This window comes from Nerophis ophidion, linkage group LG01 (assembly GCF_033978795.1).
Source record: "Nerophis ophidion isolate RoL-2023_Sa linkage group LG01, RoL_Noph_v1.0, whole genome shotgun sequence".
Lineage (NCBI taxonomy): Eukaryota > Metazoa > Chordata > Actinopteri > Syngnathiformes > Syngnathidae > Nerophis > Nerophis ophidion.
This window is the reverse complement of record NC_084611.1, coordinates 44,010,318-44,115,317: the sequence shown is the minus strand read 5'-3', so window position 1 is coordinate 44,115,317 and position 105,000 is coordinate 44,010,318. Positions and strand designations below refer to the sequence as shown.

At 40.0% G+C, this 105,000-nt stretch overlaps 1 protein-coding gene across 1 annotated transcript; it reads left to right on the top strand.

Moving 5' to 3' along the window:
• The first annotated feature begins 7,582 nt into the window (after positions 1-7,582).
• gak (cyclin G associated kinase) lies at positions 7,583-94,055 on the top strand. Its single transcript, XM_061904737.1, has 29 exons — positions 7,583-7,952; positions 17,207-17,268; positions 17,417-17,476; positions 17,566-17,680; positions 24,943-25,085; positions 26,342-26,467; positions 29,743-29,832; positions 29,916-30,051; positions 32,881-32,993; positions 39,530-39,608; positions 46,617-46,734; positions 55,844-55,893; positions 55,971-56,119; positions 61,235-61,357; positions 61,428-61,561; positions 61,620-61,814; positions 61,894-62,011; positions 64,608-64,687; positions 64,760-64,953; positions 80,050-80,214; positions 80,280-80,446; positions 80,512-80,707; positions 80,782-80,976; positions 81,046-81,183; positions 83,900-83,986; positions 84,057-84,329; positions 87,441-87,589; positions 89,043-89,219; positions 92,102-94,055. Exons 1-29 carry the CDS (start codon positions 7,811-7,813, stop codon positions 92,201-92,203), a joined length of 3,876 nt encoding a protein of 1,291 aa, XP_061760721.1. The 5' UTR covers positions 7,583-7,810; the 3' UTR covers positions 92,204-94,055.
• Positions 94,056-105,000: the final 10,945 nt, after the last annotated feature.

The window sequence follows — 105,000 nt, the reverse complement described above, 5'->3', positions numbered from 1 at the left end:
AACCCATACTCAATATATATATATGTGTGTGTGTGTGTCTATATATATATACATATGTGTGTGTGTGTCTATATATAAATGTATATATATGTATGTATATGTGTATCTATACATATAGATGTGTATGTATATATGTATCTATATATATATACATACACATGTATGTATATATATTTATATTTATGTACATAAATATATGTATATATTTACATATGGGACGGCGTGGCGCAGTGGAAGAGTGGCCGTGCGCAACCCGAGAGTCCCTGGTTCAATCCCCACCTAGTACCAACCCCGTCACGTCCGTTGTGTCCTGAGCAAGACACTTCACCCTTGCTCCTGATGGGTGCTGGTTAAAGCCTTGCATGGCAGCTCCCTCCATCAGTGTGTGAATGTGTGTGTGAATGGGTAAATGTGGAAGTAGCGTCAAAGCGCTTTACAAGTACAACCCATTTATGATTTATATATATGTATGTATATATATATACAGTATACAGATGATTATATGTTGTGTACATACATCTACTGATGTCTCTGGAAACATCTTCAGTGATGTGCCTGGAATCCTCGGGTGTTTTGGGTCTTTAAACATCATACACCCTCCACCAGGTGACCCAGCCGTGGCTGATCCGACCCCAGCTTGTGTACAGATGGCTAGCAAGCTACCATGACTCCATGGCTCTCCTCTTTTGAGCCACAGCCATCTTGAGGCCCTCTCTGCCGCATCAGTGGTACTGCGGATTGCTCTCCTTCTCTCTCCCTTGATGCCCAAAGTGCTAAAGGCTCTGGTCAGGGAGCGGGCTGCAACACACCTGCATTCAACCTCGAATGACAGTCACTGACCAATCCCGCGTACTTGGAGAGCTTCCTCCCAAAGGCTTCTTCCAGGCGGTCTTCCCATGGGACCCTTGCTACCTGCTTGGTGGACTCAGACACGAGGACAATGTCTGGTCGCAGGGTGGTGACTGCAATGTGGCTGGGGAATTTCAGCCGATGTTCAAGGTCCACCAACAGCTGCCAGTCTCTTGCAGAGGTTAGGATGCCCGCAGATGTTCTTCTGGCAGGGGTTGGCTGCTCCCCAGCTCTGACAAAGGCGATGATTTTCTTGGAGGGTCGGAACTGCTTCGCCCACACAAGTCCTGCGCTGACGGCTTCAGCAATGGTCTTAAGGACTTGGTCATGCCTCCAGCGGTACCGTCTATCTCCAAGTGCCCTGGTGCAGCAGCTGAGGATGTGTTCCAGGGTTCCTCGCTTGGAACACAATGGGCATGCTGGTGTCTCTGCTATTCCCCATGTGTGCAGGTTTGATGGGCTTGGAAGCACATCGTACACTGCCTGGATGAGGAATTTAATGCTGTGAGGCTCGGCTTTCCACAGCTAGGCCTAGGTCACTTTCCTCTCAACCGCATTCTCCCATCTTGTCCAAGCTCCCTGTTGCTTCAATCCCACTGCCTTGCAAGTTCTTATTTCCTCCATTGCAGCTCTCACCTCTTCCTGAACAAGGCGGCGCCCTTCCTTCCCGCTGGTTTTCAATGGGGGAGTTGGAAAGGAGCCTAGCCCAGCTCTGCCTCGAGTGACCACTCCCACCAGGTTTCGTTGACGCAGCCTTGCCTCTGCCTCTTCAACTGCATCCACAGCCCTCCACTTCCTACCAGTCCTCACTTGGATCCCTGCTTTAGCCACCTTTGGATCTTGTGAGTCCCTGAGCTGAACCAATTCTCTGGCTCATGCTACCTTGAACTCTTCCTCCAAGGATTTGAAGGGCAGTTGTAGTTTGTTGGTGTTCCCGTAGAGTGTGAGGCTTCTCAGGCTCTTTGCTAATTCCAGCCATCTCCGTAGGTGGCTACTGACCCTCCTCTCTAAGGTCTCCACTGTTGAGATGGGGACTGCATAGACAAGGAGGGGCCACAGGATCCTGGGAAGAATGCCATGTTGGTAGACCCAGGCTTTGAACGTTCCAGGTAGGCCTGACTTGTCCACGGATTTCAGCCAGCCATCCAACTCAGTGCAGGTTGACTGGATAGATGTGATATCTCTCAGAGAGCTGTCGAAAACCTTGCCCAAGCTCTTGACTGGCTTCTCTGTGATGGTTGGAATGGCTGTGCCTGTGATGTTAAACCGAAACTTGTCTTCCACCTTCCCTTTCCACAGGATTTTCCACAGATGCAGCAGGAGTTTGGGACAGTTCTTATACACTTTGTATGAAGTGCCACTCGGTCCTGAAGCAGAGCTTGCCCTTGCTCTGCGGACAACCTCCCTGATTTCCGTAAGCTGCAGTTCTGACATGTCAAACTGCACCTCCGGTTCAGGGGGATCTATGAGGATGTTACACTCTCCCAACTCCTGCTCTCTTGCGGGGTCGCTGTACGTCTGCTTCAGATGTTGGTCTATGTCTTCCTGCGAGGAGGCAAGTTTACCGCTGCGCTTCTGCCCCAACAAATCCTTAGTGAACTTTAAGGGGTTGGAGATAAAGGCAGCACGCTTAAGCGCCCTCTCACGGCGCCGCCTCTGATGCCACTCAGCCCGGCGAAGAACCCTGATCTTATTCCGTAGGATGCACATTAGCTGGCCAGGCCAATACATTCCTCTTTTCCGGCCTCCTTGTATTGGGACTTCAGTGCTTTCATCTCCTGCCTGATGTTATGGATCCTCACAACTCTGATTCTTTGAGTACGTTGTTCCGGAGCTTTCCTTCTCCTCCTCGCCGAATCGTTCAGCTGCGATACTGACAATGATTGTTGTCATAGCTTGTAGCTTCCCGTCAGCCTCTCCCTTTACCGTTGCCTCTAGAATTTGGTCGACATCGTCATCGAACTGCTTCCACAGTGAGGTCATGCTAGCTGCTGGCCATTTGATCCGCCTCCTGTCAGGTTTGATGCTCTAGGGATTAGTTTCCAATACATATGTCCGCCAACAAGGTGACTCTCATGGCTAATTGGACTTGGGTCGCAAGCTCAGGTCTGATCATCCTGTAGCTGGCCGCCTCTGGAGAGGGTGTATAGTGTTAAAGGCCAAAACACCCAGTGACCCAGAGGAACACTACTGATGATGTGCACCCGTAAATGATTTTATCCTTCAGGTCTTCCATTCACGTTCACTGTTCACCTACAAGGCCACCAAGTGTATGTGCTCGCAAAGGATGCAAACACCTCATTCTGTTTTTAATTTGTTTTAGGAGTCTTTTTACGTGTTTTTGGGAGTATTAGTATGTGTTTTATGAGTTTTTTACGTGTTTTAGGAGTCTTTATGTGTTTTAGGAGTCTTATTATGTGTTTTAGGAGTCTTGTTATGTGTTTTAGGAGTAATTTACGTTTTAGATGTCACTGTGCATCTCTTCGGAGTCATTTTATGTGTTTTGGAGTCGCTTTTAATGTTTTAGAAGTTGGTTGTTGTGTTTTTAAATGTTTTACTAGTCATTTTAATGTGTTAAGTTATTTAATGCATTTGTGTTTCGCACAAGAGGTAGAACATCTCACTCTGTGTTTTCTGGAATCTGATTATCTGGACTTGTCCAGTGACTGCTGAGGAAAGATCAGTTGACAACAGGGGAAAGTCCTTGTGACGGCATGGCGAGACAGCTGGCAGGAGGGAATAGACCCCAACGGGACAGTCATGGGCTAGCTACGAAAAAGCATTTTGCTCTTTGATCTTGATATTTCATTAACTATGTGATGTTCTCTCAACAGATGAGACATTACCTTCTTCAAATACTTTTAGAATTTGTTTGTGTGAAGATCAATATCTCTCTTTTCATACACATACAACCAGTCCACAGATGTCAGTCAATGATGGAAATTATATTTTCAAATATGTTTTCTTTCCTTACTCCATCCATCCATTTTCTACCGCTTATTCCCTTTTGGGGTCGCGGGGGGCGCTGGCGCCTAACTCAGCTACAATCGGGCGGAAGGCGGGGTACACCCTGGACAAGTCGCCACCTCATCGCAGGGCCAACACAGATAGACAGACAACATTCACACTCCCATTCACACACTAGGGCCAATTTAGTGTTGCCAATCAACCTATCCCCAGGTGCATGTCTTTGGAAGTGGGAGGAAGCCGGAGTACACGGAGGGAACCCACGCATTCACGGGGAGAACATGCAAACTCCACACAGAAATATCCCGAGCCTGGATTTGAACCCAGGACTGCAGGACCTTCGTATTGTGAGGCAGACGCACTAACCCCTCTGCCACCGTGAAGCCCCTTCTTTCCTTACTTGTCTGTTAAAAAAAAATATTTTTATTTATATAATATTTGTATATGTAAATATTGTATGTATGCCACAAAGTGGGACTATTAATTTTCTTTCCTCTATCTACTTTAAGTTTACACCAGAGTCTACCTGAACCCACTTATCTATGCGTACTTCATATCAGAACCACATGATTAGCATATGGGCCTAATTATTGATGTTATAATTGCAATTACTATTTTAGTAGAATAATGAATGACAGGTTATCACTACAATTAAGTAATATGGTTTTAATATTACTATAAAAAGTATTTAGGTTTCTGCAAACAACTCAAACTATGGAGAATTAGACATCAACCCAGATCAGTATAGATGGCAGAGTTAAAAATATGTATTTAAAAAAACAACAAAAAAGGTAGCTCCATACATTAGGCAAATTAGATCTGAGAGATAATAGTGTAAGACTTACTTGTTCAGCCATGATAGCCCCATGAAAACGTTATTTCCTTTCTTTTTAATCCCAGGGAACTGCCATGGACCTTTCATCATAGATATGAATAAGCACTCCATGTTTCTTCAGCGTAGCGGCCATCTTGCCTCGGACTGCTGGTTCCAATCATTTTATTGATGTCAATGGTACATGTACTATTTAAATATACACATACATACAATACTCTGACATTTATAACAAATCGAAAGGAGGAAAGAAAATTAATAGTCCCACTTTGTGGCATACATTCAATATTTACATATACAAATATTAAATAAATACAAATATTTTTTTAAACAGACAACTGAGGAAAGAAAACCTATTTGAAATATAATTTCCATCATTGACTGATATCTGTGGACTGGTTGTATGTGTATGAAAATAGAGATGTCTTAAAACTTCATTAACTATGTGATGTTCTCTCAACAGATGAGGCATTACTTTCTTCAAAGACTTTTAGATAAAATTCAATTGGCATTTTCCACAACTCCACTAAATTTGGACTTTTTAGAATGTGTTTGTCGACAAGAGCTGTATCAACTTGATACATATTGACGATGACCCGCCCTGCTATACTTCTGATTGGCCCTGAGCGATTTTCGCCTGACCAATCAGAAAGCAGGGGTCGTATAAGAATAACCGCCCACAAAGTGCCAAAACGAAGATGGCGAGCGCGCACATAGGCACCGCGCGCACGCAAAAACGCGTCGCACGCGCACACAGATACACCGCGCGCACGCAAAAAGGCGCCGTGCGCTTGCACAGAGGCACCACACGGGCGCAAAAGGGTGTCGCGCGCGCGCACGAAGTGTTAGAATCAGCGCGCGATAACAGTTTGTATGCGCTTGGATTTTTGGCACTAATGTGACGCCATACTATCGCAGCTGCATTCGTGTGGAAGGCAGGGTACACCCAGTACAAGTCGCCACCTTATTGCAGTAATTCAAGTTGCATTTCCCGTTAAACAACAAAGAAGAATACATTTTTTCCATTGTATGTATTTTATGAGTTGAAAAAAAAAAACATGTATATTTTTTTATTTTATTATTATATTTTAACAAAAACAGATTTATAATTCACACAAAAGTCAAGGAACTTTCAATATCAAGGAAAGAAAACTAAAGAGTAAAGACTAATTTAGCCGAGTGTCCTGGGTTCGCATATTTTGTGTGTACTTATATAATAAAATAATAAAAGGGAGTCATGAGAGCAGGTCAGGTCTCCACCACTTCTTTAATGTTATCTCTCCTTTATACAGTCGCAAACTCAGGGGTCACCAACCTTTTTGAAACCAAGAGCTACTTCTTGGGTACTGATTAATGCGAAGGGCTACCAGTTTGATACACACTTAAAAAAATTGCCAGAAATAGCCAATTTGCTCAATTTACCTTTAATTCTATGTTATTGTTAATAATTAATGATATTTATCTTTGTGGAAACACTGATCATCTTAATTATTTCTCACAATAAATATATATGGAAACAGATAAATATATATATTAAAAAAAAGGGGTATTTCTGTCCGTCATTCCGTCGTACATTTTTTTTCCTTCTGTGAAAGGTTTTTTTTCTAAAGAATAAATGATGGAAAAAACACTTAATTGAACGGTTTAAAAGAGGAGAAAACACAAAAAAATGAAAATTAAATTTTGAAACATAGTTTATCTTCAATTACGACTCTTTAAAATTCAAAATTCAACCGAAAAAAAGAAGAAAAAAACTAGCTAATTCGACTCTTTTTGAAAAAATTAAAAAAAGGATTTATGGAACATCATTAGTAATTTTTCCTGGTCAAGATTATTTTCAGAATTTTGATGAAATATTTTAAATAGGTTAAAGTCAAATCTGCACTTTGTTAGAATTTATAACAATGTGGACCAAGCTATATTTCTAACAAAAACAAATCATTATTTCTTCTAGATTTTCCGGAACAAAAAATGTAAAATAAATTCAAAAGACTTTGAAATAAAATTTTAATTTTATTCTACAGATGTTCTAGATTTGCCAGAATATATTTTTTTATTTTAATCATAAGCGTGAAGAAATATTTCACAAATATCATTCATCGAAGAAACAGAAGCTAAAATGGAGAATTAAATTAAAATGTATTTATTATTCTTTACAATAAAAAAAATGTTTACTTGAACATTGATTTAAATTGTCAGGAAAGAACAGGAAGGCATTTAAAAGGTAAAAAGGTGTATGTGTTTAAAAATCCTCAAATCATTTTTAAGGTTGTATTTTTTCTCTAAAATTGTCTTTCTGAAAGTTATAAGATGCAAAGTAAAACAGTTTATGAATTTATTTAAACAAGTGAGGACCAAGTCTTTAAAATATCTTCTTGGATTTTCAAATTCTATTCGAGTTTTGTCTCTCTTAGGATTCAAAATGTTGAGCAAAGCAAGACCAGCTTGCTAGTAAATAAATACAATTTAAAAAAAAATAGAGGCAGCTCACTGGTAAGTGCTGCTATTTGAGCTATTTTTTAGAACAGGCTAGGGGGCGACTCATCTGGTCCTTACGGGCGACCTGGTGCCCGCGGGCAACGCGTTGGTGACCCCTGCTCTAACTACACCTTCTTCAACAACCCAACTTTATATAGACCTCTTACGTCACAGCCCTACGGAAACTCTGGAGGGACACTTTGAACTGTTTGTTACACTAATAACACTACAAATCTCCCTAAATCCATTTAATGTTTTTTTTTTTAAGATAACAATTAAGGGCTTTTGTACTCTTACTCATTCTCCAAAATTTCATTGATATTTGTAAAGATTGAAACAGCATGACAGCCCTTTTTCCCCCTACCGCATTTTAAACCGGAACTGGTGCGCGACGACATCCGGTAATGTTGTTTTTTTTTTTTTCTAAACCCTCACGTGATTTAGCCGTGCGGTGACGTCACCATCCAACCCGGAAATGTCGGCCGGTGATGGCGGCGGCCTCGTCAGCTTGTGTTTGAGAAGATAGCAGCAAGTAGTCTCAGCGACACCCCCACACCCTCCGCTTCACTCTGCCCGAGACATTGCGGACTCACACCGGCCCACCTACCCCCTGCCGGCGCCCGGTTCCCCCCGGTGGTCTTTGTGAGCCCCCCCCGCAGTAAGTTAGCTTAGCAGGCTAAGAGGATGTCCCTCTTCCAGTCTGCGCTCGATTTCCTCGCCGGGCCCGGCTCGGTCGGAGCGGCGAGCCGTGACCAGAACGACTTCGTGGGGCAGCTGGTGGAACTGGGGGATATGAAGCTGCGGATCAAGCGAGTGATCGCGGAAGGTAAGACGGAAACTTGTTGCTGTGCTAACAATGCTAGCCCGCTAGTTAGCATTGTGGAAACCAGTCTGCGTAACATCCATCCATCCATTTTCTACCGCTTGTCCCTTTCGGGGTTGCTGGAGCCTATCTCAGCTGCATTCGGGCGGAAGGCGGTGCACACCCTGGACAAGTCGCCGTCTCATCGCAGGGCCAACATAGTTAGACAGACAACATTCTCACTCTAGGGCAGTGTTTTTCAACCACTGTGCCGCGGCATGTTAGTGTGCCGTGAGACAGTCTGGGAAATTATTTAAAGGCCTACTGAATTGATATTTTCTTATTTAAACCGGGATAGCAGGTCCATTCTATGTGTCATACTTGATCATTTCGCGATATTGCCATATTTTTGCTGAAAGGATTTAGTAGAGAACATCGACGATAAAGTTCTCAACTTTTGGTCGCTAATAAAAAAGCCTTGCCTGTACCGAAAGTAGCAGACGATGTGCACGTGATGCAGGGGCGTCACTAGCTTTTAAGGATGGGGGCGGGGGGGCTTAGCCCCCAGGAGATAAACAGGATGTGAGCGATTGTAGCGCACGAGTACAAAACTTCACATACGGCTAACAAAGACTTAGAAATTATTCTTTGTTATTATTATTATTTCAGTCGGTTAAAGAAATTAAATATATACAATGCTGAAACATATAATGTAAACAATAAAATGTAACTTCCAGGGCTTGACATTAATGACGTCCTGTCGTCCCGGGATAGTAAAAAAAATTGCACGCGACAATGGCTTTTAAACATTTTTCTCTTTTTCTCTTTATGTATTTATTCATTTTACATTTTATATTAAATGTCTTGGATTTTCCTCCCTCTGAAACACCTATGAAATGTTTAACAAGCCATCCTATAATAATACAACAGCTATTAATGTAACAAATCAATGCAATGAAACAAATATATTTTTAAATATGTTTTTTCATTATTCTAACAATAGGCCAATGTATACTACTTCATATAGATTCTACAAGAAACACAAAACTTAAAAACTCAATTATTTACGATTGCAGACACAAGGTTTTGTGCAGTTTGACCACAGAGTTGAGAAGGACCAAATATCTTCAATATTTGTATGTAAAAATCACAAATAAATCTTCTGGGGGAGGATGAAACCCCTACAGGTATTTGGTTTACAAACTTTCAGCCCCACCTAAAACAAAATTCACCAGCCACCGTTGATTATGATGCATTCTCATTTTAGGCAAAACATAAAACAATACTCTGTAACCAGGAATAAGTCTTCAAGTAACAATATTCAAATACTAAAATTGTCGGGTAAAACAGACTTTAGTTTTATTCTGAATCCAGTGAAACAGATTATAAAGCCTTTCAGGTGTTTATATATGTTTTAAGTATTTGGCAGACACTTTTATCCAAAGCAACATACATGAAAAATACATATAAAACAATCACTGTAAACATGATTGTTTACGGGAAGAATGAAATAGAAAATATCGATACAAAGTGTCAAGACAGAATGAACTCTCTGCTGTTGCAGCAACAGAGACACAGTCTATTGGTCCGTAAGATATATAGATATCTAATATATTCATACATTGTTTACGTAGGGTATACATAACCTAATCATATTGTTTCTTCATCTTAAAAATAGCTGATTGTTTTTTACCCCTTTTCTGGGATTATATTTCCAGTTTTGATCTTGGACGTCTGGTCACTTATAGCATATAAGAATATTTTAATACTGTTAAGCAAACTATGAACACGCCAAAACATGTGTCCTTTATCATAGTTACACGTATGACAAAGAAGCGCGTGAAAATCAGTGGTATTCAGTGAGATAAAATGCGCTGACAGTTCATTGCTCGTGCCAAAAGAATTGCACTGAGTGCCACTCTAAGATGGCGGCCGCGCGTCCCGTCTCGTCAGCGCCGCTAGGCAGTAGCGCGCCTTACGCTATGAAGTGAGGGGAAACTGAGTGAATATTGACAGGTTATATGATTATTTATTTTAAACTCATATTCGGGCCACTTTAAAATTAATATTTCGGCATGTATTTGTAAAAAAAAATAAAAAAAAAAAAAAAAAAATGAAATTTAATGCCAAATTATTTAGGGGGGCTTAAGAATATTTTAGCGGGGCTTGAGCCCCGCTAAAATAGGCCTAGTGACGCCCCTGGCGTGACGTCACGGGTTGTGGAGCTCTTCACATCCTCACATTGTTTACAATCAAGGCCACCAGCAGCGAGAGCGATTCGAACCGAGAAAGCGACAATTTCCCCATTAGTTTGAGCGACGATGAAAGATTTGTGGATGAGGAAAGTGAGAGTGAAGGACTAGAAAAAAACCCCCACACATTTACTTGGATAATTCTGGAAAATCCCATATCTTCTTATTGTGTTACTAGTGTTTTAGTGATATTATATAGTCATACTTGAAATTCGGACGGGTGTGCCCATGGGTGTGGTGAACGCCAGTGTCCCTGAGGGAAGCCAAGTTTCTCGACGAGGCAAAGCGAAGGCATCCGGTTGGGCCGGGCTGAGCTTTTTTTCCCCCTCCTCCACGGTGGAAGCATCCCACGGTCGGGGGCGGCCGGTCGGAGGAGGCAAAAGATTCCGCAGCTGCCTCTTTGACAGGTGCACAAGGAACGACGCAAGCTCCGCTCATGTCTACGGTAAGAGCCGACTTATTACCACAATTTTCTCACCGAAAACCTGCCAGTTGAAATTTGGTAGGTAACCATGTTCACTTGACCGCTCTGAAAGCTTCACCTTCGGGAATGTAAACAAGGAAATACCGGCTGTGTTTGTGTTGCTAAAGCCAGCTGCAATACACTGCTTCCCACCTACATCTTTCTTCTTTGATGTATCCATTATTAATTGAACAAATTGCAAAAGATTCAGCAACACAGATGTCCAGAATACTGTGTAATTATGCGATTAAAGCAGACGACTTATGGCTGGGATCGGGCTGGAACAAAATGTCAGCTACAATCCGTCACGTCACGCGCATGCGTTATCATACTCCTAATCATACCGCGACGTTTTCAACAGGATACTTCGCGGGAAATTTAAAATTGCAATTTAGTAAACTAAAAAGGCCGTATTGGCATGTGTTGCAATGTTAAGATTTCATCATTGATATATAAACTATCAGACTCAGGGATTGGAATTTTCCACGGAATTCCGCCGATTTTGGGGCAGCCAGGGTCATTTCTATAATATAATGCCAATGTGTGAAGGCACCAGATTGACTAGCTCTACTATCAGCTGACGACATCAACCGATGACATTGCCCGTTATAGGCGTCTGCACCCCTCGTGTGAATGAATGATGGGTTCCCACTTCTCTGTGAGCGCTTTGAGTATATAACAATAGAAAAGCGCGATTTAAATCTAATCCATTATTATTATATTATTATCATTTGCCGACAAAATGTAGTCCCTGATCCTCAATTATTGTGAGCGTTTCTGAACTCGTATTCTGTTTATATTGGTTGTGTTTATCGGCGACTAATCTGGAAAGAAAACACAGTAGCTCTCAATGAACACGTTTCTTTATTGACAAAACAGCTTCAGACATGGTTAAGCTTATTCAAGATAGGAATGCTTCATTAGCGAAAGATATCGATAAGGGCGTGAGAAACAAGTGGAACTGGGCATGGCTCGATATATCTATCAAACTAAAGGTGAAGATTAACAACAATATCGTAGAATTAGACGAACTGATCAGCGATTTCATTGCAAAGTGCGATGAACCGGGACGTGCTCAGTGCTTATATTGCAAGGACATTGTGAACTATGGATCTCGGGGAAAGGTGGCACTCTTTGACCACACAAAATCGGCCTAGGCATCTAAGTAAAGTGAGTTTACGGAGAAGTAATTTTTCACTGGGATCTGCCTTCAAGCTGAAGTCAAACATCGTCACAAATGCAGCCTCAAATCAACTATCAAAGCCTCCCATCTCCGACTCGGCTCCTCTCACACCAATTTACGACAGACGAGTCCATTCAGAGGTACAATACACGGTCTTATGTATTTCAAAATGTTTATATTTTTAATTCTGGTTAATCCATTTGTAGGCCGATTTTTGTTTATAATCCAAAAGTGTGCAAGAATTTGATATGCGTAAACTTGTATACATAAGTGTCATCACATGATACATTTTTATGAAAATATTTGCTAATAAATGTGAAATTTTGGTCAGGATAATATTGTTAGATTTTGACTCAAAATAGCAGGAAATGCATCCTAAGATGACATAGATTTAAACATTTTCTGGGGGGGCATGCCCCCAGACCTCCCTAGCATGCTAGTACATTATGTGGACTCGGGTGCAGCCACTGTGCGGCCTTCCGCAAAGCGGTGTGTTAGGATTAAAACATTTTCAGCTGATTTTGTAAGTCTTCATTCCCATCCCTGCAGACTGCGTGGTCTGTAGTAGTGGGTTTCAGTAGGCCCTTAATTCAGAGTTTTTAAACCACTGTGTCGCTGTGAGATATTGTCTGGTGTGCTGTGGGAAATTATGCAACTTCACCTAATTGGTCCCAAAAATATTGTTTGCAAATCAATAATTAGAATATGCAAATTATGTGCCATTGATTAGTGTCTGTGCTGTGTAGAACTCAGCAGGGTAACCACATAGTACTCCATACTAGTAGGTGGCAGCAGGTACCTAATTGCTCTGTAAAAGTCAGAACGTGTCGAGTGAGACGAGGATGGTTTGTTGTGATCCCAATATGCAGACCACAGCGGGAGGCAACCTGGAGGCAAAAAGGTATGTAACAAAATGCTGGACGACAGCAAAAACTTACGGCGTGCACAAAGTACGTCCGTACATGACATGACAATCAACAATGTCCACACAAAGAAGGATAGCAACAACTTAAATCTTAAATAGTCTTGCTTTGCTCACACAAAGCAGGTACGGCGAATAGCGCTCATAGGAAGACATGAAAGTGCTACAGAAAAACTATCAAAACAGGAAGGGCCACCAAAAAAAGAGCACAACACAAGAACAAAAGCACTACACACAGGAAAACACAAACAAACTCAAAATGAGGTACGGCGACCTGGTGGAGTTTAATTTTTTTATACGTTTTCTGCCGGTGGTGTGCCTCCATATTTTTTAATGAAAAAAAATGTGCCTTGCCTCAAAAAAGGTTAAAAAAAAACATCCATCCATCTTCTTCTGCTTATCCGAGGTCGGGTTGCGGGGGCAGCAGCCTAAGCAGGGAAGCCCAGACTTCCCTCTCCCCAGCCACTTGGTCCAGCTCCTGCGGGGGATGCCGAGGCGTTCCCAGGCTAGCCGGGAGACATAGTCTTCCCAACGTGTCCTGGGTCTTCCCCGTGGCCTCCTGCCGGTCGGACGTGCCCTAAACACCTCCTTATGGAGGCGTAAGGGTGGCATCCTGACCAGATGCCCGAACCACCTCATCTGGCTCCTCTCCATGTGGAGGAGTAGTGGCTTTATTTTGAGCTCCTCCCGGATGACAGAGCTTCTCACCCTATCTCTAAGGGAGAGACCTGGAAACTCGTTTCGGCCGCTTGTACCCGTGATCTTGTCCTTTCGGTCATAACCCAAAGCTCATGACCATAGGTGAGGATTGGAACGTAGATCGAGCGGTAAATTGAGAGCTTTGCCTTCCGGCTCAGCTCCTTCTTCACCACAACGGATCGATACATTACTGAAGACGCCGCACCGATCCACTTGTCCATCTCACCATCCACTCTTCCCTCACTCGTGAACTAGACTCTGAGGTACTTGAACTCTTCCACTTGGGGCAAGATCTCCTCCCCAACCCGGAGATGGCACTCCACCCTTTTCCGGGCGAGAACCATGGACTCGGACTTGGAGGTGCTGATTCTCACCCCAGTCGCTTCACACTCTGCTGCGAACCGATCCAGTGAGAGCTGAAGGTCCTGGCCAGATGAAGCCATCAGGACCACATCATCTGCAAAAAGCAGAGACCTACTCCTGCAGCCACCAAACCGGATCCCCTCAACGCCCTGACTGCGCCTAGAATTTCTGTCCCTAAAAGTTGTGAACAGAATCGGTGTTTTTCACTTTTGTTGTTTTTTTATTTTTTTCAATTGTATTTTTAGCTGCCGGTAGTTTTTTCTACATTTGTATTTAATAAGTTGTAAGTATTTATTTCAGTATAAAAGTGGAACAAGTGTTTTGCTTGGGTCATGAAATGATGATAATAGTGTGCCAGGGAATGCATACATTATTTATTTAACGCTTAAATCTCTAGAGCAGGGGTGTCAAACGTAAGACCCGCGGGCCTGATCAGGCCCTAGAACAGGTTTTATCCGGTCCGCGGGATGAGTTTGCTAAGTATAAAAGTAAGCCTACATTTTGAATGAAAAAAACTGCTGTTCTAAATGTGTCCACTAGATGTCAAAATAGCAATTCTTTGTATCTTTGTAGATGATGCTACGTACCGTATTTTTCGGACTATAAGTCGCAGTTTTTTTTCATAGTTTGGGCGGGGGTGCGACTTATACTCAGGTGCGACTTATGTGTGAAATTATTAACACATTACCGTAAAATATCGAATAATATTATTTAGCTCATTCACGTAAGAGACTAGACATATAAGATTTCATGGGATTTATCGATTAGGAGTGACATTGTTTGGTAAAGGTATAGCATGTTCTACATGTTATAGTTATTTGAATGACTCTTACCATAATATGTTACGTTAACATACCAGGCACCTTCTCAGTTGGTTATTTATGCATCATATATTGACACTTATTCAGCCTGTTGTTCACTATTCTTTATTTATTTTAAATTGGGAGTTGATTTTTCTCCATGTGGCCCCTGATCTAAAATGAGTTTGATACCCCTGCTCTAGAGTCTACATCAACTTCACATCCATTCCTCAATTCTAAGTGTGTTTTTTTGTTTGTTTTCTGCCCTTTTTATCAAACAAAACTTTTTTCTTTTTTTTTTCAAACACTCAAAATATGCAAAATCTTACACAAAAAATATTTTTCAAACTGGAATATTTGATGTGAAGTAATGAAAGCCTTTGATAGGTCAATCATTCATAAAATCATTGAATACAATAAACAAAACAAAACACTAGCGGAAAGCGATTATCGATAAAAAAGACAAGCAAACAGGAAGTTTTGACCTGTAGAAGGCAGGTCAGTTAAAAAAAAAAAAAACTCTGCGTCCCAGGCACGCGCGGACTTACAGAAATGCGCGTCCTTTCTGATGTCAATGCGTAAAAGGACACAAAAAGTGCGTTAACACCAACACTGAGTACCGTATTTCCTTGAGTTGCCGCAGGGGCGCTAATTAATTTAAAACCTCTTCTCACTCCGGCGTTTACCAAAGGCATGAGGTAAAGGCAAGCGTGCGCTAATTATTTTAAAACCTCTTCTCACTTAGGGCTGCACTTATAAATTTGAGTGTGATGTAAGGATACCATCATGAAAAGCACATTTGATAAAAAACATTATTATTGTCTTACCTTTACTTATAAATGAAGTCCATGCGCAGCTCCTTCTGATCAAAAGCATCGATAACTTGTTTATAGAAGTCTTCCTTATCTTTCTTCAGTTTTAAAAGTCTCTCTGTCTCGATGGATATCTTCCTTTATTACCTCCTGCTTCGATTGAAAGTCCAGTTTAGAAAACAGTTTTAATTTAGATATGTGATCCTCCATGTTAAAAGTGCAAGCGAGAGGAAAAAATAAACAACTGCTGCTCACTCTTGCTGCTTGTTTTCACTTCTTCTGCAGCCGAGTAGTTGCAAGAAGGATCCCTAGCGCCCTCTACCACCAGGAGGTGGGAGTCATTTAATGACTCATATTTGACACACGCAGCTACGGTATATTAATAAAACATAGCTGCTTACTGTTCTTTTTAGCATATTCAATACCTTGGACCTTAAATCCTACTGAATAGCTCTTCAAATCCCGGCTGAGTCATACCAAAGACTATAAAAATGGGACCCTGCTTGGCACTCAGCATTAAGGGTTGGAATTGGGGGTTAAATCACCCCAAAAATTATTCCCGGGCGCGGCACCGCTGCTGCCCACTGCTCCCCTCACCTCCCAGGGAGTGATCAAGAGTGATGGGTGAAATGCAAAGAATTATTTCACCACACCTAATGTGTGTGTGACAATTATTGGTACTTTAACTTTTTAACTTTTAATCTTCTTCCCTTAAAGTTTTGATTGATTGATTGATACTTTTATTAGTAGGTTGCACAGTTCAGTACGTATTCCGTACAATTGACCACTAAATGGTAACACCCAAACAAGTTTTTCAACTTCTGTAAGTCGGGGTCCACGTAAATCAATTCATGGTAGTGATTTCAAATGATTGAAATCAGCCTCCTCCATTTGGAAAATGATGACAGGTGACGTGACAAGTTTGACCTGGCGGAAATTCTAGACATGCGCTAATAAAAATAATATTTTGCAACACGAGTTTGACCCGGCGTTAATCCTGAGCTGGCGATAATGCTAAGCATGCGCTAATTATTTTGCGAACTGAGTTTGACCCGGCAGTATTTCTAGGCAGGCGCATACTATATACCCGGCGGCAATTCAAGGAAATACGGTATGTATGTAACTTTGAGCGCAGGTATTGCCATTTTTCCAGGTGCCAAACAGCTTGGCACCGTGCACGCGCTTCACTTTATATACCGCCTCAGCCAATGACAAGAAGACAGATTATTTTGTCTTCCGGGGTTTTATTTACTAAAATACTTAATTATAAGGCACAGACAGCACACAGACAGAAATAATGACTGTTGCGATATACTGATTGATGCTAATATGTTTTTTGTTTTAGTTAAGCCTCCACATATCTGTTATTGGCCTGCTTGATTACTAATAATTGGTTTTTGTATCGACTCTTAAGAAACCGTATCAGTCCGTCTGTCAACAATATGTCAATTATTTGCAAATAAAGGTGTGTGACAACATCCCTTGAAGGGACTTCAGTGACATTTGACACTTTACTCGGTTGGTAGAGCGGCCGTGCCAGCAACTTGAGGGTTGCAGGTTCGATTCCGGCTTCCGCCATCCTAGTCACTGCCGTTGTGTCCTTGGGCAAGACACTTTACCCACCTGCTACCAGTGCCACCCACACTGGTTTAAATGTAAATTAGATATTGGGTTTCACTATGTAAAGCGCTTTGAGTCAATAGAGAAAAGCACTATATAAATATAATTCACTTTACTTGAAGAACATGTGACTAACCCACATCAATCTGTTTCACTTTGCCCAGGCGGCTTTGCCTTTGTGTACGAAGCCCAGGACACAGGAAGTGGCAAAGACTACGCTCTGAAGGTGAGAAGAAAACCGTATTTAATAACTTCCAAATGTGCCAAAATGGTGTATTTTTCATCCCTGTGTGATTAGAATGTTTTTCCGTTTGTTGTGCCTGAGCAAGAAGTCACCTGATTGGAGCAAAATAAATGTTTACGTCTCGTTTCAGCGACTCTTGTCCCACGAAGATGAGAAGAGCAAGGAAATCATCCAAGAAGTTTGCTTTATGGTATGGCAACTGTTGACGTTACTGAACAGGCTCCATGACTTCTAAATAAATGAGCGTGGTTTCATGTTCTGCGTCTTTACTCCTGGTAGAAAAAGCTATCGGGACACCCCAACGTGGTCCAGTTCTGCTCGGCTGCCTCCATCAGCAAGGAGGAGTCTGACACCGGACAGGCCGAGTTCCTGATCCTCACTGAGCTGTGCAAAGGTGAACGCTTACTTTTTCTTGGTCGGACATACCGTCCTGGTCAAAAGTTTACATACACGTGTAAAGAACATCATGTCATGGCTGTCTTGGGTTTTTAATCATTTCTACAGCTCTTATTTTTTTGAGATTGGAGCACATACCTGTTGGTCACAAAAAACATTCATGAAGTTTGCTTCTTTTATGAATTTATTATGGCTCTACTGAAAATGTGAAGGTCAAAAGTATACATGCAGCAATGTTAATATTTGCTTGCATGTCCCTTGGCAAGTTTCACTGCAATAAGGCACTTTTGGTAGCCATCCACAAGCTTCTGCGTCAACTTTTCACCACAAAATTGCTGCAGTTCAGCTAAATGTGTGACATAGACTTGTTTCTTCAGCATTGTCCACACGTTTAAGTCAGGACTTTGGGAAGGCCATTCTCAAACCTTCATTCTAGCCTGATTTAGCCATTCCTTTACCACTTTTGACGTGTGTTTGGGGTCATTGTCCTGTTGGAACACCCAACTGTTCACAAGACCTAACCTCCGGGCTGATGATTTTAGCTTGTCCTGAAGAATTTGGAGTGAATCCTCCTTTTTCATTGTCCCATTTACTCTGTAAAGCAGCAGTTCCATTGGCAGCAAAACAGGCCTGTGATTAAAGGCCTCACCTTGTCTCCTCCAAACATATTTCTGGGTATTGTGGCCAAACAGCTCCATTTTTGTTTCATCTGACATCACATGGACAAAGATAAGACCTTCTGGACGAAAGTTCTATGGTCTTTTGACACAACTGTATTTACTGCCGAGTCAGCGCGCACGCGTTCTACTTCAGTGGAAGGCTGCGGTGATGAAACGCTTTCCCGTTTGCAGCCTCTTTGTCCCTTGACCCACATCCTGTCTGCTCACTCAGACTGTTCACTGTGGAAGACTTCATTAGACTTCCAAGCAATTTATGCTCCGGCTTAGGTAACTCTGAATTTGTGTTATTTTGATACATTTCGGTACTTGTACCAAAATATTGGTATTTCGATTAATTTTGATACCTTTCGATACTTTTCTAAATAAAGGCGACCCCAAAACATTTCATTATTGGTTTTATTTGAACAAAAAATGCTAGTGTACATGAAACATAGACAACTTGTCCTTTAGTAGTAAGAACACAAACAAAGACTCCTAATTAGTCGGCAGTAACATATTGTGTCATTTATACACCTATTATTTTGTACACATTACGAGGGACAAACTGTAAAAATGGATTATTAATGTACTTGTTCATTTACTGTTAATATCTGCTTATTTTCTGTTATAACATGTTCTATCTACACTTCTGTTAAAATGTATTCACTTATTCTTCTCTTCTTTGATACTTGACATTAGTTTTGGATGATACCACACATTTAGGTATCGACTTGATACCAAGTAGTTACAGGATCATACATTGGTCATATTCAAAGTCCTCATGTGTCCAGGGACGTATTTACTGACTTTATAAACATAAAATGAATTTTAAAAATAGGAAAAAAGATTTTGTCATGATAAAAAATATCAACGTAATCATAGTAGTATTGACTAGATACGCTCATTACAGTGGATGTCAGGTGTAGATCTATCCAGCCATTCTCTACCGCTTATTCCCTTTGGGGTAGTGGGGGGCGCTGGCGCCTATCTCAGCTACTATCGCGCGGAAGGCGGGTTTACACCCTGGACAAGTCACCATCTCATTGCAGGGCCAACACACATAGACAGGCAACATTCACACACTAGGGACCATTTAGTGTTGCCAATCAACCTATCCCCAGGTGCATGTCTTTGGAGGTGGTAGGAAGCCGGAGTACCCGGAGGGAACCCACGCAGCCACGGGGAGAACGTGCAAACTCCACACAGAAAGATCCCGAGCCCGGGATTGAACCCAGGACTAGTCAGAACCTTCGTATTGTGAGGCAGACGCACTAACCCTTCTTCCACTGTGGTGCCCAGGTGTAGATCCACCCATGGCATTTGTTTACATTTTGACGCCGGTGAGCTAGTGTGTCCCCCTACGGAGTGTAGTGAAGCATGTGTTGCGCTATTTCTCGTCCTTCAGTGATAATGCTACATGTAAGAAACGTACTTTATTTGTCGTGATTTAGAAGTAGCTAAAACACTGTGGATGGATGACAGCCACTAGCTAGCTAATCATGTCTTAAAGCAGCTCTTCCTGAGGGTGTTTCAAAACTTGACCTTTATCTTTACTTTTTACGCCAAAATCCGTCCGTTCTCCCTTTTCTGGCTACACACTGTGTCTGCTTGTAAGTACTCTGTGCGTGTGCTGCCGATCATGCTCCTGGTGACCCAGCAATGTCACCATGTGACGACGCGCTGGTACTTTTCAGACAGAGTATAGTTCCGTTTTTTATCCATTAGTACCACGATAGTATACTAGTACTGGTTTACCGTACAACCCTACTGTGAATTACAGTGGAATCTTCTTAGATTGTTTGCCTGTTTATATTGATGCTTTTATTTTCTTTTTCTTTTTTTTTGTCTGTATTGTGTAGTTACAATTATATGCTTTTACTTGTAATTGTTTTGAGTTGCTGACCCCAGGAAGACTAGTGGGTTGTTGTGGCAACCAGCTGAGGGGATCCTTAATAAAAAGCAAAATCAAAAATCAAATCAAATTCCCTTACGAATGTACAGTATTTTCTGCACTATAAGGCGCCCCGGATTATGAGGCGCACTTTCTATGAATGGCCTATTCTAATATTTTGTTTATATTTAAGGCGCACCGCATTATAAGGCGCATAGAATAGATGCTACAGTAGAGGCTGGGGTTACGTTCTGCATCCTTTAGATCAGGGGTAGGGAACCTATGGCTCTAGAGCCAGATGTGGCTCTTTTGATGACTGCATCTGGCTCTCAGATAAATCTTAGCTGACATTGCTTAATGCGATAATTATGAATAATTTCGTTGGTAATCACAGTACTAAAAATAACGTGCAAAATATAAAACATTCTCATGCATTTAAATCCATCCATCCATTTTTTACCGCACCTGTTCAAGAAGTAGCATTAATGGTTAGAAGTATTTTATGTTACGAAGGCAGACGGACTACGCGGGACATGGCATTTAGGTAAAAACATGATTTAATTTCAACTAAAAAAATATACAAACAAAAATCGCTCACAGCGGAGGCACAATTTGGGCTAAAGAACAAAGCTAACGCATAAACAGACTAAGAACATAAATCAAACAAAAATTACTTGGCATGGCATGAAGCACGAAACTATGGCAAGGAGGCCTGAAACAAGTCAGCACAGGGCGACTGACTGGCAAAGACGCGCTTAAAAACTGCCTCTGATTAATAATAATAATAATAATAATGGATTAGATTTATATCACGCTTTTCCATTGTTAGATACTCAAAGCGCTCACAGTGAAGTGGGAACCCATCATTCATTCACACCTGGTGGTGGTAAGCTACATCTGTAGCCACAGCTGCCCTGGGGTAGACTGACGGAAGTGTGGCTGCCAGTTTGCACCTACGGCCCCTCCGACCACCACCAATCATTCATTCATCATTCATTCACCAGTGTGAGCGGCACCGGGGGCTAGGGTGAAGTGTCCTGCCCAGGGACACAACGGCAGCGATTTGGATGTCAATAGGTGGGAAGCGAACCTGCAACTCTCAGGTTTCTGGCACGGCCGCTCTACTCACTACACCATACCGCCCCCTTATGATTAGTGCTCGGGAAGCAGCTGAGCGGGCATTTTGTCCACCAGAGACAGGTGGACAAAATGAGTAACCAAGGAAACCAGACAAGGGAGTGGAAAAAACCAGGAACTTAAAGAGTCCAAAGGACAAACAGCACATGGCCAAACAAAAACATGATCAACAGACATGACATTTTATTTATTATTGGTTAGCTTCAGAATAATAATGTTATTAAAAAGAATAAGAGACTTATTATACTCTAAAAATGTTGGTCTTACTTAAAAATGCGCGCATTTAGTTGTATTCAGTGTTAAAAAATATGATATGGCTCTCACGGAAATACATTTTGAAATATTTGGCTTTCATGGCTCTCTCAGCCAAAAAGGTTCCCGACCCCTGCATTAGATGGAGCTGTACTAAAGGGAATGTCAACAAAATAGTCAGATAGGTCAGTCAAACTTTATTAATAGATTAAAACCAGCGTTCTGACAACTCTGTTCACTCCCAAAATGAATAAACTGCTGTTTTTTTTATTTTCCCCGATTCAATTAACACGTAAAAAAAAGTCTGATACTGTTAGGGTAAATCAAATGTTAGTGCAATCACAATATAGTAACACTGGAAATAGTGCAAAGCAATGATATATCAATAACGTTGCTCAAACGATAATGTCACACAACACAACACAAAATAAACATGTAAAGCTCACTTTATTAAGTTATTCCTCATCCACAAATCCCTCAAATTCTTCTTCTTCAGTGTTCAAATCAAACAGTTGGGCGAATACGGCATCCAACATGCCCGGCTCCGTCTCGTCGAAGTCGTCAATAAACGAGTCTGTGTCGCTGCTGTTAATGTTAAATTCTCTCGCTGCTGCTCTATTCCCCTCTTCTACTGTGTGACTGATCGCCTTGAGTTAAAACTCAGCACGCCTCCCGCAGTCATATATCCCAGCATGCACCGGGCGCTTCTTCTTCCACGAGGGAAAATAAGGTAGACGGCTGATTACCGTAGTTGCGAGACCTCTTGTGTTATGTTTAATTCAAACACTCAAGAAGGATTCGTGGATGAGGAATAACTTAATAAAGTGAGCTTTACATGTTTATTTTGTGTGTTGTGTGACATTAATGTTTGAGCAACGTTGAGTTATTGATGTATTGTTATTGCTTTGCACTATTTCGAGACGTCCTTAATGGAGTCCGTGTCGCTGCTGTCATCTAGCAGTTCAGTGACAATTCCTGCTTTCCTGAAATCATAGAATAGAATAGAATAGAGTTTTTATCGTCATTATTGCAATGAACAGGTTCAAAGAACAACGAAATTGGAGCAGCTCCTCCTAAGGTGCATATACAATATGGTAATCATGTTTCAATAGGAGCCATTTTGGGGTCTTTACATTTAACCACACAAATGGAAATGAAACAGCACGGCCTGGCGCAGTCATATATCCCAGCATGCACTGCGCGCTTCTCCTACGGGGGAAAATGAAATTGGTGGCTGCTGACCTGTTGTGGCTCAATATTGGTCCATATATAATGCGCCCCGGATTATAAGGCGCACTGTCAGCTTTTGAGAACATTTTATGTTTTTAGGTGCGCCTTATAGTGCGGGAAATATGGTAGTTGCTTCCCAAACAGTGTTCGTAAATGTAAAAGTTTGTATGGTGATGTTAATTTCTCCATAAGAAACAATGTAAATACGAATAATAGGTTTTTAGCCTCGAGCAAAGTCCATATTTTAGTGAAGGTTTAAAGACAAAATAAAGTGTATCAAACAAACATAACAATAAACGTTCTCTTTAATAGCAAGCTGCTCTGCCAACACCCCTTCACAAACAATCAGAAATCACAAAAGTCTTGAAGGTTAACAACCATAATGCTACAATAATAAACATTTACAAAAAGTAAAATCCGCTTACATTCACATCGGTGCAGAGGAGCTGAAGAACAAAGTCTGCTTTGGATGGTGAGGTGATGCCTATATATGTGTTAGTATAGTACTTTTAGCATGTTTACAAAATGGTCCACATTTTTTACAAACCTGCATTAGATTTGAAGAAAGAAGTCATGTGTTGAGGCTGTTCCACTGCAGTCCTGTCGGTGGCAGTATTGCCTTCTTTTGATAACAGCGCCATCTGCTGGAACTGGCGGGTCACTGCCCGACTTGGCCTTTTAAGGCCTACTGAAATGAGATTTTCTTATTTAAACGGGGATAGCAGGTGCATTCTATGTGTCATACTGGATCATTTTGCGATATTGCCATATTTTTGCTGAAAGGATTTAGTAGAAAACATTGACGATGAAGTTCGCAACTTTTGGTTGCTAATGAAAAAAGCTTTGCCTGTACCGGAAGTAGCAGACGTTGTGCGCGTGACGTCACGGGTTGTGGAGCTCCTCACAGTTTACTATCATGGCCACCAGCAGGAAGAGCGATTCGGATTGATAAAGCGACGATTTCCCCATTAATTTGAGCGAGGATGAAAGATTTGTGGATGAGGAAAGTGAGCGAGAGTGAAGGACTAGAAGAAAAGACGAGGGCAGTGGGAGCGATTCAGATGTTATTAGACACATTTACTAGGATAATTCTAGAAAATCCCTTGTCTGTTTACTGTGTTACTAGTGTTTTAGTGAGATTATATGGTCGTACCTAAAAGTCGGAAGGGTGTGGTGACCGCCAGTGTCTCTGAGAGAAGCCACGTTTCTAGACGAGGCGAAGCGAAGGCAGCCATTGGGGCCGGGCTGAGATTTTTTTTTCCCCCCTCCACCACGGTGGAAGCATCCCACGTTCGGGGGCGGCCAGTCGGAGCAGGCAAGAGAGTCCGCAGCTGCCTCTTTGACAGGTGCACGAGGAACGACGCAAGCTCTCCGCTCATGTCTACGGTAAGAGCCGACTTATTACCACAATTTTCTCACCGAAACCTGCCAGTTGACATGTGATAGGGAACCATGTTCGCTTGACCGCTCTGTTCCATAGTAAAGCTTCACCATCATCTTTCGGGAATGTAAACAAGGAAATACCGGCTGTGTTTGAGTTGCTAAAGGCAGCCGCAATACACCACTTCCCACCTACATCGTTCTTTTTTTACGTCTCCATTATTAATTGAACAAATTGCAAAAGATTCAGCAACACAAATGTCCAGAATACTGTGTAATTATGCGATCAAAGCAGACGACTTATAGCTGGGATTGGGGCTGGATCAAAATGTCCGCTACAATCCGCGACGTCACACGCACGCGTCATACCGCAACGTTTTCAACAGGATACTTCGCGCGAAATTTAAAATTGCAATTTAGTAAACTAAACCGGCCGTATTGGCATGTGTTGCAATTTTAATATTTCATCATTGATATATAAACTATCAGACTGAGTGGTCGGTAGTAGTGGGTTTCAGTAGGCCTTTAAGGGAGAGCCAGTGAAGTTAGGTTCCTCAAGCCGCACCTTTATCTCCATGGTTTCCATTAAACCTGCTTGCATACTTTTGCTGTTAACCTGAACCACCTTTGCTCCCGTCTGTGCTGCAGGTCATAAAGAGAAGGCCAAGACGGTCACACCTGACATTGTATTCTGCTTATGTCCCGCCTCAGGTCAGCTGGTGGACTTCCTGCGGCGAGTGGAGCAGCGGGCGCCCGTGTCATGTGACACCGTGCTGAAAGTCTTCTACCAGACGTGCCGCGCCGTGCAGCACTTGCACAAGCAGAAGCCCCCCATCATACACCGAGACCTCAAGGTGCGTCTGCCTTCTCCTCGCTGAATGAGTCAACGCCGGTGACAGGGAACAATGACGTGGATGGAAAAACACCTGGTGGTGTAAAACAAAAGGCAACCTATAGAGGGCGCTAACGTTCCAATGTCATTTAAGAACATAATGGTGTAGGAAAAAAAGGAAGTACCTCTTAGCAATGGCACATTTATGTTGTTAACATATGTTGTTTATGTCAATAAACATACCGTATTTCCTTGAATTGCTGCAGGGGCCCTAATTAATTTAAAACGTCTTCTCACTCCGGCGTTCACCAAAGGCATGCGGTAAATTTAGGCTTGCGCCTATAAATTTGAGTGTGATGTAAGGATACCATCATGAAAAGCACATTTGATAAAAAACATTATTATTGTCTTACCTTTACTTATAAATGAAGTACATGCGCAGCTCCTTCTGATCAAAAGCATCGATAACTTGTTTATAGAAGTCTTCCTTATCTTTCTTCAGTTTTCTCTCGATGGAGATCTTCCTTTATTACCTCCTGCTTCGATTAAAAGTCCAGTTTAGAAAACTGTTTTATTTTAGATATGTGATCCTCCATGTTTAAAGTGCAAGCAAGAGGAAAAAATAAACACACGCTGCTCACTCTTGCTGCTTGTTGTCACTTCTTCTGCAGCCAAATAGTAGCAAGAAGGATTACTAGTGCCCTCTACCACCAGGAGGCGGGAGTCCTTTAATGACTCATATTTGACACACGCAGCTATGGTATTTTAATAAAACGGCTGCTTACTGTTCTTTTTAGCATATTCAATAGCTTGGACCTGAAATCCTACTGAATAGCTCTCAATCTTTTTCCCTTTAAGCGATTTCAAATGATTGAAATCAGCCTCCTCCATTTTGAAAATGATGACAGGTGAAGTGTCACTCGTGACGTGACGAGTTTGACCCGGCGGAAATTCTAGGCATATGCTAATTATTTGGCGAAACGAGTTTGACCCGGCGGAAATTCTAGACATGCGCTAATAAAAATAATATTTTGCGAAACGAGTTTGACCCGGCGTTAATCCTGAGCCGGCGGTAATGCTAAGCATGCGCTAATTATTTTGCGAAATGAGTTTGACCCGGCAGTAATTCTAGGCAGGCGCATGCTGTATACCCGGCGGCAATTCAAGGAAACACGGTAAATAATTAACAAGCTTGTTGGTTTTTAACATGTAACTTTGAGCACTAAATAGTGCTTGTGAATGGCTGGCATTCACATCAACCCTTTTCCTTGTCTGCAGATCGAGAACCTGTTGATTAGCAACCAGGGCACCGTCAAGCTGTGCGACTTTGGCAGCGCCACCACGGTCTCGCATTACCCCGACTACAGCTGGTCGGCACAGAAGCGCTCCATGGTGGAGGACGAGGTGCGTGCATGCTAAAAGACAGTCACAGAATGTAAATGTCTTATGTAAGCTATGTTAGCACATGCTAAATGAGATGAGCGGATCATGTTGCAGAAATGTCATTGCGCTGGCTGACAAACACCAGAAACCATTGATTGAATCAGGAAGTCAGGCAGGAAGTCTGAAAAGGGTTTGTCACGGCTGACCGCCGGGAGACGGACTCGCAGATTGTGTTTTTAAACGTATTAGCGTGCGCGCTAATCATGGAAATGAGGTGAACTGAAGAATGAGCCTGGAGATTGCAGGTGTCCAGCCTTTTTCCGAGGAGGAACAATGGAACACCAATATTGTATACATTGTTTTTTCCTCTTTAGTGTTTGGTCCTGGCCAGTCATAGACATTCAAAATAAGTCATATTTTATTATTATTTTTTATATACATCAACTTCTGTCGATATGTTTTTTTTAGTCTTTTTTTAATGTATTTGTCCAAACCCTGTTTCATGGCAAAAACACAAAATATGCAATACCCCCCTAAAAACTTATAAATGATAAAATGTCATAAATGTATTTATTGAAAAAAAAAAAAATGAGATCCACTTTAGATTTATGTGTTGATTATAAGTTTTTAATATTGTCTCAAGCACAAAAAAATGTTTTTTTATTTGCCCAGCACAAAAATATTCCAAAAAGTGGAATATTTGATAGAATTGAATAGAAAGTACCTTATTGATCCCTGGGGGAAATTCAGCACCACACTTCGCTCACAATAGACAATACACATTAAGGTATTTTTACATGTGGATAACATAAATACAGTCTATTATACAACATTACTCACATGTGAATAACATAAATACAGTGTATTATACAGCATTATTCACATGTTAATAATATAAATACAGTCTATTATACAGCATTATTCACATGTGAATAACACAAATACAGTTTATTATACAGCATTATTCACATGTGAATAATATAGTCTATTATACAGCATTATTCACATGTGAATGATATAAATACAGTCTATTATACATTTAAGTACAGTCAAAAAGTTACACCTGCATGATATAGTCTGATGGCTGTGTGTATGAAGGACTTCATGTATCGTTCGGTGAAGTAATTGGATCCTTAAATAAATCAATAATTCACAACAGCATTGATTTTACTTCATTATTATTTTTTCAACAATGAAAGTTAAAAAAGTGCCAGTAAAATTTTGGGGGATCCAAAAGGGCCACACTCATAACATGTTAAAAAAAAAAAGTCATAAATGTATTTATTTTTTTACTTTTAGCGCTTAAGTCTTGAGATCCACTTTATAACTATGCATTGATTTTTAAGTTTATTATTGTTTTTTGCACAAAACTATGTTTTTTTTAAATGGCAAGCACACAAAATATGCAATATTTTCCCCACAAAATTATTCAAAGTGGGATATTTGATGTGAAGTAATTGGATCATTAAATACATCTATAATTAATAACAGATTTTATTTCATTATTATTTTTCGGTGCAAAGCTTTGTGTTATTAGTCTCATCTTGTCAACGTTTTGTTATATTTCACTTGTTTGCTCTTTTGTTCCACTTTATTTATATATATATATATATATATATGTATATGTATATATATATATATATATATATATATATATATATATATATATATATATATATATATATATATATATATATATATATATATATAAGTTTTTAGATAGTACTTGTATAGAATGTGGCGTAAGCCAATGGTCCCAAACCATCGGGCCGCAGAATAATTTATTATTATTATTATTTTTTATTTATTTTTATTTTTATTAAATCAACATAAAAAACACCAGATACAATTACAAGTAGTGGACCAACCCAAAAACCTCCCTTTTTCATGACAAAGAAAAAAATTAAAATAAATAAAACATTTGGAATTTGTCAAGGGAAAGGCTCCTGAATAGTCTGAATAGTTTGAAGTTGGGAGGATTTGAATGGGATGAAAAATGAGGAATGTAGAGCCCTCGAAAATCTGGAGACAAAGAAGTAGAAGATGTTGTTGAATAATATACGGATGAATTTTGTTGCAGAAAACCATATGTGTGAATGTTTTGGAGCATTCACACAATAATAAAAAATAGATTGATTTTGGTGTGGGGAAACCACATGTCTGAATGCTCCAAACATTCACACAGTAATAATAAATAGATTAACTTTGGTGTAGAAAACCATGTGTGAATGTTTTGGAGCATTCACACAGTACTAATAAATAGTTACATTTTGGTGTAGAAAACAATGTGTGAATGTTTTGAAGCAATCACACAGTAATAATAAATAGATTAATTTTGGTGTAGAAAACCATGTGTGAATGTTTGGAGCATTCACACAGTAATTATAAATAGACTAATTTTGGTGTAGAAAACCATGTGTGTGAATGTTTTTGAGCACTCACTAATAATAAATAGATTAATTTTGTTGTAGAAAACTATGTGTGAATATTTGGGAGCATTCACACAGTAATATTAAATAGATTAATTTTGTTGTAGCAAACCATGTGTGAATGTTTGGAACATTCACACAGCAATAATAAATAGATAAATGCTGGTGTAGAAAACCATGTGTGAATGTTTTAGAGCATTTACACAGTAATAAAAAAATATATTAGTTTTGGTGTAGAAAACCATGAATGTGAATGTTTGGAGCTTTCATACAGTAGTAGTAAATATATGAATTTTGGAGTAGAAAACCATGTGTGTGAATGTTTTGGAGCATTCACACAATAATAATAAATAAATGAATTTTGGTGTAGAAAACCATATGTGTGAATGTTTGTAGCATTCACACAGTAATAATAAATAGATAAATTTTGGTGCGGAAAACCATATGTGTGAATGCTCCAAACATTCACACAGTAATAATAAATGGATACATTTTGGTGTAGAAAGCCATGTGTGAATGTTTTGGATTATTCACACAGTAATAATAAATAGATGAATGTTGGTGTAGAAAACCATATTTGTGAATGCTACAAACATTCACACAGTAATAATAACTAGATCAATTTCAGTGTAGAAAACCATGTGTGAATGTTTGGAGCATTCACACAACGAGGTGAGGGAATGTTCTCTGGTGTCAGTCTTTTTTGTGTGAAAAGAGAAAGATTCCGTCTGGAGACCGGCTGTGTGACCCCTGAGGGTGTCCTTTAACTCCCAGCGATGTGCTGGTCCTCTTTGTGCTGATGTGTGTGTGTGTGTGTGTGTGTGTGTGTGTGTGTGCGTGTGCGTGTGCGCGTGCGTGAGTGTGTAGATCACGCGGAACACCACTCCTGCGTACCGGACCCCGGAAATGATTGACCTGTATTCCAACTACCCCATCAACGAGAAACAAGACATCTGGGTCAGACTCTTTCTTCCACCTATTTGTACTGATTGAATTTGTGTGTTGTAATGATTGTGTGTGGTGACTTTGTGGCAAGGCAGGCCCTGGGTTGCATCCTCTACCTGCTGTGTTTCAAGCAGCACCCTTTTGAGGAGGGCGCCAAGCTGCAAATTGTCAACGGGAAGTACTCCATCCCGCAGAACCACACCAAGTACGCCGTGTATCACGACCTCATACGTACGTACCACCTACGTTGTTGTGTGCGCCATCTAATAGGGCTGTCCAAAAAAATGGATCATCAAATTAATTGCGATTACAATTCCTAATGATTCTTAATTGATTTTAAAAAAGTCAACGACAAAATAAATATTTGTATATTATAATTAATCTGTCCTGTCCAGATAAATGATATTGTTGATGAAGATGTACTTTAGAAAAGCAAAGTGTTTGATACTAATCTCGTTGCCTTATTTGTATTGGACTTTATTCAATGTTTGGGTACGATTTTAATACACAAAAGCCGTTTTTATTGTGTGAATGTCCAAGAATTCACACGTATAAGATTCTACACCAAAAAACGATCTATTTATTATTATTAATAATATTATTGTTGTTTGTATCATCATTATATGTGTGAATGTCCAAGCATTAACACATATAAGATTCTACACCAAAAAACAAACTATTTATTATTAATAATAACATTGTTGTTATTTGTATTATCATTATATATGTGTGAATGTCCAAGCTTTAACACATATAAGATTGTACACCAAGAAATGATCTATTTATTATTATTGTTATTTGTATTATTATTATTATTGTGTGAATGTCTAAGCACTCACACACATAAGATTCTACACCAAAAAACTATCTATTTATTATTATTGTTATTATTTGTATTATTATTATTATTATGTGAATGTCTAAGCACTCACACACATAAGATTCTACACCAAAAAACGATCTATTTATTATTATTGTTTTTATTTGTATTATTATCCGTTAAATGTCCAAATATTCACACTTATAAGATTCTTCACCAAAAAACAATCTATTCATTATTATTGTTATTATTTGTACTATTATTCTTGTGTGAATGTCCAAGTACTCATACACATAAGATTCGACACCAAAAAACAATCTATTTATTATTATTGTTATCATTTGTATTATTACTATACGTGCGAATGTCCAAAAATTCACACATATAAGATTCTACACCAAAAACGATCTATTTATTATTATTGTTATTATCCAGCCATCCAATTCCTACCGCTTATTCCCCTTTGAGGTGGCAGGGGGCGCTTGTGCCTATCTCAGCTACAATCGGGCAGAAGGCGTCGTACACCCTGGACAAGTCGACCTCTCATCGCAGGGAGGTTATTATTTGTAGTGTTATTGTGTGAATGTCCAAGCACTCATACGTGTAAGATTCTAGACCAAAAAATGATCTATTTATTACTATTGTTATTATGTGTATTATTATTAATATTGTGTGAATGTCCAAGCACTCGTACATGTAAGATTCTAGACGGATGGATTATACTTTTTCGTCACTTATTGTTTGTCTTTGGTACACTAATGCGTCTATTTTAGGCCATTGGTTCTTTGTTTTATTTTTGCAAAAATGTATACAGTATATCTATTTTTATATTGCTATTTTTATCTTTGGTATGAAAATTATTATGTAACAAAAGTTATAAGTATTTTTTGGTTCTTTGTTGTTGCTATTTTTGTATTATGACAATTTATTATTGGATCATGTTGTACTGCATTTTAATCTTTTTGTTTTGTGGTTGTGTGATGTTTGTTGCCTGGACCCCAGGAAGAATAGTCTCCACTGCGGTGTAGACTAATGGGGATCCTTAATAAACTAAAACTAAACTAGACCGAAAAACTATCTATTTATTACTATTGTTATTATTGTTATTATTAATGTGTGAATGTCCAAGCATTCACAAACATAAAATTTGACAACAACAATCTATTTATTATTATTATTATTATCATCATTATTATTAATATTATTATTAATGTGTGAATGTCCAAGCATTCGCAAAAATAAGATTTGACAACAATAAACAATCTATTTATTAATAATGTTATTATTATCATTATTATTATTATCATCATTATTATTATTGTAAATGTGTGAATGTCCAAGTATTCACACATAAGGTTTGACACCAAAGAAATCCTTTCTTCATTATTATTATTATTATTATTAGTGTGAATGTCCAAGCATTCACTAACATAAGATTTGACAGCAACAAACAATCTATTTATTAATATTATTATTAATGTGTGAATATCCAATCATTCACAAACATATGATTTGACAACAACAAACAATCTATTTATTATTATTATTATTATTATTATCATCATTATTATTATTATTAATGTGTGAATGTCCAAGTATTCACACATAAGGTTCGACACCAAAAAATCCTTTATTCATTATTATTGTTATTATTATTATTATTATTATTATTATTATTAGTGTGAATGTCTGAGCAGTCACTAACATAAGATTTGACAGCAACAATTTATTTATTAATATTATTAATGTGTGAATGTCCAAGTATTCACACATAAGATTCGACACCAAAAAAATCATGTATTCATTATTATTATTATTATTAATAATAATGTGTGAATGTCCAAGTATTCAACATAAGATTTGACACCAAAAAAATCATGTATTCATTATTATTATTAATGTGTGAATGCCCAAACATTTTAACATTTAAGATTTGACACCAACAAACGATCTATTTATTATTCCGCCGCAAACCTTTGGTGCACTCCACAGTCCAGTTTTCATCCGATCGGAACCGCTCAAGTATCAAAACGTTCGGCTTGACCTAGAATCTTGAGCTCTCCAACATCTTGGACTTGCAACTTTAATTGTAATCTGCAAAAAATTATGATAAAAGAAGAAATGACGAAACTTTTGCAATTTGGATTTGTCAAACAGAACACTTACAAAAAGGTCTGACTTTACTCAGTGTTTGAAACCTTGTGGTAAGGATGTTCTCCGTTCCCTCCCTTGCTGCCCAGGCTCCATGTTGAAAGTACACCCGGAGGAGCGTCTCTCAATTACGGAGTTAGTCAACCAGCTCCAGGAAATAGCAGCAGCACGCAACGTCAACCCCAAGTCCCCCATCACGGAGGTAGGCCACGCCAAATTGGCCCTTTCCTTATCGAGCACATTTCTATGGAGCTGTTTTTACTTCCTCTTTTAGCTCATTCAGATATTAACCAACAGGGCCTGTTTTAATCCCTCACGACTTCCACTTAATGACATGCCTGAGATGAATTACAAATGTTTTATTATCCAAAATCCATCAGTCACTTTATTGTCACTCCTAAAAGACTTAAAAACAATCCTGTGGATGGGCTAAACAAACCTTTGCAGATGTAAGAGGCTTGCTGGGAGGATGTTTTTTGGCCTCCTCAGGCTTTTATTTTCTAATGAAACCCCGGCCTGGCCCCCGTAGTGGTGCGCTGGGTTGTAAACGTTTATCAAAACATGGAAGTTAAAGCGGTTAGAACACGGATGCCAAACTCAAGGCCCAGGGTCCAGATCTGGCCTGCCACATCATTTGGAATGGCCCTTGAAAGGCTGGAAATAAAATGCATCAGTAAAATTGTTTATCTTTCTCTTTTTTTTATTTTGACAGGGAAAAAAAGACACGTATTGTATGCAATTATATATATTTTAAACTTTATCTACATTTTTTATTTACATTATGTACATGACTCTGCACATGTTGACTCCAAGAGTGTGCAAAACAGAATGAGAAAATATATATACACTATAACCACATATAAATATATATACACTGTAACCACATACAAATACATATAAACCACATATAAATATATATAAACCATAACAACATATAAATATATATAAACCCCATATAAATTTATATACACTATAACCACATATAAATATATATAAACCAAATATAAAATATATAGAATACAACCACATATAAATGTATATACGCTATAACATATATAAATATATAAAGACTATAACCAAATATAAATGTATATACATTATAACCACATATAAATATATATAAACCAAATATAAATGTATATACACTATAACCACATATAAATATATATAGCCTATAACCACATATAAATATATATACACTATAACCACATATAAATATATATAAACCTCATAAATATACATACACTATAACCACATATAAATATATATAAACCACATATAAATATACATACACTATAACCACATATAAATATATATAAACCACATATAAAATATAAAGAATATAACCACATATAAATATAGATATGCTATAACCATACAGGTGCTGGTCATATTATTAGAATATCATGAAAAAGTTGATGTATTTCATTAATTCCATTTAGAAAGTCAAACTTGTAGAATGTATACATTCATTCCAAACAGACTGATACATTTCAAGTGTTTTTTGCCAAAAAGGAAATGATTATAGCTGACAACCAATGAAAACCCTAAATTCAACATCTCAGAAAATTAGAATATGGTGAAAAGGTCAAATATTGAAGACACCTGGTGCCACACTCTAATTAGCTAACTAACTCAAAACACCTGGAAAAGCCTTTAAATGGTCTCTCGTTTTGATTCTGTATGACACACAATCATGGGGAAGACTACTGACTTAACAACTGTCCAAAAGATACTTTAAAGAAGGAGGGCAAGACACAAAAGGTCATTGTCAAAGAGGTTGGATGTTCCCATAGCTCTGTGTCCAAGTACATTAATAGAGAGGCGAAGGGAAGACAAAGATGTGGTAGAAAAAAGTGTACAAGCAAGAGGGATAACCGCGCCCTGGAGAGAATTGTCAAACAAAACAGATTCAAAAATGTGGGGGAGATCCACAAAGAGTGGACTGCAGCTGGAGTCAGTGCTTCAAGAACCACCACGCACCGACCGACGTATGCAAGATATGGGCTTCAGCTGTCGCATTCCTTGTGTAAAGCCACTCTTGAGTAAGAGACAACGTCAAAAGCGTCTCGCCTGGGCTCAAGAAAAAAAGGACTGGACTGCTGCTGAGTGGTCCAAAGTTATGTTTTCAGATGAAAGTAAATGTTGTATCTCCTTTGGAAATCAAGGTCCCAGAGTCTGGAGGAAGGCAGGAGAGGCCCAGAATCCACGTTGCCTGAAGTTCAGTGTCAAATATCCACAATCGGTAATGGTCTGGGGTGCAATGTCATCTGCTGGTGTTGGTCCATTGTGTTTCCTGAGGTCTAGGGTCAATCCAGCAGTCTACCAGGAAGTTTTAGAACACTTTATGCTGCCTGCCGCGGACCAATTTTCTGGAGGTGAAGATTTCATTTTCCATCATGACTTGGCTCCTGCACACAGTGCCAAATCTACCAGTACCTGGTTTAAGGACCATGGTATCCCTGTTCTTGATTGGCCTGCAAACTCACCTGACCTTAACCCCATTGAAAACCTATGGGGTATTGTGAAGCGGAAGATGCGAGATGCCAGACCCAACAATGCTGAAGAGCTGAAGGCCACTATTAAAGCAACCTGGGCTCTCATAACACCTGAGGAGTGCAACAGACTGGTCGACTCCATGCCACGCCGTATTGCTGCAGTATTTCAGGCAAAAGGAGCTGCAACTAAGTATTGATTGCCGTACATGCTGAAACTTTCCATGTTCATACTTTTCAGTTGGCTCACATTTCTAAAAAATATTTTTTGGTACTAGTCGTAACTAATATTCTAATTTTCTAAGATACTGAATTTGGGATTTTCAGTAATTGTCAGTACTAATCATCAAAATTTAAAGAAATAAACATTTCATATATATCACTATGTGTGTAATGAATTGATATAATATGTAAGTTTCATGTTCTGAATATAATTACTGAAATAAATCAACTTTTTCATGATATTCTAATAATATGAACAGCACCTATATATAAAGACTATAACCACATATAAATATATATACACTATACCAACATATAAATATATATACGCTATAACATACATAAATATATAAAGACTATAACCATATATATATATATATATATATATATATATATATATATATATATATATATATATACACACTATAACCACATATAAATATATATACACTATAACCACATATAAGTATATATACACTATGACCATATATGACTATATATAAAGACTATAACCACATATGAATATATATACACACTATAACCACATATAAATATATATACACACTATAACCACATATAAATATATATACACACTATAACCACATATAAATATGTACAAACCACATATAAAATATATAGACTATAACCACATATACATATATATACACTAATCACATATAAAGCTGTTTGATGCTTGGGAAAGTTGCTTGGGATCAATTTAGGTTGAGATCAGGTTAGAGGTTGAGCTGAGCCATGATGTTCTGACAGTTTTAAAATTCAGTAGGGAAGTTGAAATGTGAAAGTGTGTTGGTAGTGCATTCCACTGTGTGCTGGCAAAATAGAATGCATTTTTTCCCATTAGTCTTGAATTTGGGGGGGACGAGGTCTAAGGAACTCCCTCTGGTGTAGTACCTGTGTGACAAACAATAACACACCCTTTTGCCGTCTTTGCATTTGTTTCATGATAACTATTTGCAGTGTGGCGGTTAGCGAAGTAAAATCCATACATTAGTGTGCACCGTTTGATAAGCCGCAGAGTTAAAATGCTTGGAAAAAAGCAACGGCTTCTCGTCCGGAATTTATGGTATGTTCTGTAGGACCTGATTTAAGCGTCATCAGAAACCTGCAGAAATGTCTTCTCAGACAACCTTAGACTTAGATTTAGACAAAGTTTAATGATCCACAAGGGAAATTGTTCAAACCTGTTCAATTTGAACAGTCTTGTAGTAATGGAGTCAGTGCCCTGAGAAGCCTGCTTGACGTCTCACATTCGCCAGCTCAGCCGCCAACTGCCGCTCACCATTTTGCCCGCAAATCCACAAATCCTGCCACTAATAACCAAAATCCTGCAGCAAAGTTGTGACTTATTTAAAGCTGGCTTATGTAGTTTATCTGATGAGTCCATTTGTAGGCTGCCAACAAACTGCATATGGTTGTTTTTTTCCCTTAGCATTACCAGGTGAGCTGTGGCTGTTAGAATCACTTTTGTTTTTCCAAATGATGACAGGTGTGAATGAGAGCATGTATTGGCTGTGTTATGATGTAAAGGAGGGGTGGTTGTAATGTTTAAGTACGTGTCAATAAAAGGGCATGTTATGACTTTTCTTTATTTGATTACATGCTATTGTATACATTTATTTAGGGGTGTAACGGTACACAAAAATTTCGGTTCGGTACGTACCTCGGTTCAGAGGTCACGGTTCAGTTCATTTTCAGTACAGTAAGAAAACAACAAAATATAAATGTTTTGGGTTATTTATTTACCAAATTTGCTAAATCTTCCACCAAAAATATTTTTCTTAGTGGAATATTTGATGTGAAGTTATCGGAAACTTGGATAGGTCAATTATTTATAGTAACATTGATTTTGATTCAATATTATGTTTTGAGCAAGGATAGTTTGAAAGAAAAGAAACAGCTTTGTTTTATTAGTCAACGTTGCAACTTTTTCTAAATTACATTTAGCCTTTAAGTTTTTTTTATTTCACTTTTGTTGATGTTTTTGTTTATTTTAATAGTATTTTTAGAATGTGCCGTAGGCCTTTAAAACATTAGCTGTGTGCCGCAAATGGCCTCCGGGACACACTTTTGACACCCCTGCTAGAGATAATAAAAAGTTAAATCTGACAAATCTATGGGTAAAAAGCAGAGGCTGGCGACGCATGCGCGTTTATCATAACTGTCTTGCTCTCTCTGTTTCTGCCCCTCCCTCACAAATGTTGCTGCGCACACAATTTTTTGTTTTGTTTTTAACCCCTTCTTAACCCTGAACGTACATTGAAAATACACGCAACCCTAACTTAAAATGCCGGACATTTGAGGCATTTAAGAAAATCAACCCGGACATACCCGCAAAAGAGGACATATCCGTTGAAAAGAGGACGTATGGTCAGTCTATCCTAGCCCGGTCGCTGCTAGCATGCCGTGTGTTGTTGTTTTTTTTGTTTTATTGAAACTTTTATTAGTAGATTGCACATATTCACAGATTCAGTACATATTCCGTACAATTGACCACTAAATGGTAACACCCGGATAAGTTTTTTAACTTGTTTAAGTCGGGGTCCACATTTATCAATTCATGGTGCCTTGGTGTGCATTTGTTTACACAACGTGTGGTGCGCTACTTAAAATGTCCGCGTGGAACCCTTCGGTACACCTCCGAACCGAACCGAAACCCCCGTACCGAAACGGTTCAATAGAAATACACGTACCGTAACACCCCTACATTTATTGCATGTTTGTGTATCTTTTTAATTCAGTGGTACCGAACCCCATCGGTTTCATATGCGCATTCACCGAACCCTTCTTTAGTGAAAGATAAACTGTTTTGTATTTTTTTTTTCAATTCAAGACAAAATTGTATGTTTTTTTTTTTTTTTTACTGGTGCACAAAATGAAGCGTGCATGAAGATCACCTTATTCAAAGAACAAAGCCAACACCGTGCATGAACTCAAACAAAAACTACACACTTGCAAATCAGTGTGGCTTCTGCTGTTGCCTTTTGAGAGACCAGTTCAGATGTGTGGCTTCACCTTGGCAAGTGGCACTTTCAAGCAAAGTCTGTTCCTTTTCTTCGTTTTCCACCCAGCTATACAATACTAGTACACAGCTCATGAAAAACAATATTTTTTGTTATTCTCATTGCTGGTGGGCCAAAACACTTGTATTAGAAAATAATCTCATGGAAATGACTGCTGTCTTTTGATTATAATAATAAAACGTTGAACTTGTTATTTAGTCAGGTTTGGGACAGGTGTGCTGCTGCTGTGGCCACAGTGTATGTGCACATCGGATGTTGCTCACATGTGGTCCACTGAATGCTTAACGAGTTTTTGAGTTTGCTCACGCATATGGAAAATTAGAGGGAACATTGTTTGGGGGTATCCATAATCTGTTGATAGGGAAAAGTTTTTATTTACACGATGAGACACGGTGTGTCTTGACCTCTGTGGCGGAGGCTACGCCGAACCCCTGAGGATGACTCACCGAACCCCTAGGGTTCGATCGAACGCAGGTTAAGAACAACTGCTTTATTTGAACCAGGGACTGCAGATGGAAATAGCCATTTAGCTATAATCTGCTGCAGAACATATCTGTCTTTGAGTTTAATGTATGTGCATTGTCCCTTCAAAAAAAGACTAAACTAAACTAGCAGTCTGGTGATCATGATTCTCTCCGACGGAAGCGAATCCCAACCGAATAGGGCGTAGATTGTGTGTGTAGAGCGAAGCAGGCTAATCTGATTAGTTTTAAGAAGGGGTTTCCCATAAGGAGATTATTGTCCGCCTCCAGACGTGTTGAGAGCTCCACTCTTGTCTGACCACCGATGGATGGCAAGACCGCACAATATCCCAGTTTACCTTCCGACTCTTCCGAAAGGATTGTTTTTTTTTTTGATGTGTTACACTGAGAAAGAAAGGTGTTGTCATTGACAGCCATTATTAGGAGCTAAGATTAGTTGCCATGTTGACCGCCTACTACTGTTGGCGGCCCGCCTATGACGGCTATGAATGTCTGCAGCTGCTGGAGCAAAACGGAGGATTCGGCAACAACGGATCCCCAGCGCCTCCGCAGATCCACACTGTCCACAGCAATCCAGGTGAGTGTTGTCTGGAGCGTGCTTAAAGGTCAAAGTTGATTGGGTGGCGTGAAGTTAGCACTGCAAATATTCCATTAACATCGCCACCAAGTTATTCTAAAGTACATTTTCTGGCTCAACCCCCACGTTGTCAAAATATCCACGATGTGTCCCAGTTGTTTTATGCTGCAATTTTTTGGGTCTAAATATTTTAGTTTTTTTTTCTTAACATATTACTATTCCTAACCAGCCTCCACCTTGTCAACATCTCCACAAACTTTGTCCCTTTTGTTTGTGCTGCAATTTTTATTGTCTAAATATTATAGTACTTTATGGTAGCATATTATTCATAATCAGCCCCCACCTTGTCAACATCCCCACAAGCTTTGTCCCATTTGTTTTGTGCTGCAATTTTTGGGGTGTAAATATTTAAGTTTTTTATGTTTACATATTATTCATAATCAGCCCCCACCTTGTCAACATTTCCCCAAACGTTGTCCCATTTGTTTGTGCTGCCCTTTTTTTCGTCTAAATACTATATTTGTTTGTTATTAACATATTATTATTCATAATCAGCCCCCATCTTGTCAAAATTTCCCCAAACTTTGTCCCATTTGTTTGTGCTGCCCTTTTTTTGTCTAAATATTATATTTGTTTGTTCTTAACATGTTATTATTCATAATCAGCCCCCACCTTGTCAAAATCTCCATAAACTGTGTCCCATTTGTTTTATGCTGCACTTTTTTTGTGTAGATATTATAGTTTTTATGTAATTAACATATTATTCATAATCAGCCACCACCTTGTCAAAATTTCCACAAACGTGTCCCATTTGTTTTATGATGCACTTTTTTTGTCTGGATATTATAGTTTTTATGTTATTAACATATTATTTTTTTATAACCAGCACCCCCACCTTTTCAAAATCTCCATAAACCGCATTCCATTTGTTTTATGCTGCATTTTTTTGGTCTAAATATTTTAGTTTTTTATGTTAACATATTATTATTCATAAGCAGCCCCCATCTTGTCAAAATCTCCTCAAACGTGTCCCATTTGTTTTATTCTGCACTTTTTTTGTCTAGATATTATATTTTTTTCAGTTAACATATTATTCATAATCATAATCACACACACCTTGTCAAAATCTCCATAAACTGTGTCCCATTTGTTTCATGCTGCGTTTTTTTGGGTCTAAATATTTTTTTAAAATGTATGTTAACATATTGTTACTCATAATCAGCCCCCATCTTGTCAAATTTTCCCCAAACTTTGTCCCATTTGTTTGTGCTGCCCTTTTTTGTCTAAATATTATATTTGTTTGTTATTAACATATTATTATTCATAATCAGCCCCCACCTTGTCAAAATCTCCACAAACTTTCTCCCATGTGTTTTATGCTGCACTTTTTTTCAGTTATTAACATATTATTCATAATCAGGCCCCACCTTGTAAAAATCTCCACAAACGTATTGCATTTGTTTTTTGCTGCATTTTTTTATCCATCTATTAGAGTTTTTATGTTATTAACATATTATTTTTAATAACCAGCCCCCACCTTTTCAAAAGCTCCATAAACTTTGTCCCATTTGTTTTATGCTGCATTTTTTTTGGTCTAAATATTTTAGTTTTTTATTTTAACATAATCAGCCCCCATCTTGTCAAATTTACCCCAAACTTTGTCCCATTTGTTTTATGCTGCATTTTTTTTTGTCTAAATATTTTATTGTTTGTGTTATTAACATATTATTATTCATAATCAGCCCCCACCTTGTCAAAATCTCCTCAAACGTGTACCATTTGTTTTATGCTGCACTTTTTTTGTCTAGTTATTATAGTTAGGCTCCAGCACCCCCCCGCGACCCTGAAAGGGAGAAGCGGTAGAAAATGTATGAATGTTATTAACATATTATCATTCATAATCAGCCCCCACCTTGTCAAAATATCCACAAATGTGTCCTATTTGTTTTATGCTGCAATTTTTTTGTCTAAATATTATACTTAGGCTCCAACACCCCCCGCGACCCTGAAAGGGAGAAGCGGTAGAAAATGGATGAATGTTATTAACATATTATCATTCATAATCAGCCCCCACCTTGTCAAAATCTCTACAAACATGTTCCATTTGTTTCAGGCTGCATTTTGTTTTGTCTAAATTTTATAGTTTTTTATGTTGATACCATGTTGTTATTTGTATTATTCTCCCCAAACTTTGTCCCATTTACTTGTGCTACACTGGATTGTGCTGCAAAAAATGTTTTTTTTATGTCATGGACCTTGTTTAGAGAACAATAATAACACTTAACAAAAAGTATAGCAGTGGTTCTCAAACAGAGTGTTTTACTTTCCTAAATGTGTGTAATGTTACGCTCTGTTAAGCATGCTTGATGAATAAAACTTCTGCCTTGTTTTTAATCAGTACTTAGACCAGGAGTGTCCAAAGTGCGGCCCGGAGGCCATTTGCGGCCCGCGGGTCATTTTTTAACGGCCCCACGGTACATTTTAAAAATGCAATTGAAAAAAATTTGAAACATAAAAAGTGATATAGAAGAGCAAACAGGTGAAATGTAACAAGAAAATGTTGCAATGCTTTTATAACACAAAGCTGCCATGCAGGATGTTTCTTTCTTTAAAAACTAATAATGAATCAAAATCAATGTCATTTTGAATCATTGACCTATACAAGGCTTCAATTACGTCACATTAAATATTCCACTTTGAGATATTGGGGAAAATGTTGCATATTTTGTGTTTTGCCATATAAAAACTGAGTTGTTTTTTTTAAGAAGGGCCTAAAACAAACAAACAAAAAACATAGACAACAATAAAACTTAAAATTGACGGGTATATCTGAAGTTGATCTAAAAGTAAACAGTAAAACAAAAAAAGTATAATTAATTTTTTAACAGTTTAAGGAGTAGGACACTTTTGGATCCCCAATTATTTTAGTGTGATTTGTTTTTAAGTGTCATTGCTCAAAAAATAATAATGAATCAAAATCCAAAATTAAGGCTCCAATTATTATATATTCTCAAATATTCCACCTAAAAAAGTTATTGGGTGAAAATATTGCATAATTTGTCATTTTTCTTTTTTTTTTTCCTAATGTTGATCTAGAGATTTAAAACTTGAATAATAATGATAATAATAATACTGAATAATGACACATTTTTAATATTTTTTTTTACCAAAACCCTTTGGGGTTCCCGGGATCATAACTGAGTGGAGGCTTAAATGTATATTTTTTATTCATATATTGCATTGATTTTTAAAATAAAAAATATGAAAATGGCCCCCGCGTGCTTTGATTTTTCAGTGTGCTGCCCTCAGTGGAAAAAGTTTGGACACCCCTGACTTAGACCTACTAAGCTACTGTATTTTACTCGCGAGAGTTGTTTCTGAGGTGGTAAAAAAAAGTTTTAACATTAATGACATAATCACTGTAGAACATTAATAACATAAAAACTATGTTGGATCAAAAAAACGTTTGCAGCACAAATGTTTGGGACAAGGTGGGTGGCTTTTTTTACACACACACACACACACACACACACACACACACACACACACACACACACACACACACACACACACACACACACACACACACACACACACACACCATGTTCTGGGCCATGTGCTTTAAGTTTGAAGGAAATCACTGTCATGTTGATCATATTATTATTATTAGGGACTGATGTTCTTTTGGGACAGAGGACCCTATTGAATTTCTAAGGTTTTATTAGGGACCGAATGTCCCTTTGGGACAGAGGACCCTATTGTATTTTTAAGGTTTTTTTCATTATTATTATTATTATTATTATTATTCCGCCTCTTAAAGCTGTAATTTGACCCCTTAACATTCTTCAAAACTCACCAAATTTGACACACACATCAGGACTTGTGAAAATTGCGATCTCCTCAAAAAAACAAACCCCAAAACTCAAAATTGCGTTTTAGCGCCCCCTAGGAAGAAAACACAGACAAAACTGTCTGTAACTTCCAGTAGGAATGTCGTAGAGACATGAAACAAAAACCGCTATGTAGGTCTGACTTAGACCTAGATTTCATACAATGACTTCCTTCAGCAAAAATCAACAGGAAGTTGGCAAAAACCCCTTCAAAACAAAAGTTTCCTAAACAAAAATGTAAATTTTGCCTCTTTGAGCTGTGATTTTACCCCCTTAAAATGTTTCAAACCTCACCAAACTAGACACGCACATCAGGACTGGCGAAAATTGCGATCTAATACAAAAACCAAACCCCAAAACTTAAAATTGCGCTCCAGCGCCCCCTAGGAATAAAACAGACAAAACTGCTCCTTGGAAGAAAACACAGACAAAATTGCTTGTAACTTCCGGTAGGAATATCGGAGAGACATGAAACAAAAACCTCTATATAGACCTACATTTTAATAATTGACATCTTTCAGCAAAAATTAACAGGAAGTTGGCAATTACCCCTTCAAAACAAAAGTTTAAAAAAAAAAACTGTCACCTTTTTTCAATCATTATCTCCTCTGAGCGTGTTTGTCGTGTCGGCTTCAAACTCACACAGGAAAGAAGCTCCCATAAGTCTTCCTGTAGCTCTTTGTGGGAGGTTCCGGAAGGACAGTTGACGGGGGAACTTGATAGAAAGACAATTAGGTCAGAAACATTTGACTTGGGAGTACTTTTAGGCAGGTTGTAAAGGCGGGGCAAAAGAACAAGCCTGATTTCATAAGGAGTAGGTGTTCAAATGCAGTTCATGACATAAAAAAAGTTGATGTTATTAAGGACTGGACGGATACAGCAATACCAGTAATTATCGTGATAGACACATAATTGATATCAATATCATATTTTTTGATGGTTAGAAACTAAGTTATGAAGCAAGGGTTGTTGCATGAAGTCACTCAAAACAGGAAATAGGAAGTATCGCTGAGCACGCTAACAGCTAATCAGGTAGCAGTATCAACAGTCAAGATTGTTTGCGCCGTCTGTCTGTCTCTCTGTAGATTTTCTGCATGGAGTGAGAAGAGAAACGGTGGGATCTTGATATCGCAACTCAATAACAGAAACTTTTCTTCAGTCTTGTTGTTTGCAAAGCAGACGTGGCGACATCCTGACATTTCCAACCTGGCGGTGAACACTACTCTGTGTTGTGTTCAATACTACTGCTATCTAGTGGCTCTAAGCTGCATTTATTGTACCACCTTAGCTGCGCTCCTCCACTGATAAATAAGCACCCCTGCTAAGTTGGAAGTTGTATTACTTAAGACAGTGATTTTCAACCTTTTTTGAACCAAGGCACGCTTTTTGCGTTGAAAAAACCTGAAGGCACACCACCAGCAGAAATCATTAAAAAAGGAAACTCAGTAAAAAGTTGTTGTCGCAATTGTTGGATATGACTTTAAAGCATAAGCAGGCATGCATCACTATAGCTCTTGTCTCAAAGTAGGTGTACTGTCACCACCTGTCACATCACACCCTGACTTATTTTCACTTTTTTGCTGTTTTGGTGGCTTTTTCTCTATTGTTGGTATTTTCCTGTAGCAGTTTCATGTCTTCCTTTGTGCTATTTTTCCCGCATCTACATTGTTTTAGCAATCAAGAATATTTCAGTTTTTTTTATCCTTCTTTGTGGGGACATTGTTGATTGTCATGTTCGGATGTACTTTGTCTTTGCTCCATAGTAATTCTTTACTGTCATCCAGCATTCTGTTTTTGTTTACTTTGGAGCCAGTTCAGCTCGGTTGGTAGAGTGGCCGTGTCAGCAACTTGAGGGTTGCAGGTTCGATTCCCGCTTCCGCCATCCTAGTCACTGCCGTTGTGTCCTTGGGCAAGACACTTTACCCACCTGCTCCCAGTGCCACCCACACTGGTTTAAATGTAACTTAGATATTGGGTTTCACTATGTAAAGCGCTTTGAGTCACTAGAGAAAAGTGCTATATAAAAATAATTCACTTCACTATTTTTTCTCTGCATAGCCGTCCCTAAGCTTTAATGACTTTTTTTTAGAGGCACTCACCTTTGGTTTATTTTTGGTTTAAGCATTAGACACATTTTTACCTGCACACTGCCTCCCGCTGTTTCCGACATCTACAAAGCAATTAGCTACCAGCTGCCACCTACTAATATGGACGAGTATTACACGGTTTCTCTGCCCAGCTCTAGACAGCACCAACATTCAACAACAACACATCATTTGCAGACTATAATTACTGCTTTTCAGAAAAATATTTTTAACCAAAATAGGTGAAATTAGATCATCTCCCACGGCACACCAGACTGTATCTCACCGAAAAATACTGACTTAAGTAAGTAAAAAAAATATATATATGTATCAATATTGATCAGTATAAAAAACAGGTATCATGATAGTTTTCAGCCATGTCGCCCAGCCCTCGTGTGTATAGTGTTGTAACTCAGGATCCATTCTACCATACCATACCAACTTTATTTATAAAGCCCTTTAAAAACAACCACAGTTGAAGAACAAAGGGCTGTACACCACAAAGAAATAAAGGCAAGGGACAGACTAAAAAAAACAACATTTAAAATAGAAGTAAAAAACACATTGAAATGGCATATACAAATTACCCTAAGAACAATGTTAGATACAAAGCAGTTAAAAACAGTTTAAAGTCTCATGCTGGGTTAAAAGCCAGTTAATAAAAATAGGTTTTAAGATGGGTCTTGAAAATAGCCAAAGAAGGGGCCTGTCTCACATGGAGAGGGAGATCGTTCCAGAGTTTGGGACTCGCAACAGAGAAGGCTCTGTCTCCTCTGAGCTTGCGCTTTGATCTGGGGACCTCCAGGATCAGCTGATCAGCTGACCTGAGGGACGGGGTGGGGGCATAGAGGTGGCGCAGCTCAGAGAGGTAAGGTGGGGCAAGACCATGTAAGGATTTAAAAACGAGTAAGATAATTTTAAAATGGACTCTAAAAGACACAGGCAGCCAGTGGAGGGAGGCTAAAACAGGAGTAATGTGCTCTCTTTTTCTGTCGTATTTAACATGTTTAAGGTTTTTCTTCTTGTTCCTAAAGGTATCTATGATCCAGATCAGTCCGGCAGCGGTTTCCTGGACATCCTCAAGGGAGGAACGGAACGCTTCCTGACCAACATCAAGGACACCTCCTCCAAAGTTATCCAGTCAGTCGCCAGGTAAGGCGCTGCGTCCTTTGCCCTCGTTGAGCTACATTTTCCATGTACAACGGCGATAACCTGGTCCCCCAAGTGCCAAGACTGGAGAGGGAGAGTGCCTGCTTGGTCTTAAAATAACTGAAATCCATTCATTGGAATTTTAGACCTTCAAATGTCTCAAATGCCTTCAAAATCTTGTCAAATATGGTAGGCCTTGTTCTCACTGCAGGTCAATTCCCATTTGTTTTGCCCATATGCGACTCATTTCAGATTGTTTATGTCCGTTCGAACAGTGCAAATCTGAATTTTTCATATCCGACCCAGGCCTTTTTTGTATGTAGATATGAATCGTATTTATATGCGATGCGTCCTTAACACCCACACTCAGGTCGCATTTATCCTTCGCGAACCTCATCAAAACGCGATAACTCATAATTATTTCCCAATGTAGACGATTACAAAATAAATAGCTGACGACGGAGCAGAAAACATGTGAAAATAAAATGTTTTAGGGAATTCACGTGAGAGTTCCCCTATTCCTGTCTCAGATTGCTCGCCAACAGACACACTCTTCGAACTGGCAGAGAAGGAAAATATCCTGTAAAACTGCCAGAGCCAAAATACTTGTACTCTTCGCGCATAAAATTCGGTTCAGAAATTGCCAAAAATGCGCCAATACAGTGACCGACTAGTGTGGAAGCCGTGTTTACTTCCACAAACATTTCAGTGCGCGGATCACTTTGCATTCACTTTAGAAATCAAGTTTTCATGTGAACCACTGAGAAGATTGGATTTGACAAAAAAAAAATCAATCACCCTGCAGTGTGAACGTCGCCTTAAATACCACCATGGAAGGTCTGGAATATATTACCGTTCTGTTTTTAAAAAAAAAACAAAATACATACCGTATTTCCTTGAATTGCTGCCGGGGCGCTAATTATTTTAAAACCTCTTCTCAGTCCGGCGCTTACCAAAGGCATTCGGTAAATTTAGGCCTGCGCTTCTAAATTTGAGTGTGATGTAAAGATACCATCATGAAAAGAACATTTATTAAAAAAAATGTTATTATGGTCTTACCTTTACTTATAAATTAAGTCCATGCGCAGCTCCTTCTGATCAAAAGCATGGATAACTGGTTTATGGAAGTCTTCCTTATCTTTCTTCAGTTTTGAAAATCTCTCTGTATCGATGGGGATCTTCCTTTATTACCTCCTGCTTCGATTGAAAGTCCAGTTTAGAAAACGGTTTCATTTTAGTTATGTATAATCCTCCATGTTAAACTGCAAGCGAGAGGAAAAATAAACACACACTTCTCACTCTTACTGCTTGTTGTCACTTCTTCTGCAGCCGAGTAGTCGCAAGAAGGATCACTAGCACCCTCTACCACCAGGAGGCGGGAGTCATTTAATGACTCATATTTGACACACGCAGCTACGGTATATTAATAAAACATAGCTGCTTACTGTTCTTTTTAGCATATCCAATAGCTTGGACCTTAAATCCTACTGAATAGCTTTTAATCTTTTTCCCTTTATGCGATTTCAAATTATTGAAATCAGCCTCCTCCATTATGAAAATTATGACAGGAGAAGTGTCACTCGTGACGTGACGAGTTCAACCCAGCGGCAATTCTAGGCATATGCTAATTATTTGGCGAAAATTCTAGACATGCGCTAATAAAAAATAATATTTTGCGAAACGGGTTTGACCCGGCGTTAATCTTAAACCGGCGGTAATGCTAAGCTTGCGCTAATTATTTTGCGAAACGAGTTTGTAATTCTAGGCGGCAGTTCAAGAAAATACGGTAAACTTCAGTCCCTCTAGCGGTTTTGGCAAAGATGTGAATTGAAATTTGAGTGCCTCTAAATCTCCTGGCACAATTTTGTCAGAAAAGTCAAGTACAACAGTTTAATTTGCGCAATGGTGCACGCTAACATCCTGGTGAACATTTAAATCACGTTAGCTCGGGCTATCGTTTATTCATACATCGACTGTGTTTCCTTTAAAACGTGGACATGTTCCGGGCTGTAAGCCACAGATATTTACGTTGTGACATGATTCATTTACACAGAGAGATTTTGTAAATGTTTATTCACATACTTTAATAGTTTCCCAACGGTGTCTTTAACACGGCAGTAAAACGGCTGATCAAACAAAACAGAATTCATCGTTTTGGACCCACCTGCTGCGCAAGCTCGCTTTCCAATCAGCTAAACGGACTCAATAACTCCACGGTGACGTTTGGGGGAGTTTACTGAGGAATTTGTCAAACTGAAACAATACCAAAAAAAATGCCGTTGTAAGTTAATGATACTCACACAGACACTCATAAACGATGCCAATGACGATGGCACGTAGAAATATGCATTAAAACATTCCTACAGACATCACACATGGGACGGTTTAGTAAGTAAGAATTGTTTTAGTTACATTGTAAAACTTACAAATCGGTTACCGAGGTACCATTGTATCGTCTTTATTCATACATCAACCGTTTTTCCTCTAAAACATGGACATGTTCTCCTTCATTGCAACATAATGTCATTGTGTTGTGAGCTCTCGTGTTGCCAACATATTTCATATGTTTTTCAACTGGAAGATATGAAAATGACAGTGGAACCTCTGCATTCTCACCTTTCCTTTGGAAGTCTTTTTAAGATTCCAACCGGCCTCCTCGTAAAACCTTTTACAGTATAACGAAACGTCACACAGGTGTAAAAAGAAACTAATAGTAGGCCTGCACAATTAGTCCACTTTTAATCACGATTAGGGTGCATATCAAATCAAGCACTTTCACAGCGGCTCGCCCTAAAGCTTTTCCCAGGTTTCCGCAGCCTCGTTTCACTTCCCTGGAGTCTTTACAGGGTGCGTTAAAGACCACATTACGTTTTTGACATGCTGCTTGCTTGTCTCCTTGGATGGGCGTTTTTTTCGGCTTTTGATTATGGTTTCTCACAACAATAAAAATTGTATAATCGAAGAAACAATTATTATTTGTATTAATATTGGGCCACGCAACATGCATGCAAAATCCTGAACAAACAGCCTTAAATCGTCCCAAAACTCATCAAGCTCAGAACAGCAAACACCCCCCCCCCCCCCCCTCACAATAATGTGCAACTTCTGGTCTGACTACGCTAACAAAATAAAGCTTTCAAAAGTTACATGTTAAATGATACATTTACACAATTGTTGTTCATTGACTTAAAATACTGGTCAAAAGTGTCCAACGATGCTTTGCTCCAAGACGTGAGGATTTTTGCATTTTAATAACAAACATTACTGTAAAAATTTCCAAAAATTGAAATGGTAAAATGTTAGTTTTATTATCAAAATATTACTTGAAATCAATTTTTGGCAGCAGCAAAGTGGACATCTGGGTAGTTTTTAGCTTTTTGAAGGGTATTTCAACAAGTAAACAGTACAGTAGGTACCTCATTTTGATATACAGTCGTGGTCAGAAGTGTACATACACTTGTAAAGAACATAATGTCATCGCTGTCTTGAGTTTCCAATCATTTCTTGACGTTTGGTTCTTTTATGAATTTATTATGGGTCTACTGAAAATGTGAGTAAAATCTGCTTGGTCAAAAGTATACATACAGCAATGTTATTATTATTTGGTATTGTGGGCAAAGAGCTCCATTTTTGTTTCATCTGACCACAGAACTTCCCTCCAGAAGGTCTTATCTTTGTCAATGTGATGTCAGATTAAACAAAAATGGAGCTGTTTGGCCACAATACCCAGCAATATGTTTGGAGGAGAAAAGGTGAGGCCTTTAATACCAGGAACACCATCCTACCGTCAAGCATGGTGGTGGTAGTATTATGCACTGGGCCTGTTTTGCTGCCAATGGGACTGTTGCTTTAAATGGGACAATGAAAAAGGAAGATTTCCTCCAAATTCTTAAGAACAAGCTAAAATCATCAGCCCGGAGTTTGGGTCTTGGGAACAGTCGGGTGTTCCAACAGGACAATGACCCCAAACACACCTCAAAAGTGGTAAAGGAATGGCTAAATCAGGCTAGAATGAAGGTTTTAGAATGGCCTTCCCAAAGTCCTGACTTAAACGTGTGGACAATGCTGAAGAAACAAGTCCATGTCAGAAAAGCAACACATTTAGCTGAATTGCACCAATTTTGTCAAGAGGAGTGCTCAAAAATTCAAGCAGAAGCTTGTGGATGGCTAGCAAAAGTGACTTATTGCAGTGAAACTTGCCAAGGGACATGTAAGCAAATATGAACATTGCTGTATGTATACTTTTGACCCAGCACATTTGCTTACATTTTCAGTAGAGCCATAATAAATTCATAAAAGAAGCAAACTTCATGAATGTTTTTTGTTACATTATATTTTCTACGCATGTATGTAAACTTTTGACCGTGACTGTACGTAATGCTCAAAAGGGTATTTTAGTCAAATATGCGTGTGTAAATACCAAAATAGTACGTTGAATCACTTTTTGTCAGGCAATATTACATTTAATGACAATTTAACATAAATTGATACATACAAACACTTCATAAATACTTAATATGTGCTGGAAGAAATAACAGTTACAATTGTGTGCATCTTCCAAACAAGATTGAGGTTTTATCACATCAACATGGGACTAAAGACACTTCTTTAAATCTCATTTATACCACAGAAAAGGCAAAATGTCATTTTCCGGACACAAGGAAGTCTTAAATACTGTCAAACACGTAGCGTTACAATAACCAGGAAGATAAAGTCTTTGTCTCACATCCATACTTGCCAACCTTGAGACCTCCAATTTTGGGAGGTGGGGGGGGGGCGTGGTTAAGAGTGGAGGAGTATATTTACAGCTAGAAAAGTGCAGATTGGATATTAACCTATTTAAAACATGACATCAAAAATATATATTTATTTTGAGAAATCATTAAGATGATCAGTGTTTCCACAAAGATAAATATCATCAAGTAGCTCTTGGTTTCAAAAAGGTTGGTGACCCCTGCCGTAGATGTTATTGTCACATATGCATGTACAGTAGATGGCAGTATTGTCCTGTTTAAGAGTGTCACAACATTGTTGTTTATGGCAGACAAACTGCTTTACGGTAGACAAAAAGGTGACTGCTGTTGTTGTGTGTTGTTACCGCGCTAGGAGGACGTTAATGAAACTGCCTAACAATAACCCCACATAAGAAACCAAGAACTCGCCGTCGATCATTCTACAGTTATAACGTCATTGGGTAGGCTCGCTGTTTATATTGTGGGAAAGCGGACGTGAAAACAGGCTGTCGACACTTCACTCAGGTCCGCATAGAGCTGGAGGGGGTGTGGCCTCCAGCTCCGCCTGAATTTTGGGAGATTTTCGGGAGAAAATTTGTGCCGGGAGGTTTTCGGGAGAGGCGCTGAATTTCGGGAGTCTCCCGGAAAATCCGGGAATGTTGGCAAGTATGCTCACATCCAGTAATCCACTGTGGACACACCAAGCCCAGCAATGCAGGTTTAGCCAGCCAAGGAAAATCAATTTCTGGCAGGCAATCAAATTTTCGCACTAATATAAACAAAACAAAACACCAGCGGTAAGCAATAATCGATTAAAAAAAAAAACAAGCAAACCGGAGTTTTAACCTGGAGAAGTCAGGGTCTGTTAAAAAAACTATAAAATAAATCAGCTGACATTTCCTCTGACGTCATGTGTGAGGCCGGTTTGGAAGCACATTCAATGAAGCATTTAAGGCATTTTACGAGAAAATGCCGCGTTTCTTCTTCGGTGGTTCCACTGTATTCCATGCTCTAGACCACTGGTGTCAAACTCAAGGCCCGGGGACCGCTTAATTTTATTTGGCTCTCGAAAGCCTGGAAATAATATGTATCGATAAAGTACTGAAACCTTTCTTACTAAATGTATTCTTTCTTTCTATTTTTGGGGGGGGGAATATATGGTCCATGTAATCTCAATTGTTAACTTAAACATTGTCTTATTATGCAAAAATATATGATCAAACATTCAAAACATTTTTTTATAAATATTAATTATAATGTTTTGAAGTTATCCATCAAATAGTCCAATGTAAAAGTAGCAATAGATTTCATGGTCAAACTGTGTATTTTACTGAGTTTTTTACAGCATTTTTCTGTAAATGAAAAAAACAGCACTATTTTTACTGTAATAAACTGTGGTGCCAGTTTGGCATTTACAGTAATACACTGAAAAATCTACACCTGTTGATTTGCGCTAATAAAAAAATAAAAATAAATGGCAGCCCAGGTGCCAAAATGTTACTGTAAAATTGATTTGTTGTAATTATTTACAGAAAAAAGAACAAATGTAAGTTTTACAGTAAAATTCTGTCAACTGAGCTGCCTTTTTTTTTTACTATAAAACTGCTATACTGTTTTTCCATTTACAGTAATATACACTACATTTTGAGGTGGAATTATTGCATTGTACCATATTTTTTTTACATTCAAAAAAAAATCTAATAAAATGTATTAAAAAGAGAGAGGTGTAATAATAGTATTCACTGTTAGACGCGGCCCTCTGTGGCCAAACATAACTGCCATGTGGCCCTCAGTGAAAACCACTTTGACACAACTGTTCTAGACATGTGTTTTTTATTTCCTCCCTACTCGCATTCATTTTATTTCTTTTGTTTTTCCTCTGTGTCCAATCCCACACGTGTCTCCATCGCCTAGCAACCCAAGGTAAATAAAGGGCTCAGCGAGGCGTGTGCGTGTGTGCGTGTGCGTAGTTTGTTTCATTTAGATGTTGGAGAAACTCCACTAAGCTGTCTGTTATGTGTGCAATCAAAGCTTCCTGGCGCTAACACAGCACCTTTAAAGGGGAACTGCATTTTATACAATCCTTGTGTGAGACTAGAACCCCACTTTCTCTTTTCTTTGCTGTTTAGATAGTGAAAAACTGCTAGCAAGAGGCGACTAGCAACGTATGACAGGCATATTAACCACATTGTTATAGTACGAGCTAACACCGAGGAACTACTTTTCTGGCACAGCTCCTAACTTACAATACAGGACAACAATATCAGTGTTTGCCATTAGTGGTGTGGTCACCATGACGTCATTGAGTATTTTGCAAAATTTGCTATATTTGTTTCTTCAAAAAAAGGTCTAAAAAAAAGTATACATACATTTAATAACACATCTGTTATTTGTAACTAGTATTAACGTATATATTTGATCGTTTTGCCATATTTTCAATTGTTGCTGTTTATTTTACAATGTACTTTGTGGTTTATGCAAGTGTCTAGAGACTTTAAAAAAAAAAAAAAAAAAATATATATATATATATATATATATATATATATATATATATATATATATATATATATATATATATATATATATAAAATATTTGCACATTTTGTAGATGGCCGTCCACGACCCCAAAGGGAATAAGCGGTAGAAAATGGATGGAGTATATCTGGGATATATTAAAATGACGTTAATATCACAGACATGCTGACAGCGTTCCGGACAATGGCGTGCGTTTTGTTTACATCCGTTTTCGGCGGCACGGTCATGTTACAGATTAGAGAAGCTCCTTTGGGTTGCATTGATATGGCCTAAAAATTTATTTTAAAAAAGTGATTCTAATTTTTTTTTCAACGATACAAATATATATATATATATATATATATATATATATATTTGTACGTATAGATATATATGTATGTACATATATATATATGTGTGTGTGTATATATGTATATGTGTGTGTATATAATTGTTTTTTTAAATACATTTTTGAAAACTAGGAAATTTATGACACAAAAGTACACGCTGTAATGGTGAAATGCGTGTAAAGAGTAAAAAAAAGGAATTTAAAAAAATTGAAAAACTGAAATTGCTGTTATTTTAATTTATTATTGTTACCGTTATTTTACCTGTTTACAGTTACTAAGTTATATCCATTTCAAACCATATTTATAGTTGAGTTTTTGTGGTACAATAAATACTCATGGTTTCAAATGAATGAATAAGCGCGTTGTTTACTGTGATTAATAACACTAATACATTGTGATTATCATGTTTGCCATACTCGCCCAGGCCAACCGTTTAGGCAAAATAGGTCAACCCCTATTACCTGTGTTATAACATTAGCCGCCTCTTGCAGTTAGTTTTTCACTATTTAGAAGGCAGAGAACAGAGGGATGGTCTCACACGGGGATCGTCACACAATTCCAAAGAAAAGTGCAGTTCCTATGTGTGTGGAGCATGGGGGGGGGGGGCGGCGCAGAGCAATCAGAGGAATGATAATTTTGATCAATTGGTCAAACAGGAATTGTCATTGTTCCATCTCACCATCACTTTTTTTAACAGTGTGTCACTGCATGAATGATTGCGAACTAAACCACTATTTGTCCCTAATGTCACGTCCCTGTACGTCGCCCAAATGTTCACGCAGGACCATCCTGTTCTGAATGTAGCATTTGTTTTTGTGTTAGCATCAGACACGACTTTTGGTAGCAGCTCTCCTCTCCCAGACTTAGGTCGACCATCTTAACTAGTGCTTGTCGTCATGCATCAGGGGTGTCCAAAGTGCGGCCCCAAGTGCAAAATTTATGGTTCTTTTTTGGCAACCCATGTTTATTTATTTATTTATTCATTCATTTATTTATTTATGTATTTATTTGACAGGGACAATACAATGAAACATTGCTACTCATACGTAACCAATATCAAAGTGCATAAAACTTCCAGCCACAGGCTAATTTGAAAGAAAAGTTAAAGAAAAGTTGAGAAATGTTAAAAACACATACAGAAAGATTAAGTACAAAATAAAAATACATAAAAAATATTCCGTCCTATTTGTGCATCTCCACCCAGGTCTATTGCTCACACTTCTGATGTTCCTTAAGCCACTTTTTCAGTTTTGTGGAGGAAAGTTGAATGTCTGACTGTGACTTTAACTCCAGTGGCAAAAACTTTTTTTTTTTTTTTAAACTGAACAAAAATAGTGAGGGAAAAAGGTGTAATTAATTTAAGTGAAAAAAGTTTGTTAGTCGATGCTGACACGGTGCAGTGTAGGTAGTTTTTTCTATAAATGTGTAGAATTTGGTTTACACAAAGAAGGTTTGGACACCCCTGTCATGCAATATGTTTGGTGTTGCCCCCTGAGCGTGTCGCCTGTCTTGCAGCTATGCTAAAGGTGACCTGGACATTTCCTACATCACCTCCAGAATCGCAGGTGAGCAGCCGGATCTCATCAAATCCACAACACCAGCATGTTTTGGTTTTTACCTGGGGATGTACCTGTGTGTGCAGTCATGTCGTTCCCGGCCGAGGGTGTGGAGTCTGCAATCAAGAACAACATCGAGGATGTGCGACTCTTCCTGGATTCACGCCACCCTGGCCACTACGCCGTCTACAACCTCTCCAAGCGCTCCTACAGGTCATCTCGCTTCCACAACAGGGTACGAGAAAGAAAGATGTCTGTTCATAGTCAAAAATACATTATATTGCCAAAAATCTTTGGCCACCCATCCAAATGAGTGGCCGGTTCAAACACCAAACTATCTATTAAACAAAGACGAGAAACAAGGAATCAAACTGAGACAGGATTCAATTTAGCTCATGAGAAGAGCGCGTGCACTTTCAAGTCAAGTCAAGTCAAGTCAATTTTATTTATATAGCACGTTTACAACAACTTTTAAATTGAACCAAAGTGCTTTACAGGTTCAAAAATAGCATAGAGCAACATAAACAGAAAACAAACAAAGAATATAAACAATGAATAAGCTGAACAAAAAACAATATGGTAAAAGGGGTCGAATAAAAAGTAAAACATTTGATAAATAAAAATCATAGTAATAAAAATTGCGACAAGTAGAAAAATAAAACTAAAGCAAAGGGGTTGGGGGTAGGACTAACAAATGGTGGCCTAGTGGGCAGGCTCAGCTCAGGTCAAAGGCCAGCAAGAAGAGATAGGCCTTAAGAAGGGTTTTGAAAACCCCCTGGCTCTGGGCTGACCTAATGTGGAGGGGAAGGCTGTTCCAGAGCTTCGGGGCGGCAATGGAAAAGGCTCTTACCCTCGTACAATGTCTGAGGAAAAGGTTCCACGCCTCTTCCTTTATTTGGACATTTGATTACATAGCTGCAGCTGCTTCTAAGGGGAGTGGTCATAAACAGCTGCTGCGCTTGGTCATAAACAGTTCAAACATAAAGGTTGCTTGGAGCGGTTTCAGGTTTGCCCCCTCTCTGCTTTATAGATATTGGGTCATGATAAAAATGTAAAGTACCAATGATTGTCACACGGCAAAATTATTCTCTGCATTTGACCCATCATCCTTGATCACCCCCTGGGAGGTGAGGGGAGCAGTGAGCTGCAGCGGTGGCTGTGCCCGGGAATCATTTTTGGTGATTTAACCCCCAATTCCAACCCTTGATGCTAAGTGTCATGCAGGGAGGTAATGGGTCCCATTTTTATAGTCTTTGGTATGACTTATGGTCTTCCTGTGGCTGTCCAATAGATCACTGTGCGCATCCCGTCGCACAGTGGAGGTTTAAAAGCGGTAGGCCTTTTGTTTGATAAGATCAATGACGGCTTTTGTCTTCTCACAGGGCAACCATTTGTGTGATAACTTACATACAATTATTCTGACGATGAGAATACGGTGTCCTAATCACTTTACACAGGTGTATATAAAATCAAGCACTTAGGCAAGGAGACGTTTGTGAAAGAATGGGCCGCTTTCAGTGATTTCCAGCGTGGAACTGTCATAGGATGCCACCTGCGCAACAAATCCAGTCCTGAGTTTTCCTCGCTCCTACATATTCCAAAGTCAACTGACGGCTTTAAAAGTTAAAGTTAATGTCCCCATGAATGTCACACACACTAGGTGTGGCGAAATTATTCGAGTGTGTGTGAAAATCATTGGTACTTTAACTTAACTTAACTTCATATCGTGAGATGAGTAAGATTATCTAGAAAATGAATGGATGGATGAAATAAATTCAGAATGTTCATCATGGTTCTTCTTCTTTGTACTTTGTAAACACTTTAAGTTTGAAGAGTTTCTTAAAGTGGATCATACTAGTACATTGTTTGATTGCTTTGCTTAATGCATTCCATCATTTAATTCCATATAATAATATACTGAAGGTCTTGAGTGTTGTACATGCATACAAATGTTTTAAATTACATTTTCTCTTATATTTCTCCTCTTTTATTGAGAATAATTTTTGTACATTCTCGGGTAGCAGGTCATAGTTTGCTTTGTGTATCATTTTAGCCGTTTGCAAATTCACTATGTCGTGGAATTTCAGTATTTTTGATTGAATGAAAAAAGGGTTTGTATGTTCTCTATATCCAACATTATGTATTATAACTAGGGCAGGGCAATATATGGAATATACTGGATATATCGCGGGTTTGTCTCTGTGCGATATAGAAAATGACTATATGGTGATATCAGAGTATATGTTGCTTTGAATTGCTGGCATTACACTACAGGCTCTTCCAACTCTTTCTTGTCTCTCCTTCTCACAGATACATAAAACAAGCGCCCCTTCTTACATACGTCAGATATACTGGCGCGTGCAACGTCATACACCCCTCGCGGAGCAGAGAGGTAGCGGCATGGGTAATGTTAGCTGTGGTGCGAGTGGTAATACGAGAGAAATAAGGTGCCAATCTGGTAACAAATGAAGGAAGAATTAATTCCCAAGAAAAACAGCAGGGGGTCCATCGTCTGGCGGTGGTTTGGCTTCAAGCCGGGAGATGTTGAACGGACAACCGTAATATGTCAAGTATGCGGCAAAAGCATTGCTACAAAAAGTAGCAGCACTGCTAATGTGTAGCATCATTTGAAAAGTCACCTGCTAGAGCAGGGGTCGGGAAGCTTTTTGGCTGAGAGAGCCATGAAAGCCAAATATTTAAAAATGTATTTCTGTGAGAGCCACATAATATTTTTTAACACTGAATACAACTAAATGCGTGCATTTTTAAGTAAGACCAACATTTTTAGAGTATAATAAGTATCTTATTGTTTTAAATGACATTGTTCTTCTGAAGCTAACCAATAATAAATAAAATACGTATTACCATCAATGCGACTCCTGGAACAGGTGCGGTAGAAAATGCATGAGAATGTTTTATATTTTGAACACAATTTTTTTAACACTGTAATTACCAGCGAAATTATTCATTACTTATCGTGGTAAGCAATGTCAGGTAAGGTTTATCGGAGAGCCAGATGCAGTGATCAAATTAGCCACATCTGGGTCGAGAGGCATAGGTTCCCTACCCCTTCGCTAGACAGTGAAGAATGCTTGAAACTCTGCATGTCAACATCTCCGTTCGGTGCTACACCCACAAAATGCCGAAGCAACCATTTCCACATCAACACCGTATGAAACAAATAGTCAACAACAGAAGGAGATGACGTCTGCAAGAACCTACCACATAGTGAAGGACATACACTATTTGATTTCTTATTATGCAGCTCATTTTTATTTGACACTTATTGAAATATCTTGTGTGACCTCATGCACAAAAGTGCACTTTATTTGTTTTAAACTATTGTAGTGGCATTCTGTACAAAAAGTGCACTTTAATTTAGTGTTGTTTTGATATGTCATCTTAGTGACATCATGCACAAAAGTGCACTTTATTTGTTTTAAACTATTGTAGTGGCGTTCTGTACAAAAAGTGCACTTTAATGTTGTTTAGAAATGTCACCTTACTGACAATGCACAAAAGTGCACCCGTAGCTTGTTTTAAAATGTCTCTGAATACCTTGCACTTTCTGTTTTGGAAATGATATGAATGTTTGTGCCACTGTTTCATAAATACACTTTTAGTTGTGATTTTCCTCTCTGCATGAAAGTTTAAATATATTAATGCAGTATGAAAAACAATGTTCGAATGTAGACACATAGAATCATCATACTGCTGTGATTATATGCATCAAGTGTTTATTCAAGGCGAAGGCCAAATGAACACTGGCGATATTTTGGCCATAAACCATATCGTGGTTTAGGCGATATGGCCTAAACCACGATATGGTTTAGGCCATATCGTGACATGGCCTAAACCATGTCACGATACATGGTTTATGCCATGTATCCTGACGTGGCCTAAACCAGGGGTGGTCACACTTTTTTGCAGGCGAGCTACTTTTCAATTGACCAAGTCGAGGGGATCGACCTCATTCATATATATGTTTTTATTTATCCGTTGTGGTGAAGAAGGAGCTGAGCCGGAAGGCAAAGCTCTCAATTTACCGGTCGATCTACATTCCCATCCTCACCTATGGTCATGAGCTTTGGGTCATGACCGAAAGGATGAGATCACAGGTACAAGCGGCCAAAATTAGTTTCCTCCGCCGGGTGGTGGGGCTCTCCCTTAGAGATAGGGGGAGAAGCTCTGCCATCCGAGAGGAGCTCAAAGTAAAGCCGCTGATCCTCCACATCGAGAGGAGCCAGATGAGGTGGCTCGGGCATCTGGTCAGGATGCCACCCGAACGCCTCCCGAGGGAGGTGTTTAGGGCACGTCCAACCGGTAGGAGGCCACGGGGAAGACCCAGGACATATTGGGAAGACTATGTCTCCCGGCTGGCCTGGGAATGCCTCGGGATCCCCCGGGAAGAGCTAGACGAAGTGGCTGGGGAGTGGGAAGTCTGGGCTTCCCTGCTTAGGCTGCTGCCCCCGCGACCCGACCGCGGATAAGCGGAAGATGATGGCTGGATGGATGGATGGATGTTTTTATTTATGAAACATATGTTTTTGTCAACAGATTAAAGGTTTTTAATGATAATAATGTTTAACACATATAGAGTCCTTTCTTTCATGAAGACAAGATTATAAGTTGGAGTATTACCTGATTCTGATGACTTGCATTGATTGGAATCGGACAGAAGTGCTGATAACGTCTGCATTTTCAAATGGAGGAGAACAAAAGTCCTCCTTTCTGTCCAATACTACATTAAAGTGGTTGGTTTTTGGCATCTTATTTGTCCAGCTTCCATACTCCTTTTTATACACTTAACAAGAAATCAATTAGCTCTGTAGCTTGCTAGCTTGTGCACGCCAGCTTTCTGAGACTCTTATTTTGTTAGCGCTGGCAAGAGAAAGCAGCGCTTTTATTGTGAAGACAGGAACTGTGCAGTGGGTCTTTAGAGTTTTCACAGCAGGTACGGCGCGAATGTGTTGAAATAAAAAGTGTTTCTCGCCTTCCTGTCTATCACTTTTTCTTAATAATGAGCTTGCAGCACCCAGTGTCATCTCACAAGACCCTCAGGTGTCATGAATGTCAATTAAGTGACGAAAGTGACGTCTTGGGGAAGATTGATGATCGCTAATTTTTAGGTCTATTTTTTTAAATGCCTGGCTGGCGATCGACTAACACATCCTCCGCAATCAACCGGTAGCTCGCAATCGACGTAATGGGCACCCCTGTCCTAAACATATCCAGATATTAATAAAAGGCCATATCGCCCACTCCTAATTATAACTAATCCTTTTAAAAGCAAATTCCACATGATCAGCAAAATGACGACGCGTTTGAATGTGTCCCTTTTTGCGCGCAGGTCTCGGAGTGCAACTGGCAGGTGCGCCGCTGCCCCAACCTGCGCAGTCTTTACAGCGTGTGCAAGAACATGCATCAGTGGCTCAAGCAGGACCAGAGAAACATCTGCGTGGTCCACTGCCTGGTAGGAAGTTTCCTCTTGATGATGATAATGATGATGCAAGCGCCTTCCTTTTGATGGTTCCCCCCCGCAGGACGGCAGAGCGGCGTCGGCGGTGGCCGTGTGCTCCTTCCTGTGCTTCTGTCGTCTCTTCACCACGGCCGAGGCGGCCGTCTACATGTTCTCCATGAAGCGATGCCCACCCGGCATCGCCCCCTCGCACAAGAGGTGCCACACCATCCTAAACCTAAACAGTTTGTGGTGTCAAATGCCCTGTGATTGGCAGGTATATCGAGTACATGTGCGACATGATGGCGGAGGAGCCCATCATCCCCCACTGCAAGCCCATGGTCATACGCTCCATCGCCATGACGCCCGTGCCCCTTTTCAACAAGCAGCGCAACGGCTGCCGGCCCTTCTGCGAGGTTTACGTCGGCGACGAGAGGGTCCTCACTACCTCACAGGAGTACGACAGGATGAAGTAGGCTTTTTTTGTCTTTGTCCCCGTCAGAGATGGTTTGATGGCTAAGACGCAGGGAGAAAATATTGCTCCTGTCCAGGGACTTCAAAAGCGAGGACGGAAGAGCCGAGATTCCCTTGAATGTGACTGTCCAAGGAGATGTGCTGGTGGTCATCTACCACGCCAGGTCCACGCTGGGAGGACGTCTGCAGGCCAAGGTCCGTGGGTGGGGTGGTACACAGAACATCAATTTCCACACTTCTATTACCGTATTTCCTTGAATTGCCGCCGGGTACATAGTATGCGCCTGCCTAGAATTACTGCTGGGTCAAACTCGTTTCGCTAAATAATTAGCGCATGCTTAGCATTACCGCCGGCTCAGGATTGACGCCGGGTCAAACTCGTTTCGCCAAATAATTAGCATATGCCTGGAATTTCCGCTGGGTCAAACTCGTCACGTCACAAGTGACACTTCACCTGTCATCATTTTCAAAATGGAGTAGGCTGATTTCAATCATTTGAAATCGTATAAAGGGAAGAAGATTAAGAGCTATTCAGTAGGATTTAAGGTCCAAGCTATTGAATATGCTAAAAAGAACAGTAAGCAGCTATGTTTTATTAATATACCATAGCTGTGTGTGTCAAGTATGAGTCATTAAATGACTCCCGCCTCCTGGTGGTAGAGGGCGCTAATGATCCTTTTTGCGACTACTTGTCTGCAGAAGACGTGACAACAAGCAGCAATAGTGATCAGCGATCGTTTATTTTTTCCTCTCGCTTGCACTTTTAACATGGAGGATTACATATCTAAAATAAAACAGTTTTCTAAACTGGACCTTCAATCGAAGCAGGAGGTAATAAAGGTAGATCTCCATCGAGACAGACTCTTAAAACTGAAGACAGATAAGGAAGACTTCTATAAACAAGTTATCGATGCTTTTAATCAGAAGGAGCTGCGCATGGACCTCATTTATAAGTAAAGGTAAGACCATAATAACGTTGTTTGTTTTTTTTTAATCAAATGTGCTTTTCATGATGGTATCCTTACATCACACTCAAATTTATAAGTGCTGGCCTAAATTTACCGCATGCCTTTGGTAAGCGCCGGAGTGAGAAGAGGTTTTAAAACAATTAGCGCATTCTTGCCTTTACCGCATGGCTTTGGTAATAAACGCCGGAGTGAGAAGAGGTTTTAAATTAATTAGCGCCCCGGCGGCAATTCAAGGAAATACGGTAGCCCCGGGTCCTATGGACCCGGACATCTTATATGTAATATAAATGTGTAGGGTGGATGTATGGTGTGTAGTCATTAAATATGTATCCTGATATATGTTCTTCACAGAAAATGAGCAAAAGTGAGTGAGTCTCAGTTTGAAAAATTAATTAATTGTATCATTTTTCTTTTAATAAAAGCTGTCTTTTAAACAAGACAAGAAACAAGGAGTCAAACAGAGACAGGATTCAATTTAACTCACAAGGAGAGCGCGTCGACCTGCACCCTCGTACAGTCTCACCCCGCCGCTCTGAGGAACAAGCTCCACACGCCTCCTCATTTATTTGGCCATCTACAACCTCTCCAAGCATTCCTACAGGTCGTCTCGCTTCCACAACAGGGTATGAGAAAGAAAGTCTGTTCATGGTCAAAAATACATTATATTGCCAAAAGTATGGTGGCCACCCATCCAAATGATGAGTGTTAGGTTCAAACACCAAACTATCTATTAATCAAAGACAAGAATCAAACAGAGACCGGATTCAATTTAGCTCATGAGGAGAGCGTGTGCACTTGCACCCTTGTTCAATGTCGCCCCACGCTCTGAGGAAAGGGTTCCACGCCTCTTCCTTTATTTGGGCATTTCCTGATAACAAAGCTGCAGCTGCTTCGAAGGGGAGGGGTTATAAACAGCTGCTGCATTGGGTCATAAACAATTAAAACAAAAATGTGCTTTGAACGGTGTCAGGTTTGCCCCCTCTCTGCTTGTAAATTTTGGGTCCTGCCTGTGGCAGTCCAATAGATCAAAGACACAGAAACTTCCACGGCGCATTCCATTGCACAGTGGAGGTTTACAAGCCGTCCGCCTTTTGCTTGATAAGATCAAAGACAGCTTTTGTCTTCACGCAGGGGAACCTGAACTCATAGCAAACAAGTTGTATGGTAACTTATATACAATTATACTGACAGTATGTGTCATTGATAAAACTTTCGGCGAATCAAAATTTACGACCATTAAAAGCACAATAAACCGGGATGGAAATTTGATCCGGCAAAAATAAACAAAACAAAACACCGGCGGAAAGCTATAAATGATCAAATAAAAAAAAAATAAAAAAGCAAACCGGGCAGTAAAAATTGTTTGTTTGGAATTGCGCGTCCTGTCTGATTTCAATGCTTAAAAAGACACAAGTGTGTTAACGGCAACACTGTTGTCTGTCTATCTGTGTTGGCCCTGCAATGAGGTGGCGACTTGTCCAGGGTGTACCTCGCCTTCCGCCCGATTGTAGCTGAGATAGGCGGAAGCGCCCCCCGTGACCCCAAAAGGGAATAAGCGGTAGAAAATGGATGGATGGATGAATGGATGATGCTCCCCAATGAAGGCAATAACATGTTTAATGCGCAATCAATGAGAAGAAAGTCGCCAAAGTCGCTGGTTCTGAACAAAGGTTGAAAGAATATTTAGATTGAGTCTGTGGTTGGTAAGTAGAAAAGTTGCTAGTGAGAGGTTGGTAAATGGAGGTTCCACTGTAGTTGTGGCAGACCAGCACAAATAAATGAATGTACGGTGAGGGTGATTTATGTATTCTTTACTGTTTCAGATGGCCTCCATGAAAATGTTTCAAATCCAGTTCCACACGGGCTTTGTCCCCAGAAACGCCACCACTGTGAAGTTTGCCAAGTAGGTTTCCCAAACGCAGCTCACTCATCCTGAATAACATCCCTGCTGCTGACGCGCGCGTTCTCCTCACAGGTATGACCTGGACGCCTGTGACATCCAGGAGAAGTATCCAGACTTGTTCCAGGTCAACCTGGACATCGAAGTGGAGCCCAGAGAGAGGCCCAGTGCCAAGACCCCACCATGGGACAGCTTCCAGACTAAGGGCCTTAACCCCAAGATCCTCTTCTCCTCTCGCGATGAGCAGCAGGAGATCCTCAGCAAGTTTGGTAGGTGGCGCAGTGAAACGCTTTGTTGTCTTTTGCACTTACCGTATTTCCTTGAATTGCCGCCGGGTATACAGTGGGGCAAAAAAGTATTGAGTCAGCCACCGATAGTGCAAGTTCTCCCACTTAAAATGATGACAGAGGTCTGTAATTTTCATCATAGGTACACTTCAACTGTGAGGGACAGAGTGTGAAAAAAAAATCCAGGAATTCACATTATAGGAATTTTAAAGAATTTATTTGTAAATTATGGTGGAAAATAAGTATTTTGTCACCATTCAAAGCTCTCACTGATGGAAGGAGGTTTTGGCTTAAAATCTCACAATACATGGCCCCATTCATTCTTTCCTTAACACGGATCAATCGTCCTGTCCCCTCAGCAGTAAAACAGCCCCAAAGCCTGATGTTTCCACCCCCATGCTTCACAGTAGGTATGGTGCTCTTGGGATGCAACTCAGTATTCTTCTTCCTCCAAACACGACGAGTTGAGTTTATACCAAAAAGTTCTATTTTGGTTTCATCTGACCACATGACATTCTCCCAATCCTCTGCTTATCATCCATGTGCTCTCTGGCAAACTTCAGACAGACCTGGACACGCACTGTCTTAAGCAGGGGGACACGTCTGGCACTGCAGGATTTGATTCCCTGTCGGCATAGTGTGTTACTGATGGTAACCTTTGTTACTTTGGTCCCAGCTCTCTGCAGGTCATTCACCAGGTCCCCCCTTGTGGTTCTGGGATTTTTGCTCACCGTTGTCATAATCATTTTGACCCCACGGGAAACTGATCATCTCGAGGGAGATTATCAGTGGTCTTGTATGTCTTCCATTTTCTGATAATTGCTCCCACAGTTGATTTTTTCACACCAAGCTGCTTGCCTATTGCAGATTCACTCTTCCCAGTCTGGTGCAGGTCTACAATTATTTTCCTGGTGTCCTTCGACAGCTCTTTGGTCTTGGCCATAGTGGAGTTTGGATTCTGACTGTTTGAGGCTGTGGACAGGTGTCTTTTATACAGATAATGAGTTCAAACAAGTGCCATTAATACAGGTAACAAGTGGAGGACAGAAGAGCTTCTTGAAGAAGAAATTACAGGTCTGTGAGAGCCAGAGATCTTCCTTGTTTGAAGTGACCAAATACTTATTTTCCACCATAATTCTTTAAAATTCCTACAATGTGAATTCCTGTTTTTTTTTTTTTTCCACAATCCGTCTCTCAGTTGAAGTGTACCTATGATGTAAATTACAGACCTTAGTCATCGTTTTAAGAGGGAGAACTTGCACAATCGGTGGCTGACTAAATACTTTTTTGCCCCACTGTATAGTATGCGCCTGCCCAGAATTACTGCCGGGTCAAACTCGTTTCGCAAAATAATTAGCGCATGCTTAGCATTACCGCCGGCTCAGGATTAACGCCGGGTCAAACTCGTTGCACGAAATATTATTTTGCGAAACGAGTTTGACCCCGTAAATGCAAATGCCGAACAGGGTCCTGGACAAAATCCTGACCCAGATGAAGGCCCTAGTATGAGTGGTCGACAAAATAAAAAAAAAACAAGACGGTGAGCTCGAGGCAAGAACAGCCAAAGCTATCTTTCATTTGGATTTCCTCTCACAACATCGGGGATGCAACAGCAATCCCTAGTGTTAGTGACAAGCTATCCAATAGCACCATGGTGCCAAGCAAGCTTAAACGGCAACTCCAAACCAAACACCCTTCCGTTCAAAACAAGCCAGTGGACTTTTTTTGGGTTATTTATTTACCAAATTTGGCTTTATCCTTTTAACATTGGGAACACTATAATAATTCTGCCCACGTTAATCAACATTAAACTGCCTCAAATTGTTGCTGAGATTAAATAAAATGACAAAACTTTTCTTCTACAAATAAAAAGTGCAACATTAAACAGTTTCAAGTCAACTCATAATGCTTAATTTATCACAGCATTTGGGAAGCCCGTAGTTGATTTTTATCATGTAAATGTTATATTTTTATCAACATGTGATAGCAGGGACCCTGCCATTCAAAGATTTTCTGTCAATAAAACACACACACACACACAAATGAGCTAACCTTACGCTAAAAGCTTATTAGCCTTCACCTCAAGCCAGAACTGCGAGCGAGCTGAGCTGCAGTTTACGTTTCTAGAAGGTCAAGAGGCTCATAGTGATGTTAGTAGTAGTAGTTGACTGGGAAGTGTTTATCATTTGGGGAGAGTACGCTGCCTTATGCTCACCTGGTAAACACCTATCTGCTCGACGCTGAAGCATTTACTACATGCGCTCTGAATACGCACTGCTGATTTGCTGTTACCGCTATATATGTGACCAATCAGATGGTTGTGTGGTGGCACAATGCTGGGTGCTGAGACAGAGGCAGAAGACGCAAAGCAGCTTGTTCAGATTTCAGCTTAGAAACTCTTTCTATACACCCCTGTACCGAAACGGTTCAATACAAATACACGTACCGTTACACCCCTATTATATATGTATTTATATATATATGTATATATATGTATGTATATGTATATATGTATATGTATTTACACTAGATGTATATGTATGTACTGTATATATATGTGTGTATATATATGTATATACGTATATATATATATACATACATATATGTATATATACATATATATATATGCACACACACATATATATATATATATATATATATATATATATATATATATATATATATATATATATATATATATATATATATATATATATATATATATATATATGTATGTATATATAAGCTTAGTCTTGGCTCAGGGAGGAGGACCTCCCTGCCATGCAGAGTCCCGCCGGTGCCTTGATGGAAGGAGAGATGAAGAGAGCGAGGCCACAGGCTCACAGATGGTGCAGGGGCGAGTATCTGTAAAGGTGAGCCAGTTGCGATACCCTTATCGTATACACATATATATATATATATATATATATATATATGTGTGTGTGTGTGTGTGTGTGTGCATATATATATATATATATATATATATATATATATATATATATATATATATATATACGTATATATACATATATATACGTGTATATATACATATATACACGTATATATACATATATCAATCAATCAATGTTTACTTATATAGCCCTAAATCACTAGTGTCTCAAAGGGCTGCACAAACCACCACGACATCCACGGTAGGCCCACATAAGGGCAAGGAAAACTCACACCCAGTGGGACATCGGTGACAATAATGACCCAGTGGGACGTCGGTGACTGATGACTATGAGAACCTTGGAGAGGAGGAAAGCAATGGATGTCGAGCGGGTCTAACATGATACTGTGAAAGTTCAATCCACAATGGATCCAACACAGTCGCGAGAGTCCAGTCCAAAGCGGATCCAACACAGCAGCGAGAGTCCCGTTCACAGCGGAGCCAGCAGGAAACCATCCCAAGCGGAGGCGGATCAGCAGCGCAGAGATGTCCCCAGCCGATACACAGGCAAGCAGTACATGGTCACCGGATCGGACCGGACCCCCTCCACAAGGGAGAGTGGGACATAGAAGAGAAAGAAAAGAAACGGCAGATCAACTGGTCTAAAAAGGGAGTCTATTTAAAGGCTAGAGTATACAAATGAGTTTTAAGGTGAGACTTAAATGCTTCTACTGAGGTGGCATCTCGAACTGTTACCGGGAGGGCATTCCAGAGTACTGGAGCCCGAACGGAAAACGCTCTATAGCCCGCAGACTTTTTTGGGGCTTTGGGAATCACTAATAAGCCAGAGTCCTTTGAACGCAGATTTCTTGCCGGGACATATGGTACAATACAATCGGCAAGATAGGATGGAGCTAGACCGTGTAGTATTTTATACGTAAGTAGTAAAACCTTAAAGTCACATCTTAAGTGCACAGGAAGCCAGTGCAGGTGAGCCAGTACAGGCGTAATGTGATCAGACTTTCTTGTTCTTGTCAAAAGTCTAGCAGCCGCATTTTGTACCAACTGTAATCTTTTAATGCTAGACATGGGGAGACCCGAAAATAATACGTTACAGTAGTCGAGGCGAGACGTAACAAACGCATGGATAATGATCTCAGCGTCTTTAGTGGACAGAATGGAGCGAATTTTTGCGATATTACGGAGATGAAAGAAGGCCGTTTTAGTAACGCTTTTAATGTGTGCCTCAAAGGAGAGAGTTGGGTCGAAGATAATACCCAGATTCTTTACCGTGTCGCCTTGTTTAATTGTTTGGTTGTCAAATGTTAGAGTTGTATTATTAAATAGAGTTCGGTGTCTAGCAGGACCGATAATCAGCATTTCCGTTTTTTTGGCGTTGAGTTGCAAAAAGTTAGCGGACATCCATTGTTTAATTTCATTAAGACACGCCTCCAGCTGACTACAATCCGGCGTGTTGGTCAGCCTTAGGGGCATGTAGGGTTGGGTGTCATCAGCATAACAGTGAAAGCTAATACCGTATTTGCGTATGATGTCACCTAGCGGCAGCATGTAGATGCTGAAGAGTGCAGGGCCAAGGACCGAACCCTGGGGAACTCCACACGTTACCTTAACGTAGTCCGAGGTCACATTGTTATGGGAGACACACTGCATCCTATCAGTAAGATAAGAGATAATCAGTAAGATATACATACATATGTACGTATATATATACATACATATATACGTGTATATATATACATACACATACACGTATACATACATATACACGTATATATACATACATATACACGTATATATACATACATACACACGTATATATACATACATATACACGTGTATATATATATATATACATACATATACACGTGTATATATATATGTATATATATACGTGTATATGTATGTATATATACACGTGTATGTGTGTATATATATATATATATACACGTATATATGTATGTATGTATGTATATATACGTGTATTTGTATGTGTATGTATATATATATATATATGTATATATATATGTATGTATATATATATATATGTCTATATATATACGTACATATGTATGTATATATGTATATATGTATATATATATATATATATATATATATGTATATGCCATATATATATATATATATATATATATGGCATAAAGTGGTCAGCTAGCGAAGCGCTGAGGGAGGCGGAGGATCGACTGCATCACGCGGACATTGTGGGATCAGTAGCCCAGGGAAGACTTGGTCTGGGTTGCTCTTCCAGAACAAATTGGAACAAAGCTGACCCAAAGGAGCGGCGAGGCTTGGTGCAGAGGGAGGTCCGAAAGGCTGAAGAGGAAAGCCGGCATGTCAAGGCAGTAACCATGAACAAACAAGGCAGCTGGACTAGATGGGAGAGTGTAAAAGACAGATCTCTAACCTGGAAGGACATCTGGAGCATGGAAGGCCACCGGATTAAGTTCCTGCTGTGTTCTACATATGATGTCCTGCCCACCCCATCAAACCTCCATACTTGGGGAATGGTAGAGAGTCCCAGCTCTACACTCTGTGGAAAGATAGCCAACCTGGAGCATGTCCTCTCCTCTTGTCACTCAAGTTTAGCAGATGGCAAGTTCCGGTGGCGTCATGACCAGATCCTTGCTCAGCTGGCAGAGGGTGTTGAGCAGGCCAGGAAGAGGACAAGGCAGCTCTCTAATGGGCCTCGCTTCATCCACTTCATCAGGGCAGGTGAAAGCGCAGCAGCAGGAGGGAGGAACAAAGGAATCCTGGCCACGGCAAGCGACTGGGAGATGCGGGTCGACCTGAAGAAGCAGCTGAAATTCCCAGAGGAGATAGCCCACACAACCCTGAGACCTGATATTGTTCTGTGGTCTAAAGGAACTAAACAGGTGGTGCTTATCGAGCTGACAGTACCCTGGGAAGAGAGGATAGAGGAGGCGTATGAACGCAAACTCAAAAAATACCAAACCCTCATCCTCAAGAGCCAGCTAAATGGATGGAAGGCCTGGAACTTACCGGTGGAGGTGGGCTGTAGAGGCTTTGCGGGGCGGTCGCTCTGGAGAGCCCTCGGACTGCTGGGGGTCGAGGGGCTGGCTAGGAAGCGGCTGGTAGCCAACACCACTAAAAGGGCAGAAGAAGCATCACGCTGGATTTGGATACAAAGAAAGGTGCGGTGGCAGAGCCGACCTACTGAAGGACTAGGGACATAGAGTTGGGTGGCATTCAGCAGGGGTAGAGCCAGGACGCTGGATCTGCCGTCGAGCCCCTCCGAAGCGTCATGGGCTTAATTCGACGAAACGTTAATGACGGGGGGTGCCCATTTGAGAACCTTCTGATGCCAACCAACTGATGTCCAGTTAAGGTATGCGGTCAAACTTAGTCTTGACTCAGGGAGGAGGACGTCCCTGCCATGCAGAGTCCCGATGGTGCCTTGATAGAAGGAGAGATGAAGAGAGCGAGGCCACAGGCTCACAGATGGTGCAGGGGCGAGTACCTGTAAAGGTGAGCCAGTTGCGATACCCTTATCGTATTTTGCATATTCTTCTCTGGTAGACCCAGTGACCACTTGGAAAGACAGGTTGGCAACCGGGAAAGAACGGTGACAGCGAGGAAAGACTGCTGACATCTGGGAAAGACTAGAGCCGGGGTGCGGAGGCTTGGCAGGCCAAAACACAGCCTCCGTGAGGAGGAACCCAAAACCAATCGCTATGGAAAGTTATAATAGAAGATACCCCCGGGGTCGGGCGAGAGCTGGGGAGGATGATCGACCCACTGGCCAGACCAATGTTATGACCATCAATGACGGACAATCGACTACGGAACAGCTAAGCGATTTATCCCGGGTCTGCAGGTGTGGGAAGATATGCAAAAATGAGAAAGGTCTCAAGATACACCAGACCAAGATGCACAAGATGCAACCTGAAAGTAATGTGCAACGCACAGGGAAACCTGGTGAGACGGAGGAGAGGCTGGGGCAGGACACAAACCACAGTCTTCAGAATCTCCAGGCACATGATGGAGATGGGGGCAGGAGAAGCATCGCTGGTGTGACAGAGGCAGCAGGGCACCATAGTGAGAGGGAAGTCACTCAGGACACCAGACGGCATGGCCAGAACACTTGTGCTGGAGACGTTCGGAAAGAACGAGTGAACTGGCCAACTGCAGCTGAAAAGAAAGAATGGGATATGTTTGACTGTGATGTCGACCAGGTGCTGGAAGCGGCACTCGCAGGAGACGTGGGAAAGAAGCTCAAGGCCATGTCCTCGATAATCTGGAGTATAGGCGCAGATCGCTTCGGAAAGAGAGAACAAAAAGGCAGAGTAAACATCCAGCCCAAGGAAAACAGACGCCTGAAGGAGATAGCAATCCTTAGAGGAGATCTGCGGAGGCTTAAGAAGGCCTTTCGTGAAGCAACAGCAGACGAGAAACCAGCTCTCACAGAATTGCGAAACGGCCTGAGGGAGCGCATTAAGATCTTGCGACGAGCTGAGTGTCACCGCAGGAACAGGAAGCGGCGGTTGAAGGAAAGGGTGGCCTTCACAAAGAACCCATTCAACTACCTGTCGAAACTCCTGGGTGATAAAAGATCAGGAGAGTTGAAAGCAACAAAGGAAGAGGTGGAGGAGCACCTTCGGCAGGTCCACAGCGATCCCAGGAGGGAGGACAATTTGGAGGTGATGGAGAGGCTCATTAAACCAGCTGAACCAACTATTCCTTTTAAGGCGGAGGAACCAAGCTGGCAGGAAGTCAGCAGCTTCCTTAAGAAGGCAAGAGGAAAATCAGCCCCAGGGCCAAATGGCATCTCGTACAGTGTTTACAAGCATTGCGAAAGGCTCAGGAAACGACTCTGGAAGCTACTGACGGTGGCATGGAGGAAGAATTTCCTTGCTGATGAATGGCTGGTGGCTGAGGGATGCTTCATCCCTAAGGAAGAAAACTCTTCAGGGATTAAGCAATTCCGTAGCATCTCCCTCCTCAATGTGGAAGCTAAGCTCTTCCTGGGGATTCTGGCAAAGAGGTTGACCACCTTCATGTTGGACAATGGTTACATGGACACTTCAGTTAAAAAAGGTGGCATTCCAGGGGTATCTGGCTGTCTCGAACACACCAGCGTAATCTCCAAGATCATCGAGGATGCAAAGAGGAACCACGGAGACCTAGCAGTTCTGTGGCTTGATCTAACAAATGCCTATGGAACGATACCCCACAAGTTAGTGGAGCTGACTTTAAAGACCTACCACATACCAGAGCAATTCCAGAAACTCTTGCGGCAGTACTTTGACGGATTCAACATGCGATTCACCTGCGGAGAATTCACCACCAACTGGCAGAGACTAGAAGTGGGCATTGTCACTGGCTGCACAATTTCAGTGATTTTATTTTCTGCAGCGATGAACCTTCTTGTCAAGTCGGCAGAGAAGTTATGTCGAGGCGCAGTCCTTGCAAGCGGAGTCCAGATGCTACCCATTAGAGCGTTCATGGACGACCTTACCATCACAGCAAGATCAGTGCCAGAAGGAAGATGCATTTTGGAGGACCTGATTGAGCTCACTAATTGGGCAAGGATGGAGTTCAAACCTGCAAAGTCCAGAAGCCTAGTTCTGAAGAAAGGGCGTGTTCAGGAACGGTTTCGCTTCAAGATCAGGGAGAACATCATCCCAACTGTCCAAGAGAAGCCTGTGAAGTGCTTGGGGAAGTGGTACAGGGCAGATCTCAAAGACCGACTGAGTGTGAAAGAAATGTTTAGCCAAGCAGAAGCCTGGATGACATCCCTAGAAAAGTGCGGCCTCCCGGGCAAGTATAAGGCCTGGGGTTACCAACATGGGGTTCTCCCCCGTCTGCTCTGGCCACTCCTAGTTTATGAGGTACCTGTATCCACAGTTGAGAGTCTGGAGAGGAAGTTGAACACCTACTTGAGGAGATGGCTGGGTGTCCCAAGAAGCTTCTGTTCCATTGGACTGTACAGCACAGGAAGCAAGCTACAGCTGCCAATAACATCAGTGGTGGAGGAGTACAAGGTGACAAAAACACGCCAGGCTATGATGCTACGAGACAGCAAAGACGAGCGAGTACGACAAGCAGGCATTGTCGTCAGGTCAGGCATAAAGTGGTCAGCTAGCGAAGCGCTGAGGGAGGCGGAGGATCGACTGCATCACGCGGACATTGTGGGATCAGTGGCCCAGGGAAGACTTGGTCTGGGTTGCTCTTCCAGAAAAAATTGGAACAAAGCTGACCCAAAGGAGCGGCGAGGCTTGGTGCAGAGGGAGGTCCGAAAGGCTGAAGAGGAAAGCCGGCATGTCAAGGCAGTAACCATGAACAAACAAGGCAGCTGGACTAGATGGGAGAGTGTAAAAGACAGATCTCTAACCTGGAAGGACATCTGGAGCATGGAAGGCCACCGGATTAAGTTCCTGCTGTGTTCTACATATGATGTCCTGCCCACCCCATCAAACCTCCATACTTGGGGAATGGTAGAGAGTCCCAGCTGTACACTCTGTGGAAAGATAGCCAACCTGGAGCATGTCCTCTCCTCTTGTCACTCAAGTTCAGCAGATGGCAAGTTCCGGTGGCGTCATGACCAGATCCTTGCTCAGCTGGCAGAGGGTGTTGAGCAGGCCAGGAAGAGGACAAGGCAGCTCTCTAATGGGCCTCGCTTCATCAACTTCATCAGGGCAGGTGAAAGCGCAGCAGCAGGAGGGAGGAACAAAGGAATCCTGGCCACGGCAAGCGACTGGGAGATGCGGGTCGACCTGAAGAAGCAGCTGAAATTCCCAGAGGAGATAGCCCACACAACCCTGAGACCTGATATTGTTCTGTGGTCTAAAGGAACTAAACAGGTGGTGCTTATCGAGCTGACAGTACCCTGGGAAGAGAGGATAGAGGAGGCGTATGAACGCAAACTCAAAAAATACCAAACCCTCATCCTCAAGAGCCAGCTAAATGGATGGAAGGCCTGGAACTTACCGGTGGAGGTGGGCTGTAGAGGCTTTGCGGGGCGGTCGCTCTGGAGAGCCCTCGGACTGCTGGGGGTCGAGGGGCTGGCTAGGAAGCGGCTGGTAGCCAACACCACTAAAAGGGCAGAAGAAGCATCACGCTGGATTTGGATACAAAGAAAGGTGCGGTGGCAGAGCCGACCTACTGAAGGACTAGGGACATAGAGTTGGGTGGCATTCAGCAGGGGTAGAGCCAGGACGCTGGATCTGCCGTCGAGCCCCTCCGAAGCGTCATGGGCTTAATTCGACGAAACGTTAATGACGGGGGGTGCCCATTTGAGAACCTTCTGATGCCAACCAACTGATGTCCAGTTAAGGTATGCGGTCAAACTTAGTCTTGACTCAGGGAGGAGGACGTCCCTGCCATGCAGAGTCCCGATGGTGCCTTGATAGAAGGAGAGATGAAGAGAGCGAGGCCACAGGCTCACAGATGGTGCAGGGGCGAGTACCTGTAAAGGTGAGCCAGTTGCGATACCCTTATCGTATTTTGCATATTTGCATATATATATATATATATATACAGTGCCCTCCATAATTATTGGCACCCCTGGTTGAGATGTGTTAAAAGCCTTAAAATAAATTCAGTGTTTATTGCAGAAGAATACTGTCACACTGAAAATTGTAGGAAAATGTAGCCTTCAACTCAAATGAATTGTAAGAAAATAAAAAAATCCCTGACTAAAAAATAATTATTTTTCATTAAATCACCTGTTCCACAATTATTGGCACCCTTAACAATTCCCAGGAAATAAATATAATTGAAGCATTTCTGTCATTTCTACAGTAGTTTACAAAGTTTACCAGAGTACGTAGGAACATTTAATTAGTAATTCATCACTTCCTGTTTCCCTGGGGTATAAATATGACGTGACACCGAGGCCATTTCTCTTATCCACTCTTAAACATGGGAAAGACAAAGGAACACAGCATACAAGTGAGGCAGATGTGCGTCGACCTTCACAGGTCAGGCAGAGGCTACAAGAAGATTGCCACTCAACTGCAGCTGCCCATATCCACTGTGAGAGGAATAATTAAGAAGTTCAAAACAACTGGAACAGTGGTAAATAAGCCTGGACGAGGACCCAAGTTTATTTTGCCACCACGCACAGTGAGGAGGATGGTAAGAGAAATCAAAAGATCTCCAAAGCTCACTGTTACAGAATTACAACAAATGGTAGCATCCTGGGGTCACAAAGTCTCCAAATCAACCATCAGGCGCTGTCTACACGCCAACAAGCTGTTTGGGAGGCATGCACGGAGAAAACCTTTCCTCACTCACAATCATAAACGCAAGCGTCTGGAGTTCGCCAAACGGTATTGGGGCTTCAACTGGGACCGTGTGCTTTGGTCAGATGAGACCAAGATTGAGCTTTTTGGCAACAAACACTCTAAGTGGGTCTGGCGTACCACGAAAGATGCGCATGCTGAAAAGCACCTCATACCCACTGTGAAGTATGGGGGTGGGTCAGTGATGCTGTGGGGCTGTTTCACTTCCAAAGGCCCTGGGAACCTTGTTAGGGTGCATGGCATCATGAATGCTTTGAAATACCAGGACATTTTAAATCAAAATCTGTTGCCCTCTGCCCGAAAGCTGAAGCTGGGTCGTCACTGGGTCTTTCAGCAAGACAATGACCCTAAACATATGGCCAAATCTACACAGAAATGGTTCACCAGACACAAAATCAAGCTCCTCCCATGGCCATCTCAGTCCCCTGACCTCAACCCCATTGAGAACCTGTGGGGTGAGCTGAAAAGGAGAGTACAGAGGAGAGGACCCAGGTCTCTGGATGATTTAGAGAGATTCTGCAAAGAGGAATGGCTGAAAATCCCTCTTTCTGTCTTTGCCCATCTTGTGAAACATTATAGGAGAAGATTAGGTGCTGTTTTGTTGGCAAAAGGGGGTTGTACAAAATATTAACACCAGGGGTGCTAATAATTGTGACACACATTATTTGATGTCAAATAATTATTTCTTTATGTGGGATTTTTTCCCCACTGAATAAATGCACTTGTATTGAAGGTTGGATTTTTCTCTTTTTTTCCATTAAGGTCCCATATTATTTAGAAAAAAAATAAAATAATTGGAAGCTAAAAAACACATCTCAACCAGGGGTGCCAATAATTATGGAGGGCACTGTATATATATATATATATATACATACATATATATATATATATATATATATATATATATATATATATATATATATATATATATATATATATATATATAATGTATGTATGTGTGTTTGTATATACATGTGCATATATATATGCAAATACGATGAGGGTATCTCAACTGGCTCACCTTTACAGGTACTCGCTCCTGCACCATATGTGAGCCTGTGGCCTCGCTCTCTTCATCTCTCCTTCCATCAAGGCACCGGCGGGACTCTGCATGGCAGGGAGGTCCTCCTCCCTGAGCCAAGACTAAGCTTATATATATATATATATATATATATATATATATATATATATATATATATATATATATATATATATATATATATATATATATATATATATATACGTATATGTGTATATATATATATATACGTGTATCTCTATGTATATATACGTATATGTGTATGTATATATATATACACGTATATGTGTATGTATATATATATATATACGTGTATCTGTATGTATATATACGTATATGTGTAATACGTATGTATGTATATATATATATATATTTCCGTATACATATATACACACATATATATATATATATATATATATATATATATATATATATATATATATATATATATATATATATGTATGTATGTGTGTGTGTGTATATACATGTGCATATATATATGCAAATACGATAAGGGTATCGCAACTGGCTCACCTTTACAGGTACTCGCCCTTGCACCATCTGTGAGCCTGTGGCCTCGCTTTCTTCATCTCTCCTTCCATCAAGGCACCGGCGGGACTCTGCATGGCAGGGAGGTCCTCCTCCCTGAGTCAAGACTAAGCTTATATATATATATGTGTGCATATATATATATATATATATATATATATATATATATATAAATGTATATGTATATATATATAAATGTATGTATGTATGTATATATATATATATATATGTATGTATACGTGTATATGTATGTATATTTCCTTGTATATGTATGTATATATACGTGTATGTGTATGTATATATACGTGTATGTGTATGTATATATACGTCTATGTGTATGTATATATACGTGTATGTGTATGTATATATACGTCTATGTGTATGTATATATACGTGTATGTGTATGTATATATACGTGTGTGTGTATGTATATATACGTGTGTGTGTATGTATATATATACGTATGTGTGTATGTATATATATACGTATATGTGTATGTATATATATGTATATATGTATGTATATATATGTGTATGTATATACGTATATATATACGTATATATGTATGTATATATATATGTATATATGTATGTATATATATGTATATATGTATGTATATATATGTATATATGTATGTATATATATGTATATATGTATGTATATATATGTATATATGTATGTATATATATGTATATATATGTATGTATATATACGTATATATGTATGTAAATATATATATATGTATATATATATGTTTATATGTATGTATATATATACATATACGTATGTATATATATATATGTATATATATGCATATAAAGTATGTATATATATACCTATATATGTATGTATATATACGTATATATGTATGTATATATACGTATATATGTATGTATATATACGTATATATACGTATATATGTATGTATATATACGTATATATGTATATATACGTATATATGTATGTATATATACGTATATATGTATGTATATATACGTATATATGTATGTGTATATATACGTATATATGTATGTATATATACGTATATATGTATGTATATATACGTATATATGTATGTATATATACGTATATATGTATGTATATATACGTATATACGTATGTATATATATATACGTATATACGTATGTATATATATATACGTATATACGTATGTATATATATATACGTATATACGTATGTTTATATATACGTATATACGTATGTGTATATATACGTATATACGCATGTGTATATATACGTATATACGTATGTATATATACGTATATACGTATGTATATATATACGTATATACGTATGTATATATATACGTATATATGTATGTATATGTATATACGTATATATGTATGTATATATATACGTATATATGTATGTATGTATATACGTATATATGTATGTATATATATACGTATATATGTATGTATATATATACGTATATATGTATGTGTATATATGTACGTATATGTGTATGTATATGTATGTATATATACGTATATATGTATATATATATATATATATATATATATATATACTTACATATATATGTATATATATATACTTACATATATATGTATGTATTTATATATATATATACATATATATGTATGTATATATATATATATATACATATATATGTATGTATATATATACGTACACACGTGTGTGTGCATATATATATATGTATATGTGTGTGTGTATATATATTTGTATATATACAGTATATATGGGTATATATGTATGTGTGTATATATATACATACATACACACATATATATATATATATAAATAGATATATATATATATATACACACACACATACATATTTTATATGTTCATTAATTTGCATTAATGTTCAGTAACAAATCGCGAATTCCTATCAGGAGTTGTAATATACATCTAATTACCTCCCTGTTTGGCACTCAGTATCAAGGGTTGGAATTGGGTTTTAAATCACTAAAAGTTATTCCTGGACGCGGCCACCGCTGCTGCTTACTCCTCCCTCACCACCCAGGGGGTGATCAAGGGTGATGGGTCAAATGTAGAGAATAATTTGTGTGACTGTCATCGGTACTTTAACTTTTATAAGAAGTTATTGGTGTGTTTAGTGGGACAGGCCAAAGTTTAGTTGGAGATAATGTAGCAAATGCGTCACGGACCGGGTCCGGTGGTTGGGGACCGCTGCTCTAATGGCATCTTCTGAATTAGTGGATGCTCCTGGTATCATGATTCTGAATAGGTAGAAGCACTGCTTTTGATCCCGACATGTATGGTGTCAACCGCAGGTAAACCAGAACTGCCTCGTCAGCCGGGGTCCTCGGCCTTCTATGACTCTAGTTTGCCACCGGAGCCTGCGCAGACCCCGGAAAATTCTACCGCAACCGAAGCAGAATCTTCTGAGAGCCCGGACACCAACGCCAACAACTTCTTCCAGACTTTGGACTGGGAAGGTATTCTTTTGTGAGTCCAACGCTCATTTGTTGCAGGCCTGACCATCACACGGTCTGTGTGTTAGATGTCGGCACCCCCCAGGAGGCCTCTGATAGTCAAGGAGGAGGATCCATGAACGACCAGGAAGATCTGAGCGATCAGTCGGAAGGAGAGTCCTACTCCTACTCCGCTCCCAGCGGGGGGGTTCTGTCACGGGACACCAGTGAACCCCTGTTTGACGCCGACTTCCAGGTACAAACCCTTTTCCACGGCCCTGGGACTTTGGTTTTGAAATCCTCCCTTTTCTTTTCCATCAGACTCCTTCCCCTGGAGCCGAGGACTCGCCTGCCAACGACACGGCCGATCTCCTAGGTTTGAACTCTGACCCCGCGCCTCCTCAGGTGGGGCTGAAAGCCTCCTCCAGCCAAAGTGACCTCCTCACCGACCTGTTTGCGCCCCCTGCGGCAGTGCAGGAAGACTTGTTCTTTAGCGCTGAAGCCGGCGTCTCGAAACGTGAGCGTCCATCATTTATAGAGAAATAATAATTGTGCATGATGTCAACTATGTACTATGTGTCCTTGCTGTAGCCATGAGCGACCTGTTTGACCCCTTCGGCATGGGCTCCAGCTCCGGGGTGGGCTCCAGCGTGGGCTCTTCCCGGCAAGCCTCCGGTCCCGACCTTTTTGGGGACTTGTTGAGCTCGGAAGGTTCCGCCGGCAGCAACTTTAGCGCAGCCCGGAGCAACCCCGCCCCCGTCTCCAACGCCAGCCTCTTTGACCTGGGTGAGTTGACCAGGTTGGAGTCACCCGCTGCCGGCTGCACGACTAAACCTACTTTTTACCTCCCCACAGATAAGTTGGTCAAGGACGCTCCCAAGATGACGTCGTCCGCCAGCCACCCTGACCTTCTGCGGGGGTGGGACAGCTGGGCGGCGAGCACGTCCGCCAGCATGAGCTCCACTGCCAGCAGGCCCGCCTACACCAGCACAGGTGGGGGGTGAAAATTAATCACAGTAAAAAAAGCAAACTTTTTTGGCCTTTTAAGGCCTACTGAAATTAGATTTTCTTATTTAAACGGGGATAGCAGGTCCATTTCATGTGTCATACTAGATCATTTCCCGATATTGCCATATTTACTAGGATAATTCTGGAAAATCCCTTATCTGCTTATTGTGTTACTAGTGTTTTAGTGAGATTATATGTTCGTACCTGTACAACCTGAAGGTCGGCCCCGCACCTTTCTTCAGCACCAGTCGACGGGTGGTGGCGATGCCCATCTCTGCTCTTCGCAAGGGACCCTCTTCGAAACACGATCTTTCGAAATGATCGCTGCATAGTACACTGTACTTTGTGTGTGTGGTCCAATCCAACCGTGTTCGCTTGACCGCTCTGTTCCATAGTAAAACTTCACTGTCATCTTTTGGAAATGTAAACAAGGAAACACTGGCTGTGTTTGTGTTGCTAAAGGCAGCCGCAATACACCACTTCCCACCTACAGCTTTCTTCTTTGACATCTCTATTATTCATTGAACAAATTGTAAAAGATTCAGCAACACAGTAGTCCAGAATACTGTGGAATTATGCGATGAAAACAGACAATTTATAGCTGGGAACGGTACTGGAACAAAATGTCCTCTACAATGCATGACTTCACCTGCACGCGTCATCATACCGTGACGTTTCAGCAGGATACTTCCGCGCTAAATTTAAAATTGCAATTTAGTAAACTAAAAAGGCCGTATTGGCATGTGCTGAAATGTTAAGATTTCCACATTGATGTATAAACTAACAGACTGCGTGGTCGGTAGTAGTGGGTTTCAGTAGGCCTTTCAACTTAAAAAATAGTTTTCAGTACAACCAGTCCAAGAACACACAGTTACAGGGATTTACAACCACCTCGTGGTGCCCTGTAAAGAGGTAGGAAGGAAAGGTAAATATAGCGGGAGAGGGTAAAGAAGCAACCCCTCAACTAAGACCCATTCACCAAATCAGATTTTTTTTGCTCTCACGTCAGACAAATCGGATATTTTTTGACAGTCTAAACCACAGGTGCCCATTAAATCGATGGCGAGCAACTGGTCGATGGCGGAGGGTGTGTCAGTCCATCGCCAGCCAGGCATTAAAAAATCAATCATCAATCTTCACCAAGACGTCACTTGATTGACATTCACCAGTTCCATTGGCAGCAAAACAGGCCCAGAGCATAATACTACTACCACCATGCTTGACGGTATACATGGTGTTCCTGGGATGAAAGGCCTGACCTTTTGTCCTCCAAACATATTGCTGGGTATTGTTTCCAAACAGCTCCATTTTTGTTTCATCTGACATCATATGGACAAAGGTAAGACCTTCTGGAGGAAAGTTCTGTGGTCAGATGAAACAAAGATGGAGCTGTTTGGCCACAATACCCAGCAATATGTTTGGAGGAGAAAAGGTCAGGTCTTTAATCCCATTAACACAATTCCTACCGTCAAGCGTGGTGGTGGTAGTATTATGCTCTGGGCCTGTTTTGCTGCCAATGGAACTTCTGCTTTACAGAGAGTAAATGGAATGATGAAAATGGAGGATTACCCCCAAATTCCTAAAATCATCAGCCCGGAGGTTGGGTCTTGGGCACAGTTGGGTGTTCCAACAGGACAATGACCCCAAACACACGTCAAAAGTGCTAAAGGAATGGCTAAATCAGGCTAGAATGAAGGTTTTAGAATGGCCTTCCCAAAGTCCAGACTTGAATGCGTGGACAATGCTGAAGAAACAAGTCCATGTCAGAAAAGCAACACATTTAGCTGAACTGCAGCAATTTTGTGGTGAAAAATTCAAGCAGAAACTTGTGGATGGCTATCAAAAGCGCCTTATTGCAGTGAAACTTGCCAAGGAACATGTAAGCAAATATTAACATTGCTGTATGTATACTTTTGACCCTCACATTTTCAGTAGAGCCATAGTTAATTCATCCATCCATCCATCCATTTTCAAGAAGCAAACTTCATGAATGCTTTTTGTGAGCAACAAGTATGTGCTCCAATCACTACATCACAAAAAAATAAGAGTTGTAGTATATATGTGTGTGTGTATATATATATATATTTTTTTTTGCAAAGTACTTGGGCTAAATTTAAGACCAAAAATTAATCTCGGGCAACAATAAGCGCACTGAGCTCATTCTTCTGACAGGATTGTACTGTACACATTGCAGCAAAACCAAAAAGTGTACAAGGCACTTTTTAGTTCTTCATCTGAGACGGGAAGTGTGTTTAGTGACTTGTGTTGCTCAATACAACCTACAGCATTTTCTTTCTTCGGGTCGTACCTTAGGCATGTAGTTATACTACGATCGCTCCTGCATAAATTAAAAATGGCGGACTCGCGATAAGCCTTTTGGATAAACCTTTACCATATGTAGAGACACCACAATCCCAAACAGCTTGTTTGGAAGACTTATGAAAGAAGGTAAGATTATTCTATAAATATTTCCAACATGCTTCCGTGGTTTGAGTTCACATTTCCAAGACTTATACGGATACCAAATACACAACAGCAAGTACCATCAGGAAAGAAACATTTTGAGTGTTCCGAGTTAGAAGCTTAGTCATAATTCAGAGTTCATCTTTTTGTGCTTTCTTCAAATGTCTGATGGGTGGTGGTAAAGTGCCACGAGACGTCCTTATTGACTTTTTCTTTTTGCATATTTCTGTGTTTGTAGCTTCTAGTCTGGCGTCTATGTCAAAGGCCAAATCTGAGACCTTTGATCCTTTTGCTGACTTGGGAAACCTCAGCTCCAAACTACCAAGTAAGTCTAACAGATGAGATCGGGTTTTACTGACGCACTGAATTCACCTGACCGAGCTTGTCTCCTCCAGATTTAACCAAAAGTACCACGTCCGGCACAAAAGTACCTTCGTCTTCCTCCTCCGCCTCTTCCTCAACCTCTGCCGCCAAGCCTCAAGTCCAGTCCTGGCAGGCCGGTAGAGCTGCTTCCAGTCAAAGCAAACAATGGCAGTCTGGATCTGCGCCCAAGGAGCCGTCGGCCCCGCAGCCTTCCGGCGCGCAGACCGCCAAGCCCAACTACAACCTCAACTTCTCCAGCGTCATCGGAGGCCGGGAGGAGCGAGGCGTTCGAACTGCGGGATTTGGTACGCACATGATAATAGTCATCATGGATTAGATTTATATAGCGCTTTTGTACACGCTTAAAGCAAGATGTGAGAACAATGGTGGTGGTAAGCTACATTTTCAGCCACAGCTGCCCTGGGGAAGACTGGCGGGAGCTGGAATTGAACCGAGAACCCTCAAGTTGCTGGCAGGGCTGCTCTACCAATCAGAGGAATACATTCAAAGTTTCTGTTTTTTTGCTTTTTTTATATAAAGTACAATTTTATTAAAAGTTAGAAATTAATTAATGAAACTAAAAAAACAAGTAAAATTAAGATAAGAACTAGATGCGGCAATTCCTGAAGGAATCACATGGTGTTATTGTTCCAATGCTGAAGTTGAAGTGAAATGCTGACATAATGTTTAATGAATGGAAGAATAGTATGAATGTTGAACTTGGGAAAGTGTTATTTTGAATTTCCAGGATGAGTGGAATGTGTTGATGTTGGAATGCTTTGAATCGCTTGAAAAATGTAGAAATGGTGGAAGTTTGAAAAATGGCCAATACATTTCAATGGGAACTTCCTGGAAATTTTGGGAAAGGCGGTATTTTTTGAAAATGATTAGGAGCATGAATGTCCTGAATGAGATAAATCGGTTTGTGCTGGAATTGGTTAAATCGGGCAAGAAATGTTGAAGTAGTAACACTTCTTACTGAGAAATTGTATTACGGAATTTCCCCCAAAAAAGGGAATTTTTCAATTTCTTAAACCAACTTGTTTTTTTTTGTCCGGACTATGAGGAATGTTTTGACAATGGAACAATTGAAATGGGTTGGAAAATGGGGAATTTTAGGAAATGGGGGGAGGGTTAATTATTTTTTCATTCCTGAAAAGGAATGTTTTGGTAACTGTTTGAATCAGATAAAAATGAGGGGGTTGTGGAACTTTGAAAAATGTCCCATTCATTAAAGGGAACTTCGGTAAAAGCGTAATTTTTTTTGAAAATGCTAAAACATTTTTAATTGGAGTGGTTGGTGTTGGAATTTTTCAAATCGGTCGAGAAATGTTGAAGTAGTAACATTTTTAATTGAGAAATTGTATTACGGAATTCCAGGAAAACCGGGAATTCCTGGAATTTTTTTGAACGTGGAAAAATGATAGTTCGAATTTCCAGGATGGGTTAAAAGTGGTGAGGGTAAAATGGTTGGAATCGTTTGAAAATTTTGGGAATTGTGTAAGTTTGAAAATGGATCATTCATTTTGAATGGGGAAAATTAAAAAAAATAAATAGGAATTTGGGGAAATCCGGGAAAACATTTTAACTTGGGGAAAAAAGGGTAGTTTAGATTTCCAGAATTGTATAATAGTTTGAATGGTTTGAAAAATGTGGAAATGGGGAAAGTTTGAAAATTGGCCAATTCATTTTAAATGGGAAAATCATTTTGAAATCTGGGAATTTTTTTTATTTTTCAAGGGAAAGTCCGCGGTTCCCGAAAAGGCTGAACGGTTTGAATGGGATGAAAAATGTGAAAGGAGTCATCGCGGTAAAAAAGGTTGGAAATAAAGTTAGAAAATAACTGGAATTCCTGGAAATTTGTTGAACGTGGGAAAAATGGTTTGGTAACGGTTTGAATCGGACAAAAATGTTGGGGGTTGTGGAAAATTTCGAAAAATGTCCCATTAATTTCAAAGGCAATTTCGGGAAAAGTGGAAATGTTTTTGAAAATGTTAAATCATTTGAATGTTCTGAATGGTTGGTGTTGGAATTTTTCAAATCGGTGGAGAAATGTTGAAGTAGTAACATTTTTACTTGAGAAATGGTATTACGGAATTTCAGGAAAACTGAGAATTCCTGGAAATTTTTTGAATGTGGAAAAATTGTAGTTTGAATTTCCAGGATGGGTTGGATGTGGTAAGGGTAAAATGGTTTAAATCGGTTAAAAAATTGGGAATTCTGGAAGTTTGAAAAATGGACAATTCATTTTGAATGGGAAAAATGGAAAATAAAATGGGAATTTGGGGAAATCCGGGAATTTTTTCTTCCTTGAAAAAAGGGTCGTTTGAATTTCCAGAATGGTGTAATAGTTTGAACGGGTTGAAAAATGTGGAAATGGGGAAAGTTTGAAAATTGCCCAATTCATTTTAAATGGGAAAATCATTCTGAAATCTGGGAATTGTTTTAATTTTTCAAGGGAAAGTCCGCGGTTCCCAAATAGGCTGAATGGTTTGAATGGGAAAGGAGTCATCGCAGTAAAAAAGGTTGGAAATAAAGTTAGAAAAGAACTGGAATTCCTGGAAATTTGTTGAATGTGGAAAAATGGTTTGGTAACGGTTTGAATCGGACAAAAATGATGGGGTTTGTGGAAAATGTTGAAATATCCCATTCATTTCAAAGGAAATTTCGGGAAAAGCGGACATTTTTTTGAAAATGCTAAATAATTTGAATGTTCTGAATGGTTGGTGTTGGCATTTTTCAAAACGGTAGAGAAATGTTGAAGTAGTAACATTTTTACTTGAGAAATGGTATTACGGAATTTCAGGAAAACTGTGAATTCCTGGAAATTTTTTGAACGTGGAAAAATGAGTTCGAATTTCCATGATGGGTTGGATGTGGTGAGGGTGAAATGGTTTAAATCGGTTAAAAACTTTTGAAATTGTGGAAGTTTGAAAATTGGACAATTTATTTTGAATTGGGAAATGGGGAGGGGGGGGGGGGGGGGGAATAGGATTTTGGGGAAATCTGGGAATTTTTTTTTACTTGAAAAAAGGGTAGTTTGAATTTCTACAATGGTGGAATAGTTTGAATGGGTTGAAAAATGTGGAAATGGGGAAAGGTTGAAAATTGGCCAATTCATTTTAAATGGGAAAATCGTCCTGGAAATCTGGGAAAAAATTGTATTCGTCTATGTCTTAATGTCTGCGATTCCAAAATAGGCTGAACAGTTTGAAGTTGCACTGGTTTGAATGGGATGAAAAATGTGGAAGGTAGAGCTCGCCAAAATCTGGAGAAAAAGAATACTAACTAGATGAGTTTTGGTGCAGAAAAGCATGTGTGAATGTTTTGGAGCATTCACTCAATACAGTAAATACATTTAATGAGAAAAGTGATTTTGCCGTGTAATAAAATCTTCCTGTCCTGACGTGACGCAGGCCCCAAGCCCAAAGTAAAGGAGGCGGACTTCGGGGACTTGCTGTCCACTCAGGGTTTTTCCTCCAAGTTGGACCGGAAAGGGCCGAGGACCATCGCTGAGATGAGGAGGGAGGAGCTCACAAAAGAAATGGATCCTCTCAAATTACAGGTAACATGTTTTTTTTTTTTAATATTGGCTCTGTTCTTTAAACTCATTCATTAACTTTTACACCAGGAGTGTCAAACTTGTTTTCATTGAGGCTCATATCACAATAATGGCTGCCTTTATTAACTTCATTTTAATTATGCATGCACAGGAGTCGGCAACTCAAAATGTAAGCACCATCTTGGACCAAAAATACAAAAAGCTCATTTGTCTGAAGCCACAAAAATTTAAAGTCCTTAAATAAGTGTTATAATGAAGACAACACATGATGTAAGTGTCTATATTAGCCTTCTATAAAAATGACTTTACAAGTGTTGTAATGAAGACAACACATGATGTAAGTGTCTATATTAGCCTATTATCAAAATTACTTTAAAAGTCTTATATAAGTGTTATAATGAAGGCAACACATGATGTGTCTATATTAGTTATATTAGCCTTATAATCAAAATTACTTAAAAAATTGTATGTGTTTAAATGAAGACAACACATGATGTAAGAGTCTATATTAGCCTACTATCAAAATGACTTTAAAAGTCTTATACCAGTGTTAGAATGAACACAACACATGATGTGTCTATAATAGCTATATTAGCCTACTATCAAAATTACTTTGTTTTATTTAAGTGTTATAATGAAGTCAACACATGATGTAAGTGTCTATATTAGCCTACTATCAAAATGACCTTAAGTCCTATAAAAGTGTTATAATGAAGACAACACATGATGTAAGTGTCTATATTAGCCTACTATCAAAATGACTTTAAAAGCCTTATATAAGTGTTATAATGAAGGCAACACATGATGTGTCTATATTAGCTTAATTACCCTCCTATCAAATTGACTTTAATAGTCTTATATAAGTGTCAAAATGAAGACAACACATGATGTAAGTGGCTATGTTGGCCTACTATCAAAATGACTTTAAAAGTTTTATATAAGCGTTATAATGAAGGCAACACATGATGTGTCTATATTAGCCTACTATCAAAATTACTTTAAAAGTCCTATATAAGTGTTAAAATTAATATGTTAGCCTACTATCAAAATTTCTTTAAAAGTCTTATATAAGTGTTATAATGAAGGCAACACATGTTGTAAGTGTCTATATTAGCTATATTAGCCTACTAGCAAAATGAGTAAGGACACTTTAATGGATTTATTACAGTCTTTGCAAGCTGGGTAACATTTGCTGTGGTCTGGAACAGCATGGCATCAGAAATGCAGCCAATATTATAATAAATTCATAAAATAAGCAAACTTCATGAATGTTTTTTGTGAGCAGCAAGTATGTGCTCCAATCACTACATCACAAAAAAATAAGAGTTGTAGAAATTATTGGAAACTGAAGACAGCCATGACATACTTTGACATTTTGTTGGAAAAAGTTTAGACACCCCTGGTGTAAGGTGTCATCATATTGGCGATGGGTTCAAGTGCGTCGGTCCTTTCCTAGATTCTGGACTGGATCGAGGGCAAGGAGAGGAACATCCGAGCGCTGCTGTCCACGCTGCACACCGTGCTGTGGGAGGGCGAGACCCGCTGGAAGGCCGTGGGCATGGCCGACCTGGTGACGCCCGAGCAGGTGAAGAAGTTCTACAGGAAGGCCGTGTTGGTGGTCCATCCTGATAAGGTGCAGTATGAGGGGCATCACACGTAGACCTAGGCGCGCTTGTTTTTGGAAAAATAAAGTATGTGACTCAGCTGAAAGAGACCCAGTCCCACCCATGTTGGTGTACCCTATTTTCCCCAACATAGAGCACACACCCAACAAAAAACAGTTACTTCATATATGAATGAAATATGATATTTACACAGAAATATGTTGTACATGTTTATTCACATACCGTATTTCCTTGAATTGCTGCCGGGGCGCTAATTAATTTAAAACCTGTTCTCACTCCGGCGCTTACCAAAGGCATGCGGTACAGGCAAGTATGCGCTTATAAATTGGAGTGTGATGTAAGGATACCATCATGAAAAGCACATATGATATAAAAAACCTTATTATGGTCTTACCTTTACTTATAAATAAAGTCCATGCGCAGCTCCTTCTGATCAAAAGCATCGATAACTTGTTTATAGAAGTCTTCCTTCTATTTCTTCAGGTTTAAAAGTCTCTCTGTCTCGATGGATATTTTCCTTTATTACCTCCTGCTTTGATTGAAAGTCCAGTTTAGAAAACTGTTTTATTTTAGATATGTAATCCTCCTTGTCAAAAGTGCAAGCGAGAGGAAAAAATAAACGATCGCTGCTCACTCTTGCTGCTTGTTTTCACTTCTTCTGCGGCCGAGTAGTCGCAAAAAGGATCACTAGCGCCCTCTATCACCAGGAGGTGGGAGTCATTTAATAACTCATATTTGACACACGCAGCTACGTTATATTAATAAAACATAGCTGCTTACTGTTATTTTAGCATTTTCAATAGCGTGGACCTTAAATCCTACTGAATAGCTCTTAATCTTTTTCCCTTTATGCGATTTCAGAAGATTGAAATCAGCCTCCATTTTGAAAATTATGACAGGCGAAGTGTCACTCATGATGTGACGAGTTTGACCCGGTGGAAATTCGAGATATATGCTAATTATTTTGCGAAACGAGTTTGACCCGACACTAATTCTAGGCAGGCGTATACTATATATCCGGCGGCAATTCAAGGAAATACGGTAAATTAATTGTTTCCAAAATAGCAGTAAAACGGATGATCAAACAAAACAAAAGTCATCATCATGGACATACTCGCTGTAGAAACAGACTTAATAAGTCCCTGGTGATGTTTCTCCATATTTACGAAACTGAAACAATAAAAAAAAAAATGCAATTGTATGTTAACAATACTAACAAAACCTTTTTGCATACCGTATTTCCTTGAATTGCCGCCGGGTATATAGTATGCGCCTGCTTAGAATTACTGCCGGGTCAAACTCGTTTCGCAAAAAAATTAGCGCATGATTAGCATTACCGCCGGCTCAGGATTAACGCCGGGCAAAACTCGTTTAGCGAAATATTTTTTTTATTAGCACATGTCTAGAATTTCCGCCGGGTCAAACTCGTTTCGCAAAATAATTAGCATATGCCTAGAATTTCTGCCTGGTCAAACTCGTCACGTCACAAGTGCAGAAGAAGTGACAACAAGCAGCAAGAGTGAGCAGCGATTTTTTATTTTTTCCTTTAGCTTTAACTTTCAACATGGAGGATTACATATCTAGAATAAAACTGTTTTCTAAACTGGACTTTCAATCAAAGCAGGAGGTAATAAAGGAAGATCTCCATCGAGACAGAGAGACTTTTAAAACTGAAGAAAGGTAAGGAAGACTTTTATAAACAAGTTATCGATGCTTTTGATCAGAAGGAGCTGGGCATGGACTTCATTTATAAGTAAAGTTAAGACCATAAGAACGTTTTTTTTATTAAATGTGCTTTTCATGATGGTGTCCTTACATCGCACTCAAATTTATAAGCGCAGGCCTAAATTTACTGCATGCCTTTGGTAAGTGCCGGAGTGAGAAGAGGTTTTTAAGTTAATTAGCGCATGCTTGCCTTTACCGCATGCCTTTGGTAAACACCGGAGTGAGAAGAGGTTTTAAGGTAATTAGCGCCCCGGCGGCAATTCAAGGAAATACGGTAATTGCTAATGCCAACGACACTTGCGTGATGACATTATGATAGCAGTATAATTATGCACAAAAACACTCTTGCAGACACCTCACAACGCTTTAGTGAGCAAAAATTGTTTTAGGTATTTTGTAAAACTTAACAAACGTTGCTTAGAGTGATAAATGAAGAATCCATATGAGTAGGAACGTCATGGATAACTAAAAGACCAAACGGCACTTATGAAAAAAAAAATTCATATGTTGGGCACGCCGGACTACAGGGGAAATGAGATATTTACACAGAAATATGTTGTACATGTTTATTCCATCCATCCATCCATTTCCTACCGCTTATCCCCTTTTGGGGTCGCGGGGGGCGCTGGCGCCTATCTCAGCTACAATCGGGCGGAAGGCGGGGTACACCCTGGACAAGTCTTGGATTGAACCCAGGACTTTCGTATTGTGAGGCAGACGCACTTAACCCCTCTACCACCGTGAAGCCCCTACATGTTTATTCACATAACCTAAATGTTTCCAAAATGGCAGTAAAACGGCTGATCAAACAAAACAGAAGTCATCGTCACTTGCTGCAGAAACAGACTTAAGTCCCCAGTGATGTTTTTGTATATTTACTAAACTGAAACAATACAAAAAGAATGCCATTGTATGTTACCAATACTAACAAAGAACATGAAAACACTCCTGCAGACATCTCAGAACGGTTTGGTGAGTAAGAATTGTTTTAGGTATATTGTAAAAGTTACAAACCATATGAGTAGAAAACAATACTGTTTGCATTATGGTTATCAGCGAAGAAAAAATCCCGCAAATTAGCCACACAATTTTATTAGCCGCAAGGTTCAAAGCGTAGGGAAAAAAAGTAACCCCGGAATTCCCGCTGCCTGTCTTGTCACCGCAGGCGACGGATCAGCCGTACGAGCTGTACGCCAAGATGATCTTCATGGAACTGAACGACGCCTGGTCAGAGTTTGAGAACCAGGGATCCAAAGCGCTCTTTTAAAAACCTCCATGTCGCCGGTCCGGGTCGGGCCAGATCCGGACCGGGCCGGACCAAACTGGACCGGATTTGGCCTTTTGAAGAAAAAAAACAACCCGAAACAGATTTATCCTGGATCAGATTTGACTGGACTGAGCCCACATTGGGCCTTCTTTGTTCTTCTTGTCGTCCCCTCGCCACCGACCTTGCGGTGGTGGTGGTGGAGGGGGTGGTGGTCCGCACGCACGCACATCTGGAGTGACAATCACATGACCCACACTTCACAGACAGCAGATTGTGTTGCTAACAAGCAAAATGGAGACTTTGTGGCTATCTAAGTATTATTATAAAATGACTTAATTATTATTACTTTATTATTACTGCTAAGTGACACTTGCAGGTTCGCTCTCAAAAAGTGCCCCTTTTTTTTTTTTTTTTAGCTTGGATGTTCATGTTACGCTCTCATGGAAAAAGATGGAGGATGGTCCTGCTCTCATGCTGCATTCAGGCAACTGGGACATCAGAGCACTTTCTCTACTCCCAAACTGAAAGCAGCATGTATCCATTAGTTGTACTATTTACATTTCGGACCACACTACGCTGTGATGCTAACTGTATGCACGCCAATAACAAGAGGTAGCACATAGCCAGGATCATGCTATGCTAGGTAGCTAACTGCTGCTCACCCACAACGAGGCTCTTAATGATGGAGGGAGAGCATACAGTTAGCTACATAACATAGCATGTTGCTAACTGTATGCTCGCCAATAACGAGAAGTAAGCATCATGCTATGTTATGTCGCTTATAAATTATGATATATAATGGAGGGAGCGCATACAGTTAGCATCATGCTATGTTATGTAGCTTAAGAATAATGATATATGATGGAGGGAGGGCATACAGTTAGCATCATGCTATGTTATTTAGCTTAGAAATAATGATGTATGATGTAGGGAGTGCATACAGTTAGCATAATGCTATGTAATGTAGTTTATAAATAATGATATATGATGGAGGGAGCGCATACAGTTAGCATCATGCTATGTAATATAGCTTATAAATAATGATGTATGATGGAGGGAGGGCATACAGTTAGCATCATGCTATGTTATTTAGCTTAGAAATAATGATGTATGATGTAGTGAGTGCATACAGTTAGCATAATGCTATGTAATGTAGTTTATAAATAATGATATATGATGGAGGGAGCGCATACAGTTAGCATCATGCTATGTAATATAGCTTATAAATAATGATGTATGATGGAGGGAGGGCATACAGTTAGCTTCATGCTATGTTATGTAGCTTATAAATAATGATATTTGATGGGGGGAGCACATATAAACGCACACTTAGTGTCAATAAGATTTTGAAAAAAAGACATCCAGTTGACCAAGTAGCCTAAGTTTGATACCGGCCCTCAGTTTGACTGACAGCTGTCACAAAAAGTGAAGACGGTGATTGAATGTGGTTTTTCGGGGTCCATGGTGTGTTTTTGTACCAGCGATCATTGTAAATATGAAACATTATGAAGAATATTCTCATCACTCTTTTTGCTAATTTGACTTTTGTTTTACCTCACGGACCAAGCCTCACTTTCTTATTTATTCTTCTTTCTTCTTAGGACTTTTGTTGATACCTTAGATGTTGTAATATATACATCCTTGATTTCATTCCAAAGTAAATAACACCAACGTGATGTTTCACCGCACATCCTCTCTTTATTTTTTCTTCTACTTGCCTTCGGATGATGTGTGTGAGGGGGGAGGGGCAGGTCATGTGACACAATCATCAGCAACACGAAGCCATGATGTGCGACTAATACCATGAATGTAGATGTCAATCATTAAAAAAACCCAGGAGAATATTTCCACATTTTGTCTATTTTTTTATTTTTGCTGTCCGGCTGTCAGTCACTCGTCATATTGACTATCTTCATAGCAGACTCAAAAAACGTCCTCACATGTCCATTCTATCTACCGTGGTTTGCGTACTGTCAAGTCTTTCTGGGTTTCTTGTAAATCAAATATATTAATTTTATTCATATTATTACAAACCCTGTTTCAATATGAGTTGGGAAATTGTGTTAGATGTAAATCTAAACGGAATACAATGATTTGCAAATCATTTTCAACCCATATTCAGTTGAATGCACTACAAAGACAACATATTTGATGTTCAAACCGATAAACTTTAGTTTTTTTTGCAAATAATAATTAACTTAGAATTTCATGGCCGCAACACGTGCCAAAGTAGTTGGGAAAGGGCATGTTCACCACTGTGTTACATCACCTTTTCTTTTAACAACACTCAATAAACATTTGGAAACTAATTGTTGAAGCTTTGAAAGTGGAATTATTTCCCATTCTTGTTTTATGTAGAGCTTCAGTCGGTCGTATTTTACGCTTCATAATGCGCCACACATTTTCCATGGGAGACAGGTCTGGACTGTTGGCGGGCCAGGAAAGTACCCGCACTGTTTTTTTACGAAGCCACGCTGTTGTAACACGTGCTGAATGTGTCTTGGCATTGTCTTGTTGAAATAAGCAGGGGTGTCCATGAAAAAGACGGCGCATAGATGACAGCATATGTTGTTCCAAAACCTGTATGTACCTTTCAGCATTAATGGTGCCTTCCCAGATGTGTAGGTTACCCATGCCTTGGGCACTAATGCACCCCCATACCATCACAAATGCTGGCTTTTAAACTTCGCGTCAATAACAGTCTGGATGGTTCGCTTCCCCTTTGGTCCGGATTACACAATGTCGAATATTTCCAAAAACAATTTGAATTGTGGACTCGTCAAACCACAGAACACTTTTCCACTTTGCATCAGTCCATCTTAGATGATCTCGGGCCCAGAGAAGCCGCCGGCGTTTCTGGATGTTGTTGATAAATGGCTTTGGCTTTGCATAGTAGAGCTTTAACTTGCACTTACAGATGTAGCGACCAACTGTATTTAGTGACAGTGGTTTTCTGAAGTGTTCCTGAGCCCATGTGGTGATATCCTTCAGAGATTGATGTTGGTTTTTGATACAGTGCCGTCTGAGGGATCGAAGGTCACGGTCATTCAATGTTGGTTTCCGGCCATGCCGCTTACGTGGAGTGATTTCTCCAGATTCTCTGAACCTTTTGATGATATTATGGAGCGTAGAAGTTGAAATCCCTACATTTCTTGCAATTGCACTTTGAGAAACGTTGTTCTTTAACTGTTTGACTATTTCCTCACGCAGTTGTGGACAAAGAGGTGTACCTCGCCCCATCCTTTCTTGTGAAAGACTGAGCATTTTTTAGGAAGCTGTTTTTATACCCAATCATGGCACCCACCTGTTCCCAATTAGCCTGCACACCGGTGGGATGTTTCAAATAAGTGTTTGATGAGCATTCCTTAACTTAATGAGTATTTATTGCCACCTTTCCCAACTTCTTTGCCACGTTTTGCTGGCTTCAAATTCTAAAGTTAATGATTATTTGCACACCAAAAAATGTTTATCAGTTTGAACATCAAATATGTTGTCTTTGTAGTGCATTCAATTGAATATGGGTTGAAAAGGATTTGCAAATCATTGTATTCCGTTTATATTTACATCTAACACAATTTCCCGACTCATATGGAAATGGGGTTTGTATTAAAGCTTTGCAGCTCACCATTTCTTCCAATGTGGACTCCAGCTTCCGCCTGGTATTTGATCAAATATCACCGAACAAAACCAGTCTGCTTTACTCAGTTTTCAGTGACAAGCGTCAGAGGAAAACTAAATCAATGTTCCATCAGAAGTATAAATATATTGTTTGTTACAGAAAACCCAACCCATTTTATAGAGAATAAAAATAGCTAAATGTGAAATACATAAAAAATGATGAATACATTTATGTTAACATTACCAGTGTATTCAGGGTTTTTAAAAGGTCTTAAATCCAATCATTTAAACTTAAGGTCTTAAAAAGTCTTGAATTCTATCAAAACTTTGGCCTGTCATTTGTCATTTGAAGACAAACGAAAAGGTTTTTAATTTTTTTTTTTTTTGTGCATTCTAACGAGTAAAATTTGGCAATTAAGAGGTGGCTAAACTTGCAACTAACGAGTAGTACAACACTATAAAAATGCGAGCCATTACCTCCATGCTTGGCACTCAGCATCAAGGGTTGGAACTGGAGGTTAAATCACCAAAAATGATTCCCGGGCGTTGCCACCGCTGCTGCTCACTGCTACCCTCACCTCCCAGGGGGTGATCAAGGGTGATGGGTCAAATGCAAAGGACACATTTCACCACACCTGGTGTGTGTGACAGTCATTGGTACTTTAACTTTAAAGCCCTCTAAAAACATCCAAAAATTGCCAACAATACTCCATTTGTACATCTAAGAAGGACAGCTCCAGACTTGAGAAACTGATCAGGCGGGCCGGTTCTACAATGGGAATGAAACTGGACTCACTGGTGACGGTGGCAGAGAAGAGGACTGTGGACAAACTAGTGAGCATCCTGGATGATGCCAGTCACCCTCTGCATAGCGTTATCAGTAGCCAGAGGAGCCTGTTCAGTGCTAGACTGCTTCATCCCAAGTGCAGGACTAATAGACTCAAGAACTCCTTTGTCCCACACGCCATTAGACTGTACAACTCCTCTCCGGGACGGGGGACGGGGGGTATTAGGATGACAGGGGATGCAAAACATTAACAGTGCAATACGTTTTCATAACATGGTCACTACTGCCTACTTTGTCTTGTTATAGTCTTATTTTACTGTTATATTGTTATTCCCATTGTTTTTATTCTTTTTGTAATATTTCTCTATTTTGTTTCCATTTAAACCCCCATTATTTACTTTTTACTTTTTTCTTTAAATTGATCTCAACTCTGTACACTGCTGCTGGAATTTTAATTTTCCTGAAGGAACTCTCCTGAAGGAATCAATAAAGTACTATCTATCTATCTATCTATCTATTTACATGTGGCCATGTTGTTATCATAAGCGATAACGCAGACCATTTATCATTAGCGGTGCCAACTAGCTTGTGCTACTAAATTATTTATTATTAACTTTTTACCTTTTAAATTATATCTCAATTCTGTACACTGCTGCTGGAATTTTAATTGTCCTGGGGGAACTCTCCTGAAGGAATCAAAGTACTATCTATCCATCTATATTGACATATTGAGCTGCTGCATCGCCTCTGAGTTGGTGAAAGTTCATTGTAGATGATAAACCATGCCTCTCACCTGGATAGTAGAAGGTTGAGGACACAAACCCACAAGTTGGTCAACTTTAACATCCAACTTAGACCTGAAAAAATTTGCCTGCACCTTTGTTTTTTTCCCCAACCCTTACGTGTAATTCTTCATCTAAAATGGAAGATATAAACATCCCATCAGTCTGTATCCCAGTCAGAGCAGACATTGTACAGTAACGGTTTATTTTATTATGTTCAAAGTTTGTATGTCTTGTTTTCCGAATCAAAAATAGATGTTTCTGGATCATCATTTGTCCCAAAATAGTCTTTGTTGTCTCTCAAGTCTGCCTTGATTAGTAGTTTTGTTGTTGTTGTTCTTGTTGAAGGGAAAAGCAAACGTTGTGATGCATCTGTGAAATTAATACACAGCCGAATACTTAAAATGATCAAATTACGTAAATATCACGTATTATGAATGTTACTACATGACATATATACTTACATCATGTATATATTACATGTTATTATGAATGTTACTACATGACATAAATACTTACACTGTGTATATAAAACAATGGAGTTTTGGGGATGTTCTTTAGAGCATTTTATAGGCGGAATAGAGCGACTCATTGGCTTCATTATTAGCTGACTTATTATATTAGGATTAATTTGCCCTGCTGTATTGCTTGATAAAAAACACGTCCAAAGACTGAATCACCGACTCTTTGGGAGCTCCATTTTGAAAGTCTCTCTCTCACTTCTACTTCCTCTCCTTCTTTCTTTCAGTAGCAGCGTAAAACCTTCCTCCTTTGTAATCTAGGTAGCTCATGTCCACGTCGTGAGTGGAGACAAACACAAACGCCATCATTTTGATGAGTTGGAAGTTTTATTTCAAAGGTGAAGCCAGCTAAAACTAAATCATATCTCATCAAAAAAAAAAAGCCGAATTGCTTCTGTCCTTAAAAGTGACATCGTTGTGCATTCCGTGGTCCGTTCAACAGAAAAGAGAAGAACACAAAAGTAGAACATGTTATCCTCACTAAGAATGTGTCAGTTGAAAACTCGGCAGTGCTAGTAAGCTAACGTGTGATAAACATTGGTCATACTTTTCAATCTGTGATAGCTTGCTTATTTCAGGATATCTTTACGCAGGAAAAACACATTTTAATTTCTGTGTTTTTACTCTTTAGTTGAAAGCGGAAATTCCAAAGAAAATACGTCAAGTCTCGTCTCGTCCACTGCTCATGCTCTCACTCAGGTCTCTGCCCCGGGATGTTTGCTTGTGCAGAAACCGGGCGGAAAGGCACTTGAAAATGTGGACGCCCCTTTAATTTCCTCTTCTAAGTCCTAAATATGAAGAACCAATGTCATCTGCTTGACTCCTCCTGGTACAGAACGTCTTCAAGTCCACCAACGTGGTCTCTGAAAGAGAGGCGGAGACAGGTTAGCGTTGTTTGTTCTTAGGGAACTCAAAAAGGAACGGAAAATGGAAATCAGATTCAGAAATACTTTAATAATGCCTGAGGGGAAATAAGATTTTCAACACAATCCCATTCAAGAGCAGACAAACATCACAGGGAGACAGAACAGGATCAAACATTACAGGGAGACAGAAGAGGATCAGACATTACACGGACACAGAAAAATATCAAACATTACAGGGAGACAGAACAGGATCGAACATTACAGGGAGACAGAACAGAATCAAACATCACAGGGAGACAGAACAGGATCAAACATCACAGGGAGACAGAACAGGATCAAACATCACAGGGAGACTGAACAGGATCAAATATTACAGGGAGACAGAACAGGATCAGACATCACAGGGAGACTGAACAGGATCAAACATTACAGGGAGACTGAACAGGATCAAACATTACAGGGAGACAGAACAGGATCAGACATTACACGGAGACACAACAGGATCTAACATCACAGGGAGAAAAAACAGGATCAAACATTCAAGGGAGACAAAACAGGATCAAACATTACAGGGAGAACAGGATCGGACATTACAGGGAGACAGAACGGGATCAACCATCATAGGGAGACAAAACAGGATCAAACATCACAGGGAGACAAAACAGGATCAAACATCACAGGGTGACAGAACAGAATCAAACATCACAGGGAGACAGAACAGGATCAAACATCACAGGGAGACAGAACAGGATCAAACATCACAGGGAGACTGAACAGGATCAAATATTACAGGGAGACAGAACAGGATCAGACATCACAGGGAGACAGAACAGGATCAAACATCACAGGGAAACTGAACAGGATCAAACATTACAGGGAGACAGAACAGGATCAGACATTACACGGAGACAGAACAGGATCTAACATCACAGGGAGAAAAAACAGGATCAAAAATTCAAGGGAGACAAAACAGGATCAAACATTACAGGGAGAACAGGATCGGACATTACAGGGAGACAGAACGGGATCAACCATCATAGGGAGACAAAACAGGATCAAACATCACAGGGAGACAAAACAGGATCAAACATCACAGGGTGACAGAACACGATCAAAGATCACAGGGAGACAGAACACGATCAAACATTACAGGAAGACAGAACAGGATCAAACATCACAGGGAGACAGAACAGGATCAAACATTACAAGGAGACAGAACAGGATTGCTGATGGGTCTGCCAACTTCCGGTGCCCCTTACAAAAAAGGTGAGAAACTGGTAAACTCTAGTGGAGGTGAGAAAAATAAATATTCAGTCTAAACCTGGGTCCCTGGAGAGGGGGTCCAGACTGAGTCCAAGGAGAAAATCAAAAAACAAAAAGGACATTAAAGACAATAAAAGAGCAGAGCTGATGCAACCAGCCAGTTCCACACACCGCCACAAAAGTAAAACAAAAAAAAGATGCACTGTGGTGGCCTCTGCAGTGTTCCACGCCATCTTCTGCTGGGGCGGGGGGAGCATAGCCAGAGACAGGAGCAGACCCAACAAAGCAACCAAGAGAGCCAACTCCACCCTCGGCCAGCCACCAACTCTCGGCCAGTGTCCAGTCCGCATGGATAAGCGAGGATGCGTCCAAGGAGACCGAGGTGTCTGATACCTGCTCATTCAGCCAAGACACCGTGAAGCTTGTCCAGCTCCGCAGCCATGTCTCTTCATTCGCATCGCACCCAGTCTCCCCAAATGGACTCTGGTGTGGCAGAGACCCAGCAGCTGGTCTCCATGGCCAAAAGGCTCCCAGGAGGCAGATCCGGAAGTTCACAATAAAGCACCGCAGAAGTCACGAAAGTGCCACCCCTTGTCGCACAGTCCCAAAGGGTCCCAGACCAAAAGGCAAAAAAACACATGGAAATCAGAGGAAAACATCAGGAACACAAAAGGATGACACAAGAGCACAGAGCTCCTGCCACCAGCAGCCACTACAGCGGCACCATCTTGGGGGAAGAAAAAAAATTAAATGAATGTAGAAAAGGAATATGTCAACTCACCAGGACAAAACAGTTGTAGGTTCTAGTCCTTGGTGGAGACCTCCGGAGTCACGTGACCATTCAGCACCGCCTCCACTGACTTCTCCTGAAAGGGAAAAACACAACAAATCTTTAGCTTGCACATCAATTCCTTGCAGTTTTGATGTAAAAACCGGGCAGTCCGACCAAGTTCTATGTGAAACAAAAGTGTTCCTCACCATCGGACACGAAGGTACGCTGCTATCTTCACAGAGATCATTCAGATTGGTAGTAGCATCCTGGGAGGGAAGAAACAGAGAAGTTAGCTTTCATTCAGCAGTCAGCATCCAATCATGGCAAGTCTGGCAAGCACCTCTTTCACTTCTGCAGGCACTTCCTTATTCAGCACCACCACCTCTGCGTTGTCCTTCTCAGTTGGAGCTGCTTCAGCCACCCTTTCTGGTTGTGCTACTCTGGCAACAACCTCTGCTTCTGTTTCCGACTTAATAGCAGAGAGTTCTGCTTCCGCTGTTTGGGTGACAACCGGTTCTGTTTCGGCTGTGACGATGACAACATCTTCCGCCTTCGCTTCTGCTTCAGCCACTTGTTTTGGTTCTGGTGCATTAGCAACAACCTTCTCAACAACTTCTGCTTCTTTCTTAACAGCAGGTTCTTCTTCAGCCACTCGTTTTGGTTCTGGTACATTAGCAACAACCTTCTCAACGACTTCTGCTTCTTTGTTAACGGCAGGTTCTGCTTCAGCTACTCGTTCCGGTTTTGGTTCTGGTACGTTAGCGAAAACCTTCTCAATTGCTTCTGCCTCTTCTATAACAGCAGGTTCTGGTTCTGGTACACTGGAGACAGCCTGCCCTAGGGATTCTGCCTGTGCCTTAACAGCGGTTTTTACTTCAACTACTAGTTCAGGGTCAGGGTTGCAACAAACAGGGACTTCTTCCAACAACTTTTGGAGAACAGATTCTTCCTCAACCTCTTGTTTTGGCGCAGGTACACTTGGGAAAAACTTAGCTACGGATTCTCTCTCGACTTTATCAACAGACTCTGCTTCAACTACTAGTTCTGGATCAGGGATGCGACAGACTATCGGTTCTTCCACCTTTTTATCATCAGGTTCCGGTATGCCAGCAACAAGCTGTTCAACAGATTCAGGTTCCTCTTTAGCGGTTTTAGCTTCAGCTACTTGTTTTGGTTCCAGTTCCTTAGCTGCTGCTGTTTCAGCTGCTTGTGTTGGTTCAGGTGTGCTGGTGACAACTTGCTTCACAGCTTCTTCCGCTACTGTTTCAGCCGACACGCTTGCTCCCACCGCCGGTTCCTTGGTGTCTTCTGGTTCCAGTTCTGATGTAGAAATTACCTTGGACTTGCGACCATGCTGCGTCTGTAAGAGGAAGAGGAGGAGGTTAAGTTAGAACCGTCATGCCGCATCAGAGAGGATATTGCAGTTGTGGTTGCAAGGAAGAAAATGTCCTCCTTGTGGATGCCTGGCAGCCAAGTGTGTCACGCTGCGTGAATGTTGCAAGTCCTACCAAGCCGGATATTCAATTATTAAGCCATTTTGCTAGCATCCATCTTTAATCCATGTCCACTTTGAAGGCTAGCAACTCTGGGACCTAGTTCGTGAGTGACTCTCCTGGTGGGAAGTGTGGAAACTACTGAAAAGTTTAGTGGACTTCGGTAGATATTTTGGGTGTAAAGATTCGATCTATGGATTAATATTCCTAAGATTCAACGACATCGTTCTGTACTCGGCTTCCAGAGGACCGGTATCAGTTTCATATTGTTGTACAAGGCGATCAATCAGTTTTATGGATACTAGAAAAAGGAAAACATTGGTTTTAAGAACGACAGACTTATGGTAAGCACGTTAAACCTCACCCTGTGACGTCATCGAAGAAAGGTCATAGCAAATGCAAACGCCACAAGACTACAGCATGAAGCCACAACACAACAACTTTCCGCTACAGCGCGATTGCAAAAGCCCCGACAAATACAAACGACACAACACGATAATATGAAGCCTCAAAGGACTTGACGGAAGTGACAATGCAGCAAGTTTTTATGTGTATGACAGTGTTTCACTTGTCTGTGTGAGAATTATTTGTCTGTAGTTTAAGTACGAGTGTTTCAGTAGTGTGTATAAAGGTGTTGCACTTGGGCATATGAGAGTGTTTCACTTGTCTGTGTGAGGATATTTTGTCATTTGTTTGGGTACGAATGTATAAAAACGTTTCACTTGTGCATACTTGTGTGCATGACAGTGTTTCACTTGTCCATGTGAGAGCGCTTCAGTAGTGTGTATAAAAGTGTTTCACTTGTGTGGATGACAGCATTTCACTTGTGTGTATGACAGCGTTTCACTTGTCTGTGTGAGAGCGCTTCAGTAGTGTGTATAAAAGCGTTTCACTTGTGTGGATGACAGTGTTTCACTTGTGTGTGTGTGAGCGTTCCAGTAGTCTGTGAGAATAATTTGTCAGTTGTTTCGGTGCAAGTGTTTCAGTAGTGTGTATAAAAGCGTTTCACTTGTGCATGTAGGAATGTTTTACTTGTGTGTATGACAGCGTTTCATTTGTGTGTATGATAGCGTTTCACTTGTGTGTATGACAGCGTTTCACTTGTCTGTGTGAGAGCGTTCCAGTAGTCTGTGTGAGAATAATTTGTCTGTTTCGGTGCGAGTGTTTCAGCAGTGTGTATAAAAGCATTTCACTTGCGCATATGAGAACGTTTTACTTGTGTGTATTACATCATTTCATTTGTGTGTATGACAGAGTTTCACTTGTCCGAGTGAGAGCGTTTCATTGGTGTGTATAACAGTGTTTCACTTGTGTGTATGACAGCGTTTCACTTGTCTGTGTGAGAGCGTTCCAGAAGTCTGTGTGAGAATAAATTGTGTGTTTCAGTGCGAGTGTTTCGGTAGTGTGTATAAAAGCAGTTTTACTTGTGCATATAAGAACGTTTTACTTGTGTGTATGTCAGCGTTTCATTTGTGCATCTGAGAACGTTTTACTTGTGTGTATGACAGCGTTTCACTTGTTCGTGTGAGAGCATTTCATGGGTGTGTATAAGTTTTTCACTTGTGTGTATGACAGCATATCACTTGTCTGTGTGAGAGCGTTCAGTAGTATGTGTGAGAATAATTTGTCTATTTTGGTGCGAGTGTTTCAGTAGTGTGTATAAAAGCGTTTCACTTGTGTATATGAGAACGTTTTACTTGTGTGTATGACAGTGTTTCATTTGTCTGTGTGAGAGCGTTCCAGTCGTCTGTGTGAGAATAATTTGTATGTTTTGGTGCAAGTGTTTCAGTAGTGTGTATAAAAGCAGTTTTACTCGTGCATATAAGAATGTTTTACTTGTGTGTATGTCAGTGTTTCACTTGTGTGTATGACAGCGTTTCACTTGTCTGTGTGAGAATAATTTTTCTGTTGTTTCAGTGCGAGTGCTTCAGTCGTGTGTATAAAAGTGTTTCACTTGTGCATATGACAGCATGTCACTTGTGTGTATGACAGCGTTTCACTTGTCTGTGTGAGAGTGTTTCATTAGTGTGTATAAAAGTGTTTCACTTGTGTGTATGACAGTGTTTCACTTGTCTGTGCGAGAGCGTTCCAGTAGTCTGTGTGAGAATAATTTGTCAGTTGTTTTGGTGCGAGTGTTTCAGTAGTGTATAAAAGCGTTTCACTTGTGTGTATGACAGCGTTTCACTTGTCTGTGTGAGAATAATTTTTCAGTTGTTCCGGTGCGAGTGCTTCAGTCGTGTGTATAAAAGTGTTTCACTTGTGCATATGACATCGTGTCACTTGTGTGTATGACAGCGTTTCACTTGTGTGTATGACAGCGTTTCACTTGACCGTGTGAGAGTGTTTCATTAGTGTGTATAAAAGTGTTTCACTTGTGTGTATGACAGTGTTTCACTTGTCTAACTGAGAGCGTTCCAGTAGTCTGTGTGAGAATAATTTGTGAGTTGTTTCGATGCGAGTGTTTCAGTAGTGTGTATAAAAGCGTTTCACTTGTGTGTATGACAGCGTTTCACTTGTCTGTGTGAGAGGGCTCCAGTAGTTTGTGTGAGAATAATTTGTCTGTTTCGGTGCGAGTGTTTCAGTAGTGTGTATAAAAGTGTTTCACTTGTGCAAATGAGAACGTTTCACTTGTGTGTATGACAGCATTTCACTTGTCTGTGTGAGAGCGTTCCAGTAGTGTGTGTGAAAATAATTT

Coding starts and splice junctions, on each gene's coding strand:
- gak (XM_061904737.1), top strand. CDS start 7,811: ATGTCCCTCTTCCAGTCTGCGCTCGATTTCCTCGCCGGGCCCGGCTCG. Junction 32,994..39,529: donor CCAAGTCCCCCATCACGGAG/GTAGGCCACGCC, acceptor GAATGTCTGCAG/CTGCTGGAGCAAAACGGAGG. Junction 80,708..80,781: donor TGAAGCCGGCGTCTCGAAAC/GTGAGCGTCCAT, acceptor TCCTTGCTGTAG/CCATGAGCGACCTGTTTGAC.